Source organism: Miscanthus floridulus, chromosome 7 (genome assembly GCF_019320115.1).
Source record: "Miscanthus floridulus cultivar M001 chromosome 7, ASM1932011v1, whole genome shotgun sequence".
Taxonomy (NCBI): domain Eukaryota; kingdom Viridiplantae; phylum Streptophyta; class Magnoliopsida; order Poales; family Poaceae; genus Miscanthus; species Miscanthus floridulus.
Genome location: NC_089586.1, coordinates 87,546,195 through 87,689,104, shown reverse-complemented (window position 1 = coordinate 87,689,104; position 142,910 = coordinate 87,546,195). Strand labels below are relative to the sequence as shown.

At 49.4% G+C, this 142,910-nt stretch overlaps 5 protein-coding genes, 1 long non-coding RNA gene and 2 pseudogenes across 12 annotated transcripts; 2 read left to right on the top strand and 6 right to left on the bottom strand.

The window, feature by feature from the left end:
• LOC136463718 (serine/threonine-protein kinase STY13-like) overlaps positions 1 to 29,345 on the bottom strand; it is a 57,581-nt pseudogene extending 28,236 nt beyond the window's left edge.
• A 5,203-nt stretch (positions 29,346 to 34,548) lies between these two features.
• LOC136463717 (ribosomal RNA-processing protein 8-like) lies at positions 34,549 to 96,938 on the bottom strand (annotated as a pseudogene).
• A 7,281-nt stretch (positions 96,939 to 104,219) lies between these two features.
• LOC136467234 (protein NBR1 homolog) lies at positions 104,220 to 109,575 on the top strand. Its single transcript, XM_066465848.1, has 7 exons — positions 104,220 to 104,445; positions 106,255 to 107,471; positions 107,560 to 107,674; positions 107,768 to 107,998; positions 108,129 to 108,278; positions 108,394 to 109,056; positions 109,142 to 109,575. Exons 1-7 carry the CDS (start codon positions 104,365 to 104,367, stop codon positions 109,244 to 109,246), a joined length of 2,562 nt encoding a protein of 853 aa, XP_066321945.1. The 5' UTR covers positions 104,220 to 104,364; the 3' UTR covers positions 109,247 to 109,575.
• A 359-nt stretch (positions 109,576 to 109,934) lies between these two features.
• Positions 109,935 to 114,002, bottom strand: LOC136463716 (uncharacterized). Of its 7 annotated transcripts, none has more exons than XR_010761061.1 (6): positions 113,384 to 114,001; positions 112,489 to 112,755; positions 111,695 to 112,377; positions 110,826 to 111,066; positions 110,548 to 110,699; positions 109,935 to 110,452 (listed from the first exon to the last, which is right to left on the bottom strand). It is a non-coding gene; the product is annotated as an uncharacterized lncRNA (long non-coding RNA). The 7 variants fall into 7 exon arrangements; XR_010761062.1 differs by having other exon boundaries at positions 109,936 to 110,452; positions 110,548 to 110,690; positions 113,384 to 114,000; XR_010761063.1 differs by having other exon boundaries at positions 109,936 to 110,452; positions 110,548 to 110,687; positions 113,384 to 114,000.
• Positions 114,003 to 114,172: 170 nt separating this feature from the next.
• LOC136465813 (RING-H2 finger protein ATL78-like) lies at positions 114,173 to 115,980 on the bottom strand. Its single transcript, XM_066464403.1, has 3 exons — positions 115,952 to 115,980; positions 115,246 to 115,391; positions 114,173 to 114,942 (listed from the first exon to the last, which is right to left on the bottom strand). Exons 1-3 carry the CDS (start codon positions 115,978 to 115,980, stop codon positions 114,173 to 114,175), a joined length of 945 nt encoding a protein of 314 aa, XP_066320500.1.
• A 3,358-nt stretch (positions 115,981 to 119,338) lies between these two features.
• On the bottom strand, positions 119,339 to 121,689 carry LOC136463715 (plant intracellular Ras-group-related LRR protein 2-like). The gene is made up of 3 exons (XM_066462699.1): positions 120,861 to 121,689; positions 120,364 to 120,530; positions 119,339 to 120,280 (listed from the first exon to the last, which is right to left on the bottom strand). Exons 1-3 carry the CDS (start codon positions 121,557 to 121,559, stop codon positions 119,635 to 119,637), a joined length of 1,512 nt encoding a protein of 503 aa, XP_066318796.1. The 5' UTR covers positions 121,560 to 121,689; the 3' UTR covers positions 119,339 to 119,634.
• A 570-nt stretch (positions 121,690 to 122,259) lies between these two features.
• Positions 122,260 to 122,751, top strand: LOC136467232 (uncharacterized). Its single transcript, XM_066465847.1, has 2 exons — positions 122,260 to 122,485; positions 122,587 to 122,751. The coding sequence occupies exons 1-2, from the start codon at positions 122,348 to 122,350 to the stop codon at positions 122,737 to 122,739; spliced, it is 291 nt and encodes a 96-aa protein (XP_066321944.1). The 5' UTR covers positions 122,260 to 122,347; the 3' UTR covers positions 122,740 to 122,751.
• Positions 122,752 to 123,804: 1,053 nt separating this feature from the next.
• On the bottom strand, positions 123,805 to 132,098 carry LOC136467231 (inorganic phosphate transporter 2-1, chloroplastic-like). The gene is made up of 3 exons (XM_066465846.1): positions 131,251 to 132,098; positions 125,167 to 125,358; positions 123,805 to 124,992 (listed from the first exon to the last, which is right to left on the bottom strand). The coding sequence occupies exons 1-3, from the start codon at positions 131,956 to 131,958 to the stop codon at positions 124,174 to 124,176; spliced, it is 1,719 nt and encodes a 572-aa protein (XP_066321943.1). The 5' UTR covers positions 131,959 to 132,098; the 3' UTR covers positions 123,805 to 124,173.
• Between the last annotated feature and the right edge of the window lie 10,812 nt (positions 132,099 to 142,910).

Genomic DNA, 142,910 nt, shown 5'->3' with positions numbered 1-142,910 from the left:
TCGCATCCAATTAATGCGCCCAGCTGCCCCCACTACGTAAGCCACGATCGGCAGTACGCCGCGACAGGAGCGACAGGACGACGGTCAAATCGCCTTTTTACCATCCCTTACTGACAATGCATGGTACCGTATCCTGTAGACGCACGTTCCGCACTATTCCGCCTAAATCAACTATCGACGATGGCCGCCCAGGCCTCACATTGCCGCCTGCTAAAGGCCTCGGCACAGCAGGCCTCAGCACAGTAGGTCTCGGCCTCAGCGCACCAGGTCTCGGCACAGCCTACTACAGCAGCCACCAGACCTCGACACTTCACCAAGTCAACAAAAGTACAAGAGCGCAGCATGTCGTCAGCCTTGAAGACCATACCGACTAGACATCGACGGGAACTCCCACGACGCCATACTGCTCCAGGAAGCGGAATACGTCAGCAAATAGTAGCCTTCTCATGTACCTCTCGCTTCCTCCTTGTAACTATAAAAGGAGGTAGTCAGGGCCATTTCTGGGGGAAACGGGCAGAGAAGGACGAACACACCGATAGAACTAGACACCTTCTACGCTGCTTGAGAACAACGTCTCAAGCAGCCCGCACCACCCTCGCCGAGACCTGGGGCTATCCCCCTCTCTCACCTAGCTTGTAACCCCCTACTACAAGCACTCCGGTGCAAGGAATACAAGATCGATCTCTCAGACTGGACGTAGGGCCTCGATTGCCCGAACCAGTATAGACCTTGTGTCTCTTTGCATCACCATCCGGGATTAGGGGCACGCAGCACAAATTCACTCGTCGGTTGAGGGACCCCCGGTTCCGAAACACCGACAGTTGGCGCGCCAGGTAGGGGCCTCTGCGTGTCAGCTTCGTCATCCTAGCAAGTTCCGGATGGCAGACCACATACGACCATTGCGTCTCGGCACCATAGTTTGGTTCGGGAGCCTAGAGTTCATGTCTCTAGGACATGAGTACGACATGGTGCTCCTCACTCCTCGAACCCCACCGTCCGACGACGAAGTCGCGCCCCGGCAGCCCAGGCGCAGGCGGCGCCCGGGCGGCCGCTCTCGCCACGCTCGCCAGGCACGGCGCGAGCAAGGCCACCCCGACGCTGCGCGAGCCCGGGGCGGCACGCCACTCCCCGCCGATATCCTGCGACCAGCTGTTGGTACGGGGTCCCTGGCTGGGGACCTGTCTGACCTGAGCCTGGACAAGGGAAAGTCGCCGGGGGCTTACGGCGATGCCCAGTCATCTAACCCCGCTCCGCCACTCCCTGAAGAACCGACCCCGGCGGGGCAGAATCTGGAAACGGCCCCGTTCCCATACCCCTTTGGGTTGAGAAATGCCGCCACCTCTTACGCTTACACTTACGCTGCCGCTCACGAGCACCCCTCGGAACGCCGCCAGCGCTTCGCTCTCGACCTGAGCACCCACTCCGACCCCTCGGACGAGGACGAGGCATGGCTCGGGGTGGATTTCTCCGAACTCCACAACCCTGGGGCTTTGCGCCAATTCTTGGCCACAAGCGACTACTGCCTCGGCTATTCCGACTCCGACGACGAAGGGACTTACGATCCGTCCCGTGAGTGCTTCCACGTCGGGCTCGGGATGCCAACGGCGGGCGAAGAGGAAGAGAGGACAGGCAACCATTCACCGCCCCGGGCAGGGGCGCGTGATGCCACACCTCCGCGTCTCGTAGCCCCGACAGCACGGAACGAGAATCCCGTTCGCGGGGGGGCATCGTCACCCAGGCCTGGAGCAGCTCCGTGAGCTTCAGGCCAAGGTCGAACAGGACCAACTCCTTCTGCAATAGCTCCGGGACACTCTCGAGCAGGAGCAGCGAGGGCACGGTGAGGGCGGAGGAGCCCGAGGGAGGGCCCGCGACGTCCAAAACCGCATCAACGACAACGAGGGGGGAGAGCCACCCCCAATCTTTAACCGCGCTAGCCAGAATGTCGCAGCTGCTGCGATGCTGGTCCGAGCGATGCCCGAGCCCTCCACCACCGAAGGGCGACGGGTCCGCGGAGAGCTCCGCGACCTCCTCGAGACCGTAGCAGTGCAGCAGGCCGAGAGTTCCGCCTCCCGCCGGCGTGGAGGCACTTCGGAGCAACACACAGCGCAACCTCAAGGGGGTCAGGATGCCTCGGTCCGTCCCGAGGCCGCTCGCGCACCAACGGTCGACAGGGCCCCCTCGGTGCGCGACCGACTTAGGGACCAACGCGAGGCACAGGGCAACCACGAAGTAGTTGGCAGGCGACGGCGCCACGACGACGGAGCCGCCCGAGGCTACCACCCACACCGAGGCGGCCGCTACGACAGTGGAGAGGACCGCAGTCCTTCCCCTGAGCCGCTAGGACCTCGGGTCTTCAGCAGGGCCATCCGCGTTGCTCCTTTCCCTGCCCGGTTCAGACAGCCGGCCAACCTCGCGATGTACAGTGGCGAGACCAACCCGGAACTTTGGCTCGCCGATTATCGCCTGGCCTGCCAACTGGGTGGCGCGGACGATGATCTGCTCATCATCCGCAATCTCCCTTTGCTCTTGACGGACTCGGCGCGAGCCTGGCTTGAGCATCTCCCCCCCTCGCAAATCCACGACTGGCGCGACTTGGTTAGGATCTTCGTCGGGAACTTCCAGGGCACTTACATGCGCCCTGGGAATTCCTGGGATCTTAAGAGCTGCCGCCAGAAGCCGGACGAGTCTCTCCGAGACTTCATCCGGCGCTTCTCCAAACAGTGCACCGAGCTACCCAGCGTCGGTGACTCGGAGATCGTTCAGGCTTTCCTCTCCGGCACCACTTGTCGGGACTTGGTCCGAGAGCTAGGACGCAACATCCCGCGCTCTGCGGCCGCGCTCCTCGACATCGCCACCAACTTCGCCTCGGGCGAAGAGGCGTGGGGGCCATCTTCCCCAACAACGACGCCAAGGGGAAGAAGAAGGGTCGCCCGCTTCATCTCGCGCCTCGGCGAAAAGGCCTGCCCCTGTACCGCCTCTTGAGAAAGTCCGAGCGCTTCTCTTGGACCGCCGAGGCCGAGGAAGCCCTCGCCAGGCTCAAAGCACTGCTCACCAACCCCCCGTCCTGGTTCCGCCCCACCGAGGGCGAACACCTCTTACTCTACGTCGCCGCGACGACCCAAGTGGTCAGCGCGGCCGTAGTCGTCGAGAGGCAGGAGAAGGGACACCGCTCTGCCCGTCCAGCGACCTGTCTACTTCATCAGCGAAGTGCTCTCCGAGACTAAGACACGTTACCCCCACATCCAGAAGTTGGTTTACGCCATAATCCTGGCCCGACGCAAGCTGCGTCACTACTTCGAGTCCCACCCGGTGACTGTGGTGTCGTCTTTTCCCCTGGGAGAGATAGTCCAAAACCGGGAGGCCTCGGGTAGAATAGCCAAATGGGCTGTCGAACTCATGGGGGAGACCTTGTCTTTCGCGCCTCGGAAAGCGATCAAATCGCAGGTCCTGGCCGACTTTGTAGCCGAATGGACCGACACACAGCTGCCACCCGTTCAAACCCAATCAGAATGCTGGACCATGTACTTCGACGGGTCTCTGATGAAGACTGGGGCCGGCGCGGGCCTGCTCCTGGTCTCGCCCCTTGGAATACACATGCGCTACATGATTCGGCTTCACTTCGCCGCCTCCAACAATGTCGCCGAATACGAGGCCCTCGTCAACAGCCTGCAAATCGCCATCGAACTTGGAGTACGACATCTCGACGTACGGGGTGATTCGCAACTCGTCGTCGATCAGGTGATGAAAGAGTCAAGCTGCCATGACCCCAAAATGAAGGCGTACTGCGCGTTGGTACGTCGTTTGGAGAACAAGTTCGACGGTCTCGAACTCAACCACGTTGCACGAAAGTTCAACGAGGCCGCGGACGTCGCGCTGCTACACTCAGCCAGGTACCAACAAGCCCTACGACGCTACCAAGCCCGGCGCGTCCAAAGCCGGGACCTGAAGGTGGGCGACCTGGTGCTGAGACTGAGGCAGAGCAACAAGGGCCGCCACAAGCTGACCCCACCCTGGGAAGGGCCGTATATCGTCGCTCAAGTGCTGAAGCCCGAGACCTACAAGTTAGCCAACGAGAAGGGCGAAATCTTCACCAACGCTTGGAACATAGAACAGCTACGTCGTTTCTACCCTTAAATTTCCAAACGTTGTTTACATTGTTCCTCGAAACACAATAAAGAAGTGTTCTTTAGTTGTTATAATCTTTCGAGGAACCCCCTTATAGACAAATCGATTGTATAGAACCTAAGGACCGAAAGATCGTCTCAAAGGCGAAAAGGCCGGCCGAGCCGTGAGAACGGCCTATGCCTCTGGGCTACGGCAGCTCCCTCACCACCGTTTCGCCCAAAGGACAGCTTAGGCTCCGAGGAAGTTCTTTGCAGAGAGGTTGTCTATCGATAGGGGCTCGACGTCACTATAACGCAATAAGGGAGACTCGGCTCTGCCTCTGCAAAGTCGAGCCTCCCTCGGGGGCTAAAAAGGGGGAACCCCCCTAAGTCCCGGACACCCTTTTTAACCGTTTTCCGAAAATTTCCACGCCAAACTCTCTCGCACTCCGACGGGATCTTCGCAAGAAACCCAGAGACCAAAAGCTTGTCTGGAGGCCAAAGGGCCGGCCGAGTCGTGAGAACGGCCTACGCCTCTGGGCTACGGCAGCTCCCTCACCACCCTTCGCCGAAGGACGGCTTAGGTTCCGAGGGATTTCTTCGCGATCGAGACAGAGGGCACGGACTTAGAAATAGAATGGAAAACGGTTAAGAAACACACACACGCAAATATTTTAAGGGCCTCGACGGCCACAAAAACGTCACGATTCGGCAACTAACCCAATCCGGTTACATGGCCCCTTTTGGCCCAGGTCAAAGCTCAAGGATCGGCGGCTGGCGCGGGAGGGACCACCTCTTCTTCAAATAGCTTGGCCAACGCAGTGCCAGGCGCCTCGGCCGCCTCCAACAGCCTCACGACCTCTGCATCAGCCTTCTCGTCATCTTCTGGCAACACATAGCCATCGCTGACAGCCTCGAGGTTGATGGCGTAGTGCGAGGAGACGACGGCCAGGGCGCGCTTGACACCCGTGTGCAACGCCCCTCGGAGTCTCTCGCGGACGTGGCCGCTCAACGCGATCAGGCGGCTCCCAAGGGAGCTAGCTGATTGGACCTCCTCGGCGTCCAGAGCCTCGCAGGCGGACCGGACAGCGCTGCGCAGCACCTCGTGCTCCCGGACCTCGACATCCAGCGCTGCTTGCGCCGCGACGGAGGCCTCAGCCGCCTGGGAGGCTTCTTTCTCCAGACCTACGTCGCAACAAGGGGACAGGAGTCAAGCGCGAACCAGGACAAGAAGAGCAAACAGAGCGAGGAACATGGTTCAGCGGAACTTACCCTCGGCCTTGCTCTTCCAGGCTGAGACCTCGACCCGAGAGGCCTCGGCCGCCTGGGTAGCCTCTGCCAAGGCGACTTTCGTCGCCTGATGCTCGCTCTGCTCCGCACCCAGCTGCCCGGCTGTTTCCTTAGCAGAGGCCGTCGCCTCTTGGGCCCGAAGCCTGAAGGAGTCTCGCTCCTCCACCAGTTCCTTGATCTTGGCCACCAGAGGGGCGGACTGCTCCTTAGCCGTGGCCAACTCCGCCTGAATATCAGCACAACGAAGGCGGAGGTCCTCCACTTCCGCACTCCGTGCCGACAATAGCCCCTGGGCATCGGCAAGCAGGCCCTTTTGGCGTCGGAGCTGGTCCCAGATATCCCTCTCATTTCGCAGGAACACCGACTTCCCAAGGGATCGGGCCTCGAGCTCCTAAGGAGGCAAAACAAAAAACACACGTCAAACACTGCGTGGGGGCTCGGAGAAAAAACAACGCGGCACGAGAGGGGAAAGTACTTACCCGCGTGACACCGGGCAAGTCCTGACCGATAATAGTCATCGCTGTCTGCAGCGACCGCACTGCCAGTTGGCGGTACTGCTCGAGGGTACCCCAATGCCCCCCCTCTGCGGTATCTTCAAGGGCGAACACGGGCTCCCCCTCGGGGTCAGCCCGGTTCCACCAGAAAACACGCGGGAAGTTCCACCCGCGAGGCTCGGGCCGTAGCCGGACAAGAGCCGAACTCCCCTCGGCGGGATCTGGGACTGGTTGCTCCGCGGTACTGACCGCCTCGACGTCCGCCGCCTCCTTCCCTCGGGAGGAATCATCAGACAAGATTGTCTGAACCAGGGGCGGCGCCAAAACTTGCTCCGTCTCCATCGCCTCGGCCTCGACGGACCCGGGGGCTCTGGCCTCCGCCATCTCTACCTCGATGGCCCCGGCATCCACCGCCCTGACGTTGGAGGCCTCGGGGGCTCCGGCCTCGCCCTCAATGGCCTCGGCAATAGCAGACGCCTCAGCCTCCTTCTCCTGGGCAGCCGCCTCCCCCGAAACGGCCTCGCCCGACGCCGCGCCGCGTCGCACGCCAGCCTGCGCCTCCGCTGCCTGATGGGCGGAGGAGCTAACGTTCACCTTGAGCGCCTTACGGGGCGCCAAGGGAGGGTCTCCCACCAGAAGCGTCTGGCTGGAAGAAAAGACACTCCCAAGGTCAGCATGCAACCAAGGGGCAAACAAGAAGCGGACTCCACCAGGGAAGACGCTTACCGCGAACGGGGATGCAACCGCTTCGACACCGCCTGCCTCCTCTGCAACAGCGGCGGTGGTGGCAGCAGCGCGGCCTCGGTATCCACCAGCGCCAGCTGGCCTCCGTCGGACCCCGGCACCTCCTCGACCCTTTGCGGAGATGATGGGGTCGCCCCCACGGTCACCCGCTCCACCTCCATCGTCGAACCCGTCGGGCCGACGGCACGCTCCTCCGACACCCGTGCCTCGGGTGTGTCGGCCTCGGCCCCGGGACGGGCCGCCACTGGCCCCGGGACGCCTCCTCCTCCTCCTAGGGGCGTCAGGCTCCTTGCCGGCGCCCCGGGAACCATCTCCCTGATGTCGGGGAGGTGTTCCAGGCAGGCCGACCCCACCTCGCGCCCGCCGCCGTCGCTCGAAGAATCCGACACCGACGACGAGGGAGACGGCTCCAACGGGAGACCATCGAGACTCTGACGCCGGCGACGGGCGTCCAGCTTTTCGCGCGCAAGGAGCTTCTTCGTGCGCTTCGCCTCCTTGGCATCTTTCTTCTTCTTCGCCTCCTCGGCGCGCGCCCTGTTCACGGATCGCCGCCGGGCGTCCTCGGGAACGGGCGGCGGGGAGCCTCGCACGTCTCTCATCCCCTGTGGGAACGACGAAGTAAGACGACAGACAAAAAAGGCGAAAAACAAGAAGGCAGCGGGAGCCTCGGCAACATCCAACTTACCAGCGAGACATACCCCCGCGACGGGCGCATCGGGAACGGCGTCAAGTCATCGAGCCTCGGCTTCCCGTCTACCGCCTCTCTCACCCGACGCAGGGTCTCATCGTCGGTAAGAGCGAAGGCGGACATCTTGACACCGGCGATCGAATCACCCGGGGTCATCTCGAACAGCCGCCTGCCGCCGGGCCATCAGAGGCAACACCCTCCGGCGGTGAAAAGCCGCCACAACCACGGCCGCCGAAAGGCCGTGGTCACGCAGCTTCCCCAGGGCCCTCAGGAGCGGTTCCAGCCTAGGCTGATCGGCCTTGACGACGCCGTATCCCCATTTTTCCGGTTGGCTCTCCACAACACGCCCGGTATAAGGGGGAAGTCCTCCGCCGTCGTTGCGGAGGTAGAACCAGCCGTCATACCAACGACGGTTGGACGTTGACAGCTGGGCCGGGATGTAGAGGGACTGCCGGTCTTGGCGCACGTGAAGGGTGCAGCCGCCGGCCCTCTGCGCCTTCCGAGCCCCCCTCGTCCCCCCCGGCTTGGAGGTGAACGTCGCTCGGAACAAATGGAGCCACAGCTCCCAGTGGGGAGCGATCCCCAGGTATCCCTCGCAGACGGCGACGAAGATAGGCCGCCTGCGCGATGGAGTTGGGGCTGAAATTGTGCAGCTCCACGCCATAGTAGTGCGGGAGTGCCCGCATGAAGCTATCCGCCGGCGACCCGAAGCCTCGCTCGTGGAAGACGACGAAGCTCACCACGTAACCGTCACGTGGCCTCGGCTCCGACTCGTCCCCCGGAGCAATCCACTCCGGCTCGTCGGGGTCGGTGATCGGGCGAAGAAGACCGCCCTCCACGAGCGACTGCAGCTTCTCCTCGGTGACGTCGGACCGCTCCCAGGGATCCGCCGGGAGGATGACGGGACCACCAGCCATTGCGCGGCGGAGGACGCTGCTACAGCGGTAATCCTCTCCCTCTCTCTTTCGATCTCTCGCCCCCGCCCTTCTCTTCCCCGGCGCTCTATGCTCTCAGCAACGGCACGGAGGCAGCAAAAGCAAACGCGGAAAAGGTAAGGAGGGAGAGGGCGAGGCTGTTTGCGTATTTATGCAGGGACGAGTCGAAACCGCCGGGCGACGAAATCGGGGAAGTTTCCCCCAGAAAATCCGGCGCGGTTATCCAGATCCGGTCTTACCGCCCACTCCCTCCTCATTAATTGCGCGTGCAGTTACGTCCCGTCGACTGACGCCACGTCGCGCCCGACCGCAGCAGCAGCAGGCGCCGTTTCACCTCCCCGAAAAAGCTGCCTCAAAAGGCGCGCCTGCCGTTGCTAACCGCGGGGAGAGAGGTAACCTCCACCCGATTCCTTTCAGGCAAAGGAACTGGAGCACCAAGCCCGTTACGGTCCAGGGGTTCGAAGGCTGGGCCCCCAGGGGTTTCGACAGCCGCCCCAGGGCAAAAGAGTCAGGGACGACTACGGGCGAGCCTATACGAGGCCGAGGCCCAAGCAAGCGAAACGCTTGGGACGCCCTGTGTCGTGTCCGAGACCGGCAGGGAAGTCTCCGAATGGGATCCCACCGTAGGGAGGCACCGAGCCACCGAGGCCCAGCGAACGGCCTCGGCACCCACTAGAGAAACCCTCCGGTACTCTTGGAGCGCGTCTCCGGACCGCTAGCCGACCCCCAGCGAACGGGGTACGGGCCTCCACTCGGACTTACCCGATAACAGCTCACCGGAAATGCCGTCGCTCGCGCCCACCGAGGGTAGCGTGGCATCTTCCACCCCTCCTTCCGAGCGAAAAGGAAGCGCGAGGGTCGAACAAAAAGTCAGGAGAATCCCTGACGGCCCTCTTGCTCCGCGCAGAGGCTAAGGGACTCTTCCTGCAAAACATTGCCGAGGCCCAGCGACTTGGGCTCGCACACGAGGGGGCTCGGCAATACAAACCCTCCTTCCGAGCGAAAAGGAAGCGCGAGGGTCGTTCAAAAAGCCGGGAGAACTCCTGACGGCCCTCTTGCTCCGCGCAGAGGCTAGGGAGCTCCTTCCGCAAAAGACGCCGAGACCCCGCGACCTAGGCTCGCACCCGAGGGGGCCTCGGCCGACAGACCCTCACGCGCGAGGGGCGAACCAAAAGCCAGGGGGACCTCTGACCGCTCTCTCGCTCCGTGCGAAAGACTCGGGGGCTCCTCCTGCAACTTTGCCGAGACCCAGCGGCTCAGGCTCGCACACGAGTGGGCTCGGCAAACAGCCCCCGTCCGAGCGAAAAGGACGTGAGGGAGACGGACAAAAAAGCCGGGAAGACCCCTGACCGCCCTCTCGCTCCGTGCGGAGGCTCGGGGGCTCTTCCTGCACCCGAGATAAAGACAAGCGAACCGAGCCCGTTACGGTCCAGGGGTTCGAAGGCTGGGCCCCCAGGGGTTTCGACAGCCGCCCCAGGGCAAAAGAGTCAGGGACGACTACGGGCGAGCCTATACGAGGCCGAGGCCCAAGCAAGCGAAACGCTTGGGACGCCCTGTGTCGTGTCCGAGACCGGCAGGGAGTCTCCGAATGGGATCCCACCGTAGGGAGGCACCGAGCCACCGAGGCCCAGCGAACGGCCTCGGCACCCACTAGAGAAACCCTCCGGTACTCTTGGAGCGCGTCTCCGGACCGCTAGCCGACCCCCAGCGAACGGGGTACGGGCCTCCACTCGGACTTACCCGATAACAGCTCACCGGAAATGCCGTCGCTCGCGCCCACCGAGGGTAGCGTGGCATCTTCCACCCCTCCTTCCGAGCGAAAAGGAAGCGCGAGGGTCGAACAAAAAGTCAGGAGAATCCCTGACGGCCCTCTTGCTCCGCGCAGAGGCTAAGGGACTCTTCCTGCAAAACATTGCCGAGGCCCAGCGACTTGGGCTCGCACACGAGGGGGCTCGGCAATACAAACCCTCCTTCCGAGCGAAAAGGAAGCGCGAGGGTCGTTCAAAAAGCCGGGAGAACTCCTGACGGCCCTCTTGCTCCGCGCAGAGGCTAGGGAGCTCCTTCCGCAAAAGACGCCGAGACCCCGCGACCTAGGCTCGCACCCGAGGGGGCCTCGGCCGACAGACCCTCACGCGCGAGGGGCGAACCAAAAGCCAGGGGGACCTCTGACCGCTCTCTCGCTCCGTGCGAAAGACTCGGGGGCTCCTCCTGCAACTTTGCCGAGACCCAGCGGCTCAGGCTCGCACACGAGTGGGCTCGGCAAACAGCCCCCGTCCGAGCGAAAAGGACGTGAGGGAGACGGACAAAAAAGCCGGGAAGACCCCTGACCGCCCTCTCGCTCCGTGCGGAGGCTCGGGGGCTCTTCCTGCACCCGAGATAAAGACAAGCGAACCGAGCCCGTTACGGTCCAGGGGTTCGAAGGCTGGGCCCCCAGGGGTTTCGACAGCCGCCCCAGGGCAAAAGAGTCAGGGACGACTACGGGCGAGCCTATACGAGGCCGAGGCCCAAGCAAGCGAAACGCTTGGGACGCCCTGTGTCGTGTCCGAGACCGGCAGGGAAGTCTCCGAATGGGATCCCACCGTAGGGAGGCACCGAGCCACCGAGGCCCAGCGAACGGCCTCGGCACCCACTAGAGAAACCCTCCGGTACTCTTGGAGCGCGTCTCCGGACCGCTAGCCGACCCCCAGCGAACGGGGTACGGGCCTCCACTCGGACTTACCCGATAACAGCTCACCGGAAATGCCGTCGCTCGCGCCCACCGAGGGTAGCGTGGCATCTTCCACCCCTCCTTCCGAGCGAAAAGGAAGCGCGAGGGATCGAACAAAAAGTCAGGAGAATCCCTGACGGCCCTCTTGCTCCGCGCAGAGGCTAAGGGACTCTTCCTGCAAAACATTGCCGAGGCCCAGCGACTTGGGCTCGCACACGAGGGGGCTCGGCAATACAAACCCTCCTTCCGAGCGAAAAGGAAGCGCGAGGGTCGTTCAAAAAGCCGGGAGAACTCCTGACGGCCCTCTTGCTCCGCACAGAGGCTAGGGAGCTCCTTCCGCAAAAGACGCCGAGACCCCGCGACCTAGGCTCGCACCCGAGGGGGCCTCGGCCGACAGACCCTCACGCGCGAGGGGCGAACCAAAAGCCAGGGGGACCTCTGACCGCTCTCTCGCTCCGTGCGAGAGACTCGGGGGCTCCTCCTGCAACTTTGCCGAGACCCAGCGGCTCAGGCTCGCACACGAGTGGGCTCGGCAAACAGCCCCCGTCCGAGCGAAAAGGACGTGAGGGAGACGGACAAAAAAGCCGGGAAGACCCCTGACGGCCCTCTCGCTCCAGGCGGAGGCTAAGGGGCTCTTCCCGTAGCATCGTCGAGGCCCTGCGATCCGAACTCGCACCCACGGGCCCGGCAAACACAATGTAAACTCCTCACTCGAAAGAGAAAAAGCCCCTGAAGAAGTGAAATCACTCCTCCAGGGCCTCGGGGGCTACACCCGGCGGGTGCGCTCGCGCGCACCCACCAAAACCTCGAGTACGAAACACCATCCCGACAGGAACTATCAAGGGCCGATTCTCGTCAGAACCTCAGGGGGAGTGCCTCCACTCCCCCCAAGGCTCGGGGGCTACTGTCGGATACCGTGAGAAGGGGTACCCTAAGCAAGATCCAAAAAACGACTGCTTAGACTTCGTAAAAATCGAAACCAGCTAAACGCTGCTGGCCTCGGCCGATTCTCCGACTCGCCCGAGGCCCCATCGCCGAGGTCTGCAATTCTCCGACTCGCCCGAGGCCCCCTCGCCGCTGACCTCGGGCGACCCCCTACCAAAGGCCTCGGCCGACCCCCTCTCTCGTCGCAGGCCTCGGCCGGGCCACCGATCCCTCCGTCTCGCGCGAGGCGGGCTCGGCAGCACTCCGCTGCCTCTTCCTCCTCCCGTCCCTCTGACAAAACGCCGTGTCGCATTAACTCAGCCGACTGCTGCCCCTGACACCAGCCGCATGCTCGGCACAGTACCGCAGAGCGACTGACGGGACAGGAGGCAGGACTGGGTAGGGGTTACCCGCCACTGTACTAACCACCGTGACGCCCATGCCTCACTATGCTGCCAGCTCCTGCTCCGAGGACAATGCAGCGTGGGGAGCCACATCTGGGCTACTGTGGCCTCGGTAATCAGTACCCAGGGCTAATAGCTCCCCCCAAGGCCTCGACAGTTTGCTTCACGGGCTCGGCAGCCTGAGGGTCCATGACCACCGAGCCCCCCACGATGGCTCGGCCTCGGCATCTGCAGAGCCACTGCTCCCTACGACGTCATTACACGGCAACCAGCACGTCGCCCGCCATGTCCTGCATCAAGCCGTACTGGAGCCCCACGACGCATAAGACCGAGTATGACCCGCATGTCACTTCCGCACGTCCCATCGAGGCGCTCAACCACTCCGACAAACCACACGACGGCACAGTACAGCGAAGTGGCAGACCAGACGTCCGTCACGTCAGCACCCTGCCATCCACGACGGGACTGTGCAGGGATTACCGGCTACTGTGCTGCCTAAACTCCTGCACCAAGGACGAACACAACGTGGGAGTCAGAACCGGGTTCCTGTGACCTCGGGACCAGCGAACCGACCGCTCCGCCCCGCTCGAGACCCCCAATAGGCCTCGGACGAACTAACCGAGTTCCGCCTCGCCCGAGGCTCCCGGTAGGGCCTCGGGCGAACTGGTCATGCTCCGCCTCGCCCGAGGCTGGGCTCGTCCCGCAACCTCGTCGCCTCCGTCTCAAAAGTCACTCTGGCAGGCTATCGCATCCAATTAATGCGCCCAGCTGCCCCCACTACGTAAGCCACGATCGGCAGTACGCCGCGACAGGAGCAACAGGACAACGGTCAAATCGTCTTTTTACCATCCATTACTGACAATACATGGTACCGTAGCCTGTAGACGCACGTTTCGCACTGTTCCGCCTAAATCAACTATCGACGATGGCCGCCCAGACCTCACATTGCCACCTGCTAAAGGCCTCGGCACAGCAGGCCTCAGCATAGTGGGTCTCGGCCTCAGCGCACCAGGTCTCGGCACAGCCTACTACAGCAGCCACCAGACCTCGACACTTCACCAAGTCAACAAAAGTACAAGAGCGCAGCATGTCGTCAGCCTTGAAGACCATACCGACTAGACATCGACGGGAACTCCCACGACGCCATACTGCTCCAGGAAGCGGAATACGTCAGCAAATAGTAGCCTTCTCATGTACCTCTCGCTTCCTCCTTGTAACTATAAAAGGAGGTAGTCAGGGCCATTTCTGGGGGGACGGGCAGAAGGACGAACACACCGATAGAACTAGACACCTCTACGCTGCTTGAGAACAACAGTCTCAAGCAGCCCGCACCACCCTCGCCGAGACCTGGGGCTATCCCCCCTCTCTCACCTAGCTTGTAACCCCCTACTACAAGCACTCCGGTGCAAGGAATACAAGATCGATCTCTCAGACTGGACGTAGGGCCTCGATTGCCCGAACCAGTATAAACCTTGTGTCTCTTTGCATCACCATCCGGGATTAGGGGCACGCAGCACAAATTCACTCGCCGGTTGAGGGACCCCCGGTTCCAAAACACCGACAGATTGGTTAACAATTGAAAAGAGAATTGAGAATAAGCTTAGTGGCTGGAAAGGAAAGATGCTTTCGGTGGGTGGTCGCTTGGTATTAATAAACTCGGTGCTTTCAAGCTTACCGATGTTTATGCTATCTTTTTTCGAGATTCCGAAGGGGGTTTTAGAAAAGATTGACTGCTTTAGGTCAAGATTCTATTGGCAAGGCGACCAACACAAACGTAAGTTTAGATTGGCTAGATGGGAATTTATGTGCCAACCAAAACTCCAAGGAGGCTTAGGAATACAGAATCTGGATATACAGAATAAGTGTTTGCTGAGCAAATGGTTGTTCAAGTTGCTAAATGAGGAGGGTCTGTGGCAAGAACTGTTGAGAAATAAATATTTAAAAGACAAACCACTTGGGTGTTGCACAAAAAAACCAACGGATTCTCATTTTTGGAAATGCCTAATGAAGGTTAAAGATACTTTTTTGAGCCTCGGTACCTTTAAGGTGAAAGACGGATCTCAAACTAGATTTTGGTTTGATACTTGGTTGGGGAACAAATCATTAAAAGATAAATTTCCTGCGTTGTTCAATATTGTGAGAAGGAAACATGACTCTGTAGCATCAGTACTTGCATCAGCCCCGCTTAATATTTCCTTCCGCCGTAATCTGGTTGGTAGAAATTTGTGGGATTGGCTTAGAATTGTTGCTTCATTACAAGATTTGAACTTACAGGGGGGAAAGGAACAAGTTTATCTGGTCTTTGCATTCATCAGGCATTTTTTCTGTAAAATCTATGTATGCTGCGTTAATTAATAACGGGGTCAGGGTGTCCCAAGATTTATGGCAAATTAAAATACCATCAAGAATAAAAATTTTCTTGTGGTACTTAAAGAGAGGTGTTATTTTGACTAAGGACAATCTTGCTAGACGTAACTAGAATGGTGATAAGAGTTGTTGTTTTTGCCATTATCCAGAAACAATTCAACACATCTTCTTTCAATGCTATCATGCTAGATTCTTATGGCGCGCTGTACATTTAATGTTTGGCTTATCTCCACCTCTTAGTATTGATGATTTATTTGCAAATTGGTCTAAGGGAGGGAGTAAAAGACATAATTCGTTGTTATTAACCGCAGCAACAACATTATGTTGGACAATATGGATAACAAGAAATGAGGTAGTTTTTGACAAATGTAAACCAAAAACCTTTTTACAAGTGTTATTCAGGGGAACTTATTGGCTAAGACAATGGGCCGGACTGCAGCGGCATGACGACACACGACAACAGCTCCTTCTTGCTGGTCAACGTTTGGAGACAGCCGCTCTGCATTTTTTTAGTTCCAATGGATGATTGTCAAATAGGTTTATTGGTCTGTCTTAGTCTGGACTTTCTTTTATTGGTTGTTTTCTTAGTTTGTGGCTGTGAGGTGCCAAGAATTGTCCTTTGAATATTGGTTATAAACCAAAATCTTGTAATAATTGGCCTGATTCTACCGCGAGGTAGATGAAGCCGGGTATGAAATATCCTTTATCTAAAAAAATAACATAAGATGGCGCACATAACAGGAAACAAAACTTGATGTGAATCAATATATTACTACCTCTGTCCGTGAAAGGAACTAACTATGGTATACGTGTCAGTTAAAGTGCTTCACGTTTGACCATATTTCTAGTAAATAGTATTCACATTTATAACTCCAAATTAATTTATTATAAAAATATATTTCGTAATTAATCTAATGATGTTTATTTGATATTATAAATATTTATATTTTTTAACTATAATTGGTCAAACTTGAAGTACTAAACCATGGCACTGTTCCAGAATTGCATTCTTTTGCGGACGGAGGGGGTAGAATATGCCACAAAATTAAAGGAGTCACTAATTTATTAATCATCAAAACTGGGGAACAGTTTTTTTTAGAAGAATTATGATAACATAACATTCGACAATCTCAATAACATGTAATGGCAAAATTTACCATAAAATTAAACAAAACATATAAGGAAGCCAAATAGTCATTTATTATATATAGGATGTAATAGTGCAAGGAGAAGAACTTCTCATCTGCAAGTTACAACAAGCACATTTCCATCCTGAGCTAGTCCACATGAATGTCATTACAAGATTGATATTCAACTACAGAATTTACTAATCAACTGTTAAGAGGAAGTAGATATTGCAGGTTAATTATTTTTCCGAAGAAAGTAATAAAGATATATACCCACATGGTAAACATGGAGAAAAGGAAAAGGTATATCCACAGTTTGCATAAATCCACCTAGTAAGCAGTGAATAATATATAGAGCACGCAATGATCAGATCGTGAAATGAAAAATCTTACCAGGCTTAAGATCACGATGAATGATCCCATGTGCATGCAGGCATTCCATAGCTCGGGCAATGTCCAATGCAAACCCCACTGCTACACGAGGCTCAAGGCTCCTAGGTCGGAGACTGCTTGCACAATGAGCCCCACTAGTAGCTCTGTCACTACCACCATGACAGGTTCTAGGCAGGCCCCGATAAACTGTGAAACAAGCAGGCGTAGTTTTCAATAAACAAATGCATTAAAAACCTCCTCTTCCTCTTGGTCATCTCCTTGAGGAAAGAATCAACATGAATCTGCAAAAGTAGACCTTGACCAGGTTCTCGTTGTCGGTACAGAAAGTGACCAACTAGTGAATATTTGTAGTTTTACTGTACGTTGTGATGGGAGCTGGCCTAGCACTCAATGACATAGGATTTATACTGGTTCGGGCAACGTGCCCTACGTCTAGTCGGGGTCGGTCGGTGACTTTATTCCTGAGCCCAGGTGCACGATGTTTACGGTGGGGTTACAAACGAGAGAGAGAAAGATATGGTGTACAAGAGGTCCAGTCGGCTCCGACCGGAAGGGTCGAGAGTGACAGAAACTTTGCTACGAGCTAGGTATTCGAGCGTGTGCTTGAGGGGTTGTGAGCTATCGATCTAGTGAGTCTGAACTTAAAGAAGTCGACCTCTCTTATTGGAGGGAGCGCATCCCCTTTTATAGATAAAGGGGATGTCTTTACAGGTGAGAGGAAGAGAGTACGAATGTTTCTAAGCCTTGTTGCCCACGCCGACGAGGGTAGTGATGATGGTAGGCGCCCACAATATTGTTGATGTCACTGTAGAATATCAGGTGCACATGGGAGGTTGCGTTGGCTTCTTCAGGAAGGGTGGATGTCAGTACCTGCAAAATACTATTGTTATGTGAGGAGTCCTTACCACGAGTACCAGGTATGGTGAACCCTGGAGCCCACTATTGATGCCTAGAGGCATGGGGGCTCTTTGCCATATGGGAGCTCAATGGCACATACAATACTGTAGCCACAAATGTCGGCGCCTACAATACTGTTTGTGTCAGGGCGGTAGTGGAGCACTGTTCCCGTAGGCGTACAGGGTATGGTCCCGGTATCGTGGTTTGACTTGTGCGCTGCCTTCTCCGTTCGCCCATGGTTCCTTCCGAGCGGGCGTCCCCGGTCGGATGGCCCCAGTCAGCTCTAGCCGCGCCAGTCGGAGAAGAGCTATAAACAGGCTTCCTATGGGGTCCCCGGTCGGAGACGCGGGGTCGGAGTAGGAAGCAGTGTTCTTACGTACCCCGATCGGAGAGACACGGGGTCGAAGTCGGAAGTAGGGCTCGGGGCAGGCCTTCCGATCGGAGAGGCCATTCGGAGGCGGCTGGAGCCTGGAGTGAGTGCTCCGGTTGGACAGGTGGGCCGAAGAAGTTGATGAACGGGTGTCGCTCTTCTTGGGCCAGACCTTCCGGTCGGCTACTGGGCCGTCCCTTTGCCCTGTTTGTTTTTTAGACTCTTGGGTTGAGCCTTGGTGTGCAAGCCGGTACCCGAGGGACCCCGGGTTTATGAACCCGACAGGAGCCCCCGAGCCCTTGGGCGATTCAGGTAGAATCGTCCGGGGGATTTTTTTTGTCTTGCTGGTGGGTGCGCGCGAGCGCACCTGCGGGTGTAGCCCCTGAGCCCCCGGGCGGTTCGGGCCAAACCGGTCGAGGGGGTTTTCTGCATTGCCAGCGGGGGAGGTTTTTTGTTCGGTGGGTGCGTGCGAGCGCACCCACGGGTGTAGCCCCCGAGCCCCCGAGTGGTTCGGGCAGAACCGTCTAGGGGGTGTTTGGAGCGTGTGTGCGTGTTTTTAGTCTAAGATGGATTTTTGTTTAACCACGGCGTCGTTGTGCAGCCGAGGCATTTTTAGGCGCGGGGATTGGATCGAGACAGAACTTACTGATCCCGGCGTCGGTGCGCGCCGGGGATTGGGCGAGGAAGTTTAGTTTAAGAAAAAACCTGGCGTCGGTGCGCGCCATGAATGGAGACAACTTAGTTTGGATGCGACAGGGCTCGCTGATCTTTGGCGTCGATGCACGCCGTGGGATCGGGTGAGGCAGAGTCGCGAGTAGACCCAGGCGTCGGTGCGCGCCGTGGGATCGAGAGAGTTAGTTTTTGTTAGTTTTAGTTAATGAAGCCGTTACGCGAGTTTGGAGTCGCGGTCCCAAGAGCCGTAGCCAGATGTCGCTGATCCTGTCGATGCGAGTTCGGAGTCATGGTCCCACGATTTCTTTGGAGCACGGTCAGAAGTGAAGCCATTACAAAGACGTTGTTAGTTAAGTTAAAGATCGGACGAGGCGGTGCTCATGGATCCTAGCGTCGGTGCGTGCCATGGGACCGGGCGAGTCGTAGTGGTTGATCTGGCGAGTTCGAGGTCGCTGTCCTTGGCGTTTTTCTTGAGCCCCTGAGCCCTATCGGGCCTTCATGGGGGTCGATGTGAGTATTGTGCGTTACCCCATCCAGTTCCCCACAACCGGAGGGGCTGAGTTTCGTCGCCTGTCTCGATCGCTCGGGCTCGAAGACTAGTTCGGTGAGCTCGCTAACGGGTGTGATCGAGTGGAATCTGGGTCCGTCGTTCGTGATGAGGTCGGCATAGCCCTCTTGTGACATTCCACTACTCCTTTACCTGCAACCCGACAGATGCCTAGGTAGTTCCGGAGACCGACCCGGGTGGCCTAACGGCCTCCCCTTCGATGGAAATTCTATGGGCCTGGCGAGAGGTTCAGGATCGAACGAGAAGGTTGAGATGACCCGGTCTACCGGACCAGGCTAGGGCCGCACGGTGCTCATCTATGGTTTTCTCCCCTGGCTCTGTTTGGTTGCTCATGTCGAATGAGGCAAACCGCCGCTTCGTGACGCAACACGGAGCGTTGTGGTGCATTTCGCTGCACGTGCGATGCTTAGTTCCTGAGCCCCCGGGCGGTTCATGCCCTAACCGTCCGGGGGGTTCAGGCGTATGAGATGAATGCACATATGGATGTATGAATGATTTGTAAAGAAATAGAGGGGGTTTTTGTAATGTTTACCTTGACAATTGGAGTGACGGGGCTCGGAGAGCTTCAATCGAAAATGTTTGACTAGGACCCATGCTCGTCGTTCGAGACGGAGTCGGCATGGCCTGCATGAGGCATCCCTTTGCTCCTTACCTGTCGCCTGGTGTCCCTCCTAGGTGATTAGATCGACTCAGGGAGGTCCAGTGGTCTCTTCTGGCAGAGATTTCTCGCTCTCTCTTCCTTCTTTCTCACTGAGAATGCATGTATGCTGTGGTGGTTCCTAAGTGAGAGGGAGAGTGAGCGAGGGGGAGGTCTTACGAATCCTTTTGCGAACCTGGAGCGTGATGTTGGACTGGAGGTGACGCTAGATCTGGTCTGTGAGGCCTCCTTCGGGATGGAGCCGTGTGTAGACTCTCTGGTGGATCTTTACCGGGCGAGCCTCGTCGGAGGGGAGGTTACTCACGACTGTGTCGGTGGAGGGTTCCGTGCCTACAACTGCTCAAGTTGGCCAGTTCATAAAGTTTGATGAGATTTCTTTCAGCCATGGCGACCTTACCACGGTAGCGGTACCCCCACTCAAGAACTGCCTCGACTGCATAAGAAGGTCAGGAGCTCCATGTTCTTCTGCTGAGCATCTATAGGTGCGACGCCCTTGGGGTACCTGTTGCGTTTTGTCGAAGTTTTGAAGGAGCGGAACCGAGCGATTTCTGGCATTCAGGCGAAGTTGTCGAGTGGCCACAGTAGTTTTTGTAATAGTAGAAAATGTAATAGTTAAGTTTTGTGGGTAAGTCCCCGTGTACATAGTTTGTTTGTATCAATGAATACAACCGTACTGCCCCTGTGATGAAACCACCATATCTGTTTCCTTGTTTTTGTCCTAGCATAACCTTTGTTTTTATCCTTTCTTTCTCGTACCTGCCCGTTTGTTTCGTAGGCTGCAACTTTGTGAGCCCAAGGTGTGGCCCGCGAGGCTCGGCCAGTCGTAACCATAGGAAAAGGCGGGGTGCGATCAGTTTGGGAGTAAGAACAGGGTTACGTAGGGTAGTTAAAGGAATGGAATGTGTTTCCATTCGGGGAGAAAGTTGTATACCATGTGATAGTAAAGAGAAAGGGAGGTAATACTCAATATTTGTACATTTATGGAGCCCCCGAGCGACCTGGGTTGAAAGTGTTCGGGCAGGGGCGCTCTTACAGGAGCATGTGCTTTAACCGAAAGTGTTTAGACCAAATTTAAGGAAAAAACAACGTAGCTGTTCAATGTTCCAAGTGTTGTTGAGAACATTGCTGTTGTTGTCCTCTAGTCGGTAGGTGCCCGGTCGGATTACTTCGGTTACCGTATAGGGTCCTTCCCAGGGTGGAGAGAGCTTGTGTTTTTCCTTCGTCGATTGGGTCCTTCGGAGCACGAGATCACTGACTTCGAGAATCCTTCCTCTGATCTTCCTTTCATGGTACCTGTGGAGGGTTTGTTCATAGCGAGCAGAGTGGATGATGGTTGTCTCGCGGGCCTCTTCGAGTAGGTTGACTACGTCTTGTTGAGCCACCATGGCTTGGTCGCGGTCGAAAGCTTTTACTCTTGGTGCGCCGTGGTCGAGGTCGGAGGGCAACACGACTTCCACTCCGTAGGCCAGGAAGAAAGGTGTGAATCACATGGATCGGTTTGGGGTCGGTCTTAGGCTCCAGAGGATCACTGGGACCTCTGCAACCCATCACCCGGCGTGTTTGTTGAGTCGGTCGAAGATGCGCGACTTGAGTCCTTGGAGGACCATGCCGTTGGCGCGTTTGACCTGACCGTTAGTTCGTTGATGTCCAACCAAAGCCCAATCGATTCTGATGCCGTATCCATTGCTGAAGTCTAGGAACTTCTTCCCAGTGAAGTTAGTCCCATGGTCAGTGATAATACAGTTAGGAACGCCGAATCGATAGATGATGTCGAGGAAGAATTTGACCGCCTCTTCCGAGCGGAGATTGGTGATGGGCTTGGCCTCTATCCATTTGGTAAACTTGTCGACTACTACGAGTAGGTGAGTAAAACTGCCTGGGCCTTTCTTGAGGGGTCCTACCATGTCGAGGCCCCAGACCACGAATGGCCATGTGATTGGGATGGTTTGGAGCTCTTGCGCCGGTAAATGGGTTTGCCGAGCGTAGAACTGGCATCCTTCACACCAGCGGACGACCTCCTCTGCATCTCGTAGCATGGTGGGCCAGTAAAAACCTTGGCGAAAGGTTTTTCCGACCAGGGACCTTGGGGCCGCATGATGCCCGTAGATCCCGGCATGGACCTCGAGGAGGATCTGTTTTCCCTGGCTGGCGGGAATGCACTTCATGAGCACTCCTGACAGACTCCGTTTGTAGAGTTCGTTACCGAGCACGACGAAGGTCTTAGCGCGTCGAGTGATTTGTCGGGCTTCAGTTCTTTCAGGTGGGAGAACCTCCTCGAGGAGGTAGGCAAGTAGTGGTACTCGCCAGTCGGTTTGATCGAGTGCCAATACAACGATGTTCGCGGGTGATGTCGTTATAGAGGTACTGGGATCAGAGCCCCCGAGCGCCGGCTGGCCATCGGGGTGTGTCTGGGTTGGACCTTCCAGGATGTGGGCGGACGGCTTGTGGACGTCGTTGATGAAGACTCCGCTCGGGGACGGATCCTGCCTGGCGGCTAGTTTTGTGAGGAAATCAGCGGCGTCGTTGTCCCTTCGTGGGACGTGATGCAGTTCGATTCCCTAGAATTTGTCCTCGAGCTTACGCACCTCTTGGCAGTATGTTGTCATGAGGGGCTTTTGCAGGAGGACTCCTTCATGACCTGATCAACGACTAGTTCCGAGTCGCCGCGGACGTAGAGTCGCGTAGCACCGAGCTCGATGGCGATGCGTAGTCCATTGATAAGGGCCTCGTATTCTGTGGCATTGTTTGAAGCCAAAAAGTGGAGGCGGATGGCGTAGCAGAGCTTACTCCCATATGGGGAGATCCGAACCATTCCAGCCCCCAAGCCGGGCGCCATTACGGACCCATCGATGTACATTGTCCAATACTCGTGGGAGACGTCTGGGGCTAGTAACTGGACCTCCGTCCATTCGGCGACAAAATCTGTGAGAGCCTGAGACTTAATTGTGGTGCGGGGGGTATACCTGATGTCATGGCCCATGAGTTCAAGGGCCCACTTAGAGATTTGTCCCACGATGTCGCGGTTGCGGATAATGTCTTCGAGTGGGTATGAAGTGACGACTGTGACTTCGTGGTCGGTGAAGTAGTGTAGGAGCTTCCTAGTGGCCATTAGCATGGCGTATAGGAGTTTTTGCACCTGGGGGTACCAGACCTTGGGGTCGGTGAGTACTTCTCTGACGAAGTATACGGGTCGCTGTACCTTGAGCTGGTGTCTCGGTTCCTCCCTTTCGACGACCAGGGCAGCACTCACCACATGGTTACTTGCCGCGACATAAAGGGGGAGGGGTTCTCCCCATTCGGGAGCGACGAGGATTGGGGTTGATGTCAGGGATGTTTTGAGGCTTTCGAGAGCCTACTAGGCTTCCTCAGTCCAGACGAAGGCATCCATCTTTTTGAGGAGCTTATAAAGTGGCATCCCCCATTTGCCGAGCCGTGAGATAAAGCGACTAAGGGCCGCCAGGCAGCCGATGAGCCTTTGTACGCCTTTTACGTTGCGTATGGGGCCCATGTTGGAGATGGCTGTGATCTTTTCGGGGTTGGCCTCGATGTCGTGCTTGGATATGATGTATCCAAGCAGCTTTCTCCTTAGAACCCCGAAAACACATTTTTCTGGATTTAGCTTGATGTTGAACCTTCGGAGGTTCGCGAACGTTGTGGCCAAGTTTGCGATCAGGTCGTAAGCTCGAGCCGTTTTGACCACTATGTCATCAACATAGATGGCGATTGTTGGTTTAGGCCTTTCAGCCTGATCAGGCTAATTAGGCGGGTCGATTTGGTCGGTGAAGCATTGCTGCATGCACCTTTGGTAGGTGGCACCGGCGTTCTTCAGACTGAAAGGCATGGTCACGTAGCAGTACGAACCATACGGGGTGATAAACGAGGTCGCGAGCTGATTGGAATCTTTCATCGCGATCTAGTGATAGCCTGAGTAGGCATCCAGAAAGGAGAGGATCTCGCAACCCGAGGTGGAGTCAATTATCTGGTCTATGCGTGGTAAGGGAAAGTGATCCTTCGAACACGCTTTAGTAAATCTGGTGTAATCGACGTACATTCTCCACTTCCTGGTCTTCTTTTGGACAAGGACGGGATTGGTGAGCCAGTCGGAGTGGAAAACCTCCCTGATGAATCCGGCTGCCAGGAGCTTGGCGATCTCTTCGCCTATGGCCCTGCGCCTCTCATCGTCGAAACGACACAGGCGTTGCTTGGCAGGCCTTGAGCCCGGGATAAGGCGTAGCGCGTGCTCGACAACTTCCCGTGGTATCCTTGGCATGTTAGAAGGCTGCCATGTGAAGACATCGTGATTGTCGCGCAGGAAGTCAATGAGCTCGTATTCCTATTGGGCCGGGAGCTGGGTCCTGATTCGCACCATCTTGGCTGGGTCAGTGGGGTCGACACCCACCGTCTTGGTTTCCTTGAGCAGGCAGAAGGCCGTCGAGGAGGTTGGTTTGTTGTAGTCTGGGACTACTTGGGTTGACGACTCCCCGAGCTACAGGAGCTCGGATGAGTTGACGACCGCGGTGGCGAGCTCATAGTGCTCGTGGTCGCACTCGAAGGCGTGTGAGAAGGCACTACTCACGGTGATGACGCCGTTTGGTCCCAACATCTTTAGCTTGAGGTAGGTGTAGTTGGGGATCACCATGAATCTTGTGTAGCATGGCCGCCCCAAGATGGCGTGGTAGGACCTCGGAAAGTCTACCACTTTGAAGGTGAGGACCTCCGAGCAAAAGTTGGCCCGGCTACCGAACGTGACGAGCAGATCGATCTGTCCGAGCGGGTATGCCTGCGCTCCTGGGATTATCCCGTGGAATGGGGAGCCCGTCAGGTGGAGCTTCAATCGAGGGATGCGCATGGCATCGAGGGTGTTGACGTACAGGATGTTGAGGCCGCTGCCCCTGTCCATCAGCACTTTGGTGAGGCGCTTCTTACGGATGATGGGGTCAACAAGAAGTGGGTAGCGTCCCGGTCTCGCGACGTAGGAGGGATGGTCCCTCTGATCAAAGGTGATCGGGGATTCTGACTAGCTGAGAAAGGAGGGGACGGCCATTTCGGTGGCGCACGCCTCCTTGTAGCGTACCTTATGCTGGCGTTTGGACCAGATGGCGTCGGACCCGTCAAAGATCATGATGCACTCCTTAGGTTCAGGGAAACCATCCCCGTCCTTGCCTACCGCTAAGGATGAAAACGGAACGGAAATATCCCGAACCGAACCGCATCGTTTTCTATATTTAATCCGATTGAATCCGCATTTTCTTGTCCGACTTTACCGTTTTCGCTTTCGCATTTCAGATGTTTCGTATTTCAAATGTAAAAGTAGAAAACGGTTTAGACATTTTTTGACCCTTTTCTACTTTTCTACTTTTAATTTGAAATATTCCGAATTAAAAATTCGGTTTAAACCGAATTTGGCCAACTGCACAGGCCATACAGCCCAATTACAGGTTGTTCACCACGCAACTGCATTCTTTCTACTAGTAGCCAGCTGCCCTTTCTTATAGACGGTGTCCAGCCTCATCTCTCTTCACCTCACGAGATGGTGCTAAATGTCAGGAAACCAGCAACATCTACACGTAAGCCCACCTAGGCCATAGCCCATCAAGCTCATCGATTTAACCCCCACCTACAAAGTCAATCATTTGATAAGAAAAATCTGAATAAATCTTTAAAATAAAATACTACATCTATTCTAAAAAGATTAATAAAATTATTCTGACTCAGTTCAAGTTCATGTTTCTATAATATGCACTTGTTAATTATTATATGCACTTGAACTTGATCATGTATGCACTTAGTCATGCACTTGGTCTATGGGTCGGTATTCCATATTGAGTTTTCGTATATCGACCGTGTTCGACATAAATCCGCTTGAATTGGTTCGTTTTCGAAATTCTTGATAATTCATAAGTTCGCATTCGTTTTCATGTCCGGTTTTACCATTTTTGTTTTCGTTTTCGTATTTCAAATGTAAAAGTAGAAAACAATTTAGGAGTTTTTCAACCGTTTCCATCCTTACCTGCTGCGCCACCCCTCTTGGCTACCGGCTCCTTGCCGTCTCCCTTCTTTGGCACGCCGGCCTATTGGAGGAAACGTTTGAGTAGCTCGCACTCCTTGTAGAGGTGTTTGACGGGATAGGCGTGATTGGGGCACGGACCATCCATGAGTTTGTTGAAGTGGTCAGGCAGTCCCTGTTGGGGCTGCCTGGGTGTGCGATCAGCCGTGGTGACCAATGCGGTGTCGTTCGACCGGCGCCGATCCTTTATGTTCTTCTTGCCCCTCTGAGTGGAGGGGCCTTCGTCTGGATCCGCGTGCTTGGGCTTGCCTTTGTCTCGGCCTCCGCTGAAGACCGCTCCAACCGCCTCCTCGCCAGAGGCATGGTTGGTGGCAACATCGAGCAGATCGTGGGTGGTACGGGGTTTTAGGCAGCCAAGCTTGTGGATCAGGGACTCGCAGTTTGTCCTAAAGAGGAATGCGCTGATGATGTCTGCGTCGACGACATCAGGGAGGGAGTTGCATCGTTGGGAAAACCTGCGGATGTAATCCCACAGGGACTCGCTGGGCTCCTGCTGGTAGCTCTTGAGGTCCCAGGAGTTTCCCGGGCGGACGTACGTCCCCTGGAAATTCCCGACAAAGACCCTCTTGAGGTCTTCCCAGTCGCGGATGCTGTCATGTGGAAGGAATTCGAGCCATGCCCAAACATGTTCCCCCACGCAAATGGGAAGATATTGGATGATGAAATAGTCATCATCCACTCCTCCGGCTCGACAGGCGAGCCAGAAGTCTTCGAGCCAAATGCCTAGGTTTGTCTCCCGGTGTATTTGGTGATGTTGGAGGGAGGCCGGAAACGCTGTGGGAACGGTGCTCTCCGGATGCGCCGGCTGAAGGCCCGTGGCCCCGGGCCCTTAGGGCTGGGGCTCCAGTCGTCCGGCTAGCGACCACACCTGGGACGCGTTTCACCGCTTCCCTCGATGGTTCGGCTGGGATTCGTGTCGCCTGCTGCCATATGTCGGACGTCGTTGCCATGTTGGGCCCGACGCCGATTGCTGATTACGCTACAAGCGTCCTGGTGCGGTCGGTGTGGAGCAGGCGCCCGGTTGGACTATGGCGCGGCTGCTGCACCCCGAGCCGAGCCTGACGGCTGCGGCGGCGAGCGAACGGATCGATCCGGCTGGCGTGCCCCCGTCCCCCTGGTGGGGAGAGAGGGCGCGGGTCGGAGTCACGATGCGGAGCTTTCCGCCTGTTGGACGGCGGCGGCCTCTACTAGAACCCGGAGGTTCCGGTAGACTACCCGCTCCTAAGGGTCGACGGTCTCGGGAACACCGCGGAGAAGCATTGCTGCAGCAGCGATATTCTGGCCGGCCTAGGCAAATTGTGGGACATCGTTCCCCTCATTCATGATGTCGTACTAGACCTGACAAGCGCGACGCCGGGCGCCACCTGCCGGGCCATGTGCATGGGGCGCAACGTGCCGCACCGACCGTGTCGGCGCAGGCGGCGGCTGGTTCTGCCGCCGTTGTCGTAATTCCTCGGCGTGTGCTTGTGCAGACGCGAATGCCTCCGCATGCGGGTCCGAAGGGGCGTGAGTTTGCGCGGACTCCGCAACCACCGGCGGCTGTCCTAGACCGTCCGCCATAGCGCATTCCCGAGACGGATGGTGGCGGGACGCCATGTCACCGATGCTGGAACCATCGCTCTCGCCCTCGTTGTCCGGGAGTTCGCGGGAAATGACAGGAGCGAAGCCTGCCATTCCTACGAATTCGGACGTGGGTGGGGATCATGCCGGCGCCCTTCGGAGCCCCTAAGCGCAAGCATCCGCAGAGGACGCGAGGCCGTAGGGGAACCGACCGTACGGTGTTTGTGGTGAAGTCCCCCCGGGTGATCGGTGGGAGGTAGTAAATAAAGGGCGAACAAAAGTACGCGTATTACTTACAGTGGGGTTTGAGCAGAGAGTTTGCTCGGAATGAAGCGCAGATGCCGCGTCGTCGAAGTCGCACGTCCCGGAGTCGATGGAGGACGTCCCTCCGATGGGTGCCGGGTCGCGAGCCTTCTCGCGGAGGTGGAGTACGCCGAGTCGGTCAGCGACGAAGTCTAGGCTTCCGAAGAGGAAGGCCTAGGATGGCTCGAAGATGGGTGGAACCTGCATCCCGGCGGGCGAGAGTGCGGGGAACTCCAGCGAGCTGAAGCGAATCATATCGCCCGAGCCCTCCACGGCGGGGGTGGCGGAAAAATGGGTCATCCGATGACCAAAAAGTGTTGAACGTACAACGTCTTCCCCACAGACGGCGCCAACTATCGGTGCAGAAAGTGACCAACTAGTGAATATTTGTAGTTTTGCTGTACGTTGTGATCGGATGTGGCATAGCACTCAATGACATAGGATTTATACTGGTTCGGGCAACGTGCCCTACGTCCAGTCGGGGTCGATCGGTGACTTTATTCCTGAGTCCAGGTGCATGAAGTTTGCAGTGGGGTTACAAACGAGAGGGAGAAAGATGTGGTGTATAAGAGGTCCGGTTGGCTCCGATCGGAGGGCCGAGAGTGACAGAAACTTTGCTACAAGCTAGGTATTCGAGCGTGTGCTTGAGGGGTTGTGAGCTATCGATCTAGTGAGTCTGAACTTGAAGAAGTCGACCTCTCTTGTTGGAGGGAGCGCATCCCCTTTTATAGATAAAGGGGATGGCTTTACAGGTGATAGGAAGAGAGTACGGATGTTTCTAAGCCTTGTTGCCCACGCCGACGAGGGTAGTGATGATGGTAGGCGCCCACAATACTGTTGATGTCACTGTAGAATGTCAGGTGCACATGGGAGGTTGCGTTGGCTTCTTCAGGAAGGGTGGATGTTGGTACCTGCAAAATACTATTGTTATGTGAGGAGTCCTTACCACGAGTACCAGGTATGGTGAACCCTGGAGCCCACTATTGATGCCCAGAGGCATGGGGGCTCTTTGCCGTATGGGAGCTCAATGGCGCCTACAATACTGTAGACACAAATGTCGACGCCTACAATACTGTTTGTGTCAGGGCGGTAGTGGAGCACTGTTCCCACAGGCGTATAGGGTATGGTCCCGGTATCGTGGTTTGACTTGTGCGCTGCCTTCTCCGTTCGCCCCTGGTTCCTTCCGAGCGGACGTCCCCGATCGGATGGCCCCAGTCGGCTCTGGCCGCGCCAGTCAGAGAAGAGCTGTAAATAGGCTTCCTATGGGGTCCCCGGTCGGAGACGCAGGGTCGGAGTAGGAAGCAGTGTTCTTACGTACCCCGGTCGGAGAGACACGGGGTCGGAGTCAGAAGTAGGGCTCGGGGCAGGCCTTCCGATCGGAGAGGCTGTTCAGAGGCGGCTGGAGCCTGGAGTGAGTGCTCCGGTTGGACAGGTGGGCCGAAGAAGTTGATGAGCGGGTGTCGCTCTTCTTGGGCTAGACCTTCCGGTCGGCTGCTGGGCCGTCCCTTTGCCCTGTTTGTTTTTTAGACTCTTGGGTTGAGCCTTGGCGTGGAAGCCGGTCCCCGAGGGACCCCGGGTTTATGAACCCGACACTTGTGCTGCACCCTTAACAGTATGGTCACCTGTCTCAAGAATCTCCCCTCCTTCTTGGCCATCTCCTCTGGAGTGCCCCCTTTGTGCACAATTTGCCCCGTTCGGCTTATCCAGAAACCGACTTGTTCTGCTTGTTTTTTTGAGCCGAAACAGTATTTTTCTCTCACAATAATTCAGCCAGAACAATGTTTTTCAGCCAGTTTCAGCCAAGTTTCAGCAAGCCGAACGGGGTAGCAACATTTTGGTTCTTATACCTGCCAACCCCAGCATCAAATAAGTGCTCGATTAGGAGAAATTTGATAAAATGAATCAGAAAATCGCAGATGATGGATCAAAAAGATGAGCCTTACTTCCCCTCATAGACCTTTGCATGTGCGCCCTCGCCTATGCGTGGCCCAACAAAGAGAAGCTTCGGATCGATAAGCCACTTGGGATCGATGGAGAGACTTTCCCCTCCATAGAACGCGGTACCAGATTCCATCCTTGATGCTGGCTATCTGTTTTGGGTCCTGTAGGGTCACACGACCCCAGTAGAAACTTAAATAAAAGATCAACTTTTAGAAAGTACTTGAGGTTTGTTAGAAAGGTATTTCAAAGAGAACAGATAGAAAACCTTACGGAACATATATATATAGGTAAAAAGGCTGAGATTTCGTGAATCCGACAAATTTATTTACATTTAGAAAGTATTCCAAAGTTGGTTAGCACGAGTAGACCACCTTACAACAAATAAGTAGGGTGCCAAGTATTGTACGGGTTCTAGTTTTCCGAAAAAAATATTGGACGGCAGTAGAAGCGGCAGTAGAAGTAAACAGTGGGTACATATTTCTAACACGTTTTCAATAATTTTAGAGAAAAAAAACAGAATTGTCGAATACACATGATACTTTTAGTTTATAGTTTTATACCTATATTTACCGAGTGCAGAGAGTTCCCGCTCTATACGGGGTCTGGGAAAGGGTGTCAGTGGCAAGCCTTACCCTCGCCTGTGTAATGCGATGAGACCACATCTCGAACCCGGGACCTTCCGGTCACAGACGGTAAGACTCTACCGCTTGCACCAGACCCACCCTTCATATACCTATATTGTAGAAGTTATTTTTTAGATAATGGAAAGATTTATTCCGGCTTCAATCATCCCCCTATTGAGGATGCATCAAACCACAAAAGTTAAAAAAAAAGCCACCCACCACTACAAAGATAGGCATACGACCTAAAGGCTACATCTCCTTGACTCCTCCAAAAGATAAACCTATAAGAACAATAATATCTTCAACATGCTCATCATGTAGTCAAATTTTCATGTCTTTTTCATGATATCTCCTCCAAAAGAACAAATCTCACAATAAAATGGGTGAAAGCAAAACCTAAGCATGAGCCAAATCCAACATAGTTGAAGAACAACTCCAAATGTTGACTGCTGACCACCAAGCTGGGAAACCAACATCACACCGCCTCCACAAAGGGCACTATAAATCTAACAAAGACAATGACCGCGATTGGAGACACCATATAGGCCTTGTTCGGCTTACCTTATAATCCACACTATTCAGCTTGTTTTTTTTCAGCTGGAACAGTGTTTTTCTCTCACAACAATTCAGCAAGAACAGTGTTTTTCAACCAATTCAACCAAGTTTCAGCAAGCCGAACGGAGCCATACTCAGAACCTGGCAACAGCAAGTCCCCAAGGCGCAAGACCACCACTGTTGAACAACGGCGGACATCACACCTCCATCACCTTATGAGGACCCTCCTAACACTAGGTCTCCAAGGAGAGAAACTCTGAAGACGCCGTCGCTGCACGACCAGATAAACCAGTACTATGCTTTCACCCAGATAGATCCACACAATAAGAAGTGAGTAAAGGCCTCAACTGCGCCTCCACCGAGGGTGGCACCGATCAGTGGGGTATACCCCACCAGCATCGTACATGGAACCAACATTGCTATGTCGTTCGACCATCGTTGAAGCACCAAAGGTAGGTGCCCGCCGCTGGAACTGGCCTGTAGGGCTGCCATACCACAGATCCAGTCACAACCCCCAATGCTGACATCCAAGCAGAAGATCAAGGTCGCCTTCACCTGAGATCGTCACCAGTGGTGCGAAACAGGAAGGAGATAAGAGGCGAGCGGATACAGCGAAGAAATGTGTGGCCATCTTTTTAGATGCCACCGAGGGCCGCCACCGCCATATGCCAACTGGCAAGCAGGGTAAGGCACTGATCTAGATTTGTTGGTGGCAGCGGCGGAAATCCCTCCTGTTGCTGTGTTTTTCTGCTTGTAGAAGTTATTTGGGGGTGTTCATAATACATCGGTACATTTGGATATTTCCAAAAGGTAGAATTCATCAAATATATGGGGCCTTTCTAGGTTGAACCTTGTTACCTATGTCCAAGTGATGGTATGTACATGAGGCCCAGGTAAACCTTTATAGCAACGATTGAATACCATCCAAAAGTATTTGTCGAACACACAATAGCTTTGTACACGTTAAGAAAACCTCACAGGAAATGGCTGCGTGCTAGAAGGTCCTGTGTATTTGGCAGCATCTACTCTGAAAGCGTTCACAAGTTTAGTAGAAAAGGCACAAACATAGAGCACATCAGCGGAAATAGATGCAACAGAATGATCGTGCACATTCAACTAAATTCCACATCAGGCTCACACGTCACACACCATGATAGTACCTCTGAGAACCTAGAGAAGAACTAGAATGTTGACCAGAGAAGAAAATAATTAAGCTAGAAGCCTAATAAATTCCATAAACACTGAAAATGCAGGGGTGCCTAAACTGAACCCGCCGTGGGTGGCTCGAATGCAGTCCGGCGCAAAACTACAGCAATTTAAAACTATAAGCCACTGTTTTTTTTGTCATGTCAACCAACTATCACGAAAAAAAATTGCATGCGTCATCGCATCACGAGGAGATCACCCACACGATCTGATACTACTATTGACGGCGATAGACATGCTTGGCCCGCGCGATTCTTCCAAAAGAGCGACCTTTTATGGGCGGCTTCTACAATAAGCACACAGCTTAGGGCGTGTTTGCGACCCTGTACCTGGCCGGCCTGGCCAGCCCAACTGGCCCAGGCTTGGGCAGGCCTGCCCCAAGTGGTGCAACAGCTCTTGTTTGCGCCTGTGTACCCAGTGAGCCCGGCTCAGGCGAGGCTGTGTTTGTCATCGAAGAAGCAGCCGGGCTGAGAGGCTAACCGCCACCAACTACCACACCGAGATAGTGTTTGTTATTTGGCTGTGGTCGGCCAGACCCATAACAACAAACAGAAATGGACATGAATGAAAGGAGAATGAGGTTGCTCTTCCATAACCGTTACAACAACAAATCAAAGTTTCAGCATGAAATAGTTGGCCTCAAACATGCTAATTTAACAATTCATGGCATTACTGGCTACATGGGATAATCAAAGTCAGTAAAGAAGAACAGAAGCATGGGTCAGGCAACCTGCTCTTCTACTGACACCCCCTCCCTATCAGTGACAAGACTCCTCTCTCTAAAAGTTCTCACTAACTTAAAAAAGCAACTCTCTTCATCCTAATCATAGAAATACACTCTAAATCAGTGGAATTGTATATCATTCTCAGTGTTCTCCGTCTGTGCTGTTCATTTTCATCCTTAATCAGGGCCAGTGCTATAGGATCAGGCAGTGGGGTTTCAGGTTCAGGGGTTTTCCTTTTTAGCCTAGTGGATACAAAGGTAACCATAACAACAGTCAAGGCAGCTGCCTTCCTACACAGCATGTCACGGTTCAAAGACAGATCCATCTACAAGCATGTAAAAATGTAACATGATTTTAGCTTAATGTACTCTGCTAGGCATCAACATGAATGTGAAATGAATGCATGCCAACAAAAGCACGGCTGCATCTTGTATGTGATGCCTCCCAGTACTAAATGTGGACAACATCATCGACCAATGATGGAACAAAAAACTCAGAGCAATAGTAATCAGAAACAGATCAACATCCCTAACAGATCAAGAACAGCAAGGTACAAGTAACACTAACAACTGCATCAAACAGTTATGAACAGCAAGGTACAATACAAATCTGAAACAGATCAACAACCCTAACATATCACGAGCCCAAAAGATCAAGAACAGCAAGGTACAAGTAACCATAATAGGAGCATGAAGCAGTTATAACAAGTATGAAACCCTAACAGATCATGAACAGCAACGAACAAGAAACCCTAATAGGTTCAAGAAGCACCACAAAAAAGAAGATTGGGGGTCGATTTCACCTTGGCTCGGGGTCCAAACAATGGAGAGGAGGCAGATCTGGAAGTAGAGGATGCAGATCGGGAAAAAGACGAAGCAGATGCGGACGGAGAAGAAGAGGAACACCGCTGCCACGGAGTCCCAGCAGCAGCCGAAGCGGGGACGCGGCGAAGAAACTCGGCGCCGGTGACCTAACCCACAACCAGCCGGAGGTCGCCGCTGCCGCCACGCACCACAACTCACCGCCGGTCTCTCACGAGGGAGGTGGAAAGGCAATCACCGAGTGGAAGAAGGAGAGAGTGGAGAGTGGGAACCCGTATATAAAGGCCGGTGAAATCGCCGCCATTTCGCTTCGCGCGCGGCGGCCAGAGCGGGAGCGGAGAGCGGGGACGCGCGCGAAGACGTTTCCCCTTCCCGCCAGAGCCCGCGCGAGCCACCCCGCCGCCGCCCAAAATCGCCCGCGTGCGTCGCAGACGAGCTCGGCTCCGAAGAAACGAGGGTTTCGGTCGTTTCTAGAGAGCCAGGCGGAGAGGTCGAGTGTTGCTCTGCGAAGCCAGGCTCGCTTGCGGGCCATCGACCACAAACATGACAACTTGCAGCCCACGGGCGCAGCCGGGCCTCCGGGCCAGGGTCGCAAACGCGCCCTTAATTTAGGAGGCATACCCAGTATACACCCAATACTTTCTTGCAAAAAGAAAATGAAAAATCGAAGTTTGTAGGCACAATACATGTATACTACACATAATTGGATCAGATCAGATCCGAATACAAATAGCTTGGGTTTGGGTGCAGAACGGAAGACTAGGGGTGAGCATACCTGGTGGGTGCTCGTCGCTGGCGAAGGTCCCAAAGATGGAGGCCTGGGCACCTGGCGTAGGGTGGCGGTGTCCGCCCAGTCTCCAGCCGCAATCCAACAAAGGTGGCAGAGACGGTCACTCGCACGGAGCACTGATCATTTTCCTTCCCAGTCTCCAGCAGCTGCTCTACAGCGATCACCTCAATCAACTGTACTTGTACATATAGGGAGGAAAGTTTGGACACTGGCCTCATCTGTCCTAGAAATTAGAAAAGCTGGATCGCCGTTCAAGTCGAATCCCGGGGATCTAGTTCAAATTTGAACTGGATCCTAGGAACTCCGAAGCACATCTTTTCTTTCAAGCTGATTCAGAATTCCAGATTGGAAAATTTAAACGGTCCAGATGTTCGTTCGGTGGACCATATGCAAAATTTGCAGCATGTGAAACATTGAATTGAATTATATATGATGTGCTTCCATACAACGCATCATCCCCTAGCCCCTAGCTGATCTTTTCTTGTGAGGTCCAATACACGAAAAACGCAGCAAATGTGGAAACGAATGGAATAGCCTGGAATACAGATACGGCCATACAGGGACCTAATCTAGACAAGACACTTCAGCTTGACCAAACTTTTAAAGAGCTCTACTTAACTGCAGTATTACTAGTGGATATGAGACAATCAGCTCATCGCCGTTTGTACAAGCACGGTTTCAACTGGGGCCAATCGATGCTCTTTGCCACCTTACTTTTTTCCTGCAGGGGCATGGTAAGCCACTGAATTCAGCATGAAGGCCAAGTGATCTAGGTAGTTAAGGTAGCAACAAGTGAAACTAACCTTTTTCCTGAAGTAGAACAGAATGAACATTTTATTTTTCACATCCTGCAGAAACGATACCAACAGCCAATTAGAAAGTATCATCAGAATCATCTATTATCAAGCAAATGAAGTGTAATCTTTCATCATCAATAAAAATGTGCTGTATATCAGAAATTATGAAGGTGCCAGAATGGAAGGGACTGAACAAACTTCTAGTCCATTACCGAGGTTCACATGTAAAACATGGCAATCGCAAATCAAAGCAAATGTTTCACAAACCAGCATTGCATACCAATTCCACAAATAGTAGTTAATAACAAACTGATTAGTTCTGTGTATTGCAAGGATGCAACAAGCAAAAGCTCTCAGAGCCATAATCTAATACTCAATACATTGGAGCCACATCGTGCCACCATATATTTAGCCATTTATTAGGTAACCCAGCTATTTTTCATTCTACAGGACATAATGTCCGTGATGATACACTGTTCGCTTATTGGTTTCAGCCAGACTTATTCAACCAGTCAACAGTGTTTTCCTCTCAGCACCAACCAGCGAACAGGGTGAATTGTGTAGTTACATGGTACTTACTGCACCACACCTGCTAGCTTGTGTCAGACACCAAACAAACTATAACAAAAAATAAACCAGGAGACAACAATGAATGGAAAGGAATGGATCATGCAAGGAAGATATAAAAATTTTCATATCAAATTGAAGAAATTCACAGGTAAGCATTTGAGGTGCTCTTTTATCAGGCCATGAATGATTCTTATATAGGTAGCACTGTAGCATGTGGAAACGTTACAGCAAGAGGCAGGCAGAGCGTGTTTGTCCTCTCAAGGAGGCTCTAGAGATTTATGTCAAATAAATTAACTCTTGCTTGATTTTCCTGATCAGCCACCCTTCATATATATAGGGCTGGACCATTAGGCCACTAAAACAAGCTTTACAACCAATCTCAACTAACGTAGTAAACCGAGGCTAACTAATCTCCTAACAATTAGTTAACTTCCAATCCAACTCTATCTCTAAGAGCAACTCCAAGAGCCACTTTATACCCTTCCTAATGGATGGGAATAGAGATTTTGGTGAAAAATACCCTCCAACAACTTCTTTAATTAGATCTTCAAATATAGCTATCCTCTATTCCGGATTTCCCGCTAGCTAAAGATGGTGTGCGGGGCTCGCTCTCTATAGAGCATACAGGAAATAGAGAAATTGTTGGAGTGTGGAAAGATATAGAGAGCGATTTTTATTCAAATGGCTCTCCAAATGATGATTTAGAGAGTGAGTTTAAGAAAGACTCTTAAAGATGCTCTAAACATGCCTCATGCTTGCCGATGTGCTTCTTGCATTGCCTATTGTGGGCCCAGGAAAGCATCCACAACAGGCCATATGATCGATCTTACATTTACAATTCTGGAGACTGGAAAGTAGATTGATTGGGTCCATAGGGAACCAATGCTAGTTAGCACCACATGTTTCAGTACTTGCAGGCGCTTATTTTATACAACTACTTCGTAATAATAATTCAAATAAAGAACTCAGCTGAAAAAACATACAAACCTTTCAAACAAGCGAAAAGCCAAGCTGGACAATGGCTTTAGAAAACTTTTCAGGATCAGCACCTCCGTTGTTCGGGTCTAGCCTACTTCGCACTTTTTTTTCCCGACCACGCCGAAGCGCGTTTTTCATTAAGAAGAAAGGAGTTTCAAACGACAACTTGGAGACGGTAATCCAAGGTTACCGGACTCCAACAAACAACGAGCACCATAAAGCGATTACATAGCAACTAATTTGCGACTAAAACACACGAAGCAGCCGGGAAGCCTCACATCGTGGCCACGAGTGAGCGGAGGCGCCTGAACCCGGCCGTGCACCAGGCTTGCACCTCGTCCTGCACCAATAACGCGAGCTGCTGAGCCGTGGTTATCGAGCTGTTGAAGGTTTTTGCATTACGCTCCTTCCAAAGCGCCCAGCCGATGAGGAAGAAGAATGAGTCAAAGCCACGACGCTGCTGCTTGGGGATGAGCTTCCTGTTTTTTAACCACCAATGCAAGACCGGTTCCTGGCTGGGTACAATGGAGTCTTGCAGGTGCAGCTTGCACAGCCAAATGTGCCAAACCACACGGCTGAAGGAGCAGGACCAAGTATATAATCTCCCCACCATGTTGATTTCCTCGAGCTGTAGCTGGTCCAGGAAAGCCCGGAAACGCCGCATACTGCGCCTATCAAGCCTGTCATTATTTTTATCCTGTGCCCGATAGATCATATTGAAATCGCCACATAGGAACCAAGGGCCCAAGGAGGCGGCCCTGAACTGTCGCAGCTCATCAAGGAACTCGATCTTGTCTGAATCAAGCTGAGGCCCGTATACGACTGAGATCCACCAGGGCTGACCCAACGGAGCCCTGCTGGAGAATCTGGCGGTCAGGGAGAATCTGCCCCTATGTAGAGAGTCCACCGACCAGCAATCACGTGCCCAGGCCAGCATGATACCCCCGGCCGCGCCATCAGCAGGCACAAAATCATAGTCAAAGGAGCCCCCTACTATTTGGACAGCAACATTGTTACAAATAGAGGAGAGCTTGGTCTCCTGGATGCAAACTATGGTTGGTTTAAGGAGCAACACAAATTCCTTGACGCCATTCCTCCTCGCGCGGTCATTGAGACCGCGGACATTCCGCACAAAGCAGCTGGAGTTTGTTAACATGGAGAACAGTTGGGCGACGAAGTCCATGAGCGCTGACCGATCAGGCCATGCCATTGCCCAGCCCCTCGAGGTTGAGGTCCAGGGCCACCAGGTCGATGTTGCCAAGCAACAGCTTCTGTAAACAATTTTGCTTCCGCTGGGTCATGTCCCCGCGAAACGCAAGCTTGAGTTTCGCTTCGGCCTCCGCATCTGGCGCATTCTCGTCGACATGAATCTCCATCTTCTTCAGCAGTACAATTTGCGCCTGTCGAGTCGCGTTCGGTGCGCGCGGTCGTGCTGCGATCCGTCCGCTCCGCCGCAAGGAATGGATCGAGACAGGCATCCGGGAGCGGCGCAGCGTCGGTCCGCGGCGAACGAGCGGTGTCTGTAACGGGATACACACTTCGCCCTCCAACATCTCCTGGATCGACGGTTCATCAGGCACCACGTCGCAAACGGCATCCGCCGGTCCCAGAGGAACTGCGTTAAGAGGAGGCTGTGCGGTAGGAGGAGTCGAGGATCCCTGCGGCGGTGGCGAGGCCGGCACTTCCGGTGTGGGTGGGCTATCCGACGTCTATGGAAGGACTAGGCGCACAGGAGAGACACCCGGCCGAGGAGCCAAAGCCAGCTCGTCCTCAGCGCATGCTGCCCACCAGTCTTCGCGTGGCGGCGTTGGCGGACAGTGGACACTTATGCCCGCCAGCAGGAGGTGCGGGGCAATGTTGATGAAGCGGGCCACCATACCGGTGGCAGGGGAATTCCCGGCGTGCGCGACAGGGAGTGGCGTTGCGGGCACAGCATCAGGCGAGGTGGGCAGCGCATCCCCGGTGGACCCGGGCGGCGGTTCCAACGCCAGCCGAGGCGGGGTGGGTGGTGGCGAATCCACCGGAGAGTGAACGACCAGCCCACGCGAAGGCGCAGCATCAGCATGCCCAAGAGGCTGGGCTACAAGGGGGCACGACACGGCACCGATCAGGACAGACGTTGCCGGGGCAGCGCCGCGACCGCAGCAAGCCCCAGGGTGGTAGTGGTTGTAGTTGCTGTCACCGGAGTCGTCGTCGACTTCAGAGTTCCTGCGGGGTGTTGGCCAATCCTCGACATAGCCGTCATTGGCGTCAGCATTATGATCGCCGTTACCCCCGTCGTCACTACCACCCCCATTATCATCGTCATGGCCGCCATCATCTCCATTGTCAGAACCCGGTGGCGTGCTCCAATCTTGGAAAGCAACCAGCCGCATACGTACCAGGTACCAGAGTCCGGGCGACTCAGTACGGGCAGCATCGTCCACCCCGGGCAGGCGCGGCTCAGGGATGAGGATCGTACACTGCTGCTCGATGAAGGAAGGGTGCCAGCACCAAGCGGTGATGAAGAATTCCCGGTCATCATCATCAGGAACGCCCCGCAGTCTAGTGACCTGAACATGTGAGCACGAGGGGCCAAGGATGGTCTGCGCCACCGTCGCGTTCCGGGCATGCAGGGGCACGCGTAGCATCCCGACGACCACCCTGTAGCGGAAGGTGGTGGCGCTGGCCAAAGACGTGCGACGCCACGGCCGCCAAACCAGCGGCATCAGCGCCCCGCCAGGCCTGGAGGTGAGAACGCGATCCCGGTCCGCGTCCCGCCGAAAGTAGGCAACGAAGTCTTCCGGGTAGTGTTGACGAACCACAACATCATCTCTGGTGAGCTCAAAGCGGTTGTAGAGGTCGGCGTAGACCGCAGCAATGGAGACGTGTGGCCTGGTCCCGCCAACGACTGCCACCAGTGCACGTCCTAGGGCATCCTCAGCCGCCTGAATCACGTCGGAGCGCGGTACCACCACGAACGTGCCGCGAGGGCGCCGCGGCTCTTCCTCCCCACCGATGACCATCGCAGCAGTTGATGAAGACGGGTAGCACCATGGCACAGAAGTGGAGCGTCCCGTGGATGCAGACGTTGGCGACGCGGAGTCAGCCGACCCACGGCCATGACCAGAATGCGCGCGTCGCGGCCAGGCACCGCGGCCACGACGCGGCGGCGGCGGCGGAGGTGGCAGCGGGGGAGAAGCCGCGCAGCACCTCGGCACCGAAGTAGAACGTCCCGTAGAGGCAGACCGCGGCGACGTGGTGTCGGCCGACCCGGGGCCGTGGCCATAGTTGCCGCGCCGGGGCATAGTCCCACGGCGAGGCAGGACCCTGCGCCCCTCGTCGGAGCGCGGCGGCTGGCGACGGCGCTTGAAGCCTGCCAGCTCCCTCTGGATCGGGAATGGGCAACCGGTGACACGGTGACCCTCGGTCCAGCAGTTGTAGCACTTGGCCGGGAAGCGGCAACTAGCCCGGATGTGGTCGTCGGCAGCAATAACAAGCCAACCGCTGCGTAAACAAATCTATTAGTAAAGAAAACAAGAAGCAGCCCTTTGCAGTAAGAGTTGCAGCAGCTAAAGGTTAAGCAAACCTTGGCTTGAGAACCCTATTTGCTTCCTCTAAGTAACTTGGATATTTAATTCCCATCAAAGAAAGACAAAATATTGCAACATCTATAGAGGATGGCTCCAATGGAGTCTGCAGAGATGCCAAAAGAAGAAGAAGGAAGAAGCTTAGTTCAATTAATGATTTGCACACTAGTCAAAGATTCAGTGCCCATTTTATTCAGTTTGGCTACTCCTAGGTTCATCCTGGAAAAAAGGCAGAATATATAATGGAAGAACAGGAGATCCCTTTGGACAGCCTTTCCCATTATCTTAGCTATGTTACCTTCGACTCATCCATCAAAACTAAATATTCAATTAAGCTAGCCTTAACCAAAAAATAAAAATAGAATATTAACATCAAAACATCAAGGGTATATATTTCTAGAAATTCTTTATTCAAGTAAAAACATAATACAATGGTAGATAAACTGTTCAACTGCAACTCTGCAGGTTCGTAGAAAATAAGTAGAGCTGAAATGGTCTTGTACAAAAATATTGTCAAAATATGGACTATTCTTGCTCATGCAACAAACCCCTACGATGTTGTTCTCAACCATTACCAAGAATCATGCAAAAATCACAAGGATAGCAAAAACCACCAGGAAAACCTTTAGCAAACTAACATAAAGGACAGATAATTAACAATGCAAAGCATAGGAAAGGTATTATGCAGCTTGCAGCCAGTGCTTACATGAGCCATATCACAAGCAATCAATGAAGGATCATCTGAAACAAGATCAATGGAGAAAACCTCGTTCTTCACATTTTTTTGCAACTGCTGCATTGCCTGGGAAATACGAACAGTATTCTCATAATTGTGCCAGGGAAATAAAAAGATGGAACAGGGAGGAAACTTGCAAGAAGCATCAGCTACAGGATAGTAAGATTAGTCTTACCACAGCCAAAATCAGCAACAGCCCATGATGCATTGTGACTCTTCAACCAATTGATTATTACATTCACTGGCTGCTCAGGCCAGTGTGACATCTGCTCTTGATATCCTGTATGATACTAAAAGAGAGAAACGTGAATTCATGCACGTAACCTCATGGTTAATTAGTTGCTTGAATGAGTCCTTTTTTGCATAATAATCACAACAATAAATTTCTGAGACAGAAATATGAAATGTGCAAACCACATCCTATTAAAAATATAAAGGATAAAACAAATACAATGAGTCTGGTATATATGATGAAAAAAGCTAACAACATGGCACTGCATTTGTGTTTTTTCAGAGATCAATTATGCACAACACATCCACACAAAGCCCAATCTTTTGTTAGGTAGAAACAATGCTTCAGCCCAACACACCGAATGACCAAAGATGGCGCTTTACAAACTCTGGCCAATACTCAACATAGTCGGCTTATAATACTCTTTTTATTGGGGTGGTTTCTTTTGAGCCATGGGAACTTATTTGGGAGACTTGGGCTCCTAGGAGGTGCCAATTCTTCGTTTGGTTGTTTGCAGATAGATGCTGGACAACCGATAGGTTGGCCCACCGGGGTTTGCCTCACCCCGAGCGTTGTCCTCTGTATGAGCAAGAGCCTGAGACAATCCATCATATCCTATCAGGTTGCTTCTTCTCCAGGTACGTGTGGTCACTCCTATTCCGTCGTTATGGTTTGCTGGATTTCACCTATCCCGGTAGACAAGGAGTTCTATGGCTGGTGGTTGAGGATTGTTGCCTTGGTGTCCAGGGACATAAAAGGAGGTCTCAACACTTTGCTAACCTTGGGGGCATGGACTTTGTGGAAGCACCACGACTGTGTGTTCAACAGGACTATCCCTAGCATTCAGCTTATTCTTAACAGATTTTGGAGGAGGAACACCTCTCAGGCACTACCGCACTAGAGGTTAGCCCATTTGGAGGCTGATGCCAGATAATTGGCTGGCCCATTTAGTGTTTGGCTGGGTCGTTTGTTTATTCTTTCAAAGGCACATATTGTATTGTTTCCCTAGCTGAGGGGTGGTGTGTGTTTGTATTCAAGAAAAAAAAAAGTGATGGCAAGATGAAATCTTTCTTTTAGTATTAGCAGATACTGGTATTATAGCAAGAAAGAATAAAATAATAACATACCACATCAAAAAGATTAGGGTCATTTTTGAAGTAGTCAAACGCATCCTCTCCACTGAGAAAGATAAAGAATATATGTGTGTGTGTGAAAATGTGAATGAAACATAAAAAAGTGAAGCTCTGTTGTCTATGAATTCCAAAGTCAGACCTTTTAGTAATTCAGTACAGTATGCTTTACTAATGATATTGATAAGGCAACCAGCATATAAAGTCTTATGGGGAAATTGTTAGCATTAGCAAATCACAGAAAGTAGGACGTAATGATACACAATATCACTATCATCAACTATCAGTATTTGTACAGAGAATAGGTGTGGGGGTATGGCCCCCGATATCCACAAGACAAGACATGGGCCACACCATCAGAGGTGGTCCGGCCCACAAGATCAAGGCGTGCACGACGCTGCTCGGCGCGCACCGCGAGATATTGTATAGTACCAAATATGATAGTTTCCTTGTAACCCTACCCCTCCAGAGTATATAAGGAGAGGCAGGGGTCCCCTAGTGGACATCTACATGGTCATCCAGATCAATACAATATATCAAAGACACATGACGTAGGGTATTACGTCGATCAGACGGCCCGAACCTGTCTAAATCGCTGTCTCTGCACCTTGTGTCACCATCTAGTTCCTAATCACGCGCACCTCCACCGATCAAAGCACTGCCGAACATCTTTTGTCGACAGTTGGCGTGCTAGGTAGGGATGTGCCCTGGTGAGCCAGATGGGATCTCAAGATCAATGTTGTTCGCGGCAACTCCGACAACTGCGATGGCATCCCTGGCCTACCCGATGAGACCCGACATCATCTACAAGACCATAATGATCGACGAGTTCTGTGATCGAGTACCCACTCCAACTCCTTCCCAACGAGTCCGAGTGCCGACTCCGACCCCTTCATGCATCTGCACGCATCGCACGGAGGAGACGTGTTCGTCAAGGATTTCTTTATCCATCACGTCGGGAGCTTCCGTGGCCTCCGTAGCACGGAGGACGGCTAGACCTGCTGCAGCTATTGGTATGCGCTGGGAGATTGAAGATCGAAGCAAGCACCAACGGGCCTCAAGCCGAAATCGCCAACGGCGCTGCTACCCTTCCCAAGGGGCTGCACGTACGGACTACGGAGTCCCAGCTGACGGACATGTTCGAGTTGACATCAAACATGGATACGCTAGATGTCAACATCAACTAGCAAATTAAGCATCACATCTATCTACTCGGATACTGCGTCGACTAATCAGGTTACGTCACGTCTCTGCACGACCGTGAGTTCCGGCCCTTGCGCGGCCAACGCGGTCCGTGTTGACTACTCCACCCGATCACTGAACAAGCTAAGTCATATTTTAATATTCTTTAATCTCTATATATCGTCATAATTTTTCTCTAAACTGTTTTCTTCATGTTTGCTCTTCAAACGATTTTCCGAACCCTCGAACAGTCAGGTTGACGCTCGGATGTCCCCAGAGACGGCTCTGTCTCTGGCTCCTCCCTACACGTGCACGAGCGTCTGCCCTCTGCGTTATGGGTGGTCAGCAGCGGCTCTTTAGCGACGCTTTGTTCTTCCTACACGCACACGGGCTCCGCACTCCGCGTTATGGTTAACGGGCTAGCTAGGGCTGGAGACTCAGCTACACACTAACTGTTCGAACGGTTTGTATTAAATATAAATACATCTTCACACCAACTGATCGCCGAGCTGCATACGCTATTTCATCGCCATTGCTGATTTTTCTCCGGAGTTTATATATTTTTACATCATGTACTATCTGTTATACATATTTGTATTGCAGGATCATCGTCCAGGTGATCGGACCACCTGTTGCTCGGACTTCACCACCGATCAACTGGTCGGACCGCTTGGTTCATGGACTCCATCGCTAACCAGTTGATCGGACTATTCGCCGGTCGCTTCTACTCAATGCTCACTCCGCCGCCGACCAGTTGACCAGACTGTTCGTCGCTCGTGCTTCATCGCCAGCTACGCTGGGGACTCCTCGGCGCTCGGACATCACCAGCTACGTCGGGGACTCCTCGGTGCTTAGACATCGCCAGATACGCCGGGGACTCCTCGGTGCTCGGACATCGCCAGCTACGTCGGTTACTCCTCAGTGCTCGGATTCTTCATGCTCGGGGACTAAGTGGGCACACTTCACCCCACTTCACCTTGTAGACATCGCCAGCTACGCCGGGGACTCCTCGGTCTTCGGACATCGCCAACTACGCCGGGGACTCCTCGGTGCTCGGACATCGCCAGCTACGCCGGGGACTTCTCGATGCTCGGACGTCGCCACCTACACCGGGAACTCCTCGGTGCTCGAACGTCACCGGCTACTGCGGGAACTCCTCGGTGCTCGAACATCGCCAGCTACGCCGGGGACTCCTCAATGCTCGGACATCGCCGGTTACGCCGGGGACTCCTCGGTGGTCGGACATCGCCATCTACGCTGGGCACTCCTCGGTGCTCGGACATCGCCAGCTACGCCGGAGACTCCTAGGTGCTCGGGCATCGCCAGCTACGCCGGGAACTCCTCGATGCTCGGACATCGCTAGCTACGCTGGGGACTCCTCGATGGTCGGACATCGCCAGCTACGCCGGGGACTCCTTCGGTGCTCGGACATCACCAGCTACGCCGGGGACTCGGTTGTCGAACGTCGCCAGCTACACCGGGAACTCCTCGGCGCTCGAACATCGCTAGCTACACCGGGGACTCCTCGGTACTCGGACATCGCCAGCTATGTCGAAGACTCCTCGACGATGCTAGGACATCGCCAGCTACGCTAGGGACTCCTTAGTGCTCGAACATCGCTAGCTACGCCAGGGACTCCTCGATGCTCGGACATTGCTAGCTACGCCGGGGACACCTCGGTGGTCGGACGTCGCCAGCTACACCAGGGACTCCTTGATGCTCAGACATCGCCAGCTACGCCGAAGACTCCTCGGCGGTGCTAGGACATCGCCAGCTATGCCGGGGACTCCTCGGTGCTCGGACATCGCCAGCTACGCCGGGGACTCCTCGGTGCTCGGACATCACCAGCCACACCGGGGACTCCTTTGGTGCTCGGACATCGCCAGCTACACCGGGACTCCTCGACGCTCGGACATCGCCAGTTGCGCCGAAGACTCCTTGGTGGTCGGACATCTCTAGCTACGCTGGGGACTCCTCTGTGCTCGGACATCGCCAACTACGCCGGGGACTCCTCAGTGCTCGGGCATTGCCAGCTACACCGGGGACTCCTCGGTGCTTGAACATCGCCAGCTACGCCGGAGACTCCTCGATGATGCTAGGACATCGCCAGCTACGCTGGGGACTCCTTGATGCTCAGACATCGCCAGCTACGCCAGAGACTCCTCGGTGCTCAGACATCACCAGCTACACCGGGGACTCCTTGGTGGTTGGACATCACCAGCTACGCCGAGGACTCCTCGGTGCTCGGACATCGCCAGCTACATCGAAGACTCCTCGGCGGTGCTAGGACATCGCCAGCTACGCTGGGGACTCCTCGGTGCTCGAACATCACTAGCCACATCGGGGACTCCTTCGGTGCTTTGGACATCGCCAGCTACACCGGGGACTCCTTGGTGCTTAGGCATCGCTAGCTATGCCAGGAACTCCTCGGTGCTCGGACATCGCCAGCTACGCTAGGGGCTCCTCGATGCTCAGATGTTGCTAGCTACGCCTAGGACTCCCTTGATGGTCAGATCTTGCTACGTCTCATTGGTGTGCTGTCAAGATGCTCCATGTTGTTCGGATCAGGGTGCTGATCTTGGATAGTATGTCTGGGGTCTTGATACGCGCATGTCAGACGACGTCGGCAAGCTTCCAGACTTCTTTTTCTTTCACCCTGCTATAAGATTCATTCTTCATCTTCTAGCAGGCTCGGGGACTAAGTGGGCACACTTTACCTTGCGGTGAATGTGCGCTTTTCAATTCAAGGCTCCGCTCGTGGACTGGTTGCCTGCTCGGCCGGTCTTCTGCCTTTCTTTTACTTTCCGACCCTGGTACCACATGACCACGTCACCTACTGTTAGGCTGAGGGACTAGTTGTGGGGGTATGGCCCTCGGTATCCATAAGACAAGACATGGGCTGCACCATCAGAGGTGGCCCGACCCATAAGATCAAAACGTGCACGGCGCTGCTCGGCGTGCACCGCAAGATATTGTATAGTACCAAATAGGATAGTTTTCTTGTAACCCTATCCCTCTAGAGTATATAAGGAGAGGCAGGGGTCCCCTAGTGGACATCTACATGGTCATCTAGATCAATATAATACACCAAAGACACAAGACGTACGGTATTACGTCGATCAGACGGCCCAGACCTGTCTAAATCACTGTCTCTACGCCTTGTGTCACCATCTAGTTCCTGATCACGTGCACCTCCACCGATCAATCTACCTTCGTAGGATACCCCTTGGAGGACTACCGAGCATCTTTTGTTGACAATAGGAGCTAATGAGACAACTGTCGGTGTTTTGAGTAAGCACCAACGAGTAAATTTGTGTTATTACGCGTTTGGCTTGTATGGTGTTCTAAGAGGACATGAGGTTTATACTGGTTCAGGCTGAATGTTCCTACGTCCAGTTCATTGCTGTTGCTCGTGTTACTAGTACGGAAAAGTTCATAGTAGGGGTTACAAACGGGCGAGAGAGGGACCGATCTCATCTCTGGTGGTGTGTTGTTTGTGATGAGGTGCGGTGAACCGATGTTGTGCAATGCACTTGTTCGATGTCCTTTAGTGGGACGCCTAGCTTTCCCTTTTATAGGCCAAGGGAAAGCAGGGGTTATAATGGAAGGGAAGAGGGAAAAAAGAAAGAGAAAATACAGCTCCCGGAGGTGTGCCGTGCTCCTTTTCGCGTGGGTCCCATTGACCCTGTAGATCATGGTGGCAACGGCGTCGCACCGGGGTCCTGTTGGCCGCTACAGTATACATGCGGGCATTGTGCGTCGATCTATCTTCCATCCCATCCAAGCAGACGGAATGGTCAAAGGGTCCCTAACAAAGGCCATATGGGGGGCTAGCGGTATAGTGCAAGTTAACTAACATCAGTCGACTAACGTTGGACGGTGGTCAGGCAGGGAGTTGGCAGCACAGTGCCGGCCTATTGACGCGATGGGCGACATGAGTCTCCCAGCATGGCCTGATGCGACCACCAGTCGCATTAGGACATGCCCAAGACGTGCTCCTAGGTGTATGCCTCCACGCTGTAGTGGTTGAAGCGGTTCGGGTCCTACCCTAGGGCCACTGCTTTTGTTCGGTAGCAAATCTAATCCCCAGGGAATGGGTGAGGCGGAAATCTTGCCCTGGGGGCCAGGCGAGATGGAATCCAACACACAGGGGTCAGAGGAGGCGAAGCCCTTCCTATGGGACCGGACAAGTTGGAGCCCACGCCTTGAGGTTGGAGCCCATGCCTTAGGGTCGGACGAGGCGGAGACCTCATCCCTAGAATTGGACAAGACATAGCTCGGCCCCCGAGGGTCGAACGAGGCGGAAACCTCATCCTTGGAGTAGGACAAGGCATAGCCCGGCCCCTAGGGGTCGAAAGAGGTGGAAACCTCATCCTTGGTGTTGGACGAGGCGTGGCCCAGCCCCTAGGGGTCGGACGAGGCAGAAACCTCGTCCTTAGAGTTGGACGAGGTGCGCCTTGGACCCTAGGGGTTGGACGAGGTGGAAACCTCATCCTTGGAGTTGGACGAGGCGTGGCCCGGCCTTTGGGGATCAGATATGGTGAAAACCTTGTCCTTGGAGTTGGACGAGACGTGGCTTGGCCCCTGGGGGTCGGATGAGGTGGAAACCTCATCCTTAGAGTTAGACAAGGCATAGCCTAGCCCCTAGGGGTCGGACGAGGCGGAAACCTCATCCTTGTAGTTGGACGAGGCATGGCCCAGCCCCTAGGGGTCGGACAAGATCGTAGTTGCGTCTTTAACCATTGGATGAGGCGACGTGACACTGCTCAATCTTTTGGTTTGGATACCCGGGTATAGGTATCCGATAGTAGCCCCCGAGCTTTTGGAGGGGTGAGACACTCCTACAAAGGCTTTTTGTGATTTGTTGCTCCTATGACCGTTGTATCGTGCAGGGTAACCGAGTATGATTTAGGCACCCAACCTCCATGTGGGGGACTAGTAAAGTGGATACAGACACCCAGCCCCTAAGGAGGAGCTGCACTAGTAATCTGTTTTCCACCGGGTGTGCGCGAGCGCTCCTGGTGGGTATAGCTCCCGAGCCTTTGGAGGTGTGAGACACTCTTGCAAAGGCTTTTTGCGATCCGTCGCTTGAGGGTGCATGGGAGTACTGTTCATTATTGTCGCTTTGTAGTATGGTGAGCCACATATGATACTCATCGTTTGTCTACGACCACATGTTCGGTCTCTTTGTGATGCCAAGCCCCTAAGCCCCCGTGCGTAGCAGGGGTCCGATTAGAGGGTCGGTTTGTCTTGTGATCATCATCCCTCATGCGTCCATTTGTTAGGACAGAGGGACTGAGCCATGCCATGCTTTCCTCGTTGGATGAAGCATGGTGCTCGGTGAGTTGTTAACGGGCTTGTTCGAGTGGAGCCCCAGCATCTCATTCACGGGGGCCCAGTTTGAGATCAGCTGGTGACTGACTCCAGATTCTTGGTGGCCGGTCCATATAGTTCCTGGATCCGTTCGACCAGTCCAAGGGCTTGATGCCTTTCTTTGGGGAAAAACCATAGACCCTGCATCATCCAAGACTCGAAACGAGGGTCAGGATGCCATGGCGCTTCACGTGCTTTGGGTACTGGCCGCTAGTAGGCCCATCCTTAACCTCCCCTAACTCTAGGGTGCCCTAGAGCGGCTGTGAACCCACTAGTGGGCCAGCCTTTGAACTCCTAGGCATTAATGGGCCGTAGGAGCATTTTTAGATCTGTATCCCACTTACCTACGACAGCCCATAGCCTTTGAAGATGAACCATCACCCGGTGGATCCTTCATGGGGAAGATTTGGATAGGCATGCGCTCGTCTCTTGAGGCGGCGATGCGACTAATGCTGTGAGGAATAGTGAGGGCATGAGTCCCGAAAGAAATGGATCAGGCGAGGCGTGGTGCGTGTTAATTTAGGTGGATGGTTCGCCCTTCGCCCGTTCTGCCCTTACCTTATATACGGAGCCGTTTCTCCCTAGCCTTTGTATGCGTAGCCGCATCCTTGCCTTTCCAACCTTCCTGCCTTTTGCTCTCTAGTTTTGGCCTTCGTTCCCCTATTTCCACTCCACCACCAGCAAAGTTCTCGCTCTCTAGCCCTATGCCACCACCAAAACTTCTACATTGCCATCCCCTTTCCTCGATGGAGCCATGGCCTCGCTCCGACATTCTCCATGCATGCATGGAGGGTCTGGTTAAGAAAGGCCTTCTCCACGCATGGACCACGGCGATGGAGTGGATCGTACCTTTTGGCGAGGATGTGTCGTCGTCACCCAATGGCTATGTCATCTCCTTCATCCCCTTCCATGAGCATGGGCTTGTGACTCCTCCCCATTGATTCCTCCGAGGGCTACTGTACAACTATGGGATTGAGCTACAGCATCTGAATCCCAATGGGATTCAGCACATCTCGGCCTTTGTCACGCTGTGCGAGGGGTATTTGGGGATTAAGCCCCACTTCGAGCTATGGAAATACTTCTTTGTCGTCGAGCTGCAGAAGAAGGAGAAGAAGAGGCTGGACCTGGCGATGCCAATGGGATGCGCGAGCATCCGTCTTCGGGGCAGCCCAGCATTGGAGTACATGTCCATCCCTTTGTTGAAGTCCAACAAGGGGTGGCATAGGCTCTGGTTCTACCTAAGGAATGATGCCGCCGCCCCCTATCAATCTTCATCGGCCACCTGATCGAGGAGGCGTCAGACGTGTGGAGGTACGGGCCCATCGGGAGGGAGCAGAAGAGGCTCGGCGACCTCCTCAAAGCCATCATGACTCTGAAGGACGGTGGTCTTTGTGGTACCAGTGTCATCGAAGCATACCACATCCAGAGGCTAGCGCCGCTGATGCTGCGCGCTCTTTCGATGTGGAAGATGATAGTGGATTCCGTGCCTGAAGGGATGGTGATGGTCACCAATGAGGCCCTCAGCATCAGTGAAATGGCACAACGCCTCAAGGAGGCAATGGAGTGTCTGGTGGATCCATCGGTGGATCTTGCCCTGGTGTACCCGGTCCTAGGGCATCCCTCGATGCGGTCGAACGCGGGTTTTGTCCATCTGGTAAGTCTTTGAGTTTCTTTCCTTGGCTGACCCTCCTCTATTCTTAGATTGTAACCATCATGATTTGTAGCCCGGCCTTATCGCCCATGATTCCAACCTACCATTGCCCGACGACACAGCGTGGAGGGTGGCGAACCACACTATGGCTGAGGCGGTAAAGGCGAGGAAGGAGTGAAAGAAGGGTAAGAAGGAGCGAGCAAAGCTTCAGCGTGGAAGGCATCGGCAAGGCTTGGAGGAGAGTGACGGTGATGAGGAGGGGGAAGAGGAGGAAGAGTCTGACCCCAACATCCCATGGGGCACGCTTGCACTTGAGGATGAGCAAGCCGACGCGAGGCAAGTCAACTTGACCCTGATTCCACAGCACGCCCCTACACAAACCGAAGAGGATGCGCCTCCAAGATCAGCAGGGGAGGATGCACCCCTGAGGTTGGTGGAGCAAGTCCGCCCTGCTCTGACTGACCCCAATTCCATAGCAAGCCCAAGCACAAATTGAAGAGGATGCACCTCCAAGATCAGCGAGGGAGGACGCGCCCCCGAGGTCAGAGGAGCAAGTCTGCCCCGCTCCAACCGACCCCATTGGGGGATCGAAGCAGCCAATTGCCAACATGGTGGAGTCAGGGTCAAGTGACTAGCCCCAAAACATTCTCGGATTATGGCATCGAGGTGAGTTAAAGACTTCTTCGCCCTTTCATTGTGTTCTCGAATTTTGTTGTGTGATGTTGGTGTCTTCTGCAGGACTGGCCCCCGCAACCGCCTAACGTTGGCGCCATAGAAGATCCTGGCCCATTGGCCAACCCCCTAGGAGCCAACTGGTGTGGTGCTGGGGGCATGCCGTGATGGCACCGAGGTGGACATGGCGTTGCCTAAGGAGGCGGGGGAGGTTGAGGCATTGATTGTGTTGGAGGAGGCACCCATGGAATCGGTGCTCGCGTCGGTCGACATGCCCGAGGTGGGGCAGACGGGAGGAGGCGCGATCGAGGTGTCCCTTGTAGACGCGGTGATGGCTCAGACTTTGGAGCCCATGCTTCCAGCCTCCTCCACCATTGGAGGGTCCACACCCAAGGGAGCGCTGGTGATGGAGGAGGTACCATCGACTCCTGTCGGGCCGACGCCAAGGGTTGCGACGGCAGATCCCTCGATTGGGGCTAGGCCCTCCTAGTCCCTTGTCTAGCTAGGCGATGATCTGCTCGCATGGGGAAGGAACTGGCTCCATTGGGCTAGGCGGTTGGACCCGAGCAACTCGGTGTTCACCCTCGATGACCCGACAGAGGTGAAGGACTAGATGAGCATGTGCTCGGGACTTAAGTCTACAGTTTGCTCTCTGACCGATGTGTTGGGGCCATTGAAGGACGACGTCACCCTGGCCAGCCAGGTTTGTCGTGTCTTGATGTTTTCTACTTTTGAGCCCTATTTTAAATAATTCTAACCTGATTTTTTTGCAGTCCCTTGCGATGTGCAGCTGGGAGAAGTCCCTATTCCTCCATCACGAGAGGGAGGTATAGGGGCTTGCTACCGAAGTACCGTGGCTGTAGGAGGAAGTGGTGAGCCTCTAGACCAAGGAATGGGAAGCCCTTCAACATGCCAACGAGGCCGAGGACAAGCTCAAGGCTGTGGTCGCCAAGGCCAGGGAAGACACCATAGAGCTTGGATGACTCCGCCTGGTCCCTGACCTTGGTCGGCGCGCACTTGAAAATGAGCAGAAGTCAAAGAAACAAGTCGAGGGCCTGGCCACTGCCTTGGCTAGGGATGTTGGCATGCTCTAGAGGGAGAAGACGGTCCTTGAGGAGCAAGTGAGCGGTGAGGCTCTGGTTACCTTTTTGCTTGATGTTCGAGGTCAATTTTCTGACGCTCTTTGGTGTTTGGTTTAGGCAGCCCTACAGAGGCAACTCTTTGAGGTGTGGGGTCAACTCTAGTCGGAGAGCGATGACCACGACACCTTGCGCACTGCCATCGGGTTGGTCTTCAATGACCTCGGGGTCACCCCGGCCATGGAGACGAGCTCACTCGCAATTCGGGTTACCTAGATCCTAGATTGGGCACGCACGCTCGCAACAGAGGCCCTGCACACCGGCGTCCATCGCGCGTTCGCCATCGCTCGCTTGAAAGGTCCTAATGGCTAGAGGGGGGTGAATAGCCTATTAAAAATTTCTAGAACAACACTTAACAAACCGGTTAGATAGTTATGAGGTGAAGCAAGTGTTGCGCTAGCCTACTAAAAATGTAAGCCACCTACCACAATTCTAGTTTATATGATTTCTATCCACACAATAGCTATGACACTATACTAAGTTAGTGCGCTCCCAAAAGCTAACTAAAGAGCCACACTAACTGAACTAATAAGCTCTCACAACTAGCTACACTAAAGGGCTTGACAACTAGTTTATGGTATTGTAAAGAGAGTGTGCAAGATGGTTATACTGCCGTGTCGAGGAAGGAGCCAATCAATCACAAGAATGAATATCAATGAAGACCAATCACCTCGGAATCAAACGGTGACACAAAGATTTTTTACCGAGGTTCACTTGCTTACTGGCAAGCTAGTCCTTGTTGTGGTGATTCACTTACTTGGAGGTTCACGCGCTAATTGGCATCACACACCAAACCCTCAATAGGGTGTCACACAGGCAACAAAAGATGAGGATCACATATGCCACGAGCAATTCACTAGAGTACCTTAAAGCTCTCCACCGAGGAAAGGTCAAGAACCCATCACAATCACCATGATCGGAGCCAGAGACAATCACCAACCTCTGCTCGACGATCCTCGCTGCTCCAAGCCGTCTAGGTGGCAGCAACCACCAAGAGTAACAAGCGAATCCCATAGCGAAACATGAACACCAAGTGTCTCTAGATGCAAACACTCAAGCAATGCACTTAGATTCACTCCTGTTTACACCAAAATTTGGTAAGCTTATCCTGAAAAGGAAGAGATCGGCCGATGATGTCCAGAGCAAGAAAGTTTCCTAATTAAGGGATATTTATGAGCTGGCCAAGAAATATTATTTAATAAATTTGATAGAGACATGAAGAAACAAGGACACATATCAAACAAGGAAGCTTCATTAGCAAGGACTCTACATAAGGAAAATTAGAGTCCATGTATCTATATTTCTTTTTGTTATCTAGTCGTGTTCGTTTAGGACTCTTATCAGCCCAGGGTATAAATATAAACCCCTGGCTATTGTAACAAAGGACATCAATCAATCCAAATACAAGTCAATTACTTTTTCGGCTCCAGCCACCCCCTTAGGAGTAGGAGTAGAGTAGATCTCGGCAAGTTCTTCAGCGAGTACGGCTGCATCGATCCGATCGACCTCTACTGCTTGTCTGTAAGTACCGTCGTGGTGTATACCTTTGTTCGTATGGCTGCATCGATCCGGTCGACCTCCACTACGACTCTGGTATAAGATAGTTATTGACTCTTATTTGATTCAAGTATGGCCTGTGTGATTCTGCCTCATACCCCACTGCTTGAATTAGATCAAGGTCAAGTTATCAGCTCTACCTTAGAATGGCAGTCTTTGGTAGATTCATTAAGTTACCGATATTGCTTATTGCTTTCATTATTTATCTAATTACAACAATATCACTCTGCCCAATTGAGATTGATTTAGATCAGCCTTATATCTTATTTGACCCATCGTTCACTAACCTAAAACTGATCCAATCTACACCTTGAATGATGAGTTATGTCTTATCGACTGTTTTACATCAATCTTGATCATGCATAACATGCGGTTAAGACATGTTACGTCTTGAGTAGATCTATTGGCTAGAGAGAATTGTTCCACGGCCCGTTATCATGGCCTGCGTGATTCTGCCTCACACCCCACTGTTAGCATCGTGGAGTGGGGATCGATATTTAGTAGATCTATTCCTGGTAAGGTATGACTTTAACTGTGCATTATGCCTGAACCGGCTGTTTTAGCCGATATCGAGCGCTTTCACAAACAGTTTGCATCACGAGACCGTTGAAGTAAAGATAGGTTGAAAGATATGTTAGCCCTATGATCTTATTATTGTATTATGGTCTGCATGATTCTGCCTCATGCCCCACTGATATTAGTAATGAGCTAGGGTCGTCGAGTCTATTGTTATTTCTACGGCCTGCATGATTCTGCCTCATGCCCCACTGGTCATAATGATAGATGAGATCTAATATGTTCATTAGATTTATCTTTATTAAATGGTTAAGTGATGTTGAATTGTTTCTTTATATGAAAAGGGGTTCGGTTAATTATAATCATTGGCTCAGCACAAACCGATCGTTATTGACATCTTATTGCCATTGATTAATATCTGTTCGATTAATGATATTTATCCTGAATGATAACTAATTCTTCTTACACAACCCCATGAGCTCTAATTGATTTATTCTCATGAATATACTTGAATCAACTATTTAGTCGATCTCCTTTCATATCGGCTCTCATAGCTGCACATTCGGGACTGTCTAGCAACACCGGCAAGTTTCACCCTTAATTACCGATGAACTTTCTCTCCTTGTCAATTGCAGGGTCAAATTGACTAGCATGTCTCGGGAGGATCACGCAGGATCAACCACCCTTATGCTAAAGCTAGGTGGATCTGCTCCATCGAGCGGACCCTTCTGGCTTGCTGCGTGTGTCCTCGGCATGGGACGAAAATTCTGTGTTGACAACTCCCAATCTCACAAAGATGTTGAATCTATGATGGAGATGAGTGAGAGGGATTTGGCTAAGCTCACAAGGTTGCTATGTCAATGCAAATGGCCAAGAGACTAAGCTTGAGCCAGCCATGGGGCTTAAATAGAAGCCCCCACAAAATAGAGCCATTGGCTCCTCAGTCCACTGAAAAACGGGCCGACCGGACGCGCTGATCAGATTGACCGGATGCTGGACTCCAGCGTCCGGTCGCACGATGCGTGTCATGTGTCCCCTACTTCAAACACTGATCGCCCGATCTCAATGATCATCGGTACATTTAAGTTGTGACCGGACGCACTGCTTTGAAGTGACCGAACGCTGGACCCTAGTATTCGGTCATTTCTAGTAAGGTACCAGTCACGATCAGACACGTCCGGTCACCACCGACTGGACACACCCAGCGTCCGGTCACTCATTGTCTCCTCTGTGCGCCACCATGTCAGTGTACATCAGCATTGATCGATCATAGGCCCTGAGCGTCCGGTCACTCTTCGCGCCAGCGTCTGGTCATAAGACTGAGACAGTGCGCTCACTACTGCTACTGACCGGACATAGGACCCCAGCGTCCGGTCACTGCGTGACCAGTGTCCGATGCATTCTGTGAAACCCTATCTTTTCTGTATAGGGCGCTGGTGGCACCGTCGAACTATCCACTCTGTTGGTGAAGTTTCTTACCCTTGCTCAAATATGTCAATCACCAAGTGTATCGCCTTGTGCACATGTGTGTTAGCATATTTTCACAAACATTTTCAAGGGTGTTAGCAATCCACTAAATCCTAAATGCATATGCAATAAGTTAGAGCATCTAGTGACACTTTGATAACCGCATTTCGATATGAGTTTCACCCCTCTTAATAGTACGGCTATCGATCTTAAATGTGATCACACTCACTAAGTGCCTTGATCATCGAAACAAAATGGCTCATACCATTTATACCTTTGCCTTGAGCCTTTTCTTTTTCTCTTTCTTCTTTTCAAGTCCAAGCACTTGATCATTACCATGGCATCACCATCATCATGTCATGATCTTCATTTGCTCAACCACTTCAACCAGTGCTACCTATCTCATAATCACTTTTGATAAACTACTTAGCACTTAGGGTTTCATCAATTCACCAAAACCAAACTAGAGCTTTCACCACTCCCACTACATCGACATGGACCTACCGATGATTAGTGAGGGCTTTGCGCCTGGCTACACTAATGCCGAGTTGGACAAAATTGAGAAGGAAGTGGCTCCCCCGGTGCGGGACCTAGCGGAGAAGGTCGAAGAAGAAATCATGCCCAAGAGTGTTTAGTTAGATAGCTGAGTCTAGCATTGGTCTTTCTGTAAAGACTTTTATTATGGCTAAAAATGTTGTTTGGCCTCTCTCTCTCTCTCTATATATATATATATATAAAGTTTGTTGTGATCCAACCCTTGTTTTATGTTAAGGCATTAGAAACTTAAGTTACGAGCGACAAAGTAATAATCACGCTGGTGAGCAAGCGATGCCGTAGCCGTCAGGGCGTAGGCTTTTTGCATTCCAACCAGTTTTACTCATCGTTAGTTTTCGACAACTCTTATTTCTAGGTTTTGTCATAAAAAGGAAGGGTCAGATGAGAAAATGTTTCTGAGTATATGTACTCTATAAAGTTTTGTTGCGATCCGACCCTTGCTTTATGTTAAGGCATTAGAAACTTAAGTTGTGAGCGACTAAGTAATGATCACGCTGGTGAGTAAGCGATGTTGTAGCTGTCGAGGCGTAGGCTTTTTGCATTCCAACCAGTTTTACTCATCGTTAGTTTTTTGGCAACTCTTATTTCTAAGTCTTGTCATAAAAAGGAAGGGTCGGATGGGAAAATGTTTCTGAGTATATGTACTCCTATCAGCCCCCGAGTAAAACCCGACCCCAAGTAGTTGCGGGGGTCAGGTGTTACTGAAGACCGATCAGATCAGAAGCGAATCCGATAGGAGGTAACATTTTTTAGTTTTTGCAGAAACAATACTTAGTTCAATAAGCACATTGGAAGCTTTCGAATGAAAAGATTAAGGGTAAAAGCGACGTAGCTGTTCGATGTTCTAGGCGTTGGCGATGGCTTTGCCATCATCGGTCTTGAGCTTGTAGGTGCCGAGTTGGAGTACTTCTACGATGATGTACGGTCCTTCCCACGGCGCCGACAGCTTGTGGCAATTTTTGTTGCTCTGGATGCGGCGAAGGACTAAATTGCCTACACCAAATGCGTGACCCTACACATGTCGGCTATGGTACCATCATAGCGCCTGCTAGTATTTGGCTGAACAGAGTAGGGTGATGTCACGTGCTTCGTCAAGTAGGTCCATGGCATCTTCCAAAGATGCTTTGTTTCCTTGCTCATTGTAGGCCTTGACCCATGGCGCTCCATAGTCGAGGTCAGTCAAGAGGATGGCTTCCTAGTCATAGACCATAAAAATGATGTGTAACCGGTTGCCTGGCTGTTGGATGTCCTTAGGCTCCAGAGTACCACGGGAACCTTGGTGAACCATCGTCCACCAAACTTGTTCAACCGGTTGAAGATCCTAGGCTTGAGGCCCTGTAGGACCATGTTGTTTGCGTGCTCGACCTACCCATTCGTACGAGGGTGCGCTACAGTGGCCTAATCGATGTGGATGTGATATTCATCATAGAATTGGAGGAACTTCTTTCCGGTGAACTGTGTGCCGTTGTCCGTGATGATGGAGTTCGAGACTCCAAAGCGACGGACGATGTCCGTGAAGAACAACATGGCCTGCTTGGATTTGATCACGGTGATCGGCCTAGCCTCTATCCACTTCGTTAACTTGTCCACGGTGATAAGTAAGTGCGTAAAGCCCTCGGGCGCCCTCTTGAGTGGCCCTACCAGGTCAAGCCCCCAGACTATGAATGACCATATGATGGGGATCGTCTAGAGCGCTTGGGCTGGCAGGTGAGTTTGCTGAGTGTAGTACTAGCATCCTTTGCAGATGCATATGACCTGCTCGTTGTCGGCCACCGCCGTTGGCCAGTAGAAACCTTGTCGGAATGCGTTTCCGACCAAGGTTGTAGGTGCGGCATGATGTTCATAGACCCCTCCATGGATGTCTTCTAGCAGGTCCTTCCCCTGCTCGGTGGGGATGCAACACTATAGGATTCTGGTGTGGCTGCGCTTGTAGAGCTCCCCTTTGATGACAACGAAGGACTTGGCGCAACGCGCGAGCTGTCGGGCCTCCGTCTTGTTGACAGGGAGCACCTCGTGGAGGAGGCAATCAAGATAAGGTGTTCTCTAGTCAGTCGGAGGACCAGGCTCTACCACTGGGTCTTGGACGAGTTCCATGACCTTAGGGTCAGATGGAACTGAGGGTTGGTCTGCCCCCAAGCCTAGAACTAGCGGCTCGTTGCCAGCCTATTTTGGTTCCTCATATCAGACCGAGGGCTTGTGCAGGTCATTAGCGAAGATGCCAGTGGGGACCAGCCCTCGGCTCAGTGCCATCTTCACTAACGTGTCGGCCGCTTCATTGAGCCACCTCAGGATATGGTTGAGCTCAAGACCATCGAACTTGTCCTCCAACTATCGGACCTCATGACAATACGTAGCCATCTTGGCGTTGTGGGCAGCTAGACTCCTTCATGACCTGGTTGATGACCAGTTGCGAGTCGCCTCGGACGTCAAGCCATCGGATGCCCAACTCAATGGCGATGTGCAAGCCATTGATGAGTGCCTCATACTCAGCCACATTATTTTGAAACTAGGAAGTGGATACTAATTGCGTACCTCATGCGCACCCCGAGGGGGGAAACAAAAACTAACCCGACCCCGGTGCCCTTCTTCATTAGTGATCTATCGAAGTACATCGTCTAGCACTCCTGATCGACGGTCGCTGGTGGCATCTGGATCTCGGTCCATTCGACCATAAAGTCAGCCAGTACCTGAGACTTGATGGCCCGTTCATGGGGCATACATGATGCCTTGATCCATCAGCTCGAGCGCCCATTTCATGATTCTCCCCGTGGTCTCCCGATTCTAGATAACCTCGCCGAGGGGGAAAGACAACACGATGGTCACCTAGTGTGAGTCAAAGTAGTGGCGCAGCTTTCTCTTGGTGATCAGGATGGCGTATAGGAGCTTCTGGATCTAGAGGTAGCGTGTCTTGGAGTCAGACAAGACTTCGCTAACAAAGTACATGGGGCGATGTACCTTGAGGGCATGTCCCTCTTCTCCCTGTTCTACAACCAAGGCAGCGCTGACCACCTAGGTTGTAGCTGCAACATAGAGTAGGAGAGGCTCTTCCTCAGCCGGTGGGACTAGAATCAAGGCCTTCGTCAGGAGCACCTTAAGCTTGTCAAGCGCCTCCTAAGCCTCAGGCATCCACGTGAATTGGTCAGTTTTCTTTAAGAGCTGGTAAAGGGGGAGCCCCCGTTCATAGAGGTGTGAAATGAAATGACTAAGCGCCACGAGGCACCCGGTAACCTTCTGAACTCCCTTCAAGTTCATAATCGGGCCCATCTTTGTGATGGCTGAGATTTTTACCGGGTTGGCTTCGATGCAACGCTCGAAGATGATGAATCCAAGCAGCATGCCCCTCGGGACCCCAAAGACATATTTCTAGGGGTCAGGCTTGATGCCGTTCTCCAAGAGCTTCCTAAAGGTCTGTTCTAGGTCGGCCACGAGCTGGTCGGTCTGCTTGGACTGGACTACGATGTCATCCACATAAGCCTCGACGGTCCACCCAATGAGGTCTCCAAAGCATTTGATCATGCAACGGTGGTATGTAGCCCTGGCATTCTTAAGTCTGAATGGCATCGTAACATAGCAGAACGATCCGAATGAGGTGATGAAAGAGGTCATGAGCTGGTCGGACTCTTTCATCATGATCTGATGGTACCCAAAGTATGCATCAAGGAAGCATAGGGTTTCGCACCCCGAGGTTGAGTCAACTACTTGATCTATGCATGGCAAAGGAAATGAATCCTTCGGGCACACCTTATTGAGGCTTGTGTAGTCAACACACATTCTCCATTTCCCACTTTTCTTTTTTACCAAAACGGGATTGGATAACCACTCTGGGTGGTATAGCTCCTTGATGAAACCGGCCGCTCAGAGCTTAGCGATTTCCTCGCCGATGAGCCTCCGCTTCTCCTTGTTGAAGCGGCACATGCGTTGTTTCACTGGCCTAGAACCCGGCCTAATCTTTAGGGCATGCTCGACGACTTTCCTCATAATTCCTAGCATATCCGAGGGATTCCACGCAAAGATGTCTTGATTGGCATAGAGGAAGTCGATGAGTGTGCCTTCCTACTTGGGGGAGAGGGCGGTGCTGATGCACACCGTCTTGTCAACGGAGTTGTCAGGGTTGACAAGGACTGTCGATGTTTCACCACCGATAGCCAGCCACGAGGGTACCCGGGGCAGTTTGTTCAGGCTTTAGCGTATGCAGAACTCGACGGTAAACGCAAGAGACAGTCGATTTATCCTGGTTCGGGCCCTCGACCGTGATCGAGTAATAGCTCTACATCCAGTCATCATTAGCCTTTGCGTTGGATTGATTGTAAAAGTGTTGTGTTGCATTATGTTGTGTCTTCTAGGAACCCTACCCTCCTTTATATAGTCAGGAGGTCAGAATCCTAGTCAATTTATAATGAGAGTTTCTAGTAGGATTATAGAATTATACTACTACTAAGATTACATGGGAAGAATCCTAGTTAGACTATATCTTCTCCCTTCCTTGTGGGGTATCCCATGGATCCCGCACCGACAAGCCCCCGAGCACTTCATGGTTGAACTCCGAAAGCCTTGTCTTGTTCCTTCAGGTCTTGTCGAGCAGGAACAAGCGTCGCCCGAGTGCTTTCTTGAGTGAAACCATGTAGCGCTTCTTGGGATCTTCGAGTGGTGTGTGCTTTTTTGAAGAAAAAAGTACTCCCATTTGAGTGTAGCCCCCAAGCCTCTTGCTGTTTGGCACAAGGAGCTAGAGGGTCTTCTCTTGAAATCGCTCTCATTCTTTGTCAAAGTGGGTTCTTTGTCAAAAAGAGCTCGAATATAGCTATGTTCGGGTTCTTTTGTCGTGTGGCCTTGAAGTTGTCTATCTTTTAGAAGTCTTCTGAGTGATGTGCGCTTTTTTAAAGGAAAAAGTGCACTCACTGAGTGTAGCCCCCAAGCCTCTTGCTATTTGGAATAAAAAGTTTGAGGGTCTTGAATCTTATGTTGTTCGAGAAACTGCTATCTTGAGAAAGTCTTCTGAGTGATGTGCGCTTTTTTGAAGGAAAAAGTGCACTCACTGGGTGTAGCCCCCGAGCCTCTTGCTGGGTTCTTTTATCCAAAAAGAACTTGGATATAGGTTGTTGGCATGTTCTCTAGTAGTCTGCTGTTATCAGATGTAGTTGTATGGTGGTTGTTGATAGTAAATGATGTTTGTTCACTAGTTGTACAGTGTTGGTATATTCTTCTGAATATGCTTGTTCTTGAGTACTGCTCCTTCATGCCTGAGTCCTGTTTCATTGAATTCTATCTTTTCACTATGTCCTTTGTTAGGTTTGTTCCATTGGTGCTCCTGGTCCAGGTGCACTGCTTCTTTGGCCTATAAATATCCTCCTTGTGTGCTGTTTTGATTCATCGAGCATTTTGTTGCGTGGTCTGAAGTCTCCATAGTCATGAATATGGTAGTTTGTGAAGTAGAGCAGCCTATGGGCGTATTTTGCATTTCTTGTGTATGTTGCTATAGCTGGAGGGAGTCTTGTGATAGGGATTAGAGGTAGGCTAATCCCGCAGCAGCATTGTACTTGGAAGTACGTTGTGGTAGTCAGAGAGAGTCTTGTGATGTGGGACGCGTTCCTTCATCTGGCAGTTCTGGGTTGATCCTCGTCGCCTGCCCTGAGATTGTCTAGTGCAGATCAACACCATATCCAGCATCACATCGGACTTGGGTAGACAGATGCTTGCCGGCCTTCTCTGCTCCATGTTGTCCCGCCATGCTGCTAATTTCTGCCTTCGATACACTGCGTCCGTCCTTTGAAGAAGACAGTGTAGCCAAGGGCGGTTTATTCTATCGAGTAGCAATTTGGAACACGTAGTCGTTCCAGAGCCTAGCCATGTCTGGGTTCCTCTTTGCTACCTTGCTTGTCGTAGTACCGAGTTCGTTGGGTCTTGTAAGATGTGTAATCTTTTATTTTTTGAAACTATTTATAATGAAAAGAATCTTGTCTTCTAAGTTTTCATTCTTTATTCTCCTAATGTCCTAGTTGTTTATGAGATTCCCAAGTTCTTTCTATAAGGACTGGGTTGTTGTGTTCCTTGTGAGGTAACCCTTCTTTGCTTCATGGTTGATGAGTTCTTTTTGTTGTAATATGATAACTCCGCCGTGGTGCTGGATGGATAAGTCTGAAATCTGTCCGTTGAACTGTACCGTTGTGTGGATTTGTGTCGTCCGTCATTTTAGTTATGTCAGTAAATGGACCGTTGTGCCCTCATGCTGTGTTAAAACGGGCCTGGTGGGCCGCGTTTTTACTGGTGTAAAATCTATTTAAGGGCCTGTCCTCTTCTTTTTCTTTACTGCTCTGATTTTCCCTTGAAACCCTAGTCTTCAAACTTCCGCCGCCGCCATTATTGCTGTCATCTGAGTGCCGCCGTCCAAATCATCATTGCCTCCTAGTTCTTTATTGCTCCCACTAGTATATGGGTAGGAAGAATTCAGCGAGCAAGTCCCAAGTGGCCTTTGTAGACGAGGAGGCATCACTTTTTGTTATTGAGAATCAAGAGTTTATGGCCATGAGGGCTGCTCAGAAGATTTGGCCAGCTTCGACAATGACTGAAGATCAGCTTCGCGAGCTTGTTAGCGATGGTCTGATTCAAAGTAAGGACATTGCTGATTGAAGGGCTCCAGGCAAGCATCGGGTCCCTATTCCAGGTCCTGGTGAGATTATTCTTTTCGTCTCCTTTATCTGTGCCGGACTCTGCCTTCCTGCTTCTGCTTTTCTTCACTGATTTCTCAACTATTTTGGGATTAGCCTGAACCATCTTGCTCCCAATGTTGTCCTTCATCTTTCTGTTTTCGTTCATCTTTGTGAAACTTTCCTTGGAATTCCTCCTCTTTCTCTCTTTTGTTACTTCTTTCATCTGAAGCCACAACCCCGCCACGATGACACCAATGTTCTTGGTGGCTGCGGGATTCAGTTTCGCCAGGGTCTTAAGAGTAAATTATTTGACTATGACCTGGTTGATTCTATGAGGGATTGGCGTGCCAACTAGTTTTATGCCACCAATTTGATTCCTCCTCTTTCCGTTGATTCTGGATCTGGTCCCTTGGTTAATGACCGATGGGAAAAGAATCCTGTGACGACGGCTGAGGTCCAGGTGATCAAGCCGTTTCTTGAGAGGATTTATACTCTGAAACAGCAAGGCTTGACCGGCTTTGGGATTATTTCTAGTTTTCTCCGCTGCTGAGTTCAACCTCTGAAGGAGCGAGAAAATTATGGTTTTGAGTACTCTGGGGCGGAGGACCCTTCTCGTATGGTCCTTGCCCTTGAGTTGACTGATGAGGAGGTGCTTGAGCGTCTTCAGAAGATGCTGAAAGGAGTAAGTGTCGTCCCGCTTGCTGTCCTTGAGTACAGTGCTAACAACCCGCCCCCTGCTATGAGTTGTTCTTTCCTTATGCGGGTACTTTTGTGTGTCTTTTGTTGTATCCACTTTTTGCTTAATCTTCCTTATCTTGTCGTTTTACTCTTTTATAGGAATTGGGGCATAATTTCGCTGATCCGATTCCTCTTGATGATTGCCCTGTGAATGTGGAGGCTGGGGATAGTCTTGCTGGGGCATCCTTGACCAATAAGTTTCAAACCACCACAATATTTCCTGGCGTTTCTTCCGCAAACCTTGATGTATATGTAGAGTATGTTCCTCGTCTAGTTCCTCGAGCTCCTCATACTGTCGAAAAGAGGGGGCGAGCGGATAGTTCTTCTTCTGCTCTTGTCACACCCTGAAAAATTTCATTTTCTAAAATAGCCAAATTGATTTATTTAAGCAATTTTTGTGAGCATTGAACCTAGGGAAATAATAATTTTATGGAATTAAAATCAATTATAAGGTTAGTAACCTCTTGATGCATACATGCTGCTGCATATTCATTCTTGGGATGATTGGTTTGACCAAAATTTGAAAAACCAGAATTCAAATCCATTTGAAAAATACTTTTGAAAAACTCTAGAAAATAAAAAGAAAAAAAGAAAATTCCTTTCCCTTCCCTCCCTTCCTCAGTTTCGGCCCATAGGCCCTTTCTTCCTCGCGGCCCGCTCGCTCTTCCCCCTCATTCTTTCTTGGGCCAGCCCAGCCGAGCCGAGCTTTTTCCTCCGTCGTAGCCCAGCATCGCCATCAACTGCCGCCCATGCCCTGGCTCACGCGGCCCAGCAACGCGCCGGCCTAGCCCCATAGCAAGCCGCTGCCGCACGCCCTGTCACCCCGCTCTCAGCCGCTGATGGCTCGGGCCTACCTGTCAGTGCCTTCCCCCTCCTCCCGCGCGTCCACGCCCGATCAGCCACAACCGCCGCCGCTCCGTGCCCACGTTCCACGTCGTGGGAGCGTCCTCCCCGCGCCCGGCCTCTACAAATGCGTGTCGAGCCTTCCCCGCTCCCCCTACTGTTTCCCTGCTCACTTTTCGCAATCGCTCGAGTCGAGGAAGCCACAACTGCGCAACACTGGAGAAGCACTGGCATCCGTCGACCGCACCTCCGTGTGGATTGCCGTCCCCGAGCCGTCTCCGACCTTGTTTTCCCCACGGTGAGATTCGCCGTGCCCTCCTCTCCTTCCCCGACCGTTTCCTTTGGAAAATGGTGCCTTGTATGGCTGTTTTTGGGTGCACCGACGACCTCCACATCACCGGCCTTGGCGACCGCCGCCTCGGCCCTCTCCTCCGGCCACCTTCTCGGCCTGGTTGAGTTCGCGAGAACCCCCTCTCTCTCCCGGCGTCCTCGGTTCTTCGAACCGTGGACCATAGCCCCCGAACCGAGCACTCCGGTGAGCTCCACGTCGATAGCCATGGAGCGCCGCCGCCGAAGCCACTGTTCCGACCACCCCGTTTCTCTCTCCCCCCTAGATCTAATCCGAGCCACCCGTTCTTGATCCAACGGCTCACAGAGGCCGATACCCCTTCGCGGGTAAATTTGCTAAAGAGACCCCCTAGTTTCGCCTTATTGAACCCGCCGTTCCTAGCGTAGTTTCTAGAGTACTCTTTCTCGATTTGAAAATGTAAAGTGCACTGTTTTAGTCCAAAATACGTTTTCAGTATTTATAGAAATGCCACTAGATTTGTTTTGCTCATAAAAACTTCGTTTTAGCTCCGAATTGACCCGTTCGAATTGCGTTAGCTTCGTAATTTCATAATCTACATGTTAGTACCACTGTTAATCAAGTTTGCAACTTTTAAATTTCATGATTAGGTTTAATTAAATAAAATGCTATAGGAAACCCCGTTTAATTCATAACTTTCGCGTTTTAGCTCCGATTTTCGTGAACTTCACGTTGACGTGATCGTAGCGAGACGTAGATTATTTTCATAAACATTTTATCTTATTTTCTATACTGTTGGTGTACTATTCTAACTATAGGATTGTTTGCTTTGCATGAATGCCTGTGGAATGTTGTATGTTGCCATGTTGGTCGCGTTCAGACGGTGAGGAGAACGTCGGGGACCAAGAGTTCTTCGACGACCAGCAGGACCATTAGGAGTTTGTGAACCAAGGCAAGTATAGCATGGGCCTACCTTGATGTCCTATTCACTTTAATCATTTACTCATGTGCATGTGTCTAACTTTGATAACCATAAGGACATTCTAGTCATTTGATGACATGTTCCCTTGACTCCTATGGGTTAATTGCATATGGGTAGATTGCTAGTGCTCTAACTGAACATGATCTATACAATGGTTAATGGTTCTATGAAACTAAAAGTATAACATGAATTATAACATTTGATCCATAGGGCGAAGGTACAAATGACTTTTGATCATGTTGCTCTCGGCCCTCCATAAGGGCTTATCTATCGGCAAAAGCTGGGACTGACAGTGCAACCATGAGAGTCATATGGCTCTGACTTTAGCTCAGTAATAGGACCTTTTCTAGCTTATTAGAGGTTACCTTTATGGTGCAAAAGGGGTTTGCCACATTGGGTATAGGGCTGCCTCTGTTCCTATGTGTATAGCCGTAATGGATATGTGCCATAGGAAAGGGGGGTTCCTACATCTGCCTGTCGAGGAAACCTAGCGGCCCTAACTTGTTAGAGAAACCTATGAAATGGCTTCATAGTGTACCCTGCCCGCTCACCTTGGCAGTGACATGGGAATAATTAACCCGGGCATATGGGAATCATGACTCGCAGTGAATGTGCACCACCTCTGCAGAGGGTTACAAACTATTATAACAGTCGTGCTCATGGTCATGAGCGGCCGGAAAAACTCATAGAATAAATGGTTACTAATTGTGGTTCATTTATGATGGTATACGATGATAATCTGATGCAAATGATTCTGATATCTGATTATGTGGGTATAAATGGGAGCTTAAGCATAACTTGATAATACTTGATAATAAAATCTTGACTTACTAAAAGTGCTAACTGCAGCAAACCAGTGTCATCTTTTTGAGCTGCATAACCCCATGTTATCTTGTTAAGTACGGGAAGTACTTACGCTTGTTTATTTCTATATTTGGATAAAAATCCCGGATGGGTAACAGATGACAACGTGTATGAGGAGTTTCCTGAGGATAATTAGGCTTGTAGTCAACCAGTTGACCTACCCTGTGATGGTGTTCCACGAGAGAGAGTTATCTTTTATTTTCCGCTGTGATGTGTAAGACCAAGTTATGTTATTATCGTGATGTAAGATACACTGTGATGATACTCTTTTATAATTTGTCAGCTTGTGTGTGTGACTGATCCCTAGGCACACATGAGTTAGTGCATTCAATTTTATCCTTAAAATTAGGTGTGACAACTCTTTCTGCTGCCAAGTGTAACACCTCGGGTGTTAGCCTTGCATAACTTGACTTGCATAACATGAGCATGAGCATCAAGCATTCATAAATCATCATTTACAATTGAAACATCTGATCGAAACATATGAAACATTGCTTGTTATTTCATGTTCCTTGTAACATATGCATATGATCATGTGCAAATAAATGCTAGTATGTAATGTTGGTCACTATAACACCTTAGCTACACTTAGGTTAACAAAAGGAACCTTGTTCATGAAGGCCACATTTCATGATCAAGCACTTAAGCGATATTTCATGTGTTGACCTGAATAGCTATATGAGTGACTACTACATGAAATGCTTAAATGACCTTGCAAATTGTGTTAACATGCTTAGAGTATCATCATGAACAACTTTGGTATTTAGCGCTAGGGCTAGTTTGGTCATCTGGTAATGGTTTGAATATGTATCATGATTTCAAAGTGACATGTTTGACTAAAGTTGAACTAGGTGCTAGGGACCTTGCATGGAGGAGTTCACTAAAGCAAAGTTGTAGTGTTTGACATAAGGAACAACTTTTATTTTTATGGCATGGACTGATTTAGCTTCTAACATGCTTGAATGGGTCCCACAAAAACCAGCAAATCCAGCCTTCAACACTTAGGAAATTTTTTCGAAGTATTTGATCAATTGGCCGACTGACAGCCAAGGTTGGGCACGAGATTACTCTGTATCTATTGCGAATTAGAGCTCGATCATTGAACAACAATTGAAGCTGGTACATAGGGCTATAAATTTTGTTTAGACGTCTTAAGCTTTGGAACGACGGATTAGCGGGAAAATCAGCGGCAAATCTCGTCGTCAGGCTCGGCCATCGCGTTCTGACATAACTGAATCGCGCGTTCAGTGGCCGACCGTTCACAGGCGCTGCCCGCCGCGTGGTGGCCGGTAATGGCCGCGCGCGCCATCTGGAGGCCGCACGCCGGCGCTGGGCCCGCTCGTCAGGCATCGACGGCCAGCAAGCCACCAGGGACGCGCTTAAGTCGCCACTGAGCCGGCCTTTCGCTCCCACTCGCCTACTCGCGCTCCTTTGCTCACTGCGCTCGCCATCGCCGTCGCAGCCGCCCTGTCGAGCTCGCCTGCATTCACCGCCACCCCAGCCTCCAATCGGCCGCACTCACAGCTCCGCCGCCCCCTACTCCACCGTTCCCACCTTGCTGCGCCCACAGCCGCGCCATTGGTAAGCCGTGCTTCGCTTTGCGCCACCGCGGGTGTGTCTCTGCCAGAGCTCCGCCATGGCCGTCGTCATGGCCACGCCGTGGTAGTCCACCATTCCGCGTGATAGTTGGTGCGCTAGGACCGCCGTAGTACACCGGTGCTTGTCCGAGCCTGTGATCGAGTCACCGAGGTCGTCACCGGCGTTTGCCATTGTTCCGCCCCGCCGTGCCATCACAGCCGTCCGCCATGGTCGGCGGTGAAGTGCTTCGGTGCTCCTTCCATCCATGCGAAGGCCACCACCGGGTGCGGGTGATTGGGTAGACCACGTAGGTGTAGTCGCTACCGCCGACGGGTTCACCGGCGACGAGCTAGGGCCGTGCCGCGTCGAATGCCACCGTCTCCCCTGTTTTCAGTCGATGACATGTGGGTCCGGCTGACCGGTGGGCCCCTGTTGCCAGTGACTAGTATTAGAAGGCTAGTTCATTCTTTTCAGATTTAAACCCTAATTTCAAGTGTTTTGTTATTTTTGTATCTTTAGTTTGGTAGCTCCTAAAATTGTGAAATAAATATGATTGTGTTGCTTAGGAAGTGTAGTATTTAAGAAAAATATGTTCTTGTCTTAAACAGTAGAAATTTCTGGAGATTTAAATAAGGATTTGAAATGTGCTTTTGAATGCATTCAAATTTGTTTATTTTATATCTAGAGTTCCTGTGCTCCAAAAATTATGAAATTTTTGTGGTAGGCTATTCTTGTCATACCTGAGCTTGGATAAAAATTTGAGGACCAGTGCATGTGTAGATCTATAGTTATAGATTTTTCTTTTATAAATAGTTAATCCTTGCATGAATTTTTATAAATTAATTATGAGTCCAAAATTCATGAGATTTATTGGAGATGATACTAGTACCATATGGATGTTAGGAAAAATAAGAAATCTGTTGCTTGACACTTTTCAATAGGATTTTCCATTTATGCTATTTCAGGCCTTGCTTCCTTATCATTTTTGTATAGGATGTTCTACTTAGTAAAATGACATGAAATTTTTATAGTAGTCCTTTGATAGCATTAGTAAGGCTCTGTAAATTTTTGAGAATTTATTAAGCACATCTGATATGTATTTATTATTTAACCTAGGTATCTAAATAAAATAATAAAGGCAATTTAATAAATAGTTTGGGCTTCACCATTATATTATCTTAACTGTATTTGGTATGCTTACACTGTTGGTAGGTTCTAGGTTGTCAAATTTTGAAGGATTACATAAAGTAGAAGTATTCTTACTTTATATTGCATGTTAAATCATTTCCAGACTGATTCTAGAGTGTGAGGAGTTACATGTTGAAACTGATGTAGACTGTAAAAATGGTTAATAACAAAGTCGTAGAGAATTTGATAAGCTTTCCAGAAAGTCTAGGATCACTGCTTTTAGATTTGTAGAACTCCAGTTATGAGTGAAACAAGTAGCTACTAATTATGGCCTAGTCGATGCGTTGTAGAAATAGTTAAGTAGTAATCGAGAAGAGATATGCACCTACTCAACAACATGATGCACTTGTTAACATTATGCATTCGTAATACTCATACCATACTCATGCATCTAGGATCGGAGGAAGAGATCACGTTGCTGGAATTCGAAGAAGCTGAGGAAGGGAACCCGCAGGAGGATCCGCAAGCCGCAGCTCCCAAAGGCGTGGAGCAGAACCCTGAAGAGCTTCCGGAGTGCCCTGACCACCGTCCTACTTCCTTTCTACGAGGCAAGCCCCGGAGCATTATAAGTCTCTCAGTAATTTACAAATGTTTACTTACGTACTTATGATTGATGCATTAGGTTATAAGAGTTGAATGAAACCACTTGATGCATGTACATTCCTTGTCCAGAAAATTACACCTTTAACCGGTATAGGTCCAGGATCGAATATATGCTTAGCCATGCTTAGACCGGTAGAAGTCGGGTGATTTCCTGTCACCTGCGAGATATAGGTGGATACCGGAGCACGTTTGGTTATAATGGTTATCGTGGAACAGAACCATGGTTAATGTAAATGGAGACCGGGCGGGATAGCGATAGAAAAGCAACAAGGCATGGAGGTCTTGGGTGTGGATCTATCCCCGTCTGTGTCGATCAAGGACCGTACCGTTGTTGGAACTTCTGACAAGATTGAACGCATGCCTCTCACTTAGCTGGCCGGATAACTCGTTCCGACCGCGAAGCCGAGTAATTCAACTCAGGCCGGGAATCGTTCTGTTGTGCGCTCCTTCCGGGGAACGATCAGACTGAGCCCAAGGGCAGGCTTGGCCTGAGCATCCTAGCATCTGGTGTTCCAGATTGTGCGGCGCAGTATGAACCCGCGAAATGTGTACCGGAGTTGTACCAAAGGTGACCTAAGACTATCGTGGCTGGTAGATCTGGGTTTGTGTTAGGAATAAATTCCCAGCTGGTAGAAATCGATTCGAATCGCCGTCTCTCCCGGATAGTGAGAAACTTGGCTAGCTCCAACATCGTAGTAACTGTGTTATGAAACATGATGGTTCGGATGAATATGGAATTACAATACCTGCTATGGTTACTATTGTATGATTCTAAATAATATACCACATGTTTGGCATAGGGTAGTTGCAAATCTAGAAATGGATAGTTATAATTAACTTGATAAAGGAATCCCAAGTGTACAAAGATTAATTGCCTTTTTGCAAAAATGTTGTCAAGTTACGTCCACTTATACGGCCTTGCATAATCCTTGGAGTCATTTTATTTCTGGTTCATGACGGGTAAGTCTAGCTGAGTACCTTCTTGTACTCAGGGTTTATTTTCCCATTGTTGCAGATGGCACTGTGTATCATGGTTATTGCAAGAGTTGCTTCTATCCTGCTGTGGATGAGGAGTAAGCCTTGGGCAGGCTTCCTTAGTAATTCCTATCTTTGCTTTTGTGGATCGTGATCTGGCATGGCACTATATCAAACTACGTTGGAAACTTATCTTCGAACTTATTTGCTTCCGCTTTAATTATCAAACTCGGTTTGTAATAACTTTTATTCGTACTCTGATGATGAAACGTATCTGTGAACTTTATGTAATATGTGGCATGTATGTTGAATCCTGTACGATCTTGGTTGTTGTAAATCGTTTATCGAGACCCGTCGCGGTACTCGACGGACTACCGGGTTTATATGGGTTCAAGTATGACAGTGCAACCGCTTGCGGATTGCCATTATACTTGTATTCTTATAAATTGGTCGGTTCTGCGACAGCTGGTATTAGAGCAAGATTCAACGTTAATTGTCACAAGTGTATTTAAAAACAAAAGTTTTTGTCTTCCAAAAACCCTTCTCTAGCAACTATTAGTTATATAATAGGTATTTGAAATCTAAAGTGTGCCAATGATCACTTTCCTTATGCCCAAATTAAGGACTATTAGGTGGCTATTTAAGTACTAACATGGGGGTTTTTACTTCGTCGTCCATACGGCGTGCTATAGTATGGATGCCATTCACTTGAGTGGTAATGTATGGATCAAATGCCTCTACGCCAAGGTAAGATGAGTATATGACCGCAAGATGTGAGCGTGCGGTCGGGAAGAGTTAGCTTTGGTACGGCTATGTATACATGCTTGCATGTGTATATGGTACGTATTTAATTGTGGGTTTAAATTCTTATCGGGTAGATTGATATGGAAATATATGTATGGGTATACATATATGGAAGTATTTACAATTACATTCTGCATATTCTTTATGGGTTTAGGGCTGAAATGAAATTTTATGCAGGTACACTAACAACGAAACGTGTAGTTCGACTAGTTACGATATATATGAGAGAACGTATGTATGCCACCGTGTCTACCGTTAGAAACAAATTTTTCCTAAGTTTGTGAGGACGTACGGCACGAGCATGCATCATGTTAAAATACCATTCACATAATTACATTTGTTCCTCCCCTTATAAAGAATCTTACTCGGTTATGTAACTCTTATCCATTATGGCATTGTCTCACCAAGGGTACATGTTAATGGTACAGATGGCACGCACCAAGCAGACTGCTCGCAAGTCCACCGGAGGAAGAGCTCCTAGCCGTCAGCTTGCTCCACGTACCCGTCAACGTCACACGTTCCTTGGAGAGTTTGGGATGCCTACACTCTTATGGAGAGTGCTTAGCTATGTAGGTTATCCTGATGGAATGGAACCCCGCTACTTCTGGGCGAATGAGCGATTGGGAGAAGGTCTCTTAGTTACTGTGGAGGCCATTGTTCGTCCCCGAGGTGACGATTCTGAGTGGACAGGCTGGTGTTATGAGTCAACTGGTAGGACTGCTGAAGAAGCAGCTGGCAGGGCAGCCTTTGGAATCTTGAGGGATATCATGGATCGTTTTCCTCAGGAGCTGGCAGCCGCTTTGGTTGGAGTTTTCCCGAGAGGTAATCCCTCCACTGACTCATGGCAGCAGGCTAGAGGAAGACCCTTGGAAATTGGTACCGCAGAAGGGCAGAACAGCGATAACCCTGCAATGAGCGCCATGTTCGCAACGATGAGAGTGTTAGATGGAGTTGAGGGTAGCCTCAGACGTGTGTCTAGTGCTCTTGGTCATGCCCGCGAAGACCGACGTCAGCTTCAGAGGGAGCACGACATCGAGATTGAGAGGCTCACCAAAGAGATGACTCGGTTAACTCACCAACGGAATGCAGCCTGGTCCAGGGAAGATGTCCTGAGAGCTCGACAGTTTGAGCTGGAACAGCAGCTGGCAAATGCGGAAGAATACAACGATAATCTGCATGAAGAGGTTCATCTACTGCACAATCAGCTCCACCCTTATGTACCACCTGGAGCCGCAGAAATGGATCTAGAGGGGTACGAGGAAGAAGAAGAAGTGGCACCTGAAGAAGAAGTAGAACCTGAGGAAGGAAATGATTCTGCGTCTGACCTCGATAGTGACCATGATGAGGATTAGATCGCTTCGCATTTAGTGGAAGGACTAATGTATCACCTCTATTTATGTAATGGACATGTAGTTGAAGTTGGCATTAGTAACCAGACTATCATGTAATGTTAATCGCATGTTTGGATGAACGTCAATGCAATTTCCGTTCTTTGTTGGTAATCACGCTTTAAAAATTTCATGCGTTACGAGCACGATAAGTGGTCAAATTGGTGATGTCATGTTGCGAGAAAGAATTATTATGCCTTTGTTTTTATTGTGATTTTGAGAATTTTCTCCAGTAATTTCAGTTTGGCATGAGTATCTAATTCATCTGCAATCTCTTGGCATCAACCAATAATCACTTATTGTTGCAACTTCGCAGATGACGCGCACCCGTGCAGGAGCTAGTAGCAGCCAGGATGGCAACCACGATGACTTGCCACCCCCACCCCCGCCGTCTGCTCAGGAATTCTTTGCCCAGTTCCTAGGGAGCCAGAGAACAATGGAAGAAGCTTTGCGCCTTATCACGCAGAACACTGCTCGTGGCCACCCACAGCAACCAGGGGCTGAGCCAAATCAGCACAGTTCATTCAAGGAGTTTCTGGACACAAAGCCGCCCATCTTCAAGGTGGCTGAGGAACCACTGCAGGCCGATGAGTGGCTGAATACCATCGAGCAGAAATTTCGTCTGCTAAGAGTCACAGAGCACCTAAAAGCAGAATATGCTTCTCATCAATTGCAAGGACCAGCAGGAATCTGGTGGACGCACTTTCTGTCGTCTCTGCCTGCTAATGCGAGAGTGACCTGGGATCAATTCAAGTTGGCTTTCAGGGGACACCATATTCCCCCGGGCCTGATGCGCATGAAAGCAGCAGAATTTATGAGGCTCACTCAGGGAACCAAGTCACTCATAGAATATATGCACGCATTCAACAACTTGTCAAGATATGCTCCAAGTTTCGTGGATACTGAAGAGAAAAAGATTGAGAGTTTCAAGCGAGGGTTGGGTACCAAATTAATGAAGACGATGGCAAATTCTCGATGTGCCACGTACAATGAGTTTATTAGCGATGCCTTGACCCAAGAAAACCACAACAACATGAATGCAGTTGCTAAAGGTCGCAAGAGGGCCTATGAGGCCGGTGCATCCGGATCTTTCCAGTCGAAAGCGCCTATCACAGCTAGGCCACAATTCCGTCCACCTGCACCCAAGTTTAGGCCTCCACCACCGAAAGCTCAGAATAACAGGCTGCAGAAACCATTTCGTAAGGCGTTCACTATTGCCTTACCAAAAGGAAATGGCAATCAGGACAGTTCCGCAGGATTCAAAAGTAATCAACCTTGTTTCAACTGCAACCAACTGGGTCATTGGTCCAAGGAGTGCCCCCACCCCAAGAGGAATGGCAACCCAAATCAGAACAATCAGAGGCAGGTGAATGCCAGGGCACGTCAGGGACAAGTGCATTATACTGCTGTGGAGGAAGTGCCCGCCGGAGAAGTTGTCACGGCTGGTATGTTTCTCGTCAACAAGCATCCCGCTGTTGTTTTATTTGATTCAGGAGCTTCTCATTCATTTATGAGTCAAGCATTTGCATCTAGACATGATCAAGAAATAATAGAAGTAAGCAAAGGGGGTTTTAACATAAGTTCAGCAGGGGGAACTGTTACTACCAAAAAGATAGTCAAAAATGTACTCATTTTGATCCAAGGGAGGGAGTACACCACAGATTTGATAATATTGCCGGGATTGTCGATAGGTGTAATCTTAGGCATGAATTGGATGAAGTATCATGGTGCTCTTATTGACACTAGCACCCGGACCATTATGTTGAGAGAACCCACGGGAGGGAATGCTTTTCTAGTTCCACTCTCCCGCGATTTCGAACCCCAACATTTAGCCTGTGCTATCCAAGCCACCACCATATGTGATATTCCCGTGGTTTGTGAGTTTCCGGATGTATTTCCAGAGGAATTACCAGGTCTACCACCGGATAGGGACGTGGAATTTAAGATCGAATTAGTGCCAGGTACCGCACCCATATCCAGAAGGCCATATAGAATGCCACCCAATGAGTTAGCAGAACTTAAGGTTCAATTGCAAGATCTATTGGACAAAGGTCTTATCCAACCTAGCTCATCTCCGTGGGGATGTCCAGCACTGTTTGTGAAAAAGAAGGATAAGTCACTGAGGATGTGTGTAGATTACAGACCACTCAATGCTGTGACCATCAAGAACAAATATCCGTTACCCCGCATCGACATCTTGTTCGATCAGCTAGCGAAAGCAAAGGTATTCTCCAAAATTGACTTGAGATAAGGTTACCATCAGATAAAGATCAGACCGGAGGATATACCCAAAACTGCTTTCTCTACTAGGTACGGCTTATACGAGTATTTGGTTATGTCTTTCGGACTAACAAATGCTCCAGCCTATTTCATGTACCTGATGAACTTGGTATTCATGCCCGAACTTGACAAGTTCGTGGTCGTGTTTATCGATGACATATTGATTTATTCAGAAAATGAGTCAGATCATGAAGAACACCTGAGGATTGTCCTATCCAGATTGAGGGGACATAAGCTATATACCAAGTTTAGCAAATGTGAATTTTGGATGAGCAAAGTGCCTTTCTTAGGTCACATTTTATCTAGAGATGGAATCTCAGTAGACCCATCAAAAGTACAGGAGGTCATGGATTGGAAAGCCCCAACTTCGGTGCATGAAGTTCGGAGTTTCCTAGGGTTAGCAGGATACTATCGTCGGTTTATTCCAGATTTCTCAAAAATTGCTAAGCCTATGACCAGACTACTTTAGAAAGATGAGAAATACAAGTGGACACCAGAATGTGAAATAGCTTTTCACACCCTCAGAACTTTATTGACTACCGCACCAGTGCTAGCACAACCAGACATTGAAAAGCCTTTTGATGTATTTTGTGATGCATCAGGAATAGGTTTGGGATGTGTACTTATGCAAGAAGGGAGAGTAATTGCATATGCCTCTCGGCAACTGAGAAAACATGAAGTCAACTACCCTACACATGATTTGGAACTTGCAGCCGTTGTCCATGCACTAAAGATATGGAGACATTACTTGTTGGGCAATGTATGTCATATCTATACTGACCACAAGAGCCTCAAGTATATCTTTACCCAGCCCGAACTGAACATGAGACAACGAAGGTGGTTAGAATTGATTAAGGACTATAATTTAGAAGTGCATTACCATCCGGGTAAAGCTAATGTGGTAGCCGATGCACTTAGTCGGAAGTCCCATTGCAACACTATGGAAGCGCTATTGGAGGATGGATTCAACTTGCTACATCCTGCTGTGCTACACAATATCACAATCAGTTGTTCGCTTGAGGGCAAAATCATAGAGCTACAGCAGACAGATGTAGGAATAAGTCACATCAAGAGAAAAATGCAAGAGCAAGAAACCAAACATTTTAGATTGGACGAAAGAGGTGTATTATGGTTTGAGGACCGACTAGTGGTGCCAAAAGACCGTGAGCTAAGGAATCAGATTTTAGAAGAAGCTCACTCGTCCAAATTGTCTATCCACTCGGGTAGTAGTAAAATGTATCAAGATTTGAAAACCCGTTTTTGGTGGACTAAGATGAAGAAAGAGATCGCAGCCTATGTTGCTAGGTGTGATAACTGCAGCAGAGTGAAAGCCGTCCATATGAAAACCGCTGGATTACTTCAGCCATTGCCTATTCCAGGATGGAAATGGGAGGAAATCAGCATGGACTTTATCATAGGCCTTCCAACAACGCCCCAAGGTCACGATTCAATCTGGGTCATTGTCGATCGTCTCACCAAGTCAGCACATTTTGTACCAGTTCACACAACATATCACGCGGGTAAATACTCTGAGTTATATGTTTCCCAGATCGTGAAATTGCATGGAGTACCCAGGACCATAATCTCAGATAGAGGACCACAGTTCATAGCTCGTTTCTGGGAGCACTTGCACCAAGCTTTGGGAACCAAGCTAATCAGAAGCTCAGCTTATCATCCGCAAACTTCAGGACAGACAGAGCGAGTGAACCAAATCCTAGAGGATTTACTTAGAGCTTGTGTAATATCTTCAAAAGGTTCATGGGAGAAATGGTTACCTTTAGCTGAATTCTCCTATAACAACAGTTATCAAGCGAGTATCAAGATGGCTCCATTTGAAGCCTTGTATGGCAGAAAGTGCAGAACTCCATTGAATTGGATTGAGCCCGGTGAAAGGAGATATTTTGGTATTGATTTTGTCAATGAAGCCGAAGAACAAGTACGTATCATCCAACAACACATGAAGGCAGCTCAATCAAGACAGAAAAGTTATGCCGATAGAAGAAGAAGACCACTAACTTTTGAAGTAGGTGACTATGTGTACTTGAGAGTATCACCCATGAAAGGTGTGAACAGATTTGGGATGAAAAAGAAGCTTTCACCAAGATATGTAGGGCCATACAAAATTTTGGAACGAAAAGGAAATGTTGCGTACAGGCTACAACTACCACCAGAGATGAGTGCAATATTTGATGTGTTCCATGTTTCGCAGCTAAAGAAATGTCTTCGAGTACCGGAAGAAGCTATTGCACCCACCAACGTGCAGCTTCAATCGGATCTGACCTATGAAGAAAAGCCAATTCGAGTATTAGAAGTGATGGAGAGAGTAACAAGGAGTAAGATCATTAAGTTCTATAAGGTGGTGTGGAACAATCATAGTGAACAAGATGCTACATGGGAAAGAGAAGATTATCTGCAAGAAGTTTATCCCGCCTTTTTCCAAGAATGGTAGGTCTTGCAAATCTCGGGACGAGATTTTTATAAGGGGGAGGGGCTGTAACACCTCGGGTGTTAGCCTTGCATAACTTGACTTGCATAACATGAGCATGAGCATCAAGCATTCATAAATCATCATTTACAATTGAAACATCTGATCGAAACATATGAAACATTGCTTGTTATTTCATGTTCCTTGTAACATATGCATATGATCATGTGCAAATAAATGCTAGTATGTAATGTTGGTCACTATAACACCTTAGCTACACTTAGGTTAACAAAAGGAACCTTGTTCATGAAGGCCACATTTCATGATCAAGCACTTAAGCGATATTTCATGTGTTGACCTGAATAGCTATATGAGTGACTACTACATGAAATGCTTAAATGACCTTGCAAATTGTGTTAACATGCTTAGAGTATCATCATGAACAACTTTGGTATTTAGCGCTAGGGCTAGTTTGGTCATCTGGTAATGGTTTGAATATGTATCATGATTTCAAAGTGACATGTTTGACTAAAGTTGAACTAGGTGTTAGGGACCTTGCATGGAGGAGTTCACTAAAGCAAAGTTGTAGTGTTTGATATAAGGAACAACTTTTATTTTTATGGCATGGACTGATTTAGCTTCTAACATGCTTGAATGGGTCCCACAAAAACCAGCAAATCCAGCCTTCAACACTTAGGAAATTTTTTCGAAGTATTTGATCAACTGGCCGACTGACAGCCAAGGTTGGGCACGAGATTACTCCGTATCTATTGCGAATTAGAGCTCGATCATTGAACAACAATTGAAGCTGGTACATAGGGCTATAAATTTTGTTTAGACGTCTTAAGCTTTGGAACGACGGATTAGCGAGAAAATCAGCGGCAAATCTCGTCGTCAGGCTCGGCCATCGCGTTCTGACGTAACTGAATCGCGCGTTTAGTGGCCGACCGTTCACAGGCGCTGCCCGCCGCGTGGTGGCCGGTAATGGCCGCGCGCGCCATCTGGAGGCCGCACGCCGGCGCTGGGCCCGCTCGTCAGGCATCGACGGCCAGCAAGCCACCAGGGACGCGCTTAAGTCGCCACTGAGCCGGCCTTTCGCTCCCACTCGCCTACTCGTGCTCCTTTGCTCACTGCGCTCGCCATCGCCGTCGCAGCCGCCCCGTCGAGCTCGCCCGCATTCACCGCCACCCCAGCCTCCAATCGGCCGCACTCACAGCTCCGCCGCCCCCTACTCCACCGTTCCCACCTTGCTGCGCCCACAGCCGCGCCATTAGTAAGCCATGCTTCGCTTTGCGCCACCGCGGGTGTGTCTCTGCCAGAGCTCCGCCATGGCCGTCGTCATGGCCACGCCGTGGTAGTCCACCATTCCGCGTGATAGTTGGTGCGCTAGGACCGCCGTAGTACACCGGTGCTTGTCCGAGCCTGTGATCGAGTCACTGAGGTCGTCACCGGCATTTGCCATTGTTCCGCCCCGCCGTGCCATCACAGCCGTCCGCCATGGTCGGCGGTGAAGTGCTTCGGTGCTCCTTCCATCCATGCGAAGGCCACCACCGGGTGCGGGTGATTGGGTAGACCACGTAGGTGTAGTCGCTACCGCCGACGGGTTCACCGGCGACGAGCTAGGGCCGTGCCGCGTCGAATGCCACCGTCTCCCCTGTTTTTAGTCGATGACATGTGGGTCCGGCTGACCGGTGGGCCCCTGTTGCCAGTGACTAGTATTAGAAGGCTAGTTCATTCTTTTCAGATTTAAACCCTAATTTCAAGTGTTTTGTTATTTTTGTATCTTTAGTTTGGTAGCTCCTAAAATTGTGAAATAAATATGATTGTGTTGCTTAGGAAGTGTAGTATTTAAGAAAAATATGTTCTTGTCTTAAACAGTAGAAATTTCTGGAGATTTAAATAAGGATTTGAAATGTGCTTTTGAATGCATTCAAATTTGTTTATTTTATATCTAGAGTTCCTGTGCTCCAAAAATTATGAAATTTTTGTGGTAGGCTATTCTTGTCATACCTGAGCTTGGATAAAAATTTGAGGACCAGTGCATGTGTAGATCTATAGTTATAGATTTTTCTTTTATAAATAGTTAATCCTTACATGAATTTTTATAAATTAATTATGAGTCCAAAATTCATGAGATTTATTGGAGATGATACTAGTACCATATGGATGTTAGGAAAAATAAGAAATCTGTTGCTTGACACTTTTCAATAGGATTTTCCATTTATGCTATTTCAGGCCTTGCTTCCTTATCATTTTTGTATAGGATGTTCTACTTAGTAAAATGACATGAAATTTTTATAGTAGTCCTTTGATAGCATTAGTAAGGCTCTGTAAATTTTTGAGAATTTATTAAGCACATCTGATATGTATTTATTATTTAACCTAGGTATCTAAATAAAATAATAAAGGCAATTTAATAAATAGTTTGGGCTTCACCATTATATTATCTTAACTGTATTTGGTATGCTTACACTGTTGGTAGGTTCTAGGTTGTCAAATTTTGAAGGATTACATAAAGTAGAAGTATTCTTACTTTATATTGCATGTTAAATCATTTCCAGACTGATTCTAGAGTGTGAGGAGTTACATGTTGAAACTGATGTAGACTGTAAAAATGGTTAATAACAAAGTCGTAGAGAATTTGATAAGCTTTCCAGAAAGTCCAGGATCACTGCTTTTAGATTTGTAGAACTCCAGTTATGAGTGAAACAAGTAGCTACTAATTATGGCCTAGTCGATGCGTTGTAGAAATAGTTAAGTAGTAATCGAGAAGAGATATGCACCTACTCAACAACATGATGCACTTGTTAACATTATGCATTCGTAATACTCATACCATACTCATGCATCTAGGATCAGAGGAAGAGATCACGTTGCCGGAATTCGAAGAAGCTGAGGAAGGGAACCCGCAGGAGGATCCGCAAGCCGCAGCTCCCGAAGGCGTGGAGCAGAACCCTAAAGAGCTTCCGGAGTGCCCTGACCACCGTCCTACTTCCTTTCTACGAGGCAAGCCCCGGAGCATTATAAGTCTCCCAGTAATTTACAAATGTTTACTTACGTACTTATGATTGATGCATTAGGTTATAAGAGTTGAATGAAACCACTTGATGCATGTACATTCCTTGTCCAGAAAATTACACCTTTAACCGGTATAGGTCCAGGATCGAATATATGCTTAGCCATGCTTAGACCGGTAGAAGTCAGGTGATTTCCTGTCACCTGCGAGATATAGGTGGATACCGGAGCACGTTTGGTTATAATGGTTATCGTGGAACAGAACCATGGTTAATGTAAATGGAGACCGGGCGGGATAGCGATAGAAAAGCAACAAGGCATGGAGGTCTTGGGTGTGGATCTATCCCCGTCTGTGTCGATCAAGGACCGTACCGTTGTTGGAACTTCTGACAAGATTGAACGCATGCCTCTCACTTAGCTGGCCGGATAACTCGTTCCAACCGCGAAGCCGAGTAATTCAACTCAGGCCGGGAATTGTTCTGTTGTGCGCTCCTTCCGGGGAACGATCAGACTGAGCCCAAGGGCAGGCTTGGCCTGAGCATCCTGGCATCTGGTGTTCCAGATTGTGCGGCGCAGTACGAACCCGCGAAATGTGTACCGGAGTTGTACCAAAGGTGACCTAAGACTATCGTGGCTGGTAGATCTGGGTTTGTGTTAGGAATAAATTCCCAGCTGGTAGAAATCGATTCGAATTGCCGTCTCTCCCGGATAGTGAGAAACTTGGCTAGCTCCAACATCGTAGTAACTGTGTTATGAAACATGATGGTTCGGATGAATATGGAATTACAATACCTGCTATGGTTACTATTGTATGATTCTAAATAATATACCACATGTTTGGCACAGGGTAGTTGCAAATCTAGAAATGGATAGTTATAATTAACTTGATAAAGGAATCCCAAGTGTACAAAGATTAATTGCCTTTTTGCAAAAATGTTGTCAAGTTACGTCCACTTATACGGCCTTGCATAATCCTTGGAGTCATTTTATTTCTGGTTCATGACGGGTAAGTCTAGCTGAGTACCTTCTTGTACTCAGGGTTTATTTTCCCATTGTTGCAGATGGCACTGTGTATCATGGTTATTGCAAGAGTTGCTTCTATCCCGCTGTGGATGAGGAGTAAGCCTTGGGCAGGCTTCCTTAGTAATTCCTATCTTTGCTTTTGTGGATTGTGATCTGGCATGGCACTGTATCAAACTACGTTGGAAACTTATCTTCGAACTTATTTGCTTCCGCTTTAATTATCAAACTCGGTTTGTAATAACTTTTATTCGTACTCTGATGATGAAACGTATCTGTGAACTTTATGTAATATGTGGCATGTATGTTGAATCCTGTACGATCTTGGTTGTTGTAAATCGTTTATCGAGACCCGTCGCGGTACTCGACGGACTACCGGGTTTATATGGGTTCAAGTATGACAGTGCAACCGCTTGCGGATTGCCATTATACTTGTATTCTTATAAATTGGTCGGTTCTGCGACACCAAGAAGTCTCGCTAGTCGAGTACTCGTCTAGGTACTCCAGTTGTAGCTAGCATGCTCTTAGGTGAGCATATTAATACGCTCTGTCCTTTTGTTGTTTGTTTTTATCTTTGGCCGAGTACTTTTGTCCTTTTTTAGCTGGTGCTATGGTGGCCTTGGTCGAGAGTGACGAAGAAGAGGATGATGATGCCGCCCTTGTTACTCGTCGGTGAGTTGTTTTCTTGTTTTCCTGTTGTTGAACCCCTCTTTTTGTTTTGACTTTGGCCTTGTTGTAGTAAGCGGTCATCGGGTTCGAGTTCTTCTAGGGCTCTAGTACCGGCCATGCCACTCCCATTGCAGGGTGGCGGTGATGTTTTTGCCGCTATAGTTCCCCCTCTTAGGTCCTCTGTTGGTTTTCTGAAGAAGAGGGTATTCCTTGTCATGCTTCTTTGCTTCTGTTTTATTTTTCCCTAACTCATATTCTTATCGTTGAGTTTTCCTATCATCTGGTAGACCCTCGCCTTCTCTTGCTCCTCAGCCGCCCTCTTATTAGTCCTCTGGTGCGCCCCCGCGTACTGAGTCAAAGGACTCGGAAATTACGGTCGGTGAGGTGGCTGTGAGGGAGATGGGGCCCCCTAGTGATCATGCTGCTTTGGATCTGCTAACTCTAGGGGTGACCGTGGCCATGGAGGTGGATCCATCTGAAGAGGTAGTCGGGGCTTCCCAGGATATGGCCCTGGTTTTGCCTTCTTTGCCTACACTAGCTTCTCCTTCTGCCTCTCTTGGTATCGGTGCTCTGCATTTGGATGATGATGTGTTGCATCAATTTGATGCTACTCATCGGTTGTCAGAGCTAACCGCTGCCTGGGGAAACTTGTCGACCCTTGCGACTTCTTTTGGGGAAAAGCTCCAGGTAAGTTTTTCTGAAGTTCTTTCTTTAGATGTTCATTTTTCTTCTGTCCTTATTTCTTGTTTTTCTCTCTCTCTTTTTGCTCAGTCTTTTTCTCATGATCATACCGGCTTCTTTTTCTCGTCTGAAACCGAGAAAAAGTTGCCTTCTGAGGTGAGTACCCTAAAGCCAGAGCTTGACCTCTATCGGGCCGAGTTGGAGACCAAGCGTCAGACGCATCAGAAGGAGGAGAAGGCTCTCCGTGCCTAGGTGATTGAGGCAGAAAAGCAGAGGGATGTAGCTACCCAGGAGGCCTTGAAAAATGTGGAGGCCATGAAGAAAGAGTGCACTAGTATTGTGAGTTCTTTTTTGTTTCCTTTTGTATTCAAATTTGCCTTTCTGCTAACTTGTTTTTTGTTGCCTGGTCTAGCTCTCTGAGTTGAAAAGCAGAAGCTCTCGGAGGGTATCGAGGAGATGAAGACACTTGTTTGTACTAACCACAATAAGGCTGAGGAGGTAATTACTTGAGCTGAAGAAGAACTCGCGCTTGCTAAGATGATTAGGCGTGGAGCTGATAGGGATCTTATGCAGGCTCAAAAAACTATCGAAGTCTTGGCTGGCAAGTTGGCGACGGCTACTGAGAACTGGAATGCTTTGTGGAAATCCTTTCGGTCAGTAGCCGGTCTTCTCCGAACTTCAGCGGATGATGGTCAATCTTGGGCTCAGTTTATTCCCCAAGTGCTGACCCGTTTCCAGGAGTTCATGAAGAGGTGCGCCCAACTGTGTACCAGAAATGTTCTTGCCTAGGTTTGGGTTCTTTCTTCAGAGTTTCCTTTGTCTAAGGTTGCTGATGAAGCCGAGAGTCAAGAATATCTGGATGCTGCTGAGAAGGTGGAGCCTAAGGTCGAAGATTTAGCTAGCAGGATTGTTGATAATTTTAACATTGATATTTCTTCTCCTGATGACAATGCTTGATGTAATTGACCTTTGTACTCTGGCTTCTATAATAGAACACTAAACTTCTTTTTGAATGAAGATTCTTTATTTTTTGTTGATGTCTTCTTGATCTGTCGAGTGCTTTTCTGGCTTTCGTTTGTGCCGTGTAAACAACTCGGTATATGTAGATCGTTGTTTTGATAGACTTTCTTGATTTGACGAGTGCTTGTCTGGTTTTCATTTGTGACTTGTAAGCAACTTTGCCTGTATTTCTTCGTCTTGTAAACAACCCGGTTTAGGTAGATCGTTGTCTTGACAAACTTTTTTGATCTGACGAGTGCTGAAAAGACTTAGTACCGGCGATCTCAAGTATCTCCGGCTTCTTCTTTTCAGCTTAACTTGGGATGTGGTCAGCATCTGGTCCTTTCCCTGGTTGCAAAAACATCTTGGGACTGACAAGCCCCCGAGCACTTCATGGTTGAGCTCTGGAAGCCTCACTTGTTCCTTTAGGTCTTGTCGAGCAGGAACAAGCGTCGTCCAAGTGCTTTCCTGAGCGAAACCATGTAGTGCTTCTTGGGATCTTCTGAGTGTAGCCCTCGAGCCTCTTGCTATTTAGCACAAGGAGCTGGAGGGTCTTGTCTTGAAATTGCTCTGATTTATGCTCAGGCTTAGTTTCAGTCATTTTGCTTTTTGGTTCAGGTGTTAGCTTATTAGCTACCCTCATCGGCGGGCTCAAGCATCTTTTTAGCTCTTTTACTCTCGGCCGGTATGCTTAGGCGTATTTTCAGCCATTTTGTTTTTTGTTTCGGGTGTTAGCTTGTTAGCTACCCTCATCGGCGGGCTCAAGCATCTTTTTAGCTCTTTTGCTCTCAGCCGGTATGCTCAGGCATAATTTCAGCCATTTTGCTTTTTGGTTCGGGTGTTAGCTTATTAGCTACCCTCATCGGTGGGCTCAAGCATCTTTTCAACTCTTTTGCTCTCGGTCGGTATGCTCAGGTGTATTTTTAGCCATTTTGCTTTTTGGTTCGGGTGTTAGCTTGTTAGCTACCCTCATTGGTAGGCTCAAGCATCTTTTTAGCTCTTTTGCTCTCAGTCGGTATGCTCAGGCGTGATTTCAGCCATTTTGCTTTTTTGGTTCGGGTGTTAGCTTGTTAGCTACCCTCATTAGTGGGCTCAAGCATCTTTTCAGCTCTTTTGCTCTCGGCGGGTATGCTCAGGCGTATTTTCAACCATTTTGCTTTTTGGATCGGGTGTTAGCTTATTAGCTACCCTCATCGGTGGGCTCAAGCATCTTTTTAGCTCTTTTGCTCTCAGCCGGTATGCTCAGGCATGATTTCAGCCATTTTGCTTTTTGGTTTGGTCTTGCCATCATATTTAGAGTGGTTGGACGGCTTGAACTTGTGAGGCAGTCGTATTGAAACAAGTCTGTTTGCAAAACAGGGGAATCTATCATGTGTTCCAACTTCTTTGTATTCTGATTTGACACCTCCTTCCTGCCAACTGTCATTTTGGTGAGAGTAGTTCTACGAGGATGTCTGAATAGGTACTTCGCTTCTGATCTTCCTCGGTTGTTCGATTCGGTAATTTTGATTATGGTCCCTTCTACTTTCTCTATTGTGACTTCCGCTTGGTCCAAGTCTCTCGAAAGCAGACTTCTTTTGATTTTGATCTTCCTTCCTATGAGATGTTGACTTAGCGGGTAGTCTTGAGCGGGCCCTTCCATCGTACGTCCTTAGGGTTGCTGATTGGAGGAGGTATCGAAGCTGTTCCCATTTTTCACTAGGAAGTGATGTCGCTCCAAGTTCTTCTAGTGCTTCTCGGATCTTATTGTAGGGTGTATTCGCCGCTCATCCTTCTTCGACCTCTCACTCTGATTTTCTTCTATTGTACTCAGCTAGATCTGACTCATATCTGATCCAAGCTTCCTTGCGCTGCCTAGCACGACGTTGACGTCCTTGTTTCAATTTGTTCTTTCTCTCTCTGGCTTGCCTCTGACTCTCGGTCTCACCATTGTGCCCCTGGGTAAAGGGTGATATGTTGGACTCAGATTCATCTGATGACCTGATGTCGAGCGCTTCTAGGGGGACCAATGATGATCGAGGACGGCAAACCATGAATACTTCTCATGCGTGAATTGCTCCGCTATCGGCATCGGTTTCCACACTGTCGGAGTAGTTGATAACTTTAGTAGAGGCTTCAAGGTCGCAGATTGAGTCTCCTTCTTGGTAGGGTAGAATTGTTGTTGTCGTATTGTCGACTAGTTAGGTGCCACTATCCTTAGGAACAGAACCTGGCCAGTGGATGATGCAGTCTTGAGATGTTATAGTTAACACGAGACCTTCCTAGGCAAGGCGTTGCCATGTTGTAGAGTCCGAATGGAAAAGGACCCGACTTCTTGGAGAGACTCTGAGTGTACTCCAAGTTGTATTCTTGATAGGCCAAGGCCACGTTCTTAAGCCCCATTAGAAAAGAACTCGGTTTCTCAGAAGAACTCGGGTAAGACTCCATTTCGGATGCGGAACCTGAGTTTGAGTCGGATGCACAAAGTCGCGAAATCTGAGTTAGATCGAACATCGTGAGCTGCGTAAATCTTCTAGCAAGTTGATCTGTCATAGTCACCAAAATAAAATGGTCTTCATGGTGATCTGAATTTTTGAGGAGATGGCTTTGGAGCTTGCCATTGTCACCTGCCTCGCAGATCCATGAACCGAAGATGAAGGTTGATCCTGTTGAGAAGATCATGCTGTCGAGGTCCGTTGAGCTCTCGGATGCAAAGTCGCCGAAAGCCCCTACCTGGCGCGCTAGCTGTTGATGTTTCACCACCGATAGCCTACCATGGGGGTACCCGGGGCAGTTTGTTCGGGCTTCAGCGTATGCAGAACTCGACGGTAAACGCAAGAGATAGACAATTTATCCTGGTTCGGGCCCTCGACCGTGATCGAGTAATAGCCCTACGTCTAGTCGGTGTTAGCCTTTGCGTTGGATTGATTGTACAAGTGTTGTGTTGCATTATGTTATGTCTTCGAGGAACCCTGCCCTCCTTTATATAGTCAGGAGGTCAGAATCATAGTCGGTTTACAATGAGAGTTCCTAGTAGAATTATAGAATAATAATACTACTAAGATTACATGGGAAGAATCCTAGTTAGACTAGATCTTCTCCCTTCCTTGTAGGGTATCTCGTGAATCCAGCACTGATAAGGACCTCCTTGACATTCTCCACAGGCTCAAAGGATCTGGCCACCCGCTTCACGTCGAGGGTTCCTTTAGCGATGTCCTTCCCGATGGCTACGAGCTCCTCAGAAGCGAGGGTTGCTGAAGCGAGCTCATAGCTCTTGACCTCGCACTCATAGGCCCTCTAGAAAGAAGTGCCGATGGTGATGACCCCACATGGGCCTAGTATCTTGAGCTTGAGGTATGTGTAATTGAGGACGGACATCAACTTCGCGTAACACGGTCGCCCCAAAATGGCGTGGTAGACCAGGGGGAACCCGACTACATCGAAGGTGAGGGTCTCTATCCTATAGTTGGATGGATTCCCAAAGGTGATGGGTAGGTCCATCTGCCCAATCAGTATGGCCTGCTTTCCCGACACGATGCCTTAGAAAGGCACCCTGGTCGGCCAGATGCGCGCTCGGTCGATGCCAATAGCATCGAGCGTCTTGGCGTACATGATGTTGAGGCCACTGCCTCCATCCATCAGTACCTTGGTGAGCCGCTTCATGCTGATGATAGGGTCAACCATGAGCGGGTACCTGCCTGGGTGTGTGACACTATCTAGGTGGTCGGATCGGTCAAAGGTTATGGGAAACCCTAACCATTTGAGGAAAATGGGTGTGGCAGGCTCCACTTCATAGACCACTTGGTGCGTGACCTTCTATCAGCGCTTGAAGCCGTATGCCTCTGGCCCATCGAAGATCATGAGGCATCCATCTGGCGACAGAAAGTCGCTATCCTTCTCTTTGGCATCATCAGCTTCTGCCTTGGGCTTCTTCTTTTGCTCCCATTTCTTGGAGCCACCGGTGAAGAAGCGCTTCGTGAGGGAGTAGTCCTTATACATGTGTTTGATGGGGAAGGCGTGGTTTGGGCATGGCCCCTCGAGCAGCTTGTCAAAGTGATCGGGGGTGCCCTCGGCCAACGCTCGACCAGCTTTTCAATCGATGGCGGCCACGAGTGAGCCCCCGCACCCTTTCTGGTTCTTCTTCTTATTCGAATGGTCGGAGGGGCCTTCGTCGGCGTCCTCGTCCTGCTTCGCTTTGCCTCTGGAGCGATAAAAAATTGCTCAAACTACTTCCTCGTCAGAAGCATGGCTGGTCACGATGTCGAGGAGTTCCTTGGTAGTCCATGGGTCCTTACATCCCAACTTATGGACTAGGGACTTGTAGGTGGTCCCCGATTGGAAGGCTCCGATGACAATAGCATTGACGATATTGGGGAGCTTGTTGCACTGCCGAGAGAAGTGTTGGATGTACTCACGGAGAGTCTCTCCCAACTTCTGTTGGTAGTTCTTCAAGTCCTAGGGGTTCCTAGGGCGCGCGTAGGTGCCTTGAAAGTTTCCCATGAAGATTTGTTTTAGGTCCGCCCAACTCTGAATGCAGTTGGGCAAAAGGTGCTCCAGCCATGTTCGTGTTGAGTCGCCAGGAATAGGGGGAAATTGCGGATGATGAAGTCATCACTGACTGCACTGCCAGCCCATTAGGCGAGCCGGTAGTCCTCGAGCCACAAGCCGAGGTTTGTTTCCCCTGAGTATTTCAGGATGTTAGTCGGTGGGTGGTATCGGGGCGGGAGTGTCACCTTGAGGATATGCCAACTAAAAGCCTAGGGCCCTGTTGGCACAAGGCTATGACTCTAGTCCTCCTCGTGGTTGTAGCACCCACCATGGCGAGGGTGGTAGCTACGTCTAGCCCCCTCCCCTGCATCATTGTGGGTACCCTGACGGGTGTCGAGGGTGTCGCGTGCGTCACGGTTGTGGCCGAGACGCTCTTGCACCAGAATCATGATGCATGTCCTACCATCGTGTGGTGCCTGGTGGACTAATGCATCCTTGTCGGGTCGCACTGAGGGCATGCGCTGGCTAGCGTTGAGCTCCTATCATCGAGACAACGAGCTCTCGGTCTGCTGCGCAGCCGCACGCTCGAGCAACGTGTGAATCTCCTGGTGGGCCCATCGATCCTTGGGCGTCGTAGGCACTAGAAGCCCCCTGAGCAAGGCTATCGCAGCAGCGATGTTCTAGCTTGCTCGAGTGAAGTGCGGGAGCGCCTGATTGTCTTCAACGATCCTCTGGTTCACATCATGGGCCACGGTGCATGTGCGCCCCCTGTCTCCATGGTGCTCGATCTCACGATCGAGCTTCGCGCGTTCCTGCTCAAGCCAAAGTCGCGCTTCCTCAAGCTCTAAGTGTCGGGCCTTTAGCCACTCCACCCGTAGGCTGAGTGGGGCTCATGTATCTCCCTTGACCTCGTCGTCAAGGTCGTTTGTCGGGGTAGCCTCCTCCTCATGGATGCTTTTGACGTGTCCCTCGGGGGTACCTATCATGAAGCATTCACGAGAGGGGTGATGGCTCCCCTACTAGAGTCAGAGCCAAAGGGCGACTCTAGCTCCTCTATGAGGAGGTCGTGGAAAAATTCCATGACATGTTCGATCACCCCTACGAACTTGTTGTTCGTGGGGGATGGAATCATGTGTTGCGCCACAAGGTGGCCAACGGTCTCTACGGCGTTGTGGAGACCGAACGGAGCACTGTCGGGGTGCTCTGGATGAGGTATTCTGGGGAGAGCGGCTCTCCACCGGCAAGTTGCGCCATGACGTTGGCAAACGAGAAGGTGAGGTGGCATAGGCCCTCTGTAACAACCCAAAAATCCACACACCAAAAATCACAACTACAAAATTTTTGTTTTAACCCCATGTAATGATGAGTGACATTTGTAGGAGCTAACCCTAAGTGTTGCATTAGTCGTAATCCAACTAAACAAACTCATAAGCATAGCATGTCACTTGTTGTATATGTGTGTGTTTAAAATCCCTAACACATACATTTTTGCATGCATTTTAATTCTAAACAAGTGAGTTGCCTTTTATTGATCTTTTGTTGTGCAAATAAAAGTGACCACTTATAATTAATTTATTATGCAATAAATTAATCACCTAAGTACCACCTAAGTATGTGAGCCCCACCAACCAGCCCTAAGCTCCACCCTTAATCAAGGTGCACACTTGTACAATGAAACTAAATAAATCAAACCCTAACCAAATTGGCAACAAACAAAAGAGAAAGGAAAGATGAGGGAGCAGCAGTAGCCCAGGCCTGCTCAACCTTGCGAGCCAGCCTATTCGGCCCAAATCGTGCCTCGCCTGCCCTTCCACGTGCATAGCCCACAAAGCTGGCCCAGCAACACCCAACCGCCCGCACACGCACAACCATTGACGAGCTGGACCCGCCCGTCAGCCGTCACGCACCGCACGCCGCCGCATCAGGACAAGCTAACAAACGGGCCCCCTCTGTTAGCCACCTAGCTATAGCGTCATCGTCTTCCCCACGCTCCCTCCACCACGCGACCGGGAGCCGACCGTAGAGCAGGTGCGGGCCTGGGGTCACGCACATCGCATGACCCTGTTTCCCCCTTGCGCCGCGCTTATGCTATCGCACGTGAACCGTCGGATGTGCCGCACGCATCACCATCGCCCGATCATCGTCCGCCATTGGAGCCCTTGGAGCTCGGCTATAAAAAGCCAATGTCCGTGAGCCCTAACCCTCAGCCCGTTCGCCGCCGCCACTGGTGGCACAGCACCAAACAGCGTCAAGCCGAGAGAGAGGGAGGAGGGAGAAGCAAGGTGGAGAAGGAAGCCGCTGCGGGGAGGACCTCGCCGGAGCCAGGAACGCCGCCCAATCAGCTATAGTGCGTAGCTGCTCAGCACGGCATTGCATCGCCTCATCATGGCCTTGCCTCGCCACCGCACTGCCATCCTACCGCCACGAACCCTATGGTGAGCCATCTTGCTGAGACCACCTCCCTAGCCAAATGGAACGTGCATCGCCACGATCGAAACCTTGCTAAAGCTTTGAGCTCCGGCCTAGCCCAACTAGTTAGCTAGGGAGACCGCCATGGCCACGCTTGTCGAGACCCAGGCCGCGCCATGCGTGCAGCCATCAGCCAAAAGGAGGACCCCAGCCATGATGTTGTACATCAGAACAGGAGCGCACATGCACAGGCACACTCACCATGGCCGAGAGCACAACCATGGCAAGACCACCGCGTCTTCTATGTCATGGTAAAAGCGACGTTGACACCCCGACTGGCTCCGCCATGACGAGAGACACACCGCGCTCATCTTAGCCGAGGAAGAAGCCCACCAAAGCCCTGCGTTACCGCACCGCACCTCATCGGAGCACCACCGCCTCTGTTTTGCCCCCACCACCATGGCTGGAGCCACTGGGAGCACCAGGAGCTCCTTCAACACACCCACCATGGCTGTAGAAGCACCATGGAGCTCACATGCTCCTCCAACTAGACTCTCGCTACCACTACAGCCCTGTCCATGTACATCGACGAACCCACGCCGCCGTTCACCATGGCCGGGACCCTAGGAAGACCCAGCCGCCACCTTGACCCCACCGCTGCACTCGTCGAGGCTTGGCGACGCTTTTGCCTACCTTAATCGTGCACTAGCGCCACGGGTAAGGCTCGCTGGTGACCTCATCATCGGCGGGAGCCCCGTCAGGGAAGAGTAGGGGATTTTCTCCTCGTCGACCACGTCCCGAGTAGCTCCGTCAAGCTCCGACCATGACCACGCCGACCATGTCCCGAGCAGCTCCGTCGAGCTCCGACCACAACCACGCTGACCACGTCCTAAGCAGCTCCACCGAGCTCTGACCATGACCACGCCAACCACGTCCCGAGCAGCTCTGCTGAGCTCCGACCACGACCACGCCGACCATGTCCCAAGCAGCTCCACCGAGCTCCGACCACGACCATGTCGTGCACATGAACCAAACCCTGGGAAAGAGTAAGTGGACCAAGTCCTTCATAGACCGGCTCTGTGGTCTATGGACCAACACAGGTGGGTTCACCATGAACCGCGCCTCACCTACACTGCGGACCACGGCTCGTTAATGGCCCAGTAAGGCGACGTGGCCGCACCAGTGCGCGCCACGTGGTGGGCCAAAGCCCAGCCCATATCTAGGCCCAACCAGCCCAGTCGAGGCCCGGCCTATATTGACCATTGACCGATCAACATTGAGTGTTGACCGAGGCCACATGTCAGTGACCCAAGAGCCCCTGGTCCCACCTATCAGTAGCTGATGACGTAGATGACGTCATGCTGGCGTCATGATGACGTCAGCAGGGACCCCACCTGTCAGTACAAAACTGAGATGATGACGTCATGCTGATGTCATACTGATGTCAGCATGCCACGTGGACCAGTCACAGCGTGACACGTGTCAGCACGATATTAATTCAGCCTTTTCCCATTTTTAGAAATGATTAAAACTTCAGAAATTCATAACTAAATCATACGAACTCAGAAAAATACAAGACCAAGACCAAAATTCATCTAAAATCGAGCTCTACGCAATGAACCCATGTTTGAGTGCATTTGACTCTTTTGAATTTTCATTGCTTTTTGTGTTATTCTATAGACATCGCTAACGTGACTATAATGCGATCGTTTGCAGACTCGGGGGAGAACCAGACGGACGAGGACCGAGAGTACCATGAGGAGTACGGAGACGACTTCACTGAAGGTGCCACATCTCACCCAACCTCATAGCACCTATTACGTATGGCTAATATAGAACTGCTATTGCTTTACTTTATTGTTATATTCACACTATGATAGGACCTGCATGGTAGTATGCTTACTTGATGACCTATACCTTGACGCGACCTTACCCTTGCTTACCCTACTATTAGGCTAGACACATGCATGCTGCTATATTTCATTGCTTAATACTTCTACTACGCTTGTACTACATTGATGCATGGTGGAAACTGGTGTTAACTAGACTATGGGGAGAGTGCTGCGTGTGTGACTTGGGTGCATGGAGGGTGAGGGTTGTGTTGACCAAGTCGGAGTATACGACGAGCCTGGGGCAAGTCTTACCGTGTGGTGCTACCTAGGCACCCCTGGAATGGATACCTGTGGTGGGTAAATGGTATATGAGGTGGCCCTAGGTGTGAACCTATGATGGGAGGAGCCCAAGGTGGAGGTGCTATGGTGGCATGGTAAATGGAAACCCTAATGAAAACATTCTGGCTTGGTCATCTCTAAGGACTTACTAGTACTCAGATTCGCCAGGAAGCCTTACGTACCACTCGCCCTATATGGTGCGGGACGGCCGAACTACTTTGTAGGATATTGCCACTACTGCTAGGTTGATAGCGGACAGTGTAAGGAGGTACGAGGCGCGGAGGATTTCCCCTACACCCTTTTGAGACTTCATGGAGACCTTGTGGACCCGGCTCATGACTCACAGTTTTAGCCACCCTAGACTAGACTTGGGGTGTACCAGGGCTGAATGGTAGAGTGGCGTTATTCTAGGCTAGCAAGTGGCCAGAATCAGCTCAGTTGACGACGGTCAGCGAAGAAGGCAGATCTTGTGGTTATGTAAAACCTCTGCAGAGTGTGTGGTTGATCGATCGATACATATGCCGACTTGTTGGCTATGGACCTTTCCTGGGTTTCGCTTAAACTAGATAGCGAGATGAGTCCTTCTCTTCTTCCCCCGTGAGAGAGTGTCGGTCATAGCCAGGGGCTACGGGCCATGAGATAGTGCCGAGAGGGAGTTGGCCTGTCGACTGAGCGATGGTATGGTGGTGATGTGGTGATGATGTGGAGATGATGGTATGATGATCCTAGGATCGAAACCTGGCTTTGGACGGAAATGGGGTGGAATGGGTGTGGGAATGGTGTTAAAACTTGACTATACTATTAAATACTTGATATGCTAATACATAGGAAAACCCAGCCTTATAGGTTCCCCTTTGATTATACCCAACTTGCATCCAATTTCTACAAAGCAATGCTCATAGGGTGGGAGTGGCCAGTACAAATCGTACTGATAAATTTTGGCACACATGTTCTGCTGAAGAGTATAACTCTGAGGAGTTTGACGGTTGAGGGGTTCGTTCCTACGCTCGAGTTTGGCGATCTTATCTTCAAGCTATTCTGAATGAATGCTACTTTTGATTCCTCCAATGCGGCGATGTAATAATTTATGTAATTCCGCACTATTTGTACTATGATATTATGTTGTATGGATGTGATATTTGACTGGAATTTGGGTAATATGATCTACAATGGTCTTATTACACTTCGACTTTGTGGATTTTCCTTCGTGGAAATCAGGTTGTTTCACCCTCCCAGGAGGGTTGGGGTCCTAGGAAGACACCGAGCTGACGCTCCAACCTCCCATAGTCAAAGTCGAGGAGCTGGCCGCTCCTAGGGGCACGGGCCTTTGATGTGTGCAGCCGTAGCTCCTCAAACGACTCAACGATCGCATTAAGGCTGGTGGAGTGGAGAGGCTGAATGATGATAGGCGCCCACGCCAGCTCTCCCTCCACCGTGATGATGAAGTCCAGGTCCCCGAAGTGCATGTGGACGCCCAGGACCCAGCTGATGTCGTGACTAGCCATCCGAGGCCTGGTGTTGATGTTGAAACATGTAAAAGGCCCCTACCTAGCGCACCAATTGTCGGTGTTTTGAGTAAGCACCAATGAGTAAATTTGTGTTGTTGCGCATTTGGCTCGGATGGTGTGCTAAGAGGATATGAGGTTTATACTGGTTCGGGTTGAATGCCCCTACGTCTAGTTTATTGCTGCTGCTCATGTTACTAGCACAGAAAAGTTCATAGTAGGGGTTACAAACGGGTGAGAGAGGGATTGGTCCCGAGTCTCTGGTGGTGTGTTGTTTGTGATGAGGTGCAGTGAACTGATGCTGTGCAATGCACTTGTTCGATGTCCTTTAGTGGGATGCCCTACTTTCCCTTTTATAGGCCAAGGGAAAGCATGGGTTATAATGGAAGGGAAGAGGGGAAAAAGAAAGAGAAAATAAGGCTCCTGGAGGTGTGTCGTGCTCCTTTTCACATGGGTCCCATTGACCCTGTAGATCGTGGTGGCAGCAGCGTTGCACCGGGGTCCTATTGGCCGCTGTAGCATACGTGCGGGCGTCGTGCGTCATTCTTATCTTCTATCCCATTCGAGCGGACGGAATGGTCAAAGGGTCCTTGACAAAGGCCATACGGGGGGCTAGCGATACAGTGCCAGTCAACTAACGCTGGTCGACTGATGTTGGATGGTGGTCAGGCAGGGAGTTGGTAGCATAGTGTCGGCCTATTGACGTGATGGGCGACGTGAGTCTCCCAGCATGGCCTGATGCGACCGCCAGTCACATCAGGACACGCCCGAGACGTGCTCCCGGGCGTGCGCCTCCACGCCATAGTGGTTGAAGCGGTTCGGGTCCTACCCTAGGGCCACTGCTTTTCCTGGTAGCAAATCCGACCCCCAGGGAACGGGCAAGGCAAAAATCTCGCCTTGGGGGCCAGGTGGGACGGAATCCGACGCACGGGGGTTAGACAAGGCGGAGCCCTTCCTATGGGACCGGATGAGTTGGAGCCCACGCCTTGGGGTCGATGAGGCGGAGACCTCGTCTCTGGAGTTGGATGAGACGTGGCCCAGCCCCCGGGGGTCAGACGAGGCAGAAACCTCATCCTTGGAGTTGAACGAGGCATGGCCTAGCCCCTGGGGGGTGGACAAGGTGAAAACCTCATCCTTGGAGTTGGCGAGGCGCGGCCTGGCTCCTGGGGGTCGAACGAGGCGGAAACCCTGTCCTTGGAGTTGGACGAGGTGTGGCCCGGCCCCTAGGGGTCAGACAAGGTGGAACCTCATCCTTGGAGTTGGACAAGGTGTGGCCTAGCCCCTGGGGGTCGGACGAGGCAGAAACCTCGTCCTTGGAGTTGGACGAACGAGATCACAGTTGCGTCTTTAACCATCGGATGAGGCAACGTGACAATCCTTAATCCTTTGGTTCAGATACCCAGGTATAGGTATCCAACAACAACCATGTATGTATTGTCTAACGAATTAACAATTGTCATATGCAATCATAGAAAGTATAGCATTCAGTCCAGTCAACATAAAAATAAACCAAAAAGAAGTGTGATGTGTAGAATGCGAACCTGCAAGTGTATAGCTTCTCGTTTAACATTCTAAAATGGTCACCAGATAACCTTGCACGCATCTAAGATGTCACAAAACAACAAACAAGTTAGTTAGTTCACAAAAAACAATGAATATATGAAACAGGGCTAACCCAATAATGAAGCCGATGCAAGTCAGGTTTAAGTGTTTAACAACTCCTGCCATCAAGAATCCACAGTTTGCTAATTTTATCAAGTAGAACTAAATGAACACCAACTGCGAATTTTTTGTGCGAAATGGAGCAATGCACTAAGATTCAGCAATGCACAGAGCATGGGGCTTTCCTTCATTTAGCTATGCTTTTTTTTGTAGATTGTCATAATCAGATGTGCAAAAGGACTACCATCACAATATCACAGAACTAGTCGTCATATACTATATAAAAACACTAATAATACATTAATCATCACATAAAACACACTTGTTAACACTAACATCACATACATAGATTTTAAGCAGCCGAGCGATCGATATTGTTTGTAACCCAAACCCACTACTGCACCACTGAACATTCCCTCCAATCTAGACATCCGGGTCAGATAGATTACCTTGTCGAGTATGCTCGAGGTGTTGCCTCTCTTCGCCATGGCAGTGCCCTAGCCAGTGACGTCCTTGCGCCGCCGCTTGACTAGTGGGGATGCCGGTGTTGGAGGCACAGCCGTTGGAGGAAGCCCCTTCTGGGAGGAAAACCTTTTGTGATTCCGGACGCCTCCTCGCCAGTGCCGCTTGCGACCGGCGGCGGCCGACTCTTGCGGTGGATCCATGGGAGTGGGAGATGGCTGTGCCGAGCCACGGGATATTTAACTTTTTACCATTATTACCAATGGCGATTCCTAAGATAGCAGCTTTACGTTTGGCATTACGTTTTTAGCATCAGAGAGAGAAAAATGATACACATTTGCTACTTTTGCTCGCGTGACATGCCAGGTCCGCTGTCCTTCACGAATTCAAGTCAGCAGGCCAATGTAAAATGACCGCCCTACCCCTAGCATCTATATTACCCCGTGGCCCACTCCACTCTCTCCCATCTGTTCCCCTTTCTCCTTTCTCTGGTCCATGCGCGACGTCCGCCAGCCGTCGCCGTCGCCGCGCACAACGCCGCCCCCCACCGCGAGACATGTCCCTATCCCATTACGCCGAGTCATCTGCAAGGGCGAGGAGTCGGGTCCAAGGTGCCTGGAGCTCCCGCATCGCCTCCGTCTGTGTGGATCTAGTAGGTGAGTTGAGTGACTTTCCGTTGATCCCTTGCCTAGACTACGGCCTTACTCGGGTGGTGGAGGGGCGAAGCAAGAAGGATGGTGATAACCACAGGCATATGTACTTCAAGTGTGCGAGGAATGGGGTGAGTTCTGTGTACTGTCCATCCCCTATTGTCATAGTTAGAGTTCTAACTTTGGGTTTTTTTTGAAGTTTCCCAAGCTGTGTTGGTACTATAGATTTGAGAAGCAGTACTTTGAGCAGCTAAAGGAGAAGGGCATCATCCAGGTTCGCCCCTCCAACTAGGCAGAGTTGGTGGATCATGAAGATGTTTCAGTTGACAGTCCAAATGGTCCCGATAACAATAGGAAAGACCTAGAGCACAATATGGAGACATTGATTTGGAAGATGAACATGTTCATTGTGTGTGTTATATCTGTTGTTTTTGGATCTGTTGTGATGTATGTTACAATGAAGTGATAATGTATGGAAAATGAAAGTTGTGTTTCAATGTGACAATGTATGGAAATGAAAATTGTGTTTCAATGTGACAATGTGTAAATTCTGTTTCAATGTGTCTTTTGGCAGTTCCTAACTCGGTAACAAACACAAGACAGATCAACTGAAACAGTTGTACATGTTAACAACAATCACAAGATAGATCATGCACATGTTAACCATGACAGATTCAACATAACAGATCACATATAATAGATGGAACACATTAACCATAAACCAACCAGCAGTGCTACATTCAGGCCACATCAAATAGAGTTGTTTAGAGGAGTTGCCACAAGTTTTGTCCACATACAATAGTCTAGGCCACTTACATAGTTCTGGCCACTTACGTAAGCATGTCTGGCCAAGGCAAGGCCTCAATTACACAAAAAAGTCATTTTGAGAGCCTTTTACAACAAAAATGAATGTCCTCCCTGCTGTTTTTCCACTCCATTCACTCACTTCTTCCCCTTCTTAGCTGGACTCTTCTTGGTTTTGGTTGCTAGTTGCTTCTTCCTTGGAGTGAACTTCTTAGGAGGTGGGTCAACAGTTACTGTTGCAGTTTCATCTAGCTCACTCACAACTTGGAGTTCATGGCATAGGTTCCTATTTGTGAAGAAATAACATCAGAATGGCCTCAATTACACAAGTTGTAATGTTTTTTAAGTATGGCATATCTTCTAATGCTTGTAGAGGGTGGTGATGGCGGTGTAGGCTCAACCTCAAGTGGTGACACATCTAGGACATCCCTCTCAACAGCAGCTGCAGCTTCTGCTGCTGCAGATGCCTTGGCTATAGCTTCTTAGGCCTCCTTTGCTGCCCTAGCTGCTACTTCTCTAGCTACTACTGCCCTTGTCGTAGGTGTGTTTGCTCCACTTGGTGTATGGTTTGTCTTGTTCTTCTTCCTCCTAGGTCTAGGTGTTGACTTCTTAGTTCTTTTCCTATAACGCTAGTGTTAGGTATCATGATTTGAAGGCAACAATAATAGAAATCAGTTAGTGTGCAAATTACCTTTTCTCTGTGCCAGACAGATGACACCTCTACCTTCCACTCCTGTGGCCATACTCACCACAGTTAGGGCATTTCACTTGTCTTGTTGCTTTGCCACTTCTCTCACCTGGAGCAAGATGCCTTTTCTTCTTTCTGCCTTCCTGGTGGTCTAGTCTTCTTCGTAACTGGTGGGAACAACTTGAAGCCCTTGTCCACCTCTAGCCATTGCCTCTATCTGTTATGCTAGGAATGATCCCACGATATGCAGCCTAGAACTTCTCAACTGAGTAGTACTTGTCCACATACTGATCCATATTGGGTTGCCTCAGGGTTGTGATGACAACCAATGCATGTGAGCAAGGCTTTCCAGTAAGCTGCCACTCTCTACATGTGCAAACATGTTATGGTAGGTAGACAACATGCCTTCTAACCTCTTCATCCTTGTAAATCTCAGTCACTTCTGCTTCCTCTGAATGCCAATCCACTGGCTCAGCTACATCAGCAGCCATAGAGGGAGGAGGAGGAGTACATCAGCAGCCACAGAGGGAGGAGGAGTACTGCAGGTATCAACAGTGCCCTCTACATTCTCAAGGGCAGCATTAGAAGCTCTGCCACCTCCATTACCATGAATTCCACTGCCTTCACCAGTTGTCACACCAGAAACACACCTTCTACCAGAACTAGCATTAACAGACTCTCCATGTTTGCTGACCACATCAACTACAAGAAAGCAACCCTATCAGCCCATCTGTCCTTTATCAGCTGCTGAAAATACTCATCCCTTATGACTTTCCATTCAGAACCACTGTCAGTGTCAAGAACCCAGACTGCTAGAGTTTGTGATGGACCTCAAATGATCTTTGTGGCCATCTCCTCATGAAATTTCTCCAGACTATACTACAAGTTTCTATCCACCTACAGTTCATGCTCTTTACCAGCCATTTCTACTAGCCTATACTGCCCATCGGCGACAAACTTAGGAACCTTAACTACTAATCTAAATGCATTGCTAGGATCAATCCTGATAGGATGCAGCCCCAAAAAAAAATCAACGAGTTAGACAACATCCTACATGCCACGGTTCGTACACAACATCTACCATTTCGAATGCAATGAGATGGAGTGATTGATCTTACCAAATGGGACAGCTAGTCCAATCCATTGTTTGAGGAACTGAGGAATAGATCACCGGGCTAAGTAGAGATGGACAAAACCCAAATCAAATCGACAAACCTTAACCCTAATCCCCAAATCAAGGCAACAATGCAGACCACGGACAGGGTTCCAAGCAGGCCCATACCTTTACACCATCGCCAAAGTGCTCGGGGAGGACATGTCTCGCGGTGGGGGGCGGCATCGTACGCGGCGGCGATGGCAGCTGGCGGGCGTCGCGTGCGGACCAAAGAAAGGAGAAATGAGAGCGAATGGGAGAGAGTGGAGTGGGCCGTGGGGTAATATAGATGTCAGGGGCAGGGCGGTCATTTTACATTGGCTTGCTGACTTGGATCTGAGAAGGACAGCGGACCTGGCGTGCCACGCAAGCAAAAGTGACAAATGTGTATCGTTTTTCTCTCTCCGATGCTAAAAACGTAGCGCCAAACCTAGAGCTGCTATCTTAGGAGTCGCCATTGGTAATAATGGTAAAAAGTTAAATATCCCCCGAGCCGCTAGGGTTGTCGGAGTTGGAGTTCCGGGCTCCACGTTTTCGGTGTGGCTTGATGAATTTTTTTAGGGGATTTCGGCGAGGCTGATACTGCTGATGATAGATCACCTTTGGGCCAAATGTCGTTCCTTGGGTGGGCCGATTAAAATGTACCTTTATTAATTTTTGCAAAAAAAAACTTTAACCAGTATGAATGATATTGGCTCCGTTTGCGTGCTCTTAGACCCAGCTTAATCCGCTTCTTTTTTCATCCGGAACAGTATTTTTCTTTCATAAATTCCTCCAGCATTCCTCCAAACCATCTAAATTCCTCCAGCCGAACACCCCCATTCACACTGCATTTGGGCCTAGCCGTGCGCTTTCATCGATGCTGTGGATGACGCCGACCCGGACGTGCGGTCAATTGCTCCTTGTTTAGTTTCTAAGTAGGCCCTGTTCGGCTTACTCCATATCCAACTTGTTGACTTTTTTTTAGCTAAAACAGTATTTTTTTTCTCACAACAATTCAGCCAGAATAGTATTTTTCAGTCAATTTCAGCCAAAATTCAGCCAGCCGAACGGGCCTCTAGTTTACTCCCTGTCAAATTAATTCATGAGATAAATTTATTAAGCCTAATTAATCCATTACTAGCACATATTCACTGTAGCACCACATTGTCAAATCATGAACTAACTAGGCTTAAAAAATTCGTCTCGTATAGTAGTCGCAATTTGTACAATTAGTTATTTTGTAGTCTATATTTAATAATCTATGCATGTGTCTAAACATCCGATGTGATATGAAATAAACTTTAGAGAAGAAACTAAATAAGGCCTATATTTTGTTAAAATTATTTGTCGGAAAGCGAAGACGACGTATATTTTGGGACGTAGGCAGCCGTGGACAAAAATCAATGGGCCCCACTCATCGGTGGGTCGTAGCAACGCACGCGGTTGGTCCAGCGGGCGAGGAGATCCCGACTTGCGCCCAAAGAAGATGCAGGATCCAGGATTTTAACCGGAGTTTTCTATTCCACGAGCTTATCCACATATATAGGGATGAAAACGGATCGGATACGAACGGATATTACTCATATTATATTTGTTTTCATATTTCTGTTCGGATTCGGATTTGGACACGGATAGCGTTCGGATACATATACGAATACGGATTGACTCGGTTACGGATACGAATAATGAGTATCGAATACGGTATGAATCGGATTCGGAGAAGGTCGGATACAAATATCTATTCGGATATTGAGTAAAAGCAGCATATATATATATATATATATATATATATATATATATATATATATATATATCATATGTGCGCAAACCATTACACCACTCTATGAGTCCATAATCCATCTAGATTAAGCCGAAAGACTAAAGAGTAAAGCAACAAATAAGATAAAGATACAGATACATCATACATCAAACATCATACAAGCACCAATCTTCGCGGCATGAGTAGAAATAGCCAAGCTCATGGCTTCATGGGTCTCATGGAGTCATGGTCATGGATTCAAGATCTACAATCCTTATATAGGCCATTTTTTTCATTTGAGAAAGTTTGAACAAAATGTAGTTCAAATTTCACAAGTGTGTGACATAGTTTTAGAAAGTCTATATGAGATTCAAGAATTTGTGACTAGTGTTTGATAAAACTTTCTCAAATGGGAAAATGAGCTATGTAACAATTGTAGATCTTGCTGAGATGATCAAACTTGGTATTCAGAGTTTTTTCATCTGAGGTCATTTAGTGTCTCATTTGAGCAAGTTTGACCAAGTCAAATTTGGTCAAATGAAAAAACAACACTTTGACTCTAGTATTATGAACTCTAAATGACTTCAAATTGAAAAGTTTTGAATACCAAGTTTGTTCAACTCATCAAGATCTACAATTCTTGTTTTGGTCAACTTTCCAGTTGAGATAGTTTGGACGGTTCAAATTTGTGATTTTTAAATTTCGATGCTTACAAACTAGTTTTCGGAACCCTAGATTGTCTCAAATTGAAAAGTTTTGAATACCAAGTTTGTTCAGCTCATCAAGATATACAATCCTTATATAGGCTATTTTTTCATTTGAGAAAGTTTGAATAAAATGTAGTTCAAATGTGTGTGACATAGTTTCAGAAAGTCTATATGAGATTCAAGAATTTGTGACTAGTGTTTGATAAAACTTTCTCAAATGGGAAAATTAGCTATGTAACAATTGTATATCTTGCTGAGACGATCAAACTTGGTATTCAGAGTTTTTTCATCTGAGGTCATTTAGTGTCTCATTTGAGCAAGTTTGACCAAGTCAAATTTGGTCAAATGAAAAAACAACACTTTGACTCTAGTATTATCAACTCTAAATGACTTCAAATTGAAAAGTTTTGAATACCAAGTTTGTTCAACTCATCAAGATCTACAATTGTTGTTTTGGTCAACTTTCCATTTGAGATAGTTTGGACGGTTCAAATTTATGATTTTTAAATTTCGACGTTTACAAACTAGTTTTCGGAACCCTAGATTGTCTCAAATTGAAAAGTTTTGAATACCAAATTTGTTCATCTCATCAAGATCTACAATCCTTATATAGGCCATTTTTTCATTTGAGAAAGTTTGAACAAAATATAGTTCAAATTTTACAAGTGTGTGACATAGTTTCAGAAAGTCTATATGAGATTCAAGAATTTATAACTAGTGTTTGATAAAACTTTCTCAAATGGGAAAATGAGCTATGTAACAATTGTAGATCTTTCTGAGATGATCAAACTTGGTATTCAGAGTTTTTTCATCTGAGGTCATTTAGTGTCTCATTTGAGCAAGTTTGACCAAGTCAAATTTGGTCAAATGAAAAAACAACACTTTGACTCTAGTATTATGAACTCTAAATGACTTCAAATTGAAAAGTTTTGAATACCAAGTTTGTTCAACTCATCAAGATCTACAATTGTTGTTTTGGTCAACTTTTCATTTAAGATAGTTTGGATGGTTCAAATTTGTGATTTTTAAATTTTAACGCCTATAAACTAGTTTTCCATTTGAGAAAGTTTGGACGGTTTAAATTTTGAAGCACTAAATGATTTCAAACGAAAAAGTTGTAAATAACAAAGTTTCATAACTTTTTGAGATCTATAATTTTTATTTTGATCATTTCTCCATCCAAGGTCGTTTGAATAATATCCGGATAATATCCGTTTTTAAATATCCGGATATATCCGATGCTTAACCGGATTATCCGATATCCGCCGGATATCGATGATATTACATCCGTATTTGATATCCGCCTAAGATATCCGTTTTAGTATCCGTATCCGAAAAAAATTACGAATATCCGAGTAACTATCCAGATAAGTGTTCATATTTGTTCGGTCGAACGGACGGTCGAATAAATATCCGTACCGTTTTCATCCATACACATATATCGTCATTGACATTGTGCCCGACATACGGGTCCCGCCAAGACACGCGAGCTGAGCAGCACCCCAGCGGATTCGAAATTCACGGGCAGGCCCCTGGACCCGGGGAAAGCGAGCGGTTGTTCAGCCACTGACGTGCGGGGCCCCGCGCGTCAAGTCCCCAGCCGCACCGCCTAGAGGTATCTCTTCGCGTGGAAGCAAACGAGGCGTGATAAAGAGGGGCTCCGGTGTGTCCCGGCGTTGCCCGCATCGACACTCGCCACGCACCACCACCACTGCTGCGGCTCACGGCTACGCCCTCCCGCCCTCCCGCCCTCCCGACCCCCGTCCCCTCCTCCTCTCCCTGCTACTAGCACCTAGAGTTTCGCCCGAATCGATCGCCGACTGACTCCGCTAGGGTTCGGCCCGATCGCCGCTTGTCCTCCCGGCTCCCGCGGGGGCCCCGCCGCGATGTCTGACCGGGGCTCGTCGTCTGGGCCGACGTTTTTCCCCTTTGGCCCGCAGGCCGAGGCGTGGGACGTCACCTTCAAGGTGAGGTATCCGACCGAAAAACTTGTGTTTCCGTACTTTGTTCCTTTGTGATGATATGTGGACGGTACTCGGTAGTGGCGCGAGGCGCGGGAAACCGCCTTGTAGCTTGTAGGGTGATCGATTTGGGGAGGCCGGGGGTTGGGGTTTCTGTGTTGAATCGTCAATCGGCCGTAGGAGTAGTGCGGATTCGGGGTTTCATCGACGGAAAGAGGGGTTTTCCGTTCTCTTGGTGTGGTTATAGGATGGTTCTAGGGTTTTACGACTTGGTTTTGCGATTGGTTTGTTTGTGTAGGTTCTTTTCGTTGGTGAACACGTATTTTGGTCTTTATGGTTTATCCGTGAAGATGATGGTGGTGTGAGACCATGATGTAGATTGGGTCTTTTTCTGTCGCATTATTATAGTAAAAATTGTGAGGATGCACCTATATCTAACTTTTAGCGCTTAGGGTATTATCCTTACGAAATTTACTCCTACTTGGTACGATGTGATCTTTGAATCACACTATCAGACTGTTGTAGATGAGATCCTCTCTTTGGGCTTTTAAAATAGCAAGGAAAAGAAATCTTTTGGGCAAGTTAAAGTCGTGTATTATTCAGAACGAGATCTGTTTACCTTCTGATAAGATTGATGTTTTGGTCCAGAATATGGTTGTGTAGATCTTCCAATTTATAGTTTGTTTGCAGTATATGTTTGTGTAGTTTCTATCTGTGCGTTTTGTGGACTGAAGCACAGAAATGATATATTTTCAAAAGGTTTTAGGCAGAAGGGGAACCTAAGGTTTGTTATTACCATGTTACAGTTTGTAGCACTTGCTTCTTTTCTACTGTTTGAGTATATGAGATTCCGGTCATGTAGTTGTTTCAAAATAATAAGGTTGCATAGCATTGCACACCTCTTCCCAGCCCTATGCATGCTAGTTGAACACTATTGGTCAATATATTTGCTGGTGTCTCGTGTGATTGTGTTGACTATTGTGTGTCATATGTCATATTAAGTTTCAATGATCTTCAGTTAGACAAATTTATTTCGTTTGTATGATTCCACCATTTAAGGGCTTGTTTGGAACTTCGGATGCACCTGTATTTACCTCAATCCACATGTGTTGAGTGGATTGGGGTGGAACTTAGTTTCCAACACACATAGATCGAGTGCATCCAAACAAGGCCTAAGCTCGCTAAACAGTCCTTCCTTTGCATACCCCTTTATGGTCAAGCCTGCAGGCCTACAATTTTACTCCCTCCGTCCTAAATTATAAGATGTTTTGGCTTTTCTAGATACATTGTTTTTACTATGTATATATCTAGACATAATATATATCTAAGTACATAACAAAAGCTATGTATCTAGAAAAGCCAAGACATCTTATAATTTGGAATGGAGGGTGTATATGTTTATTTATCTAGATTGTTCTTACCTATTGTTCTTTTTATGTGTTTCAAAACATGGTTGGTTAGAGCTTTTTGTTCTTGCATGTAGTCTATACCCTAACTAATTTCTGTTCCCACTAAGGCCTTAGGCCTAACACAACTTGCTTGGGACTAAAAAGGCTTTGTTGGTATTAGAGAGCTTAGGTCTCCGGAGGTCAAATTAACAAGCTTTTGTGTCCACAACTTATATATGATTTATGTTCTGACTTAGGCTAATTCTCATAGCACTGTTTTGATGTTATCTTCTGTTATTATTATTAATAATAATTTATTATTACTACTACTAATACTGTTTGCAAAATGATATCATCTTTTTGTTAAGTCCATATGATTCTCTCTTTTGATTGCAACTTATCAAATCTTTTCTTTTTGATATTTCAGGTCAAATATGGTGATACGCTTAAAAGGTTTTATGGTTGTGTCAATGGGAATCATTTTGACATGAATTTATCTTCTCTGCGGGCAAAGATAGCTACTGCCTTTAAGTTTGGTCCTGATGCTGATTTTGTTCTGACTTACACCGATGAGGATGGTGATATTGTCATGCTAGATGATGACGATGACTTGCGTGATGCAGCTCTGCGTCAGAAATTAAACCCTCTGAGGATTACTGTTCAACTGAAAAAAAATCAACCAACTGAAAAAAAAGATGCCTCTGCACCTGTGAAACCCACTGCTCAGGATCCACTATCCCAGATAATGTCAGCTATTGAAGGTTTGAAGCCTGTTCAGGAAGATGGTCTGGCTCATATAAAATCAGCTATTGGTGAAGCAATCAAGTCTATCCCAGAGCCAATACCTGATGCCCTTGCTAAACTCTCTCATGAAATACTTGATGCAGCACCACCACCATTAGCTGAGCTGATGAAACCTTTTGCACAATTGATGGCACCAAACAGTAATGGCAATGGGCCATCTCATGTGCATGCTGAGGGGTCATCTAGCTCTTCCAGTGGTGTGACACAGACACAGGCGCCGGCCATGGCCCTGGCCCCGGCTGAAGCTAAAAATGAGCCCAAAGTTAAGCCAAGTTTGGGTCTTAGGGCTGTGTTAAAAGAGGCTGCTGCACCTGTTCCTAATGCTGGAGCTCCTCAAGTTCAACAGCCATCCATGTACCCATCTGTTGAGGAGTTGCTGTTCCCCTGTAATTCAGTTGACAAATCTGTTTGCAAAGGGAAGAGTGATGCTCAAAATAAGGGCAAAACTGTTATGTCCTCAGCCACCCAACCTGCCCCTTACTCTCTTCCTACTCATGCCCCACCTCCGCCACCTCCATGCATTTCAGAATGGTCCCGGCCACGAAGAAGCCAACAACACCCATGGCAATATGAAGACAATGCAAAAGCCACTAGTGATTCTAGATGGCGCATTCCAATGTACAAAATGCCCTATGCACCACCACCTCCAGCAGTGCCACCCCCGGGCTATGGACCTTCTCCACATTTTCCTTATCCAGGCCGCCTCTTGTCTTCTGGACATCCATACGGAGATCTTGCGGGTAACATGGAAAACTCAGCAGCACGTAGTCTGCATAGATGGATTCAGTGTGATGGCTGTGGAGTGCAACCAATTGTTGGTCCGCGTTATAAATCTAATGTGTAAGGCCCTGAATAAGTTTCTACTTTAATATTTTGTTCGTTGTATTTGATGATGTTAGCTCTGACATTTTCCTTATTTGCCCTACAGGAAGGAAGACTATGATTTATGTGATTCCTGTTTCCAACGCATGGGAAATGAAATGGAGTACACCAAAATAGACAAACCTATTTTACCCCACAGGTTTCTCAGAGATCCTCATGCGGTGGGTACCTCATCTTGTTCTTCATGGAATAAACTCTTTTTGTATGAAAGTTCCTCATCATAATAACTGATTTGAATTTTTTTTCCTTCAAAGAACCGAAAGGTGCACCACACACGAGTTCTAATGAAGTCAAAACGGGAGAAACTTGAAAGTCGCTTCATTTTGGATGTAACTGTCCTTGATGGAACACTGATGACACCTTCTACCCCGTTCACTAAGATTTGGCGCATGCATAACAATGGGTCTGTTGTGTGGCCACTCGGCACACAGCTTATCTGGGTTGGTGGAGATCAGTTTGCATTGCAGACATCTGTTCCATTAGAGGTAGCTCTACATATTCATTGCTTTTTACGTATTTATCTGCTTGCTGTTTCGATTGCAAATTAGGCTGCAAGTTGTAGAAGAAAAAATTCTTAGTTGGAGTTTTGTTGTTGTTGTTGTTGTTGTTGTGCAGATTCCTGTGGATGGCTTTCCTGTGGACAAAGAGATTGATGTTGCTGTTGATTTTGTGGCACCTACAAGGCCAGGGAGGTACATATCTTACTGGAGGTTGGCTTCACCTTCTGGTCAGAAATTTGGTCAGCGAGTTTGGGTTCATATCCAGGTTGGTACCCCACTGCTATCCAAAATATGGTTGCTTACTTTGTTAAAAAATTGGTTTACTCTTTGATAATTTTCCTTATGTCGGCTGATGTTCTGAACTGCAACTGTATCTGTAGGTGGAAGACCCTTCTTTTGTTAATGACAATAACAGGAATGCTGCTATTAACCTGAACCTGCCTCCAGAGAGCAATAGTGCAAACACAACCAATTTAATTGATGTGAACATTGAGCCTGTTGACTCAGCCCTTAGCGCACATGCCAAACGCACAAAAGAGTTCCATTTCTGTTCAACTGATGTTTCTGAGCCCAAGAAATCTCTGCCTACCACGTTGGTCGGTACCTCTTTGTCTGCACCAGCTCCTGCAAACCCAACCGGTGATGTTTCCATATCCAGTACATCTGCTGCTGCTTTTGTGCCCTCTGTTAATGTGCCTATGCCTGAAGTTGTTACTACTCATACACCATTACCTGCTATGCCTGTGCTGCCTACAAATATACCTATTTCCGCTCCAGTATCTGCTCCTGCAATTGCCCCTGTGCCTGTGCCTCCACCTGTTAGTGCGCCTCCTCCACCTGTTAATGCCGTGGTACCTGAGCTGTCTGACCTGGATGTTCACAATGAGGAGAAGTTGCTGAGGGAGCTGGAGGAAATGGGTTTTAGGCAGATCGATCTCAACAAGGAAATCCTTAGGCAGAACAATTACAACCTGGAGCAGTCTGTTGATGACCTATGTGGCGTGAATGAATGGGATCCACTCCTTGCAGAGCTGGAAGAGATGGTAAGACACTAAGACATATGCCTCTGCCTTATTCTGTGTAGTTCCAGCAACTTGCTACAAGCTTCTTGAGTCGTTTGTTCTTTAGGGATTTGAAGACACAGAGGTGAACAAGGAGCTGCTTGCGAAGAATGGGGGAAGCATCAAGCGAGCTGTGATGGACCTCATTGCCAGGGAGAAAAAGGACAAGTGAAGATCGTGTGCCAGTGTGCTGTGTGCACATAGCTATCTAGACCTAAGTATATATGGGTAAATAATGAGACGGCTGTGCCACTGTGGTGCAGCCATAGTGCGAGTTTGCTTATGGTGAACTGTTCGTGCTATGTTTCTTTATGTATCTGTCGTGCGTGTGGTGTCGATGAACCCAAGTATGTGCGCGTGTGCGCCCCAGCAGTTACCTTGCCATGCCCGAGGTGTACTGCTGCTGCTTGTATGGACTGGCTGTCGTGCCTACTCTGTCACTGAGATGTGAACCTATCTATGTATGTATTATGATGCGTGGACCAATGTTTGATGCTTGTACTCTCGCCCTTGTAAGGCTGTCTCGTGACCTATTGCTGAACTCAAATTTAAAATAGGTCTTCAATCGGGTATTGCAAAATTTAAATTCAAACTAGGTCTCTAACATAATCATTTTTTGTTTGGGCTTATTTGGCTGATAAGCTTTTAAACTTAAATCTAAAATGGGTTTCTGATGTAATATCTATAGCCTCCAACACGTCTATTTATAGAAAGAGTTATTTTTTTGAGTCTCGTTGTTGAAGAAAATAAAAAATAAGTATTAAGTACTAATTTTTTTTTTTTTTTTTTGTCTATAACACTATCCAAAGGAAGTTGTATTTTGAATTGTGGTCGCTGGAGACCGTCTAATAATGTATTATCGCTTGCCTGCTTGTTCAGTCAGCTCCTGGTAATGGTAAATCGTGTCTCTGGAGCAGTTAGCAGTTACAATAATGATACAGCTGCACGTACGTAATCACGGATAACTGTATCCAGTACGTTCTGCTATGCAGCGATTTGGGTGATCTGCGCTGGCAGTGCTACAAGCCTTAACTGAGCAGCCACGAAAGAGCCATCTGGAATAACAAATCTATAAAGATCTCTAATCCTGGTGACTTATACAGTATCACCTTAGCTACAGTACCCTCCGGTTTCCTCCGCTGCTCTTCCTTTCCACTGCCTGCGCCCTCCACCGACCGTCGCGCCGCCCGCAGGATGCCACGGCGCTCCGCCCCCGCCTCCGGCCAGCTGCGCATACACCCCGCCGGAGCGCCCCCAGCCGCTACGCCACGCGCGCACCAACGCCGCCGGGGCGCACCACGGCCCCGCAACAGCGCCGGCCCGCCTCCGGCCATCTCCCTCACGGCGCCATCCTCGCACACTCCTGCAGCAGCGACGGCTGCACCCGCAGCCCGTCAGCGCAAGGAGGCACCAAGCGTCCTCCGCCGTCGCCCAGGGAGAAGGGCGGGCCTGGTACAAGCGGTAGAGTCTTACCGTCTATGACCGGAAGGTCCCAGGTTCAAGTCACGGTCTTCACGCATTGCACAGGCGAGGGTAAAGCTTACCACTGACACCCTTCCCCAGACCCCGCACAGAGCGAGAGCTCTCTACGCTGGGTACTAATTGAGTGCCCGCTGCTACGGGAGCTAAAGATTAGAACAATGCATACAATTAACAGGCTCAAACAAAATTGTCAAAATGATAGATTATTAGATTATGTGATTAAGTTACAAAAGCTCAAGCCGTTTCTATGTACCCGGGACAGTCTATACCTGCTCCAAACTCAACATCCTGAACAAGCACCTCCCCTCTGGCCTGGGTATAGGATATTGCTGTTGTTATCGAAAGGTCCACTGTTACACCCTCATCACTTCCTCCTCTTCCTCAGCTGTGAAATCGTTCTTGATGTTGAACTTTTCGCGGTTGTCCTTTGGAGTCTTCCTCTTCCTCATGTCCGTGATGCTCAGGCAGGTCAGGTTCAGCAGGCCCCTTGATGTCCAGGTAGTTTGCAGCCTGTGAAGACCAATTACATGTTAAGTATTTTTGTCTCATGAATGTGACAGTCATGCAAACTATTCAGTGACTTTATGATCTATGACGGTACACAATACAGTGGTACAATGTATTTATTTCTTGACACTACAAATGGCAAAATTACAAACCAATATCAATTCTGTAAAGCTAGTATTATCACTAAACGTTGACCATTACCAAGCATCCAAGCCTTTGACCCCACCAAGCATGGCAGAACCATAAAACTGCAATGGTTGTAGCGCTGGGAGAAGGATTCGATAATTATTGATTACCAATTCCTTCTTGTAAAACTATTCTCCTTCGTCTTAATGAAACACGTGTCGACACGTCCGCGAAAAAAAAAGAACCATAAAGCTGCTCCAGCTTATCCTAAATCATCAGCCAAACCTTTCGGAATAATTTCAAATATCTATGGATCCAAGTACAACATTGATCATGAGTAGAAAGGTATAAACCACTCCTAATAATTACCAAGTGTACAATTTCAAATGCCTCATTTTTTTCTGGTTATGCTAGAGCAACTTAATTGACACAACCTTAGTATATATATAAGAGCAAACTTTACGTAAGGGTAATTTTTTGACTCATACTATCAAAGAAGACATACCAACCATGCACATCTTATCACCCTTAAGCAATTTGCCACATCCTACAACTTCATCTTCTGTTTGCCAGAGCAAGGCTGAGGTCCCATAGTTGTGGTCTCCAGTATCCTCCAGAGTTCACTACATCAGCTCCCTTTCTTGCAGTCTGGCCAAATGGAGGATGACACATAACCAAAAGACAAAATGAATTGAAATAAATTGTCTGGATGGACAAGCATCGCAGCTTCTTGATAAAGATCAATTATAGCATAAATAAAATATGAAGAAAATCTGGAGCTTCATGTTGTGATAACAGAGACAAGTAGTTTTAAAATTAAAAACCAAACTCCCTCTTAAACCTTGTCCTTCCCTCCTCCCTCCCTCCACTTCAAGATTAAGATCAATACAAATGGAAGTGTTTAGCTAAAATAATTAATTTAAGATAAGTAGAGAGGTGATATACCTTTTCCAAACACCTTGGTTCACAATTAAATTGATCAGAAACTTCTTCTCAATTCAAAAGACAAACTGAAGAACAATGTTTCTTCTTTTGAAATGAGTATGGAAAAAGGAAATCATATCTTTCCAATTTTGATGTAATATGGGGGTTGATGGAGTTAGGTTGCGGATGCTGCAGCAATAGCTGCTGTTTCAGAGCTGGTTGCACAGGAGCAGAAGGTGCAACCTTAAGTTCCTCCAGAAGTCCCTACACAAGGTATACAAATAAAATATAATCTTTTAGAAAACTGGCAGACTCAGAATGCATATAGCAGACCTAGAGGCTGTGATGGTTGAGGCGCTTAACAGCGAGGATGACCTTGAGCCGGTGGAGCGGAAGAAGGCACGGTAAACGGAGCCGAAGCCGCCCTTGCGGACCTTGAGCATGCAGCTGAAGCCATTGGTGGCTTTGACGAGCTCGTCAAGATCAAACATTCACAAGGGCTGTGCTCCCCGCTCCTCCGACAGCTCCGGGATGCTCCGTGTGGGCAATTTCTATCATTGCAGAATCCCTGTACTTCTTCATGCCCCTAATGATCTTGATAGCCACCATTTCTTCCTATTCCGTATCCCAACACTCCAACACCTGACCAAAGCTAGACACATTCAGTTATGAATATAAGCAGGACGACCAGATTAGTAACTACAAAAGGTATAATAAATAATGGCAAAGCAGTATGATTATACATATTATAATCCTCGCAACACCATGCAAACAATCAATAGGCCCCTTGTTGAATGAGATTTTACATTTACCAGACTCCTGAGAGAAGCAGCCATGACCAACATTAGTTTCAAGCACAAAACAGTGATAATATTCACACTGCCTGCAGTGGTGCCCTCACTACTATTCCTACGACTAAGCACATCAGTGGTGCATGATTTGACCTGTACAAGATAATAATTTCAATATTGTTTCGACATTGATTTGACCTGTACAAAATAATAATTTCAATATTGTTTCGACTTAGAATGTAGGATCACCAAGAACGAAGAATCCCAAGAATCAATTATATGTTTAAAGAAGTGGATATGAAAAGGTAAATATCCAAACCAGCTGATAACCACTGGATATTGCCATATTGAAGATGATCTAGTGACACTTTCTAAAAGCATTTTCACAAACAGGTGGTGAGCATGAGATATTGCCATTCATAGATTCAAACAAAGTGAACCAGATTAAGAGCGGACCGGAACTGTATGTAGTTGCTGACCTGCGCATGATCCAGGGCAGGAGGAGCCGGAGCGAGATGGGGAAGCAGAGCTGAGCCGGAGTCAGGGAGGGCACGGGCGGTTTGGCCTCCACGGGCTGCTGGCGCCGCGGCGGGGCGGCGGATCTGAGGCGAGCGCGATGAGGCGGGGTGGCCGTGTGGACATGTGGTCACCGCTCCACGAGTACCAAAACCTGGCGGCGAAGGGCGAGGAGCGGAGGCAGGGTCCGTGTGCAAGGGCGGGGCGGAGCTATTGCAGCGGGGTGGGCGGAGCCAGGGCGGCTCGTCGTCGTCCTCATCCACCTCCGCCTCCGCCTACGCAATCTTCATGGACACGAGCTCTCAGCTCGTCCTCCCACCACCGGAAGGGGCGCACCTCCATGGGCGGCAGTTCCTCGGCGGCGAAATTAAACGGACAACTGGAGCAGGGCGGTGTGGGCGCGGCCGAATCCATGTGCAAAGGCGGGGCTGAGCTATTGCGGCAGGGACGGCCGTGGGCGTGGCAAGGGCGGAGTAGCCGGCGTTGGTTTCTCGATGTATTTTTTTTCTGCTGCTGCGGAGGGGCAGGCGACGGGAGAGAGAGCCCGGTAGAAAGTGGTGCGGATGTCCAATTAGTGCGGGTGGACTTAGGGAAACACGTCGAAGGCCGCACACGAAGAGAGGGAGGGGGACGATAGCATCTTTAAGAGTTTCCTAATTTTTTCTTTTAAAATTTTATAGTTTATCAACTTCTAAAGAGATATTAGAAGAGAAAAAGATAGTCATCTCCAAGAGTAAATGTTATCTAAAAAATCAAATATTGTACGGCGTGATGAAACCTTTCGGGCGGAGCGGCACGAGGAACGCCTGCACCGGCGGCTCGGCGCCGGCGCCGACATCGTCGGTGCAGCCGGAGCCCTTGTGTGGCGCGCCGAACAGCGGCTGCCGGCACGTCGGGCACGTGGACCGCGCCAGCAGCCAGCGGACGTGGAAGCCGTGGTTGCACTTGGGCAGCACCCGCACGCGCTCCCCGGGCTCCAGCTCGGCCAGGCAGATGGCGCACACAGGCCCGCCGCCGTCGGCTGCCTGTAGCGGCAGCAGCCCCGCCGAGTAGACCAGCGTCGGCATCGCACGCAGCGCCTTCTGCCGCGCCCCGGCCAGCGCGAGCCGCGCCACCGACGACAGCCCCGGCTCCCCCGCCCCCGCGGCAGGCTGCCGCTGCGCCCCGCGGGGCGACGTCCGGCTGGAGCACCGGAGCGCGCACCGCACGATGGAGTTGAGCCCGAGAGCGCAGATGAGCGCGCACAGGAGCACGGCCAGGATCATGACCACGTTCGCGTCGAAGCTGCTGCTCCCACCTCCGCTCCTGACACCGTCGCTCGCCGGGGCTTCCTGCTGCCCGGCCACCACCTGGCTCGCCGTCGCATTCTCCCCGTAGCTGTGCAGCGGAGCCAGCAGCAGCGCCCTCCGCGAGTACACGTACACGAGACGGCGCGAAGCAGAGAGAAATCGCGCGGGGGACGGATACGCGTGACGGGAGCAGCGCGTAAAGTTACGTGGAAGGGGGAGGAATTTCTCAAATCCTAAAAGATTAGGAGTAACTATTAGGAGTTGTTGGATTATGAGCATGTTTAGGGAACTCTTGGAGATGCTCTTAGCGCGGAGGGGGACGATTAGTTTAGCGCTGACGATGACCTCCGGGTCTTTTTAGTCGTGGAGATAAAGATTTTCTTAATTTTTTCATATGATATATTGATATGCACATGAAAATTCATTTGCAAGGCCACTCCCTCTCGCTAATAGGGTCTACCTCCTCCTCCTACATCATGTGACAGGCACGCCATGTGAGTCAACCTTCTTCCTTGCTAAGCGCTCATGATAAATACTGATAGATGATTCAAGGTATTTGGCAATTTCCTCAACAGTGTCGATGGTGGTGCTGAATTTTGCAGTTCTCTCAATCTTCAGGTTGCTGGATTTTGCAGTTCTCTCAATCTTCAGGTCCTCATCATGTAGTTCAGTTTTGGATTTTCTATTACAGAGCAGTAAACATTTGTTGTCAAACACATGCTCAGTATATTACTGAATGCCTGCCTATTGTTTGTCAAATTTGCAGAATATTTCAGAGGCGTGCAAGCTTAACGTAATGATGCCATGTGCTAATTTCATGTGATGTTGTGCAGACCTAACTTTAGGTTCTCCTGATGATAGCATCAATTGCATTGATAACGTTTCATTCCATCTCACCCTTCTACTTCTCTGACATGCATTTTATGTTTCCCTGTTTAAAAGACTAATGTGCTCTTTTTCCTCCATGCTCGCATGGTTTTGCCAACCTTCAGCTTGCCAATGTATAGCAGTTCAATCGGCCATTTCCGTGCTCCTTCTGCTTCAGACCAGCGTCCTGTGTACTGTTCTATGGCACATGACATCGGTCTATGCATGGATGCTGTAGAATATTCTGACATCAGTGTATAATATCATGACTTACTTTGCATAGCGATTAGGTCTCTTCTAAAGAAGAGACTCGGAAATAGGTAGGTTACGGCCCATAGGCGGTGCTACAAACAGAGGACGAACCCACAGGGCTACCTGCGTGGCTGCGTCGGCGGGCCGCCCATGGCAACCTGACGGGACCAAAGGCGGAGGGAAAGGTGCTGACCAATCTAATCTGCCAACGTTTCAGATTGTGCTACTTTATTGATTTTGATTTTTTTTATAGCACTGCAATGGATTGCCGCCAGGACGATTGCTCAACTGTAGGTAACCATCTCGACCAGCTTTACAACAACAACATAGCCTTTTAGTCCTAAGTAAGTTAGGGTAGTCTAGAGTTGAAACCCACCGGATATACCAAATTGTTTTGGTTTCCATTCTTCCTTTTCTTCACTTCTCTCCTTTGACCTTTGGTATGTATTGTTGGGTTACCAGGAATACTCATATGCTGCACCGGCGTCGCCCCCCTCCAGTCTGAAGCCCTCGACAGGAGGTTTGCTCTGCGTTTTCTCTTTTCCTTTTTTTTTTGCAAATGGTATGCAGATGTCAATCCAATTATATGTGCTTACATGTGAATAGCAATTATAGTCTTCTAAATTTTGGCCATTCCAAAATTTATGTGCTTGCCTCCTGTTTGATAAAGAAATTGCATGTACTTGGTTGGGCGACATTATATTATCCTGCTGTTCTTGCCTTTTTGTCTCATTATTGATTTCTGATCATGGAAAATCTAGATGGCAAATTAGGATGACATATCTAATTCGTTGAGTCTTTTGTGTTATTCATGACAGTTATCTGAATCAAATTTGATCTTAACCGTAAGCAGGAAAGGAATGTGAGAAAAGTCATTCTTTATCTCTGATGCTATTTTGGTGAGGACAACCTACCACACTTCATATCTCTTAAAAGTTTGCAAGCTAGTACGATGTAAGCCTTATCACTCTTGCCTTTTTGTCTCATTATTGATTTGTGAGCATGGAAAATCTAGATGGGAAGCCTGTTCGGTTGGCTGGTTCGTTTCGTTGCTGGTTCGTGAGGAAGTACTGCTGGCTGGTTTGTGTGAGAGAAAAATACTGTTCCGGCTGAAAATTTACGATCGTTTACGACAAGGCACAGCCAAACGAACAGGCTAGGATGACACATTTACTTCCTTTATTTAGTAAAATCGACGCATTTGTGCTCAGCAGGTGCGAAGGAAAAATGTTTTGTTCATTTGGTTCAGAAGGCGTGCTTCTCTACAAATGCCTGCCATTGACAATGCACGATAGTACCATATAGTCAGTAATTTAGCTTTTCTCTTTTAGTTCCCCATGCCATTATTCTACAGATTTGCTGCAACACAGTGCCAAACCCAGTGCATTGCCAGCAAATGTTTCTCTAAAATGTAGAATTCATGGTTTGTTGCAGCTGCTGAATTAAATTTTGAAAATGCTATTTGTTGCCACAAAAATGCAACTACCCTTCCCCTACATTGTGTACATGCACTCAATGCCTACATGGCTCCCTTTTGGGGATAACTGCCACAGAAGTAATATCATGAGATGAGATTGTAAATGCGCTGCCGTTGCCTTTATTGATGCTTCCATTCGAAGTTATGCCGCAAAACATATCATCGGGAAATAATTCATCATTACATCATATTGGGGTCAATTATCTGAATCTCAGGTTACATTCAGTCCATCTTATGAAGTATGCCAAAATTTACAGTGTGCCTCTCCATCTCCAGTTTAATTAATTTGGAAATTTCCTTCATTAGTTTGGATAGGATTCTTCTATTTTTTAAGTACTTCCTTTTCTTTTACTGAACATCATGTAGCCCGGCCATACACTGGGGCAATAAGAAGAAGAAGGTGCTACTACAGCAGGGTACACTTATGTTTTAGAGCAAATCGTTTTGATTTATTTTGCCGATTCGCCAATATTCTTGCACTGCCACTTTGCACTTCTTTGTCAGATAATGACACTACATCTGAATATCTATCCACAATGCCTATGGACTCTGTTATGAGTTCAGTGATTTGCACCATATCCACAGTGCCTACGGACTCACATTGGTCCAGCCGAAGATGAAATTGGATCAATGGATTGATGTGCTCAGTTAGGCAAATTCCAGGCTAATATTTCTTTGAGCCACTACAATAATCAGCGAGTAATATGTTTGTTCTAATCCAACAAAACGATTCAGCAGGTATGCATCATAATATCTGTTATTTCCTCTCAAAGATTAAACAAGTACGCCTGCATATTACCTCTCTGACTCTAGCTGTTCTATGATATTTTCACTAGGGCCTCAGTCTATTGGGTCCTATAGGACTACCAGGAATACCTCATCCTACAAGATCACAGGTAACTATTTTTTGACGTGCCTTGCAAATGTTGAAATCGCTTCTTCTCAGTTTCCAAACGTGGGAATGTTTTGAAACCTCCAACCACGTCATCACAGTTCTAACCCACATATATAAATTTCGTTAACTAAAAGCTAGAGTAATTTCCGGTGTCCAAATGGAGCTACACTCCTGTATTAGACGCCATCATCATAGTAAAGGCCGCATATGTTTTGTGCCTTCTAAATACAGCTCCATTGCCTCCATGAGCCATCGACCTGCACCGCCCTTTTGTTATCAATTAATAACAACACACGTGTGTTTTAGCATAAAAAAACACATGGATTTTAATTTACCGGATCATTGCCTTGGTTTATCCGTGTCCGTTAGATCTGCGTCCAGCAGCACCAGCAGATCTGCGCTTCGAACGACCCATGATGCGACGCGACAACCCATGACGCGACACCAGCAGAGGCAGCAGTGCACCAGCAGCGCAGCACCAGCACCGGCCAGGGGACCACGACGCGACGACCCATGAAGAATGGGCAATGGAACCAACCCCTCTTTATTTTGTCCTTCCATAGAAAAAATTGTGTTCTGTGATATGTGAATCTGTGATCTTGTGATTGTCTGGAGGTAGAAGAAGGCCAGAGGTAGAAGAAGAATAGAGGCTGTTGGATCTTAATCTTATGGTGCAAAAAAAATTCATATGTTGAAATTGTATAAAACACATGGTTGTGCAGTAGACGGACTAATAATCCCCATCCCACCCCCACCCCCAAAAACCTTTTACCAATAGAATGCTCTATTTGTTACCCTCCTCCACTTTTAACATCAGGTTTTAAACCTGCTTTTCCATATGTACGCAGGGATCAATTGCTTGGAGTGGAAACTGCAGCAACTTTTTCCCCCACCACATATGCAGGCTTAGTACCATCAACAATTGTCCATCGCAACACAGATTCTTATTACTTTTGCAGTCCTGAGTATGGCCCTATTTGTAAACTTCTTATATACTGTTAAATTTGATGTTTCTTTTGGTCTTCAAGTGCTACATAATTTACCGTTTCCTGCCGAGACAACCAAATGCTATGTTTGCATCGTAACTGACTCAAATCGTTGCATAACGTATACATTGTCAACTTGCTGCCCGCACGTAGGAGTGCTATGAAAGTATAATTCACAAGATCCAGTTCAACTAAATGCATAATAAACCGATAAAGTAGATACAATTTCCAGAGAGAAATATAAGCAATGAAATTTGAAAAGCAATCACCTAAACCGATAAAGTAGTTACAATTTGATCAAGTAGTTATAATTTCGAGAGAGAAATAAGGAATGAAATTTGAAAAGCATCAAATGAGAATGAGGTCTGCTCATCCTGATTCCTGCGTCGTACTCGCCTTGGGTCTTGGGCAAGGTCGGCCGATGCGATGGTGGTGCCACAGCTCACCTTCAGAACTGCTGCTGCAGGAACTCGTCCTCCTCGTCCACGTTGTCCTGCCCGACAACCTTCACCGCCCAGGTGCTCAGCGAAGATACGCTCCGCGTCAGCCACTCCCTGGGCGTGGACACCCTAGGGCTCTCCGCCACGGCGGCTGCGCTCGCGCGCCGCTGCTCCTCCTCGGCGACGGCCTCGGCCCACCGCCTCGCCATGTACTCGTTCACCGCGACGACGCCGTCGGCGACCACCTCGGGGGGCGGCACGGCGAGCGGGTTCTGGTCCAGGCGGAGTCTCTCCAGCTTGTCGAGCCGGCCGAAGCAGTCCGGCAGCGCACGGATCTGGTTGTTGCTCAGGTCCAGCTCGCGCAGGCCCGCTAGGTCGCCGAACGATGGCGGCAGGTCCCGCATGTCGCTGAAGTTGCTGCTCAGGTCCAGCGTCTCCAGCGCGGACAGCTGGCCGATGGCGGCCGGTAGGCCGTGGAGCTCGTTGAAGTGCGCGTCCAGGAGGCGCAGCGATCGCATCTCGCAGACCGACGACGGCAGGGAGCGCAGCTTGTTGAGGTGCACGCGCAGCGTCTGCAGGTGCACCAGCTCGTGCCCGATGCCTGTCGGGAGGTATGCCAGGGCGTTGTAGCTCGCGTCCAGCTCCACCAGGGATCTGAAGCTCCGAATGGCACATCTATCACAACGACCGTTTCTTTCTGGAACAAGAAGAAATGAAATGGCTGGTTGGCTGTTTACCTGCATTTCGAGATGGTGTCGGGCAGAACCCTCAGCCTGTTGCCGGAAACATCGAGGATCTTGAGGTTGGATAGAAGGCCAATGGAGTCTGGGAGAGAAACCAAGTCGTTGGAAGCGAGACGGAGCTCTTCCAGGTGTTCGAGCCCACCAATAGCATCGGGAACGTCCTGCGATTTCAAGGAACAACACTGATGAAGGCGCGAAATAGGGAATTAGCCCGTGAACTGCAACATGTGTAGTTTAGATAGATCCGTTTGAACGCGAGAATTTTACAGAAACCGTACGGAATTTCATGCGAATCGGTTTAGGAATTTCATAAAATCAGTTTAATTCCACAGAAACATGAATTTCGTGCAATGTGCAAGAGATAATGCATTTCGATCACTACAATATTGTACTGTCTCCATTCGACCAATGTCAATAATTCATTCAGAAAATTCGTGAGCATCAATGCACGGTGTAGGCATACGACGCGAACGCAGGTACGAGTCCCTAACCTTCAGCTGGTTGCGGGAGACGTCGAGCGCGAGGAGGCCGCGGATCCGGCCGACGGGCTCCGGCAGTAGGCGCAGCTGCCGGTCGGCGAGGTTCACCCGCTCCACCACCTTCCCTTCCTCCGCGTCCTTGAGCACCCGCACCACCTCCTCATCGACCGCCCCGGACCCCTCTTCCCCTTTGGCATCACCGCCGCCCGCCTCCTTGATGTCCCTCCCGTGCATCGCCATCCGGTACACGTGCTCCAGCTTCTCCTCCGCGTCCCGCAGCAGGGCGCCGTACGCCTCGTGCTCCTCGTCCAGCCGCACCACCTCCCGGCTCGCGGCCAGCTTCTCCTCGTCGAGCTCCTTCGCCTTATCCTCCGCGTCGGCGTCCGCCTTGTCCCCGGCGTCGGCGAGGAGGAGGAGCTCGCGGGAGGCGTCGACTTGCTCGTGGTCGGGCCGGGGCCCCAGGAGGTTGATCGCGTCACGGGCCGAGGCGACGTCGGCGACGGCGCGGGTCATGGCGGAGAGCACGGACGGGTGGCGCAGGCCCGGCATGCGCCCCACCAGGTCGATCTCCGCGGCGCCCGACGGCGTGCGCGGGGACGGCTGCTCGAGGTCCCGCTCGCGCGGGGACCGCGGCGTCCTCACCGCGGGCAGCGAGGGAAGGCGGGAGAGCACGTAGTTGAGGATCGGGTGTGACTGCGGCGTCGGATCCATGGCGACGACGACGATGGATGGTCGTTCCCGTTGGCCGGATCGGTGGCGCGCGAACGGAACGGAGGAGACGAGAAGAAGAGGGAGTCGTAGGATTCGGGATCGGGACCGGAAAACCGGGAAATTTTATCCGAGGTTTGGAGTGAACGGCCGCGTGTTCCGGAGGCCGGACTCGAGGATTGGCAGCTACGATGGGCCGTATGGTCCATTTGCACGACTCGGCAACGGGCGGCGGGCGGCGGCGCACCGAGACGAGAGCCCATTTCAGCCCAGCAAGATAAGAAGAAGGGCTTCTCGTAAGTAGATTACGTGTTTTATGTACACATAAATTTTTTACATAGTAGAATTAAGGTTCAACAGCCTCTCTCCTCACAAATCATAAGATTATGATCACAGATCCACGTATCACACAAATAATTTTTTTTTCTTAAGAACAAAAAGACAAATCGGAGGACCAGCGGTACGCCAAGGACACGTAGCGTGGTGAGGCTCCTACATGACGGCGGCGACCGCGACCGCGACAGCGACGGGCGACGGAGCCGGACCGAATCTTGCTTACGGCCGGCCATTAGCCCATCACGCATTGCATGCCACTCGCACGCCGCACTCGCATCGAAGCCTGGATGTTTGTCCCTGTACGTACAACTCGCCTGCGTACTTAAAAAAAAAAATCCATGTGTGTGTGTTTTTTTTTTAAACAACCTCGTCAGTTGAGGGCTTCCGCAACAGCCGCTCCAGGTCCCCTCCCCCAAACTGAAACGAAGTTGCGGCGGCCGCAACTGAGAGCAGAGATGCTGCAGTTCCCGGCGCTGATGCGGCAGTGGCCGTCGCCGCCGCTGATCCCGGCGTCCACGCTGCTCCCCGTGCCGGCCACCTCCCAGGAGGACGAGCTCCTCCTCGCCATGGCCGAGTCCGACCTCGAGGACAAGGTGCTGTGGTTCTCTCTATTCCCTTGCCCCTTCTCCAACGCTCCCGATGCCGATGGGGTGACTGACGCTTCCCTTTGTTTCTCCCTTTGCTCGCTGCTCAGCTGAACGAGATCCGGAAGACCAACAGCCACCTGGTTATCATTGGGAAGCCCTCGGGCGATACCAAGGAGGAGTACGACGCTGAGGTGGAGGACGACGATGCAGACAACGTCGAGGAGTCCGACGGCGACGACTTCGACCAGGAGACCGGTTGACCCAGGCCCCCCCCCCCCCCCCCCCCCCCCCCCCCCTGCTTCGCTGGCTTCCGCTGCCCAGTCTGTATTTCGCAATCAGTCGCTCCTGCTATCTAGATGTGCTGCCTGTGTTACCCTATTCTGCTGATGTCTGTTCTCAGGATTTGAGCATGTCCTTGACATGTGGACCTTGTGTATGAAATTACCAGATGATTAATCGGTCCAATTTAAATGCTATACTAGTTTCCTCTATCTGTGCCAGATACTGCTACTTGCCATTTTATTGTTTGTGCCAAGACCAAAAAGTCCTTGTCAAGTTTCTTACATTGTTCTATTTCTTTTCTGGTCGAAACTTCCTATATGAAAATTTGGAAGCACAAGATTTTGGTTTGCTTAACAGAAAAGAAACATCAATGAGCAAAAATGGAGCTATTAGTAATATCGACTTGACATAGTAACACACGGGTATTGTCATAGTCAGGTGTCATTAACCTGGACATTCACATCGAGGATTCCTTAAAAAAAACAAAACAATGTGGACTATATGAGTGTCCTCTTAGCAGTTGAACTATAAAGTGTCTGTTGCCGTGTGTTGCTGGATGTGCCCATTAATTTTCATTGATTGCCTGTTGAATTTCTATACAACAACAACACCAACAAAGCCTTTTAAGCCTGTTGAATTTCTATACTTGACCAAAAAAATGCTTTCATTTTGAGTTCTCTACTTTAATAAGGCCAGTTTCTCTACTGTGTTATTTGGTATGCGTACTTTGAAGCTATGAATATCAAACACAATGTGTCTTGTCTTCCCCATTCTCCTTTTTCTGAACCTCTGTACATAAAATTTTCATCAAAATTTGATGATCCAAAGCCCATTACTTATCAGTGGACATTATTACAGGCTGTACAACACAGTATGGCATAGTGATAATAATTACTGCAAACTGTTATTTGCTTGTTTAGTATAATAAGTTAATCTTATCGTCCACCTATAATTTTTTATTCTTGTCAATCTTAAACTTGGTTTTATCATAGAATTTCATACAGAGGAAAGAGCACTTATTCTAGGACTAAGATGATCGGCAATGAACAAAGTCATGTGATATGCTTACAATTTACAAGAAGAAATTTGACCAACCATTACATCTATATGTATAATAACTCTACAAGAAGTTACAGTATTCGACCTTGTGACAGACATACAATGTAGTATAAAAAGTTGAAAAAATCTGGAGTCTGTACCATGATTATTTGCTGGGAAATATTTTTCCTAATTGTCCTCGGTTGCCAAGAAAATGATTATTTGATCTTGGAAAATCTTGTAAATTTCTGATTGAACTTGTGGAATCAGTTTATCTCTTAACTTTTACAAAGAAAAACCTTTTGCACAGATCAAAATTTGTGAAGTGACAATGGGCTGTACCACTTAAAAGCAGCTCGTCTTTTACAATCCACTCACATGAAGTATGGCAGAATTTTGGTCAAGATCAATGTGTAGAAGATAGATAGGACAGCACCAACTGGAATTGTGACCAACCAGGACGCCACAATTTCACGAACTGTCTCTGCTCTGACTCTATTGAGCCCTCTTGCAAATCCGACACCCATCACCGCTCCAACAAGTGTATGCGTGGCAGATATAGGCAACCCAAGCTTTGATGCGAACAAGACAACTGAAGCTGCTGCAAACTCTGCAGCAAAGCCCCTAGTAGGTGTTAGTTCTGTGATTTTCTTGCCAATTGTTGCTATCACCCTATATCCCCACATTGTAAGCCCTGCAACAATTCCAAAACCACCCCAAGCAAGAACTTCAGTAGGTATGACTATCTCAGCACTGCTTGCCACACCTTGAAGAATGGACAAAGCTGCAGCCAGGGGCCCTATGGCATTGGAGACGTCATTTCCTCCGTGAGCGAATGACATGAAGCATGCCGATAAGACTTGCATGTAACCAAATACTCCATACACAATCTGCAACTGAGCTCCTGTAGGGCTAGCAATGTCCGAAAGAAGTCCAGCCTGCTGAACATTTGACATCTCAGCAGATGCTATCTTTTCCACTTCTGAAGACAATAAGTCACCTAGCTGTTTTTGGATCACTCGGGAAACAATGATGGCTCCTATTGCCCCACTGGACACTGCTTGCAGGATGGCAATGGAAAGCACCTTACTGAGAGGAAAAGCAGCAAACGAGATTGCAGTGACACCAGCAAAGACTGCGATTGGTGCAGCAGCAGCTGCAGCCTGGCCTGGATTTGGTGCGCTGTATACAAACTAAGTGAAAACAGGTCAGTTCAAAAGTAACCTTTGCGCCTTGTCACAAAAAGTATTTTTATGATATGTACTTATGACATTTTGGTTAAATAATCATTTTTGTAGAAGTATTGAAATGCAACTGTCTTTTTTTGTGTCATTTAGCTTATAAAGGGAGGCTACTCTAGAACTTACCCTGCGAATGCACTTGTAAACAACAAAAGAGACTGCTGCACCCATCAAAGGAGAAATGACCCAAGATGAAGATACTCTAGCCAAAGAACTCCAGAAAACTGCATTCACCCCTCCATGCACCAGCCCAAAACCAACCATGGCCCCAACGATACAATGTGTAGTTGAGACAGGCCAGCCATATGACGAAGCAACCTAAGAAATAGCACAGGTTAATACATGTAGCATTAGATGCTTCTTATTTTTTATAAATGTTAGTGCCCCTGTATTCTCAGGACTATAAAAAAACAAAACATTGGCAGAGGCATTACATCTGTTGATGATTAAAAATCTATTTTGGAAGCTGCTGTTCGTGTTTATTTTGGATTCTCACCCATACATGTGAATCATAACTTCATTGCTTACATAGATATTAGATGTTAACACAGTTGATGACACACTAAAACTGTGTTAATTGTGCTCATTCTACTTATTACAAACTTGAGATGCAAGATTCTTCAAATATGTTCCTTGCTGCTATGTTGGCAACTGTTGTCCAATGAAACGCATACTCTTAAGGTGCAGTTTGCAATAATGATCACATATAACTAAACCAATCTCAACATGGGCATATCAGATTTTTCACATCGCGAAGCCTAAAACCATGATGTAGGTAGATGGTTATATTTGTTAAGTTGCTGGTTCCTTTCCCTTTGCAGAGTTGTTATTAAAGATGCAGTTAGCCGCTACGATTTGTTTGGAAACATTAACTAGCTTCTATGAGTGTAAAGATTATGACTTTCCATGTTAGATTAATCAATCAGTTCTGGTGCCATGATCATGTCACTGATAGTAAATCCGAATTCCTAAACCTTCTGTATTGTAGGCTGAAGAAACTGGGTGAAGTCTCAGTAATTCTGTCATGTACGGCCGGACCTATACCAGGAAGCGCCAGGCCTGTGACATCAGGCGCGCGGCTGAGCGCCCCCAGCGCGCCACGGACGCGGTCCAGGAGCTGGCCGAGCCATCTAGTGGCTAAGATAGGCAATAGTTGTTAGTATCCCTAAGATTGAGGAGGGATTAGTTTACTATTTTTATCCCATCAAGGATTATTTATTCCCCCTGTAACCGGCACTTTGAAAGGAAGAGGATTATAAACCAATCTGTCTTCTTCCTCCCAACTCTCAAGCCTAGGTCGCTGAGGGGTATAACCTCGCCCTAGAAGACGGATCGCGGCTACGAACTACGTAGCCAAGGTCCAGCTACCCAAGGGTTCGACGCCCTTGACAACCTGGTATCACGATCCCGACGATCCTCGTCTTTCCGCACCAATTCGCCACCCCCACCACCAATCGCCGACCCGCCCACTCCACCTCCGATCCAGCAGCCATCGCCCGCGTCCTCCTGCGCCAGCAGCATGGGCGACGATCTGAGGTCCACCGTTGAGTCGCTCGCGAAGGCAGTCCAGAACTTGCAGGCCACCGTCGAGGCCAACGCGACGGCGATCACGGCCCTCTCCACCGATCGCTCGTCATCCTCGGGCTCCAAGCACGCCGAGGGCGCCCCTCCTGTCGATCGTCCTCCCAAATTCCAGAAGATGGATTTCCCGAGGTACGATGGCAAGTCTGATCCGCTGATCTTTCTTAATCGCTGCGAATCCTACTTCCACCAGCAACGGATCATGGAGGAGGAGAAGGTTTGGATGGCCTCCTACAACCTGGAGGACGGGGCCCAGATGTGGTACATCCAAGTCCAGACGGACGAGCGTACTCCATCATGGCGCCGATTCAAGGAGCTCATCAACCTACGGTACGGGCCACCCCTGTGGTCCGCGCCTCTCTTCGAGCTCGCCGATTGCCGCCGCACCAGCACCGTCGCCGACTATCAGGATCGGTTCCAGGCGCTGCTGCCCCGGGCCGGCCCCCTCGACGAGGCGCAGCGTGTCCAGCTCTTCACCGGCGGACTACTGCCACCGCTCAGCCTTGACGTGCAGGTGCACAACCCCCAGTCCCTGGCGGGCGCGATGAGTTTGGCCCGCCAGCTGGAACTGCGGGAGCAGTTCACGGCGCCTTCGACCACCGTGAGCCGCGCGGGCACCAGGCCGCTGCTCCTGGCCCCGGCCCCACGTCTACTGCTGCCGGCGCCGGCGGCCACCAAGGGCTCCACCTCTCCACCAGCTGCCATCGAGGGCCGACCGCCAATCAAGCGGCTGACGTCGGCCGAGCAGGAAGAATGTCGCCGTCTCGGCCTCTGCTACAACTGCGACGAGAAGTTCTCCCACGGCCATAACCGGGTCTGCAAGCGCCTCTTCTTCCTGGACGGCACCGTGGAGGACGACGACACGGAGGAGGCCATCGAGGAGGCGGGCTTGGAGGAGTCGCCCGCCTTCTCCCTGCAGGCCATCGCCGGTGTCCGCCTCAGCGACACCATGCAGGTCCACGTCCAGCTGGGCGCCACTCGCCTCGTCGCGCTTCTGGACTCTGGGTCCACGCACAACTTCATCTCGGACGATGCGGCGTAGCTCACCGGCCTCCCTCTCCAGCTCCGACCACGTCTCACCGCTATCGTGGCAAACGGTGAGCGCGTGTCGTGTGTGGGCGTCGCTCGCAGCGCGGCGTTCTCCGCCACGGTACGCCATTTCACGCCGACCTCTACGTCATGCCTCTCGCCGGCTTTGACATGGTCCTAGGGACCCAGTGGCTGGCGACGCTGGGACCCATCGTTTGGGATTTCAACACCCGCACCGTCTCCTTCCAGCTCGAGGGCCGCGAGTTGTGCTGGAGTGGACTGGCAGGGCCGACCGCGACCAGTGCCCACGTAACCACGGCCACGACGTCGCTGCTCGAGGGCTTCTCCGACCTCTTCGCCGAGCCGAGTGGCCTGCCTCCTTCTCGGAGCAACGACCACCACATCGTCCTCCAGCCCGGGTCCCAGCCGGTGGCCGTGCGCCCCTACCGCTACCCGACCACGCACAAGGATGAACTGGAGCGGCAGTGCGCCGCCATGCTTCAGCAAGGGCTCATTCAGCGGAGCTCGTCGGCGTTCTCGTCCCCGGTCCTCCTCGTCAAGAAGGCGGATGGCTCCTGGCGCTTTTGTGTCGACTACCGCGCCCTGAACGCCATCATGGTCAAGGACGCCTTCCCGATCCCGGTGGTCGATGAGCTGCTCGACGAGCTACACGGCGCCAAATTCTTCACCAAGCTCGACCTCCGTTCCGGCTATCACCAAGTCCGGATGGCGCCCGAGGATATCGCTAAGACCGCTTTCCGCACACACGAGGGGATGTACGAGTTCCTGGTGATGCCGTTTGGCCTCTGCAACGCCCCAGCCACATTCCAGGCGCTGATGAACGGCGTCCTTCGCGCCTTCCTCCGCCGGTTCGTTCTCGTATTTTTTGACGACATTCTGATCTACAGTGCGTCCTGGGCGGATCACCTTCGCCACCTCCACGTCGTCCTCTCCGTCCTGCGCCACCACCGCCTCGTCGTCAAGCGATCCAAGTGCGCGTTCGGCGTCACCTCCATCGCCTACCTCGGCCACATCATCTCCGACGCCGGCATAGCCATGGATCCTGCTAAGGTGCAGGTGGTCCTCGACTGGCCCCAGCCCCGCTCGGCGCGTGCAGTGCACGGGTTCTTGGGCCTCGCGGGCTACTACCGCAAATTCGTCCACAACTATGGCGCGATCGCGGCGCCTCTCACCGCGCTCTTGAAGGAGGGCTTCGTCTGGTCCAAGGAGGCCGCGCGGCGTTCTCGGCCCTCAAGGCCACGGTGACATCCGCGCCAGTATTAGCGCTGCCCGACTTCGCCCAGCCGTTCGTCGTCGAGTGCGACGCGTCGACACACGGTTTCGGGGCGGTGCTCATCCAGGACAAGCACCCCATCGCCTACTTCAGCAGGCTGGTTGCTCCTCGCCACCGCTCCCTCGCCGCCTACGAATGGGAGCTCATTGGCCTCGTCCACGCCATCCGCCATTGGCGCCCGTACCTCTGGGGCCGCCACTTCACGGTGCGGACCGATCATTATAGTCTGAAGTACCTGTTGGACCAGCGGCTTGCCACGATCCCGCAGCATCACTGGGTCGGGAAGCTCCTTGGGTTCGACTTCGCCGTGGAGTGCAATCCGGGCGCCCAGAACACGGTCGCCGATGTGCTGTCTCGCCGCGACACCGAGGACAGCACGGGCGCGGTCTTGGCGTTGTCTGCGCCACGTTTCGACTTCATCGACCGCCTTCGTCAAGCACAGGCCGTGGATCCGGCTCTCGTTGCCCTTCGGGACGAGATCGTCACAGGCACCCGCGCGGCGCCCTGGGCCGTCCATGACGGCTTGATCACCTACGACGGTCGCCTCTACATCGCCCCGTCCTCGCCACTTCTCCTGGAGATCGTTGCCGCAATCCATGAGGACGGTCACGAGGGTGTCCAGCGCACGCTGCATCGTCTCCGCCGCGACTTCCACTTCCCCAACATGCGCCAGCACATGCAGGACTTTGTTCATGCCTGTGCCACTTGCCAGCGGTACAAGTCAGAGCACCTCCACCCGGCGGGACTCCTTCTGCCGCTGCCCGTGCCGACGGCAGTGTGGACGGACGTTGGGCTCGACTTCGTGGAAGCTTTGCCCAAAGTTCGGGGCAAATCCGTCATCCTCACCGTGGTGGATCGCTTCAGCAAGTATTGTCATTTTATTCCACTGGCTCACCCATACTCTGCAGAGTCCGTCGCTCAGGCTTTCTTCGCCGACATCGTCCGCCTCCATGGGATGCCGCAGTCCATGGTGTCCGATCGGGATCCCATCTTCACCTCGACGTTTTGGTGCGAGTTGATGTGGCTCATGGGGGCCAAGCTGCACATGACGACGGCCTTCCACCCACAATCGGATGGCCAAACTAAGGCAGCCAATCGCGTCATCACCATGTACCTTCGCTGTTTCACAGGTGATCGTCCTCGTCAATGGCTTAGGTGGCTCCCTTGGGCGGAGTTCGTCTACAACACGGCGTACTAGACCTCCCTCCGTGACACGCCCTTCTGCATCATCTACGGCCGTGATCCCCCGACCATCCGCTCTTATGAGCCTGGGGAAACGCGGGTTGCTGTTGTGGCCAAGACTATGGCCGAGCGCGAGGAGTTCCTCCAGGACGTTCGTTTCCGGCTGGAACAGGCACAGGCGGTCCAGAAGCGGCACTATGACAAGCAGCACCGCGCGATGGCTTACGCCGTGGGCGACTGGGTGCTGCTGCGCCTCCGTCATCGCCCCATCGCGTCCCTTCCCGACGCCGCGACAGGGAAGCTGAAACCTCGCTTCTTCGGCCCCTATCAGGTCACCGAGATCATCAACGCCGTCGCCGTTCGTGTTGCACTCCCGGCCCGAGCTCGGCTCCACGACGTCTTCCACGTCGGGCTCCTGAAGAAATGGGCGGGTCCCCCTCCAGCAGCTCCTCCGCCGCTCCCGGTCATCCACAATGGCGCTACGGTTCCAGAACCGGACAGCGTCGTCCGCACTCGCCTGGCACGCGGCGTGCGCCAGGTCCTCGTCCGTTGGAAGGGCGAGCCAGCTTCTTCAGCTACTTGGGAGGACTGCGACTCCTTTGGCGAGCGCTTTCCAGCGTTCCAGCTCGCGGACGAGCTGGTACAGGAGGAGGGGAGAGATGTCATGTACGGCCGGACCTATACCAGGAAGCGCCGGGCCCGTGACATCAGGCGCGCGGCTGAGCGCGCCCAGCACGCCACGGACGCGGTCCAGGAGCTGGCCGAGCCATCTAGTGGCTAAGATAGGCAATAGTTGTTAGTATCCCTAAGATTGAGGAGGGATTAGTTTACTATTTTTATCCCATCAAGGATTATTTATTCCCCCTGTAACCGGCACTTTGAAAGGAAGAGAATTATAAACCAATCTGTCTTCTTCCTCCCAACTCTCAAGCCTAGGTCGCTGAGGGGTATAACCTCGCCCTAGAAGACGGATCGCGGCTACGAACTACGTAGCCGAGGTCCAGCTACCCAAGGGTTCGACGCCCTTGACAAATTCTGTGATCCTCATGTCTGCTAGAAAACTGCATGATCTAATTGGCGTGGTGTAGCAAAGCTGCAGAACTCAAAAGGGCGATGGAACATACCTGCAGCCATGTACCGGCAGCAGCGAGGGAGGATATCAGTCCAAGGAAGAGCAGAGAGTCCTTTCCTTGGAAGGCAGATGCAACCAGTATTCCCTTCTGCATGGTGCTGGTGACATGGGTCCCCATAAGGAATGCACCGGAGAACTCTAGCACTGCTGCAGTCACCACCGCCTGCCGGAGTGTCAAAGCTCCGGACCCAACTGACGTCCCCATGGCATTTGCAACATCATTCGCCCCAATATTCCATGCCATATAGAACCCTGACAGAAGCGTAAAGTATGCCAGTGCGTTCATTTTGAAGGTCCCATGGCAGACCAGTGAGCGCATCGCCAGCGGTACGGTGAGGGCAGCGAATGCAATCATCACAGAGATCGACATCGCCATCCGTGGTGAGATATGGAACGCCTTCGCCATCTCTGACATCTCGCATTCCCTGATCTGCTCCTCCCCAGCCTTCGTGTCGCTGGCTTTCGCACTGGAGCCATCTTCGGCATCGGCAAAGGAGGACAGTGTGGCGCAGGGGAGGCTGAGGTGTGATTGCAGCGTCTTGGCGGGTGTCACTTTGGATGAAGAGAAACACCTTAGGCCATGAATGCTATGTGGCAGCTGAACAATGGGGCGATGGAGCAGGAGAGCGGCTGCCGCAGCTCGCCCTCCTGCTCCAGCGTGCACTCGGCCGATGGAGAAGAAAGGAGAAGATTGAGACATGGGAGTTGCAGGAGGAAAATAGAGGGTCGGCGAGCAGGGAGGCAGCAAAGATGAAAGAGATGAGATTTAGAGGGAGGAGAGGAGGAAGGAGAAGGGGACTGACTGTGGGAAGAAGTGAGCACCGTTTTGTGGATGGAGGGAAGAGTTGGTAGTATCTGGTGTGGTGATGGCAGCTCATGCTGAGGTGAACAGTTGGTGGCTGCAAATGAGTGGTGGAAGGGGATGTGGGCAAGATTCCTGCCTAATCCATAACCTGTGTTGCAGCTGACCGCCTTACTGTTTTCGGTTGCATGATCGTCTTGGCCTCACCTTCCGTCCAGCCGGTTTTCAAAGATCTAGTTCTGTGTCTGTTTCTGTAGTTGGTCTCTGTTTAGCATGTCACTGGCATCTTAGGGCTGTTGAGAATTCATGGATTCTGAAATATTTGTCCTGTTCCTTGTGGGGTTTCATATGTAGTGTAGTGCTATATATCCACTGTGCACATTAAGCAAATTGAACCAGCACCATGTCAGGTCTTCTTATTTGCACTAAGTTTACTGTTCTCGGTTCATGTGATAGACAAATGGTATGCGGTTCATATGGTTACTGTTGTCCTAATACAGTGTCTATATTATCCCTGCATCTCCGTGGCCACAAATATTTACCAGCGGCGCTGGACAAGCTGTGCCGTGAATATTCATGGGCATGTTTCCTCACGTAGGATGTTTGCTTCATTGCTTTTACTAAATATGTGAACCAAATGGTTTGTGCCTTTGTGGTCCAAGAATAAAGGTATGTGATCTCTCATTGGACATCTTTATGTGCTTGTCATTGAGATACAAAGGTTTTCTCCGTTGTCAATATGCAAATGGAGTGCTGCTGAGTGCTGGCCCAGGACCACGGAAAACGGATGAGCAACTTGTGCCGCAACAAGCCGCTAAGAATCTGCGGGCTCTTTGTTGTCCGCGGGTCAGGTGTGGAATCCTTGTGCTTGTCTTATCCTATCCTACGGCTTCGAGAATCCAGTTTTTTTTTGTCGATTTTTTTTAAATCATAATGCTTTGAGGTACATGTAGAATTTCTGGACGCCCAAGGAGCCATACATATCTCCTTGGTGCCAATTTACAAACACTTTTAGGAAGAACTTGGGCCTCACAATATAATTCTCTAACTTCGTGCTTAAAAACTTCCTGAAACAGAGTGCCCCTGGCTTTAATTTCCTTCAAGATTGAGGAACATAAACACACAAATTTTGCTTCTGAGATTCATAATCACTTCCAAGCAATCTGAAGTTATTACGCACTTGAGCACACCCATGTCCATGGCTAAGGAAATTGCTTCATTACAAGTCAGAGCTTACAAAGATGACGGATCAATTAAACCATCAGTGACCATAGCACTTGCGACAACATAATTCCCTGCACTATCGTGACACATCACACCAATAGTCCCCTTAGCTTCGAGAATCCAGATGGTTAAGGGCTCAGGGATAGCCCATTCCTGGGCTTAGGCCCAAATCTATGCTTTCAGGCTATGCGCAGGGCCTTTTACGGTTCCTCCAGGGGATTACCCAATGGCGAGAATTCTTTTCTGCTCCTGTCTTTTGTCAGTGCAAAAAGTTACGCAAATTTCCTTTAGCAATTTCCAGAGGATGGAATCCTCCGTATGTCATTTCGTATGCCGGGAGGAGGAAAAGGAATATTTGATAAACACTCGACAAGAGCATGGATCAATGATTGAAATGAGCACTAGATTTCAGCAAGACACGGCTGCATGTGCGTGATTGGTTAGATCATCTTCTGCATTCGCTGGACCGGTACAGCATTGTGCAAGGCTAGCTTCCCAATGTTCGTGTTTGCCATGAGGCTTCTCATTCCCCGTCCGGCTCGGTAAAAAAGGCCCGTTGAGCTGGTTTGATGGCTCATTTCGACATTATTCTAATTGCATTTGTTTTTCTTTTGAAATCAAAATAACTGATTCTGAATGAATTTTAACTGTTGCCTCAGTATGTTAGGGTTGACTTGTTAAGCTCGGTGTGCTTGTCGGGGCAGAGCCAAGAAATAACCATGAGGGTGGTCAAGTACTAACTGATGAATTATTGGAGGGATAAATATCAAAATTTTCTTAAATTATATGGTGGAATCTTGTGTGCACAACTGCATAAGAGGAGTTCACCAAGGGGGTGCCTAGCCCGCCTTAGCCTCTCCCTCCGTCCGCCCTCATGGTCGATTCAAGATCCTGAGTGTGGGCACTAGCTAGGGGTGTAAATGGTAAGGATATTTTCGTCCATCCGGCTGATACAGAGCGTGTTGGATAATGAATTGGATATGTTTTTTTTTATATCAAATGTTTTTTTTGGATATCTGATATGGATTTGGATAGTTTTTCACTGTTTTTTTTAATCCAGATATATGTACCAAGAAGGGCATTATTCTCGGATATAGGATATCCAATCAGAAATCCAGGTAGCTAGGTCGGGTATTGGATTCAGCGTTCCGTCAAAGTGGGGGCTAACAAGCCCAAAGATGAATTTCAGCTCAGAAGAGTAAATGAAGTAGAGTCATTTATCTTTTCTAAAAGGTTTAGTAGAACGAATCACGAAACTAAACTAAACTTCAACTTCTTTAAAGTATTCTAATAAACTCAAAATAATTTGAGAAAAATATAATGGTCAATTAACGCAAATTATATATATATATATATATATATATATATATATATATATATATATATATATATATATATGAAACATAAAATTTTGAGAAAAAGTATTTGATTAAATTTATATAAAAGATATTAATCAAAAATAATTTGTATTCTTTTTAAATGCTTAGGTGTTTAACTAAAGTTTCTTGAAGAATCGAAAACATGCGATACATTCTTGAAGAATAGAAAACATGTGATAGATATGTTGTTGCCTTTGCTCATTTAAAGTTTTAGATGTTTGACTAAAGTTTCTTGAAGAAACGGAAACACGTGATACATATGTTGTTGCCTTTACTCAATATATCTAAACATATTCGTGATTGATAGTGTTTGCATCCGACTTGTCCCGTATGCAATACACATTCGTATTTATCTTGAGACTGACGTCACCTAAAGGGGTTAAATAGGTGTGTCTATAGAACTTGTTGCAGAATATAGCTATGGACTAGTACAAAGGGCGCGCCCCTGCGCGCGAGCGCAAGTGAGTATTTCTAGGTTTATACAGGTAACATACACATGTTGCATACAGTGGTGATGTATATAATTAGGATACATTGATGCATACACACCTAAAGGATGTATATGTTACATATGGCTGTGTATATGATACAGGCGCTGCGAGAGGAAACCAGCATCGTTAGGTTTGTACAGGTACAATTATACATACTGCTGATGTACATAATTAGGATACCATGACGGACACATATGTACAGGACGTAGATATCATATATAGCTAGGAGGGGCTGATTCTTTACGGCATCAGATCGGATGTTGAGGCTTGTGGTCCACGATGAAGTAATGCGGTAAAGAAGTGATCGTCGCGCCAGATAGAGGAATCTGTTTAGAAGTCACAGCATGTTAGGTGTTTGTGGTTCGACAAATATGGTGTTAGAAATTTAGGTATTTCTATTATTAATTTAATTTAGAAATATAATATCAGCAGGTTCGTGACGGCATATATATGCACGTGTATATCTCTAACAAACGCTACAGTATACAGAGATGACATACAATGGATACAGTAAAAGCGCAAAGTACAGTAATCACAGAGATTAGAGTGTACCCAGCGGAGGGTCCCATGCTGAAGGTATCGAAGGCTCCATTCACACTAGTCGACATAGTGTGTTGCTCGAAGTCGTGGACCACAATCGATGCAGGACGATGTTCGCAGTGCAGTCCCACGAACGGATCACTAGGAAGAAGACGCATTGCTGTTCCGCAGTCAATCACGGGGAAGAAGACGGGTTCCGAGAGCGATTGTCACCAGGAAGAAGGCGTACGTAGACGAGCAGTCGCGGATCGTTCCCCAAAAACCTAATCGTCGCACACCCCGTGTAAGGTTCTCAGGCGGGTGAGGGTTCCAGAGGCACCTGCTCTCCCGCTACTCCGTGCGCGCAGAGGTACGGCACGGGGACTCCCCAAAAACCTAATCTTCGCACACCCCGTGCAAGGTTCTCAGACAGGTGAGAGTTCCAGAGGCACCTGCTCTCCCGCTACTCCATGCGCGCAGAGGTACGGCACGGGGAAGTCAGAAGGCTACTGAGATGTGGTTTCTCTCGGGAGCAGTTGCTGATTATGTGGATTAAGTGGCAAAAGACTAGCCACGCCCGTCCGCTCGGCACGGCCACGGCCACGGCCCGGCCCGACCGACGGCGCGCGCGCGTGGCACGCCTGTCCTTTTCTCAGCTTCTCAATTAAGATGAATAATTTCCAACCATATAAGCTGAGTCAACGTTCAGTCAAAATCTTGTATGGTATTAAACCATACAACGCTTAATATTACGTACCATAGAGTTTTATTTGATTTATTAAATATTATATAGGCCAAGCCCATATTATATCCAACAATCTCCACCAAACTCTAGGGTTTGTAACAAAGTAGTCTATTTCTTTTATATACCAGTATTTTGATGGAGACTATTAAGTTAAACATCCATATAAAGCAATAGTTTCACTCAGTCACAACTGAACAATGAACTATGTCTTGAATTGACAGTTTTGTGTGAGGTGAATGTCACTAAAGTCCTTAGCTGATACTTGGCTGCAAAAGACATCCTCTCTATTTGAAGCGTATAAGTCATACTCTATTGCATTTCATGAGTATTTAAAGATCATCCAAATCTCATAGACTGTGACCAGCAGTCTGACTTATATAGGTGTGCTTCTCAAAAGATGTTCTATAGGACAACATCTTTGCTTTAGCAAGCCACTTGAAACACATTAAGGTAAAAACCAACCTACCTTACAGATAGGAAAGATGTGCATTAGAGATCATCCAAATCTCATAATTTACTACTAGCTTGTTTCACCATCCTACTTCATGGGATCTCCGATCACATAGAACAGGTTACCACTATAGTAAATTTTAAGTGGGTCTCAAACCCATCTCTCTCGATGCACTTTTCTATCACATTACGTGACAGACCCTTAGTGAATTGATCTACCAGATTGTTAGACGTGTGAACATAGTCCAACGCTATTACTCTAGAGTTTCTCAATTTTCTAACAGATTTCAGTCGTCTCTTAACATGCCTTGTGGACTTCATGTTATCCTTAGAACTGTTAACCTTCGTAATCACAGTCTGGTTATCATAGTTCATAGAAATAGCCGGTATGGGGTTTTCAACAACCGGTAAATCCATAAGGAGATTATGAAGCCACTCTGCCTCAGAGCCAGCGATGTCTAATGCTGTGAATTCTGCTTCTATTGTAGACTTCGTTAAGATAGTCTGCTTGCAAGACTTTTAGGAAACAACGCCACCTCTAAGCGAAAACACATATCCACTTATGTCATAAAGCTCATCAGCATCAGAGATCCAGTTGGCATCACAATAGTCTTCCAGCACTTTCGGATGTTCGGTATAACGAATACCATAGCTCATAGTGCCCTTTAGATAGCGCATCACTCTCTCAAGAGCATGTCAGTGATCATCTCCCGGGTTTGACACAAACCGGCTCAGCTTGTACACAACAAAAGAGATGACAGGCCTTGTTGCACTAGCAAGATACATGAGCGAACCAATGATCTGGGAATATCTCAACTGATCCCTTGCTATTCTTTGATTTTCCTCAATAGCACACTAGGGTCATAAAGTGTAGAAGTAGGTGCACAATCACTAAATCCAAAGTAACTCAACACATTTTTCACATAGTGGGATTGTAACAGAGTTATCCCACCATCACCTTCTCTCAGAAGCTTGATATTAAGAATAACATTAGCCTCTCTCAAATCTTTCATCTCAAAATTATTTGTTAAGAATTCCTTCACCTCCTCAATCACTTTGAGGCTGGATCCAAAGATCAATATGTCATCAACATATAAGCACAAAATGACTCCTTCACCCCCACCATACCGATAGTACACACATTTGTCAACTTCATTCACAACAAAGCCAGCAGATGTTAAAGTTCTATCGAACTTCTCATGCCACTGCTTAGGAGCTTGTTTTATGCCATATAATGATTTTAATAATTTACACACCTTGCCTTCTTGACCATTTGCTACAAACTCATCCGACTGATCCATATAGATCTCCTCCTCCAACTCTCCGTTTAGGAAAGCTGTTTTAACGTCCATTTGATAAACGATAAGACCATAAGAGGCTGCCAGGAAAAGCAAAACTCGAATTGTGGTCAATCGGGCAACCGGTGAATAAGTATAAAAAAATCCTCACATTCCTTTTGAGTATAACCCTTGGCCACAAGCCTTGCCTTGTACCTCTTGATAGTACCATCAGGCCTAAGCTTTTTCTTGAACACCCATTTGCACCCTATAGGCTTGCACCCATAGGAACGATCAACTATTTCCTAAGTTCCATTAGACATAATAGAATCCATCTCACTCCGTACTGCTTTCTTCCATAAGTTAGCATCAGGAGAGGAATATGCCTCTTTAATGGTCGTTGGTGTATCATCCACAAGGTACACAATATAGTCATCACCAAAAGACTTTGCAGTCATCTGTCTCTTACTCTTTCTAGTGACTATAGTGTCATCCTCCTCAGGATTTTGCAAATAGGGTTCCTCAGTTTGTTCTATCGGAGTAAAATTTTCATGCTCATGGAGAATTATAAATTCATGACTAGCGTGCTAGGTGCATTTTTCATGGGAAACTCATTCTCAAAAAATATAGCGTCTCTAGATTCCATAATTATATCAACAGCCATCTCAGGAACACTAGAATTTATGATTAAAAATATATAATCCACGCTGTGAATAGCATAACCAAGAAAAACATAATCAACAGTCTTTGGTCTAAGCTTTCACTTTTTGTTTATTGGCACATTCACCTTTGTCAAACAACCCCAAGTTCGTAGGTAAGAGAGATTTAATCTCTTCTCCCATTCCTCGAATGGTGTAATTTCTTTATTTTTTGTGGGCACTCTATTCAGGACATGACATGCTGTCAATATAGCCTTACCCCCACCATTCCTTAGATAGTCTCGCAGTCTCTAACATGGCATTAACCAAATTAGTTAGAGTGTGGTTCTTTCTCTCTGTAATCCCATTGGATTGTGGTGAGTATGGTGGTGTCCTCTCATGAATAATTCCACGCACCGCATAAAACTCAAAAAATTCATTTGAGAAATATTCTCTCCCGCGATCGGACCGCAAACGCTTGATTTTCTTCTCAAGTTGATTTTCTACCTCAACTTTATAGACTTTAAAATAATGCAATGCTTCATCTTTAATTTTTAATAAATACACGTAGCAAAATCTAGTATAATCATCTATAAATATCATGAAGTATCATCTACCGCCTTTAGTCAATTCACCATTCATTTCACATAAATCAGAATGAACGAGTTCTAATAGTGCCAAGTTTCTCGCCTCAGCAGCCTTGTGAGGCTTGCGGGGTTGCTTCGATTGCACACACACCTGATACTTAGAATCTTTGACTAAGTTAAATTTTGGGATTAAATTCAGATTTGCAAGCCACGTGAGACAGCCAAAATTAATGTGACAAAGTCGTGAATGCCATATATTTGACTTATCCGAAACATTAACATTGTTCACCACTTTATTACACACATCATCAAGCAAAGATAAGCGGAACAAGCCTCCACAATCATAACATTTTCCAATAAATGTTCCATGTCTCGACACAACACACTTATTGGACTCAAGCACAATTTTAAAGCCATCACGACACATTTGAGAAGCGCTAACAAGATTCTTCTTGATGGAGTGGACATGCTGCATGTTCTTTAATAGCACCGTCTTTCCTGAAGTAAACTTCAGAACGACCATACCAGCACCAAGAACACGCGCATGCGAACCATTTCCCATTAGCAAGGCTCTAGTCCTGTCGGTCTGATAGGAAGTAAACAGAGAAACATCAGCATACACATGGATATTAGCACCGCTGTCCATCCACCACTCAGGTGAAAGACAAACTGAAAGAATAAGAGGTAAAGTATTACCATACCCAGATGTTCCTCCTCCAGTCTCACTAATCACCACGTTTGCTGATTTTTTTTCTTACTTATATTTACGGTCTGGGCACGCACTTGCCCAATGCTCATCACTCCTGCAAACAAAGCAATCTTCACATTTCTTGTTGTTTTTCTTCTTAAACTGTGCAGTTTGCTTAGGCTTTGCATTGTTGTTCTCTTGCATGTTCTTCTTCTTTTTATTATGGAAAGCAAATGAGTTTTTCTTCTACACCATATTGGCAACGGAAGACTCAACTCCTTTTCCACGGTTGTCTTTTGCTCTCACCCTCTCCTCAACATCAAGAGATCCGATAAGTTCAGCCACGCTATACTCCTGTCTCTTGTGTTTTAGAGAAGTAGCAAAATCCCTCCAAGAAGGTGGCAGCTTAGCGATTATACCACCGGCCACAAACTTGTCGGGCAACAAACATGGGAAATGTTCTAGTTCCTTTGCTAGTGCCTGTATCTCATAAGCCTGTTCGACTACAGAACGGTTTTCAACCATTTTGTAGTCATACAGCTGCTCCATAAGGTACAACTCACTGCCAGCATCAGAAACTCTAAACTTTTCCTCAAGAGCATCCCATAACTCTTTGCCTGATGTGCAAGATATGTAGTTTTTCTCATACTTAGGATAAAGTGCACTAATCACGGTGCCTCGAAACAGGTTATCGGCAGCCAAGAACTTTTGCTCCTCCTCAGGAGTAAATTGTTCAGGCTTCCCCTGTGCGGCGTGATAGCAGTTCATCGCAGTCAACCACAATACCATCTTGGCACGCCATATCATGGAATTCTTGCCATCAAAATTATTTGACTTCAAAGCAGCATCAAAACCACTGACAGAAAATTGTCTAACATTAGGTTTTTGGATTGTTAAAAATTTAGGCATTTTCATTGTCAATTTAATCCAGAAATATAACATCAGCAGGTTCGTGACGACGTATATGTGCATGTGTATATCTCTAACGAACGCTATAGTATGCAGTGATGACATACAGATGAATACAGTAAAAGCGCAAAGTACGGTAATCATAGAGATTAGAGTGTACCCAGCGGTGGGTCCCATGCCGAGGGCATCGGAGGCTCCATTCGCACTAGTCGAGATAGTGCGTTGCTCGAAGTCGCGGACCACAGTCGATGCAGGACGATGTTTGCAGTGCAGTCCCATGAACGGATCACCAGGAAGAAGACGCCTTGCTGTTCCGCAGTCAATCACCGGGAAGAAGACGGGTTCCGAGAGCGATCTTCACCAGGAAGAAGGCGTACGTAGACGAGCAGTCGCGGACCACTCCCCAAAAACCTAATCGCCGCACACCCCGTGCAAGGTTCTTAGGTGGGCGAGGGTTCCGGAGGCACATGCTCTCCCGCTACTCCATGCACGTAGAGGTTGCTGAGATGTGGTTTCTCTCGGGAGGGAAGGGAGAAAGGCAGCGGAGAATCCCAGGAGACGGAGAAGCGAAAGCGGAAAGGATGGTAACTGACGCAATCAGTTCGCCTCCACCATCAAAGGAATTAACTCCCGTTATTATGTGGATTAAGTGGCAAAAGACTAGCCACGCCCGCCCACCTGCCTCGGCACGGCACGCTCCCACGGCCCGGCCACCGGTGGCGGCGGTGCGTGCGCACGCGTGTGGCACGCCTATGTCCTTTTCTCAACTTCTCAATTAAGATGAATAATTTCCAACCATATAAGCTGAGTCAACGTTCAGTCAAAATCACGTATGGTATTAAACCATACAACGCTTAATGTTACGTACCATAGAGTTTTATTTAATTTATTAAATATTATATGGGTCAAGCCCATATTATATCCAACATATAGCTTCTGCTGATGGGAAAATGGGGTTGAACCTGTGCTCAAGAGACCAAAGTGTGCACATTAAAACCGGTGGACATGGAAAAATGAAGCACTAAAATATGATCCTATCTTGCAAACCAGAGAGATTGGAGAATTTACAGTCAAGGAGAGAGAACTGGGTTATTGGTTATGGCAGAAGTTGACCAAGATAAGAAGTGCGCAAAAGGTATACTCATTGATAGATATAGAATATGAATCAGAGAAGGAGGCCAATAATAGCTATAGTTTAGAAATTAGAGAAAGAAGCAAATAAAAATACACTGTCATTGAAGAAGGTCCATGTAATAAATTACCTTGCTAGCAAGTCCAACCACCTTTGTGCTGCTCTGAAATCTTTTGAGAGGTAGTCACTATCTGACTGTCTTGAAAGACACTGGAACTATTGAAAGACAACTGGATTGTGAGAACTATTACCAATTTGGAACTACAATGGGTTATAGCCTATGATACAAATTAACCAAGCAAAGTGAGCCAACTCTACATGCAGGTAAGGCTCCGACTTTCCATGTGTAAGCAGTAACTCCTCCAAGAGATGTCATCTTAAATGCTTCCTCTAGATAGTCATCCTACATAGCAGAAAAAATGTAAGAAGGTTGGTGACTTGAAACCTATTACATAATTGATTAGTGTACCTGGTTCATATCAATTGCTTGAAGTGCTTCTCCAGCGAAGATTATGGCATGATTTTGATTAGTAGGTTTGCCTTCTCCAACCTCTGTTGGTTTACTAGGGAACCTTATCAAGTAGATTTCCTTACAACAAAATAAATATAAATTGATTCTAATACACCAGCAAGGCAGCAACACTAAAGGGCGTACCTAGTGCAGAGAGCTCCCGCTCTGTGCGGGGTCTAGGGAAGGGTGTCAGTTTAATACAATCATGTTCTCTGGCTAAATGATAGCGACACAAAGCTACAACTATTCATGGTCTACATTCTTCTAAGTTGAAGGACAGTTCTCATACTGAGCAGTGAT

Coding starts and splice junctions, on each gene's coding strand:
- LOC136467234 (XM_066465848.1), top strand. CDS start 104,365: ATGTCTGACCGGGGCTCGTCGTCTGGGCCGACGTTTTTCCCCTTTGGC. Junction 104,446..106,254: donor CGTGGGACGTCACCTTCAAG/GTGAGGTATCCG, acceptor TTGATATTTCAG/GTCAAATATGGTGATACGCT. Junction 107,675..107,767: donor TTCTCAGAGATCCTCATGCG/GTGGGTACCTCA, acceptor TTTCCTTCAAAG/AACCGAAAGGTGCACCACAC.
- LOC136465813 (XM_066464403.1), bottom strand. CDS start 115,980: ATGGGCGGCCCGCCGACGCAGCCACGCAG. Junction 115,392..115,951: donor CCGCCGACGCAGCCACGCAG/GTAGCCCTGTGG, acceptor GCTCTGTAATAG/AAAATCCAAAACTGAACTAC. Junction 114,943..115,245: donor ATACCTTGAATCATCTATCA/GTATTTATCATG, acceptor CTAATCTTTTAG/GATTTGAGAAATTCCTCCCC.
- LOC136463715 (XM_066462699.1), bottom strand. CDS start 121,559: ATGGATCCGACGCCGCAGTCACACCCGATCCTCAACTACGTGCTCTCC. Junction 120,531..120,860: donor TCTCCCGCAACCAGCTGAAG/GTTAGGGACTCG, acceptor TTGAAATCGCAG/GACGTTCCCGATGCTATTGG. Junction 120,281..120,363: donor GACACCATCTCGAAATGCAG/GTAAACAGCCAA, acceptor TCGGAGCTTCAG/ATCCCTGGTGGAGCTGGACG.
- LOC136467232 (XM_066465847.1), top strand. CDS start 122,348: ATGCTGCAGTTCCCGGCGCTGATGCGGCAGTGGCCGTCGCCGCCGCTG. Junction 122,486..122,586: donor AGTCCGACCTCGAGGACAAG/GTGCTGTGGTTC, acceptor CTCGCTGCTCAG/CTGAACGAGATCCGGAAGAC.
- LOC136467231 (XM_066465846.1), bottom strand. CDS start 131,958: ATGTCTCAATCTTCTCCTTTCTTCTCCATCGGCCGAGTGCACGCTGGA. Junction 125,359..131,250: donor CTGCCGGTACATGGCTGCAG/GTATGTTCCATC, acceptor GCTATTTCTTAG/GTTGCTTCGTCATATGGCTG. Junction 124,993..125,166: donor TTTACAAGTGCATTCGCAGG/GTAAGTTCTAGA, acceptor GTTTTCACTTAG/TTTGTATACAGCGCACCAAA.